Source organism: Eriocheir sinensis, unplaced genomic scaffold, assembly GCF_024679095.1.
Source record: "Eriocheir sinensis breed Jianghai 21 unplaced genomic scaffold, ASM2467909v1 Scaffold7, whole genome shotgun sequence".
Classification (NCBI taxonomy): domain Eukaryota; kingdom Metazoa; phylum Arthropoda; class Malacostraca; order Decapoda; family Varunidae; genus Eriocheir; species Eriocheir sinensis.
In genome coordinates, this window is record NW_026112053.1 from 1,439,409 (window position 1) to 1,583,587 (window position 144,179).

The 144,179-nt window shown below is 45.7% G+C and overlaps 1 protein-coding gene and 1 long non-coding RNA gene across 2 annotated transcripts; one reads left to right on the plus strand and one right to left on the minus strand.

Moving 5' to 3' along the window:
* Positions 1 to 19,655: 19,655 nt before the first annotated feature.
* LOC126993961 (omega-amidase NIT2-like) lies at positions 19,656 to 82,903 on the minus strand. The gene is made up of 8 exons (XM_050853187.1): positions 82,765 to 82,903; positions 81,172 to 81,206; positions 36,044 to 36,190; positions 35,372 to 35,553; positions 25,722 to 25,890; positions 24,758 to 24,852; positions 23,936 to 24,074; positions 19,656 to 19,859 (listed from the first exon to the last, which is right to left on the minus strand). The coding sequence occupies exons 2-8, from the start codon at positions 81,179 to 81,181 to the stop codon at positions 19,774 to 19,776; spliced, it is 828 nt and encodes a 275-aa protein (XP_050709144.1). The 5' UTR covers positions 81,182 to 81,206; positions 82,765 to 82,903; the 3' UTR covers positions 19,656 to 19,773.
* Positions 72,079 to 75,939, plus strand: LOC126993962 (uncharacterized). Its single transcript, XR_007748600.1, has 2 exons — positions 72,079 to 72,397; positions 75,833 to 75,939. It is a non-coding gene; the product is annotated as an uncharacterized LOC126993962 (long non-coding RNA).
* Positions 82,904 to 144,179: the final 61,276 nt, after the last annotated feature.

Consider the following 144,179-nt stretch of genomic DNA (forward strand, 5'->3'; position numbering starts at 1 on the left):
TTCCGCCGCAATGTTGCCTCTCTTTCTATCTTCTATCGATATTTCCACGCTGACTGCTCTTCTGAACTTGCTAACTGCATGCCTCCCCCCCTCCCGCGGCCCCGCTGCACTCGACTTTCTACTCATGCTCATCCCTATACTGTCCAAACCCCTTATGCAAGAGTTAACCAGCATCTTCACTCTTTCTTCCCTCACGCTGGTAAACTCTGGAACAATCTTCCTTCATCTGTATTTCCTCCTGCCTACGACTTGAACTCTTTCAAGAGGAGGGTATCAGGACACCTCTCCTCCTGTATTTGATCTTCCTTTCGGCCACCTCTTTTGTTTTACTTTAGGAGCAGCGAGTAGCGGGCTCTTTTTTTATTATTGTTTTCTTTTTTTGTGTGCCCTTGAGCTGCCTCCTTTGTTGTAAAAAAAAAAAAAAAAAAAAAACCTTCAGCTTGGCTGCTGTATGTTGTGGCCCAACACTTGATGTAGATGATGGCAGACATCTAGGGACTAGTGCTGTGCCAAGAGTTTTAATGTTCTTGTTAACCATTGCAATCATAAGGACATTTTGAAGAACATTGTCAAGGCCAGGAGGTTCAGATGGTTATAGGACTGATTGAAGCCAGGAGAACGGCGGCAACTACTTCAGTCGAGTCGAAGTATGATTATACCTTAACCAGTTTTCTAAGGAAATATGATCAAAACAACCAAAAGTGTAAGTGTCAATATGTTAAGGTACAAAGACCAATACACCTCCCGTACTCTCCAGTAGAACGCGACAGGACCAGGGAAAGCGGCAGCCCGACCCGGCAGTTGTGAGTGGCGCCTCGTGGGAAGAGACGCCCGTTGCGGTGATGTAGAGACGCACACTGCCTCGTAAACGTCACTCGATGGAGGAGGACGGGCTCAACAGAATGTCAGCTCCCTGAGTGCCCGTAGATGATGACGCCGGTGTAGACGGGGAGCCAAGGACGAACAATGCTGTCAGGTCGGCGAGGAGACGAGACTGGGTAGGTGCGACGGAGGCGCAGGCAGGCCGTGACCAGTGGACTGCGGGGCTCCAAGGTTGAGAGGGAGGAATGGGGACGCAGCTCCTGGACCGCTCTTGGGTCAGTTCCGCTCTGCCTCAGCTCTCGGGCAACCACAACACCTTGGCTCACTTCGACGCCGCGTGGAGTCGGGGCGCCGGCCGTGAAGCCGAATGAGACTGCATCGCCACCAGGAGCAGCTTCGGGTCGGCGAACAAAGCAGGCTGGGTGTAGCGGCAAGCTAGGAATAATCGAAAGAGCATCAACCCTTATAGCGGTGTGTGTGTGTGTGTGTGTGTGTGTGTGTGCGCGCAATAATAATAACTGATTGATTGATTGATTTAAATTAGGCGCCGCAACAGCCAGAGTCATATGGCGCCGCATTCAATGAGTTAAAAAAAAAAAAAAATAAAAGGGCTAAAAAAGGAACCTAAAAAAGTAAACTAAGAGCAAAGCCAAACAAAACGAGACGAAACAAATCACACAGAAAACGGTCATAACTCATGGAGAAGGCCAGCCTTCTCCATAAAGAGAAGTACCTCATGTCCCGGGGAAAGGCATCTCCCTCCCAGCATCAGCGAGAGACGGAATGATCCGTCTTGTCCCCGACACTGCGACAGGTATCGCACTCCCAGGTCCCCCAAACTGGGGCACTCGACCAGCAAGTGCCGCACAGTCAGGGGTCCCAAGCAGTCATCACAATAAGGCTGCAGCCCCCGGGACATGAGGTAACCATGTGTTAGACGCCTATGACCCGTCCGAAGACGGGTCAAGGCTGTCTGCGAGTGACAGTTACGGACACTTTCGTATGACCAATGACAATAAACAGTCCTGTTAATCTCTCCCATTTTGGAAGTCGCACCCCGAGCATTCCACCTCTCCTGCCAACTGGCAAGAATTGCCTTGCGAATCTCTGGAAACATATCTGTAGATGGGACAGCACTAGGAGGGGCACCTCTAGCTGCTGACTCCCTTGCAAGTCCATCAGCTCGTTCGTTCTCGTGTACGCCAACGTGTCCTGGAACCCAACAAAACCCAACGCGATATCCCCTGTTGCTGAGCAAATACAGCCACTCGAGAGCAGATAAAACTAGGGGATTAACAGAGGGAGTAAAGGAGCCCAGCGCAGACAGAGCGCTACGAGAATCACTAAAAATCATAAAAGAGTCCACAGGAAGGGGAAACATAATCTGTAAAGAGAGGACTATTGCAGACAGCTCTGCAGTAAATACAGAAGCAACAGAAGAAAGACTACCTCCCCGACAGAAGGAGGGGAACACAACACCAAAGGCAACTCCAGCATCCAATTTAGAGCCATCAATAAAGACAGGGATGGAGTCCGAGTGTTCAGTGAAATGCTCTAAAAATAAGGCTCGGGACGCATATGGCGGTAAATCCCTCTTACTATCTATAGTGGGAGAACACACGGATACACCGGGCAACTGCCAGTATCCAACCCTAGGTACTCGATAAGGGCAGATAGGAATGGGGGGGAAAGACAACGGTGTCATGGCAGACGCTACCCGAAACCCAAAAGGTTTAGGGAGACTAGGTCGCTCATCATATGCAGGCGAACGGGAATTCCGCAAAATTGACACACAAGGAACTGATTCTGGAAGGCGTTGGACGCGGAACCAGCAAAGGAATAGAGAGGACGGGCGTCTCAAATCCAGAGGCAGGACGCCAGCATCCACGAGGAGGCTAGGTATCGGTGAAGACCGGAATGCACCAGTAGCCAAGCGGACCCCGGCGTGATGTACTGAGTCCAACACGCGTAGGTGAGCCTCCTTGGCGGAGGGCATACCTTGCAGCCATATTCCAACTTGGAAAGGATGAGTGTTCTGTGGAGGAGGAGTAGCGTGTCCCTGTCTGCACCCCAAGAGGTATGAGCTAAAACACGAAGGAGGGACAGGGCTTTCTGACAAGCCGCCTTAACGTAACGTAAATGAGGCACCCAGGTTAGGCGGCTATCAAATAAAAGACCGAGGTAACGAGTTGTCTCTACACAGGACAGTCGCCTATTACCAAGATACAAGTCAGGGTCCGGATGAACGCCTCGAAGACGACAGAAATGCATAGCAACTGTCTTTGAGGACGAAAATCGAAAGCCGTGCGTATTTGCCCAATTGGCGACTCTATTAATAGTCAATTGCAGTTTTCGTTCAATCAACGACATCCTTGCCGCAGAAAACGAAATGGATAAATCGTCTACATATAAGGAGCTATGAACTCCATCAGGCAGGACACCAACGACTTCATTAATAGCCACAGCAAATAGCGTAACACTGAGAATACTTCCCTGTGGTACACCATCCTCAAGTGGACAAACCTCGGAAAGAGTACTCCCCACTCTAACCCGTAAAAGACGATGAGATAAAAACTCCTGAATAAAAACAGGGAGACGGCCACGAAGACCAAACTCAAACAGGTTAAGTAAAATTCCATGGCACCAAGCGGTGTCATAGGCCTTCTCCAGATCAAAAAACACGGTCACCTGGTGGTGATTATTGGCAAACGCCTCACAAACTGAGGACTCCAAGGATAAAAGAGTATCCGAAGTGGAGCGCACCTTTCGGAAACCATATTGCACCGGGGTCAATAAATTCCGGCTCTCCAAGTACCACATAAGCCTGACATTCACCATCTTTTCCATCACTTTAGAAATGCAGGATGTTAAAGAAATAGGACGATAGTTAGTTGATTGGAGATGATCTTTCCCAGGCTTCAGAATGGGGAGAATTACAGCCACACTCCACAGAGATGGAAAATCAACGGTAAGCCAAATGAAATTGTAAAGATCCAATAAAAATGTAAAACCACAGTCAGACATGTGGGGTAAGAAAGCATAAGGGATGTCGTCTGGACCTGGCAAGGAATCATGACACTGGGATAAAACCGTCTTCAACTCGGAGAGAGAAAATGGGATATTATAAGATTCCCCTCCGGTGGAAGCGAAGTTAACGACGAGTGATTACAAATCCCGGCGATGACGAGCCCCTGGTGCAGTGGGATCTTTCCTAGAGACACTGGTAAAGTGCTGGCGAATAGGTCAGCAACAGTCTAGGGTCCGCCACCGTTTCCCGTGCATGCGATAGCACTGGAGGGGGAGGGGGGGGAAAACTTCCCAGAGATCTTACGAACTCTGTTAAAGACTTCTGTGAGTGTAGTTCTGGTAATGATGGAAGAGAGATAAGCCTTCCAAGAAATTCGTTGAGCCTCCTTGAAATTGCGCCGTGCTCGAGCACGCGCTCGCCGAAAAGCATCCAAACACTGGGGGTCCCCACGGTGACGACGAAGTCGAGAGAATGCAGCACGCTTCTCTTGCACAGCAGTAGTGCAAGCGGCGTTCCACCAGGGAACAGGACGTTTAGGGAACTGGCCAGACGTCCTGGGGACGGATTGAAGGGCTGCAGAATGTAGGGCATCAGTGAAATAGGATGCAGCCTCGTCAGAAGTTCCAAAGTCAGCCAACGGACGAAGAGAGGAGCTAAGTTCCGTAAATAGCTGCCAGTCTGCTTTATCTAGACGCCAGCGAGAAAGGCGTGACTGTGGTACAGAATCAATGCGTTCCAATAAAATTGGAAAGTGGTCACTGCCATACAAGTCCGGTAAGACCCGCCAACGAAAATCAGGAAGATAATTAGAAGTGCAAAGTGAAAGATCTATAGAGGTAAAAGTACCAGTCTGGCTATGAAAATGTGTCACCTCCCCAGAGATTTATAATCCCTGATCCTCAATAAAAGAAGCAACTAAAAGTCCGCGCAGTTTGGTAGCACCATCATCCCACAACGGATGGCGACCGTTAAAATCCCCTAATAAAAGTAAAGGCGAGGAAAGTTCCTGCACCAGGTCGTCAAGATCGTGTCTGTCAACAGGAACACCAGGAGGGAGATAAAGGCTACATAATATATAAAATTTGCCCAAATAAACCTTAACAGCAACAGACTGCAACGTTGAGTGAAGCTGTAATGGGACATAAGGGATATCACAGAGTACGAATATGGCGGAAAGCCACCCTGGTGGCCCTGTCCAGGATTAGGGGTACTGTAAACGGCACGATACCCAGGAGGACTAGGGTGAGTGTAGTCTCCGAGCATTGTCTCCTGTAAGCAAAGGCAAGCAGGAGAAAACCGAGATATCAATGCTTGGAGTTCCTCCCACGAGGCCCATAGGCCTTTACAGTTCCACTGGAGGAGTCGGAAGATGTCTATTTTCGAGTGCGCTCCAGGCGAGCCCCTGAAAGAGACTGCCTTTTACCCACCTGATTCGGTACGGTAATACGACGAGAAGAGGAGACTGGGACCGAGAGAAGCCGGGTCGAGGACCCTCGAGCATTCTCCCAACAAAGGAACCTGCGCCCCCCTCCGGACACCGCACTACTAGAGCCAGACCACACCACTCCCCGAAGCTACATGCTCGCGGGGAGGATTCCCAACACTATATCCAAGGGATTCCTCAGTTTCCATATCCCGATCAGGAAAACCACTAGACGCAAGAGGACGTGGAACAGAGGGAGTCTCAGCAGGATCACTATGATCCTCCGCATCTTCCTCCATAGTCCTATCCTGAGACCCCAGAATCACGTATACCTACAGTTATCTTGGTTGGCGGAACAGATTCAACTGAATCTGTAGAACCGATGTCCTTATTCATACTTATGGCGGACTTCGGCGAAGCAATATGAGGTGAATGTACATCAACATGCATCACCTGGGACGAGGCCGGAGAAGCCCCATCAGAACCTGGAGGTGACTCGACAGAATCACAGGACAAAAGGAAAAATCTATTATGGACGTAATAACAGTAGCCTCAAAGGGCCGGAGGAAACCGTAGATGACAGCTGAGCAGCGGGCTGGGCAGAAGAGCGAGTGCCTAGCGATGAGATGTACGTCTTTGCTCCAGTACCGGCCTTCTGGCGGTAGAGGAGTTCATGGCGCGCTACCAAGGCTGATAAACTGACTATTTGCAAGTTGCAAATATCCTGTTCAAGGCGATATCGTGGGCCTGTCTGGAAGACAACTGGTGAGCATCCTGGCAATAGAAGCAATAAGCATCTGACCCACATTCCGCTATGGAGTGTGAGCCTAATGAACAATTACCACCGAGAAGGCTCAGTGCAGTATTTCTTACCATGACCAAACCCGTAACATGAAAAACACTGTGAGGGCGATCAACAAAAGGCTTTACCCGAAGATGGAGGGCCAATACTGACACGGTCAGGAGGGTAGAACCAAAAAGGTGAAGTATCATGTTATCTGAACCCTTCATCTTGGACACCTTATGAACAGAACTAGGGCACATCCCAAGTGTTGCCTCCTCAGAGAACTCGTAGAGGTCATGATTATATATACTGCCTTTACTATAATTGAAGGTATGGTGTGCTTTGACCGTTTCAAACATGTTGTCAGCAGGGCATGGTAGATGTTGCAGCATTTTAGCTTGAGTAATATCTTTTAGCTGACTAACACTCCCTTCCCATACTTTTTCAGATTCCCTCAGGGATCGTTAATTTCTTTGGCGAGGTACCTAGCAGCATGAAATGAAGTTGCCACGCCCATTCCTACAGTATGCAACAAAACCAAAGAGGGAGGACCTTATCCCTGGGAGTTGGCTCTAACAAAGCGTCTTCGAAGAGGTTCGGGACATAGTCCATGTCACTGTCAGAAATATTGGAAGAGCGGAGAAGTTCCGCTTGGAATCCAGCACCTGCGATAGGCAGAGTCGCAACAGCATCACACGCCGACTGGGCTTCAACGCTGGAAGCAAAGGTCACATAGCATCTGTTTGACTTGAAGTCGCCATCATAAATGAGACGGATACGAAGGACTGTGCCAAATGGCTTGAGTAAGGAGTGCAAGGCACGGTAGGAAAACGATGGATCGATATTCACCATCTGAAGTGCGTCCAGCTTGGAAGAGGGACGCACATCAGAGCTACCCCCGGAATGGGAGGCAGCTTTGTCAGACACACGTGGGCTTTTGTGTCGCACGGACTTATCTTGGTCAGCCCCTCTAGGAGGTAGGGACTTTCCAGCGGCACCACCAGGAGCCGTGAAAGGCTCCAAGGTGGCGACGAGAGAGGACTGTGTAGGGGTAATCGGGGACAGGCGGACGTCAGGGAGAGAGGCAGGCCGAGGCAAGGGAAACTTACCTATACACAGGGGAGGTGTTTCACTCCCCCATACCCCCACCCACCACGGAGCCCAACAAGGGGAGGCTGAATGTTGGGGCCAAACCGCACCCAACAGCCCCAGGGGTAATGGGGAAGTATACGCATCCACTGCCAGGTGTTTAACGGCGGCCGCGGGACCGTTGCGACCGCCCACCCGGCAATGACCACTTGACCCTAACCATCGCATCACCAGCCGATTGATCCAGTGGGGCCACACTGAACCACCCGTCTTACCCCAACACTCCCACCAAAGGAGCGTGTTGCCCACAGAGGGGAACTACACCCTGCCCCGCGGTGGACTCAACCCCCAGATGAGAGGGCACGGGGAGTATACGGGACGCCACGCACGGCAAACACGTGGGGAGACAGTAGCCTTGCCCTGGGTGGTAAAACGGCAGGGCGGGCGAAGGCAACATCACCAGTAGGCCTCCTCTACCGGTGACGAGGGGGGAGCACTTGGTCCACGAGGCCAACGGACATCGAGCCCTATCTAGGTGGGCAAGCCAGGTAGGTGGTGCCGCCGACCTCCTTCAAGCCCCTGTCACCAGGGGGGGGAGGGGAGGTGGCTGAGGTGGGCGGAGGTGGTGGGGAGGCGGGAAGAGGGGGGAGGAGGAGGGAGGGAGGGAGGCGGGGGAGGAGGAGGAGGTGGGGGAGGTAGCGGTAGTAGAGGAGGCGGGAGGTGATGTGATGGAGGACAAGGAGAGAGAATGCGAGGAAGAGCAGGAAGAGACGGAAAGGAGGGAAGAGGTGGAGGAAAGGGGAGAGGGAGGTGTTGAATGAGAGTCAGCGGCGGCAGAAGGGAAGGGCAGTATGGTGGGTGTGGATAGGGTAGATGGCGGGTGAGGAGAGAGGAGAGGGAGGAGGAGAGAAGGGCTGGAGGAGTGGAGGGAAGAGGAGATGCAGGAGGAGGGCAGAAGTGAAGGGAGAAGGCACTAGCGAGGAGGGAGGCAGGCGGGAGAAGGAGGCTGCTGTATGGGGAGAAGCAGGGTGGAAGGAAGGGGGTGAGTAACCCCGCAGTAGAACACCTGCGACACTCTTTGACTTGCTCCGTCAAATATTTCATGTCCCGTATTAACGAGTGGATCGTGGATTCCAGGTGCTTGTATTCTTTCATCTTGCCCTGCCTTGACGCAAAACGGCAAGTCTTATTTGTCCCTTACTTGTCCTAAAATACTGCGGAGCTTGGCGAAGGCCACAGTTAGAACAACGTTTCAAATTTGAGGGCATATTGGTTGATCCTTCCATGGAGCGTATAGTGAACAAAGGGTCCAGGTGAAACAAAGGGTCCCAGGGGAATACAGCCGGCGAGCGGGTGTCGTCTGGTGGCCTGGAAATTTCCGTTTAACAAGGAAAATTACAGCCTGAAACAGCACCTAATATAAACACTTCCTGGAAAATGAATAGGAAAAAAATATGTGTAGAACGTTTAGAAGGAGCTTGCGTGCACCACTGTGAAGTTGTGAGATGTATGGGGTTAGTACAGCGAAGGAAAGCAAGTGTGTTAAGGTGAGGGTGATGGAATGTAATGAATCAGAAATAACACTTAGCAGATCACAGTGTTGGGTAGTAGTAGTTGTTGTTCAGTCACTGCAGCACACTACAGCAACAGAACAGCCTCAGGAACCGCTGGGTAGCAGATAAGTTATTGAGGATGTTTGTGAATTCAGGCCCAGGAGCTGCGTCCCTTTCCTCCCTCTCCCAACCTTGGGCCCCGCAGTCCACTGGGCAGGCCTGCCGGCGCCTCCGTCCCACCTACCCAGTCTCGTCTCCTCGCCAGACTGACACCGTGGTTCGTCCTAGGCTCCCCGTCTACCCCGACGTCATCATCTACGGGCACTCAGGGAGCTGACATTCTGTTGAGCCCGTCCTCCTCCATCGAGTGACGTTTACGAGGCAGTGTGCGTCTCTACATCACCGCAACGGGCGTCTCATCCCACGAGGCGCCACTCACAATTGCCGGGTCGGGCTGCCGCTTTCCCTGGTCCTGTCGCGGTCTACTGGAGAGTACGGGAGTTGTATTGGACTTTGTACCTTAATATGTTTACACTTACACTTTGGTTGTTTTGATCATATTTCCTTAGAAACCTGGTGAAGGTATAATCATACTTTGGACTCGATTGAAGTAGTTGCCGCCGTTCTCCTGGCTTCAGTCAGTCCTATAACAATCTGAACCTCCTGGCCTTGACATTGGTGGCGAACTTGCCAGTGTAATGCCGGGATGTGAAGGCAGGAGAAGAACCTTAGAAGTATAAGGACAAGACGTAGTTTAAGTCATTATAAGTGATTACAAGTAGTTGTAAGTGAGCCTAAGTAGTTGTAAGTAATTATGAGTCACTGTAAGGCCATCATAGATATGTAAGAATGTAAGTAGGTATTCTTCATCACAACCCATAACAGAATACATCCCCCACCAACTCAGACTACAATTACACCATATGGCGCAATAACACGCCAAGACTTTCCCTCCAGGGAACTTAGTGTCGGTCACCCCTCCCTTTCCCCCCTTCCCCCTACCAGCGCACGCACCTCGGAATTGTTACCAGCCCTTGCTGGTCAATCCCCTATCAGTTAAAATCATCCACCCTTACATAGATTTTTTCCGCTGCTCCACATGAAATTTCGTCACCTTGCACGTTAAGAAACCGTACCCATATATAAACTACCCTAGTCTTCTCTTCATTTTGAATTAAAACGTGATAGATTATAAATCAGCTACTTGGGCCCCTTGTCTGCGCGACGGGGCTACCCCAGGGCGGGTATAAAAACACGGACCAGCGTCTTCCCGGGCAGACTCGAGGTTCACCCGCTGTGTTTTACAGGTATGTACGTGGCTCTCCCGCTTTCGCCCCCCATTTGTTCCCCCCTACGTGATCCCCAGTTCACTTACCGTCTCCTCTTAAGCCAATGTGTATCTTAATTACCCTGTAAATGCATTTCTGATCCCAGTAAACGAAATGCAGACTCGAGGCTCATCCGCTGTGTTTTACAGGTCCGGGCGACCTACTCCCTGCCACATAACACACATATTACCCCACACACACCTAATTTCCACAGTCGAACCAGTGTATCCATCCCGATGTGTTTTAGTTGTTAATCTCAATAATTCTCTTCTTTCCGCGGTAGGAGCTGTAGGAGAGAGCCCTGTATTTTTTTATTTTTTTATTACGTTGTTGCCCTATTGCGCCGGTAGGCATCTTCCCGGTGGGGCCTGATGGCTCGGCCCAAAACTGCGCTTCTTCCAGGTGGGGCCTGATGATCGCTCCAGCCTGTTCTGGCGCAGGCGAGTGTTTATAGTGGCGCCATCTTGCATTGCCTCATGCTGCCCCCGGAACTCTGTGTACTTTGATTCGCTTGGACGGCTTCCTCTAGAGTCCGGGTTGATGGATGGGTGGTCTTCAGGACAGCATGTGGGTAGTTTTGCCACTCGGCGGTGACCGAAAAATCCGGTGGTAGCGTGAGGACTCGAACCCGCGTCGTCCATCACGCGGCGAATGCAAGGTCCAGTACGCTTTATCACTTCGGCCATCCGGGCCTACCCCATGCGTTCTTGGAGCCATAGCAGGGGTAGGAACGGGAGTCGAGCCTCTGATACCCCCTCCTGCACCCCCATTGCGGGAAATATTGTGGGAGTGACATAGGCCAGTAATCAGCTTTATCTGTGGTGTGTAAGAAGTGTTAGTGAAAAAAGAGGCTGTGTGTTTGGTCTTTACAACGGAGATGGTTCTCGTCGTGTATGTGTTTTCCAATAAATGTAACTTTCACCCTCTCTGAGTCTATTTAATACATAATATGTACCTTGTTTTACAATAATTGTACACCCTCACAACGGTAAAGCTTTCGTGGAGAAGCCTCAGCCTTAGTCTGGTTACCAGTGTGAGAGGAGAAAACACGAAAACAGTCGTGTAATCCCATTCGCCTACTTCCGTCAGTTTCAGGTAAATCGTGCCTTCAATAGGGAATTAATTGTAAACCATTGTCGCCATTTACCATTTACCGCCCCCGAGTCTGCCCGCTCACCTCCTTCTACCCCTGCCCAAGGATCAAGAGTCTTCCTCTGGGTCAATTTTTAATCCCTTATTAAATCCTTAGTCCTTATATACATACTCTTAAGGTTCCCAGTGAGCTACCATTGTGACATAGTTCATCGGTAGATCTCAAAATGGAGTAATGTAACAAACTACCCCCAGAGTAAGGCCCTTTTCCCCAGATATCCATGGGTGAATTCCTTCTTTTTAACATCATTTAGTGCCCCAGATTTTACAGGCACGACACCAGGATCAGTACCTTCACTGATTTCCTGGGTTTTGTGTTCAGGTCTCTGCTGAACCCTTTAAGTCGCCGTGACCTTGCGCACTCACTGTCCTGGCCCCGAAGTGGAATTATTTGTAGCACCACGCTACCGCCGTGTGGTTATTATTCCCACCGGGACTTGTTTCGATCATAAGCTTGTTTGCTGCTTTTTTTTTTTTACGTGCGCGGCCTATTGCTTGCCGGTGAGAGGCTTCTTCCTGGGGCCTGATGCTTGGCCCAAGGCTTCTTCCAGTGGTATACCTTGATGGTCCAGGCCCAGCCGTTCTGGCACAGGCGAGTGTTTATAGTGGCGCCATCTTGCATTGGTAAAACTCATGCTGCCCTCTCCGGAGCTCATCTTTAATCCTAGAATCTAGAGTCCCGGGTTGATGGGTGGTCTTCTGGACGGCATGCGGTAGTTTTAAGCCACTCGTAACGGCAGCTGAAAATCCAGCTTAGTGGCACCAGGCGGGGATTGAACTCCACGTCCTCCTGAACGCTGCCGGCGCCGTCACTCCTGTCGACCTCAGCCACCGCCTCCCCGGTGTTTGCTGTTTATGTACGAACAGTCTGTCTCGAACTCGGTTCGAGATCTTCGATCAGGTTCGTGTTGTCCCGGTGTGTGTCCTTCCGGTTGTTTACTTTTGTGGCCTTGAGATTGCCTGTTTGATTTGTGATCTAAATCTTTAAGTCTCTTGCTAGGACGTCCAGCTTCCACGAAAGAACTTAAGGCCCTGGGACTGGAGCCTCTCAGGAGCTGAAGTCGGCCGCTATGTGTTGGAGCTACAGGCCGTACAAAGGGAAGAACACGCTTTAGAAAGGGAAGAACGGAAGAGGAAAAGAAGAATTGGAAGAACGGAATAGGAAAGAAAAAATTGAAGAAGGAAGAGAAAGGAAGAAGAGCGAAAGTTCGAGTTAGCGAAGCTTGAGGCCGAGAAGGAACTGGAGCTGGCTCGGATCGCCGCTTCGAGTAAGTCTGCTCTTCGTTTTGTCGGTGAGTGTGTTGACCGTCCTCGCTACCCTGCCCAAGGGATCAGAGTCTTCCTCTGGGTCATTTTAATCCCTTATTAAATCCTTAGTCCTTTATATATACATACTCTTAAGGTTCCCAGTGAGCTACCGGTGACATAGTTCATCGGTAGATCTCTGGGTGGTGGCAGCAAAACTACCCCCAGAGTAAGGCCCCCTTTTTTTCCCCAGATATCCATAGGTGAATTCCTTCTTTTTTAACATCATTTAGTGCCCCGAATTTACGGGCACGACACCAGGATTGTACCTCACTGATTTCTAAGGTTTTATGTTCCAGGTCTCTGCTGAACCCTTTAAGTCGCCGTGAGCGCGCACTCACTGTCCTGGCCCCGAAGTGGGTATTTGTAGCACCACGCTACCGCCGTGTGGTTGTTATTCCCACCGGGACTTGTTTCAGTCGCAAGCTTGTTTGCTGCACTTTTTTTTTTTTTTTACGTCGCGGCCTATTGCGCCGGTAGGCTTCTTCCTGGGGGGCCTGATGCTTGGCCCAAGGCTTCTTCCCGGTGGGCCTTGATGGTCGGCCCAGCCCGTTCTGGCGCAGGCGAGTGTTTATAGTGGCGCCATCTTGCATTGGCTCATGCTGCCCTCCCGGAGCTCATCTTTAATCCTAGAATCTAGAGTCCGGGTTGATAGGTGGTCTTCTGGACAGCATGCGAGTAGTTTTAAGCCACTCGGCGGCGGCTGAAAAATCCCAGCTTAGTGGCACCGGGCGGGGATTGAACTCACGTCCTCCTGAACGCGGCGCCGTCACTCTGTCGACTCAGCCACCGCCTCCCCGGTGTTTTGCTGTTTATGTGCAGACAGTCTGTCTCGAACTCGGTTCGGATCTTCGTGGGTTCGTGTTGTCCCAGGAGTGTGTCCTTCCGGTTGTTTACTTTTGTGGCCTTGATTGCCTGTTTGTTGTGATCTAATCTTTAAGTCTCTTGCTAGGACGTCCAGCTTCGAAGAACTTAAGGCCCTGGGACTGGGCCTCTCGGGAGCTGAAGTCGGCCGCTATGTGTTGGAGCTACAGGCCGTACAAAGGGAAGAACACGCTTTAGAAAGGGAAGAACGGAAGAGGAAAGAAGAATTGGAAGAACGGAATAGGAAAGAAAAAATTGAAGAAGGAAGAAGGAAGAAGAGCGAAAGTTCGAGTTAGCGAGACAAGGTGTCTGGCGGACCCCGTCGTTCGGTGGTACCTAAAGTGTCCCTACTATGAAGGCTGGGCTGATACCATCCGTGCACCGATCAAGTTTGCAACCGCTAGGATTGGTGACATTCCCGGGGCCCGTAAGCCTGACGACCCTGTTTGTACATCTGATTTAACGGCGCCTGCCTCAATCTGTACTCCTCAGGAATAAGATGCTCGTCCTCCTCTCCATGCTACGCCTGTTACGCAAGATTCCTCTGTTTCGCTTTAGGTCGTCTCCTCTCCTTCCGAGTCTGAATTAGCCTGTGTTGTTCAGACTCGCGCTGCTTCAGCACGTGTGAGACGCCTGCATCCGCTTGTTCTCCCCGACTTACAACCACTCAAGGTAACGCCCAACGACTTTGCTCGTTTACAGGAGATCTGCCCTTCCCTCGGCGCTGTGCGCCCCAAGGCTACTGCCGGACTGCCCGATGTAGCCCGGAATGGAGCGTCCTAAAAGTTCTCCTGGACGAATGGACTCCTGTATAGAGACTGTGTCGCTTCTAGCCGGCCCGGCAAGGTCGGGACTCGGTCGTTGGTGCTCCCTTCTGACTGCCGTCATATCGTGCTACAAGTGGCCCACGATAGTCCCCTCGCCGGTCACTTCTCTCATCAGAAGACGGAATTGAAGGTGAGCGATAACTTCTTCTGGCCTGGCATGGGGGCCGATATCCGTGTCTACTATCGGTCGTGCGACATATGCCAGCGTAAGTCTTATAAGGGCCGGGTTAAACCCGTCCCCCTCCAACCATTGCCTGTCGTCACGGAACCCTTCTTCAGAGTTGCTGTGGATGTGGTGGGCCCTTTCTCTCCGCCGTCTGCAGAAGAACACAGGTATGTTCTCACCCTGATTGACTTTGCCACAGGGTTCTCTTAAGCCATTCCACTCAAGGATGTGGAATCTGTTTCTGTTGCTGAGGCTTTTTTGTCTATATTTTCCAGGGTCGAAATTCCCCGGGAAATCCTGAGTGACAGAGGTACGCAATTCACCTCTCAGCTAATGGCCGAGCTTCACAAGCTGCTTGGTGTGAAGCCCCAGCTCACCACACCGTTTCATCCGAGTGGTAATGGTCGAGTGGAGAGGCTGCATGGGTCCCTCAAAGCTGTTCTACGGAAGCTTTGCAGCGAGAAGACTAGATAGTGGCATCGCTACCTTTTTCCGACTTTGTTTGCCCTCAAGGAAATGCCCAGCGACCGCACCGGCTTCTCGGCCTTCGACCTCCTCTACGAGGGCAGTGTGCGAGGGCCCTTGACTGTCCTGAAGGACTTATGAGAAGACCGTGACCTGCAGGAGGAAGAACGGACGAGTCTACAATACGTCATCGAGCTCAGGGAGAAACTGACCGAATGTGCTCAGCTCGCCGCCCGGGAGGCTGACGTAAGTACTGCAAAGTACAAGTCTGATTTTTATCTGCGATCCCAAGATAGACAATTCAAGCTTGGCGACGAGGTCCTAGTTCTTCTCCCTGACTCTACCAAGAAGTTGCTCGTTTCCTGGCGTGGCCCATTCAAAGTGTTGGAACGACGAAACAAGGTGGACTACCTGGTTGATGACCCGCTGTACCACGCCAACCTCCTAAAAAGGTACCATCGCCGCGCTCAAGTAAACTTTGCGTATGTCATGGACGATACTCCAGCGCCGGATGATGACTGTTCACCCACAGGACCTATGGAAGCAGAGGACCTTGACGACCTTGTCCCCTGTCCTTTGGTCTGTTCCGTTCCTGACTCTGCCCTCAACCCGGCGCTGGACATCAACAAGTCCCTGGAGTGGAACCAGCGCGCATCGCTAGAAGACGTACTTTCCACCTTTAAGGACGTATTTTCAGAGACTCCAGGTTGCACCAACACCCTGCAACATGAGATAATTTTAACCACCACCAACAGAGTCTGCACGAAGAACTACCCTGTGCCGATCCACCTCCGTCCTTACTTTGAGAAGGAAGTTGACAACCTCCGCCAACTAGGCATCATCCAGCCGTCGTCCTCTCCACACTGCTCTCGCGTGGTAATGGTACGCAAGTCTGACGGGAGCTACCGAATTGCCATAGACTTCAGGCAACTTAACTCCGTTACTGTTTTTGATGCTGAGCCCACCTGTTCTGTCGAAGAGGACTTGCACAAGTTTGCAGGAGCTACCTACTTTTCGGAGCTTGACTTGTGCAAGGCCTACTACCAGATCCCCTTCACCGACCGTGCCAAGCCTCTCACTGCTTTTCCCACCCACCGAGGATTGATGGAGTTCTGTCGACTTCCCTTCTGTCTCGTCACCGCCTGCTCCACCTACATCCGCCTCATGAGGACTGTTCTTGCCGATCTGCCTAACATCTCCTTTTATTTTGATAACGTCTTCATTTACTCGTCAGATTGGCCCAGTCACCTAACAGCTCTAACCTCTGTCCTTGAGCGGCTCCGTCATCACCGGCTGACGGCGAAACCATCCAAGTGTCGGTTTGGCTTCCCTTTTATCCAGTACTTGGTGTTTGCGATTGACGGGGTGCACCTTCGCCCCATGCGGGACAAGACTGAGGCCCTGAAGCAGATCAGCCCTCCGACTACCAAGAAAAGTCTTCACAGCTTCCTGGGGATGGTTTCGTTCTACCGCTGTTTCATCCCCATGGCTTCCGACCTCACGGGACCTTTCTCTGACCTTCTCCGGAAACCCCAACGTGAGCCGCTGCCGTGGACTGAAGACCTGTTATCACGGTTCGAACAACTGAAGGGTGCCTTGTCATCGCAGCCAGTCCTACGATTTCCTAACCCCGCCTTGGCTTTTGTTCTTAGGACAGACGCCTCGAACTTCGGGTTGGGAGCTGTGCTGCTGCAGTACTACAAGGACAACCCCCATCCAGTCTGGTATGCCAGTCGGAAGCTGCTTGACTGGGAAAGGAGATACGCCACCATCGAACAAGAAGCCCTTGCCATCTTGTACGAGATCTCCAAGTTTGACATCTACCTCATTTTAGAAACAGACCATAAACCTCTGGTAATCTCCACAAGTCCAAGTGCTCCAACGACAGACTGATGAGGTGGGCCCTTCAGTTGCAGAACTACCCGTTCCGGTTGGTTCATCTCGCCGGCCGAGACAACGTGGGTGCAGACTTTCTGAGTCGCTCCTTAGGAGGTGAACGTTAGCCGTTCCTCTTTGTCATTTCTGGTTGCTTAATTCTTGTTGTATCGTGTTAGTTCAGTTTAATATACCTACGGTAGATTTTTGTAAGGGGGCTTATGTGAGGGCTGAACTACCACACACACACACACACACACACACCGGTATAAGGGTTGATGCTCTTTCGATTATTCCCAGCTTGCCGCTACACCCAGCCTGCTTTGTTCGCTGACCCGAAGCTGCTGCTGGTAGCGATGCAGTCTCATTCGGCTTCACGGCCGGCGCCCCGACTCCACGCGGCGTCGAAGCGAGCCAAGGTAGTGTGGTTGCCCGAGAGCTGAGGCAGAGCGGAACTGACCCGAGAGCGATCCAGGACCTGCGTCCCCATTCCTCCCTCTCAACGTTGGAGTCCCGCAGTCTACTGGGCACGGCCTGCCGGCGCCTCCGTCCCACCTATCCAGTCTCGTCTCCTCGCCGAGCTGACACCGTTTGTTCGTCCTTGGCTCCCCGTCTACCCCGGCGTCATCATCTACGGGCACTCAGGCAGCCGACATTCTGCTGAGCCCGTCCTCCTCCATCGCGTGACGTCTACGAGGCAGTGTGCGTCTCTTCCCACGAGGCGCCACTCACAACTGCCAGGTCGGGCTGCCGCTTTCCCTGGTCCTGTCGCGGTCTACTGGAGAGTACGGGAGGTGTATTGGACTTTGTACCTTAACATGTTGACACTTAAACTTTTGGTTGTTTTGATCATATTTCCTTAGAAACCTGGTTTAGGTATAATCATACTTGGACTCGATTGAAGTAGTTGCCGCCGTTCTCCTGGCTTCAATCAGTCCTTTAACCATTTTGAACCTCCTGGCCTTGACAGTCATGAACAACCAATCGGGTGAAAGGGGGCTGAGCTTAGCCAGTACGGAGGAGGGGCTTTTTGGTGCAAACTGGCCAAGTTAATTTGGACAGACTTATACTGCAGGTGTTGAAAGAATGTTTTCCACATTTGGCCTGGTACACTAAACTCTATTCAGGAATAGACTTGGAGTGAAAGAAGGCCGGGAAGCTAGTTTTCCTTCAAGATTTTAAACCAAGATTTCAATTTATATTGGACAATGAATTTCTTTGCTATAGGCCAACTGCCTATTACTATGCTGATAGTTTATTTTCTCTCTTATTCTTTTAACGCAGTGTTCTATTGTTTCTATCCTATCCACAGCTCAGGTGGGCCTATGGAAAATATAATGCTTGTGTATGCTATTGAAATTTAAATACCAATATTTTTTTTCTGTGGATCAATATAGTACTGTATGCAATATATATAATTGCTCTGTAAGAATGAATATAAATTTGCTGTTCTCCATTATAAATTACACATACCTGATTTTTGTGGCTTAATGCAGTACTGTATGTTATATGCATTTGCTCAGTAAGTTTGAGAAAGCAATACGTATGAATAAGCATTGTACTACATTTAAATTTACATATAATTTAGCTACCAGTATTTTTCTGTATGCATGGTTGGAAAGGATGTTTCTTAAACAATTTATCTGCTGTTTAGTGAAGTGGCAAATATATTTATTTATTTATTTATTTATTTAGATATAATGTACCAAAAATATGTTTTCAGTTACTTTGAAGCTGCAGCATTTGAATAAAAATTTGAGTTGACCAACTGATGTTTTCATCCTGGTATTAGTAAAATGACTGTGCATAATCAAAAATTCAAAACTCTATATAATTAAAACCACAATACCTGATGAAACTAACAAAGGTACATAAAAAAACACTGGTTTTATTGATGGGTTTTTGGGTTAAACCAGGGCTGTCAAACTCATGGCCCGCGGGATAGTCATAAATGGTCCGCGGTATCACGATAACTTCAATCTTGTCAATGTATTTTCTACCCTTGTTAACCCCCATGACGGTACTTCAGAGGATGAATTGGCCCTCGAAGGGTTTTGTGTTTGACACCCCTGGTTTTAACCGCCAACCCTGCTGTACATAATTAAAATCTTACATATAGTTAAAACCACAATACTTAAGACACTAACAAAGATACACACTAAAGAAAAGGAGAAGAAAAAGTTTTATTAGTTGGTTTAAACCACTGTTTTTATAGGTTTAAACCATGGTTTTAACCTCTCACGTGGTCAAGACGTGTCACATGGCGCTCCCCATAGCAGCCACAGGGTCGTCCTGTTGACCCTTTTCCTTTCCTTCGCTCCCATTCCCGCCCCTTTTCATTCTTTCGAGGAGCTCATCACTCCAAAGAACTTTTTTGTGAAATGTTGTAATGTATAGACATACAGTGAGTGCAGTGTGTTAGTGGTGCTGGAAGGATAGCGAGCTGTGTCGCCAACGCCTCGTCATCTACAGCGTCCCAGCCGACACCCTCAAGATCCGAAGGATACCATCATCTAGGTCACCCAGCAGCAGGGGAAGGTCAGTTCAGGTGGCAGGCAGTGTGGCAGTCTCGTCACTCAGTTTCGGAGCAAGATGTACAGCAACTATATCAACGCTGTGCACTTGTTCCCACGACTACATCTACCAGCCCGTCCAGCCGGGCAGCACCCACCACCTGTGTCTCGCCGCCCCAAGAGCTTAGGACCTCCCTACTAAGCCTGGGTATACCTGAGTGACCCACCTCCACAAATTGCCCACCTGCACCACCACCATCGTCTGTCACCTGAACCCAGCGTCTGACCTGAGGATTAACACCTGACCTGACCTCACCGTCATCTGAACAGACCGCACCTTCCCCCGCTCTCGGCACCACCGCACTGCACTCCCCCCACCGCCCCTCCTCCCCCACCCCAAGCTCCGTCGCCCCAACCCCCCCCAACTCCCATTCCCCGTCCCTCTTCTTTTTGTACTTGTTTCATTAGCGAAGAAAAATTGTATTTATAATACGTAAATTTTCAGCTTGACGGCTGCCGCAACCAAATAAACCCTTTATTATTATTATTATTATTATAACACCTTATGGCCTCTTGTTTTTACTTGGCCGTCACCTCGTAGACGTCGTCTCGCATCTGCTTGAGGACAGGAATCATTTGTCGCACCTTATCCACGTAGTCCATGTCTGAAAGGGTTTAGGGCTTGTTAGTGCTGTTGTGGAAATGTCTCGATCCTTACTACACAATGCCGTAAGGTCTGGAATAGGGCAAAATCAGTGTGATTCCCAGTATGGCAATGTACCAAATATCCAACCCGAGATGGTCTAGCAGCAAGAGGAGGTATCATAGGACATGTAAATTTATGGCATAATTCAAATACCTCAACGCTATCTCAAGACTGTGTTTTGAGTATCAGCAGTGGCATAGTTAGGCCTGGGCTTTCGGTGCTATAGCCCCGAATGTTTTATGAATAGGCCTGGATCTCTTTTTTTTATTTTTTTATTAAGAATTGCCCCAACCAGGCCAATACAAAATGTTAATTCTTGTTAAGCTGTTAGTAATAGAAATTAGATTTCATAGATCCCATACGGAGATTATGTTTGTTCCCGTCCAGTTCACGTTCCTGTCACGTATTCACGGCCATCAGTCAGGCAGTGGTGCCACCGTGCCAGGCGCCAGCGAAGGTGGGTATCCCGGCCCGCGCACACGTGTGGGCGAGATAATTTGTTGATTGGTAGTAGCGAGCAAGACCTGTGTCTGAGGCTATGAATGTAAGCAGTTTTTTTCAAAAAGAAAGGGGACCAAGGCAATGAGGTGCAGCCTGCAAGGCAAGAGCAGGCAGAGGAAGAGTTACTTCCTGCTGTTGCTGCAACTGCAGATGAGTCATGACGGGAGACTGCCGCTGCCTTTACATTGTCTGTTAGCTTAGGTTGGTGAAGCAGAGGGCTCTTTAGCCAGCCAGCTAGTAGCCATAGTCCAGCTGAGGGGTTTTCAAACGTTTTTGTCACCAAGGCATACTAACTCCTTAAAAAAATATGGTAGTTATGTATACTATATAATGACGGGAAAAGTGTACACTGCACCGAATTGCTCCAGCATTCAGCAGTTCGAAGTGGAACGAGGGACCGTGCTTTTTCCGATTTCCAAAGGATCCAGTTATTATTTAACGAATTTCAAGAGGCAATTGCACGAGATCGAATTTCGTTGATATAAAAAATAAGTTAAAAGCATAACAGTAAAAGTTTTTAATACATCTTTAACCCTGTATTAAATAAACTTGCAGCCTGCAGGAACTGATGACATGGCAGGAGTAAAAACCAGGATCTAAATTTATAAAATGTAGTGGAGTAGAAGGCTGCATGGAATGAAACCTGACAGGCCACATTATTTACTATCGTGATATGTTGACCTAGGCTATGACAACGGGATAAACAATACGTCTATTATAAGGCTAAAGGCTGAAAGTTTTTTTTTTCCTTCTTTTCTTTTTTAGGTGAGTGGAGCAATAAAATAAATCGATCGTTCCGTTGCCGCTGGAGTGTGAACAATTAAGTTGTGGCTACCATTAATACTAATATTATTTACAAAATAAATTGCTTATTTTTCCTATTAAAAAAAGGGGTATTATGTTGAACGTGTTGGCGGTCTAATTTCCAAATACGGACAATTTTTTTTACGAGCAAAAAACAAGAGAGTTAAGTGCAGAGGTGTGCGCGGTACTGAAAAATCAGTAGTGAGGTTGCGGTAGTGCGGTACTTTTTTCCTGAGTAGTGCAGTTGCGGTAGTGCGGTCCCATTTTTTTTATTTCCCAGTACGGTACGCGGTGTGCGGTACTGCGGTAGCGGTAGTCACTATAAAAAAAAAAATACTTCAGTGCCTATCCTGGCTATCCATTGACTAACTAATAACTTGTGAGATACAAAAAAAAAGAAAAAAAAAAAAAAGAGGACTGGGGGAGGGAGAGAGGGAGGTAAGGGAGGAGGAAGGGGGGGACAGGCCGGGGAGTAGAGGACGGGAAGGGGAGGAGGGGGAGGGAAGGGAATGCAACTTTCCGAGGGAGGAGGGAGGGGACAGGGAAGGGGGAGGAGGAGATCAGCGTCAATTGACAGAGGAGAAAGTGGGGGGTGGGAAGGGAGGAAGGAAGGAAGGAAGGGTGGTGCAGCGGCAGGGATAAGGGTTGAGTGAAGGGGAAGGGGAGGAGGGGAGGAAGGGGAGGAATATTCTCCAGCGTTTGAGCGAAAACGAAAGATTACTAATATAGGAAAGTCATGACAGGAAGAGTGAAACATTATTCAAACTGTCCAACATATTAAGACAAAACACATCAACTGCAACTGTTAATTAGCGGCTACCATGGGAAAGCTGTAAGCCCTGGTGTCTCATGCCTCTGCGAAGAAACCACGTGGAAATTTCAACGTGGAGATAATATAATAATAATAATAATAATAATAATAATAATAATTTATTATTATTATTATTATTATTATTATTATTATAATCAAATAATATTGATCTTGGCTACACTGAAGAGAGAGAGAGAGAGAGAGAGAGAGAGAGAGAGAGAGAGAGAGAGAGAGAGAGAGAGAGAGAATGATAAAATAGAGAAGTTACAATGAAGTTATAAAACAGATATAGTATGTACTATGGTCTATGTTAATGTTATGCATCAGAGAAAAAATTGTGCGGGACATGAGATTGAGCGGCCATCATGTTAGTGCTTGCTTGTACTGTTGTACACTGCCATGTACAGTCATCGTCAGAGGCAGTCATGGCGCGTTATTCATTTAGTATTTAATTTTGAACAATAACTGAAAAGTCAGAATGATTGAATCACTGATTCTGATGACTGATACCGATTGACTGATTGAGTCCGACTCACTGTATATAAAAAAATAAAATAAAAACATTTATGTGAGCATGCCGCGCTGCAAATGTCTTCGATGGTTTTCTAAGTACCGCAAAAAGTACCGCAGGGTTTATTAGTGCGGTCCGCGGTAGTGCGGTATTTTCAGAAAGTTTGCGGTAGTGCGGTACTTTTTTTGTGATGCGGTAGTACCGCACTAAATACCGCACTTGCCCGCCTCTGGTTAAGTGTAAGAGTGCTGAGTTGTAGTTTTCAATCTCCTTGGTAACAATTTAAATAAAAAAAAAACTAGATGAATTTGTGAAAAAAGTGGTAGTTTCTGATTGTTAATCACTTGATGCTCACTTACTCAGATGGTCCTTATTTTACTGTAGTACAATGTAAAAATGGCCAATTGCTTTTCATCAGTTTTTAGTGCTTTGTTCCTTGCAGTAAACGTACCTGAGAATAAATTTTAATTTGAGTTGTCTGTACAGTACATTTATATGTATGACACATCAGTCTTAAGCGCTTTACAGTAATGTGCTTATGCTTTACCATAATTCGATTATGACCTCGAAAGTTTTATTATGACACACTTGCCATATTTTCAATGTTACTGCTAAATACAATAACACATAAATTGACCCTAATGTATGTCAGAGAGGCCTCAGAATTACCCAAAAACCTCCGGGCTTCTCTCGCCTACAACCACCCAGCATTTTGGGCTGGGCTTAAGCCCCCAATGTTTCAAGGTCCTAAATACGCCCCTGATTTTCAGTGCCACGTTCTTGTCTTGCAAAGCATTCTGTGACTAGAAAGTTTCAACCCTTCACTGTGCCATGTTGGAGTGCTCATCCTGTAAAAAGAGCATGTGATGTTTGGACACCGGGCACATGCTGTGGCTCCAATGCCCAAGCTGTGATGTGAGGACATGCTCCCCTGTCCTAGAAAGTCCTGCCTTCAGAGGCCACTGCCATCCGTTGAGCACTGTGGTCATTACAATGCTCTCTTGCTGCAGGGTTTGGAAGGAACTTTTCCCCCCAATGCCCAAGCTGTGATGTGTAGACATGTTCCCCTGTCCTAGAATGTCCTGCCTTCAGGGGCCACTGCCATCCGTTGAGTACTGTGGTCATTACAATGCATGTGTCTCTTGCTGCAGGGTTGGGAAGGGAGTTGTCCCAGAAATACAAATTTTGCTACATTCAAAAATTATTCCTGCACGTTGTTTGTACCTACAACTTCAATATGAGTATCTGTTTGGGACCGTATGTATATATAGACCATATGGAGGGTATGAGATTTGATGAAAAGGCACTGTAGTATGTGATGGTAAGGTTTTATTTATTGTGTGTGGAAATGACTATCAGGAACAGTCTTGAAATCCAAATATTTATTCATCAAAAAGGTCACACTCACCCAGGTCACCATAGACGATGGTCTCCTTTTCCTCACAAGTGGCGATGACCTCCCCCCAGGGGTTGACAATCGAGGAGTGGCCCCAGGTAACGAAAGAATGGTTTGTGTTGCGAGCGGGAGAAACGTTCGCCACGTACACCTGGCGGTAGAGAATTAAAGATTGAGTCTGATGGCGAAAGTTGACAGCCGGTATTCAAACAGCTGTTCAGAAGTCAAGGATGTACACAGCAGGTATGGGCGTCCCAGGGTTTTGATGTGAGTTTTTCTTGCCAAAATTATTTTGGGAATTAGGTTCAGCAGAAACAAACTAACCATACCTTAACCATAACAATTCAAAAACTGTTTAAAAGTCGAGGATGTACACAGCAGGTATGGAGGTCTCAGGATTTTAGTTTGAATTTTCTCTGTGCAAGTCTGGGGATTTTGGTTGAGTGGACACAAAATAGTAGCCATTTTTTGCTGGTTATAGGATGCTGGATTTCCTAAAATGCTCTAGTTTTGTGGACTGACATTCAATCACTTACATGATTCACATACAGCAAAACAAGCCGGATCCCATCATCACTACACACTTTTGATATTTGTTATTTCTCCAATATTACTGATATGGTGATGGTGTAAGATCCACTTCCCAACAGTAGAAGGTAGGTAAATGCATGTCATGGGCTGGAGCCACACAACTGAAGCACTAACAGCCTTGTGGCATGGGACAGGCAACGCCTCCAGCAATCATCAGCAACACAGCGGGGCTCGTGCAGTTGCCACCAGAGCACAGCCGTGTACAAGACGTCTCTTTTAAACACCAAAAGGAGCGTCACTCGCCTGGTTGTCGATGGCACGGCTTCGTTGCAGCAGCTGCCAGTGGGCCGGGCCGGTGACATTGCTGCAAGCTCCGGGGTACAGCACCACTTTGCACCCTAAAAAAATCCATGTTAAGCCTTACTTGTATGATACACATTTTTGCATTAAGAAATAAAATAGAAAGCTCACAGTCCATTTTCTATATGCAGGGGTTGGGGGATATCAGATGAATGAATCAGTCACTACATGCAGTCATTATACATTAAATTTGTCCAGCAGCCCTGCCTCCTCCCTCACCCTTGCTCCATTGGAACCTAAACTCTTTTTCACCCAACCAGTCATCTCCCATAGCTATGAAAGAGGGGAGGGGGCAGGGCTTCTGGGTCACTCTAGTGTATGCTGACTATACCTATTAGCACAAGTAAATGTATCGATTCCTTGAAACAAAGCATAAGTCATTTCCCACGAATGCCACTAGTCAGAACATCAAAAGTCTGGATTCCTGAAGGCACATCTATGATTTAAAAACAGCTGTTCAGATATTTTTAGGCAGGAAACTAGACCCCAAAATAACGATAAGAATTACAGATTAAAACTACTGCATGCCTGGCTGTCACCCACCCATCAGCCATACCAAGGAACTGCTGGACAAATTCTACCAAAGCCCTTGCCACGTGCAAAGTGACAAGCTGTGTCCCAGAACGCTAAATGGGAGTATGTTATGCACTGAATATTAGTACTAGACTGAGACCAATGCTTTGTACAAGAGGAATTGGGATGTTACGTCTCCTTGCTAACCTTGCTGACGTCACGGGATTGTGTAATGGGAACAAGCACAGAAGACGAACATGTGATTTGTAAACTTCAGCACATAACATGTAGGAGAGAAAGAGTGACAAACATAACAAAGACGCAGTAGGCAATGACAAACATAACAAGTAGTATGCAAAAGAGTTGTCAAATGCAGCACAATGTAAGCACTCACCTAACTTTGCATAAAGTCGGGCCATTTCTGGAAACCTCATGTCGTAACAGATGCCGAGACCAATCTTACAGTGGGGGAGCTCAAAGGTGGTCAAGGTGTTGCCAGGAGTGAAGAAGCTGGACTCTTGCAAGACTAGTTCACCAGGGATATTGACGTCAAAAAGGTGAATCTAGAGACAAAACATCAATTCGTAATTTGTTCAATTTGGTCAATTCAAATTTTTTTTTGTCTTTTTTTGCCCTCGAGCTGCTACTACTGTAAAATAAGTTTCCAAAATGGATCGTAGGAACAGTGAGAATTGGATCTAGGTAAACAGCCAAAACATGTGATCAAGGTGTGAGGCAGAGGAGTGAGTGTGGCAGATCAGTGTAAAAGCGCGTTCAGACCTGTGCAACCTTTCGTGCGCACAGGATGCATGCGCCTATTGCATGAAGAGGCAAGCAGAGGCATGAATCGGAGCAAGGTAAGGCATGCTTCAAGTCTGTGCGCACAGGCCAACGTGCGCAGACACATGAAGGCGCAATTTTTTCCCCATCCATGACGGGGAGACTCGTGCAAGTCGCCCGTCAGCCACGGTTTAATATACCGTGTGTTTTCTAATTTTCATGTCCTCCTTTGTATTGCCAGTATGGCGGATTGGTCCAATGAAAAAAATATAAACTTATTGAGGATTATCGTTCATCTACTTGTCTGGATGGCTAGCTCCGCAGACTATAAAGACAGGGTGAAACGGAAGGATGCTCTACAGTTCCTCAAAAATATATATGAAAAGGGACGTCATAGGCAGTCCTGAACAAAATTAAAAGCCTTCGGTCGTACTTCCTCTTCTTCTACACTCACACGTACGTGCAAGATATTTACTGACCCAGCACTCACGTTTTTTCCTTCGATTTCATCTTTGTCGCAAAATAATACCAGCTCATTGCCGTCTCGATTGTAGAGAAGGCCTGACAGCTGAAATTATGAGTCATCCAAGTAAAGCCGAGTGTCCCGCGCTCTGCAATAAAACATTTTTTTGTTTGTTTTAATGCATATCTTTGTGAAAATATATTTTTTCTGTGATAAATAAAGGTTTTCCAAATTAATATCTAATAAACATTATCAAAATAGACATAAAAAAGAGGAACTAAATAAGATATAAGGAGAGGGAGAAATATTCACACACAAAAATATAGAAATACATTGACAGTCGTAACTGGGTACTCCTATTAGTTTGATTTTTTTTACCGAGGCTTCCCCGCCCCCTGCTGCTGACCCCCTGAATCCCCCCGCCCCAGAAGGAGAGGCCCTCTTTCCTTCTGCCCCGGGAGAGAGTAAGGCCCACGGTATGGACACCTCAGAGACTGCAGACGTTCCTGTTAACCAGGGAAAGGTGGACAGGAAGCGACGGAGTTTGCTGTGGCCTCTCAACACACGTCAGGACACGACGGCTGCCAAGCACTTGTGGTTCATGGGTCTCCTCAAACAGCACCCAGAGGCCAACCCGCTGTTTAAGGAAGGTCGAAACGTTCCCGACATCACGGTGGATACTGGGCCGGTGTACGATCAGCTTGTAACGCAGGGCTTTCAGGTGAAGGTCCCCAGGTGAAGGTCTCCAAAAACTGTTCTTATTCATGGTGTGCCCATCTATGTAACTGTCAACTGCTTAGCTTTTGGACCCTTCTTTTCTTGTATTTTAATTTTTACTTTTTTATTTAATTTACATTAGCTTGTATTAAAACAACTCTTTTATCACTCATTAATTACTCCATAAATGATCTCACCGTCTCGTATCCCTGGTAGCGTGATCCGGCTTAAGTTGTTATTGGAGACTGGTGTTCGGGGATAGACAAGGGAAAAAGAAAATATACATTTATTTAAAATTAAATGAAAGTAATTGCCTTACGCAATATTCTATGTTCAGACGATCATAACGCTGGCATATTCAGCAATGGATGCAACATATGACAAACGAAATGTCTTTAAACATAATACTACAATTTGTGCTCAGTTGTTGTCAATAATAATAAGACTCGTCATTCCACAAGCAGTGGTTTGTTTCTCTCTGCTTACATCACAATATTTAAATACTCTCCTCACATCCTGATAACACATTCCTATAGTATAATCTACTACAATTTCACGGAAGCACCAAATTATACCACACCCAGTGCTTTCTATCTTTGCTTTACATCGCAAACAAATAATCACAATCCTGTCCCACTCACAATCCTACAACACATCTCCTACATTATAATCTCCAGGACAAAACAATCGGTTTCCCTTAGATTCTCGAATTTCTACTCACGATCAAGATCACAACAGCCATTCTCAGCTGAGTGAGTAGCAAGTCTGCTTGAAGCGAGTGCAAGGCTCGGTCTGCCCATATCACTGTTGTCTAGGTCATATTTTTCCTTGCTTGAGGCGGAACTACATCTTTGACACGCCTTCATTTTCTACATAACCAGTAGCCAATACTTCCTGTCAACAACCATTGGCTCGCTCATTATGTTATATTGTTTACTTCTCCTACTATTTGTGATTTCACTCTTAAGACACTCCCACAGTGACTTCTCTTTTCAATTATTCGCTTATAGCATTTCGTCACACCGCACGTGACATGTTAGAGTCCTCTTGAATGGTTATCCACACTTCCTGACCACGCCTACTGGGTATCTGTTTTCTGTATGTGGGTCTGGGTATTTTCCATAACCTCTCAGTAGTGTTAGTGCTTATCAGATGTTTACGACTTTGTATATCTGACTAATTGCTTTCCTTCCCTCTCCTATCATATTTACAATTCCTGTCTCCATATCTCCACTCGGTATTTGCCTCTGATTGGGGTCACTATTAATTAACTGTGCTGCTATGGTCGTCTTCTGTTTGTCCATATTCTGGGTCCCAACAAGCCATTGCTCCGGGCTTTCTGTCACTGAGGAGGCGTTTTGTGGGTCAGGTGGCACACCCACAACTATCTGCGGACTGGGCAGGAAACGGGTCACTCCTTACCGACTTCAGCCTGACCTCTGCCAACAGTGCAGTCGCTGGGGTCGTAAGGACTGGCGGTGTAGATCCTTGCCTCGGTGTCGGTTCTGTGTTGGCCGCCACCACTCGGAGGAGTGTAAAAAAACGAATCGAGGACGGTGCCTCCTTTTCGTCTCGGTGCTTTAATTGTGGTGGCCCTTATAATGCCCAATCCAGTGTGTGTCCGGAGAAACCTCGACGATCCTCCGCTGGCACTGTCTCTGAGTCCTCACCTGCCCCTGCATTCCCCGCTGGGGGTCCACTAGTTTACGCTCCTACTGCTGACCTCTCTACTAGTATCCTGCTCACCCTCCAAAAGGAAATAAGCAATCTCTCAGCTGTCCATGCTTAAGTTTCTGAGCGCCTCACTGCTGTGGATGCTCGCCCTGTTCCCCCTGCTCCATGTCACCCTCCTGGCCCGGCTCCTGTGACTGCTGATGCTGATGGAGGGTCCCGTTCTCTACCGTTCTCGCCGGCAGCCGATCCCCTGCCGCCTCAGGCAGCACCCAATACTTCTCTCGGTCCAGTTCCTCCTGTGTAGGCTACAGGGACACATGTAGCTTCACCCGCCTCCGGCAACGGTGCCCAGATTGTGGGTGACTCTGGCCTGACCGCAGTCTACTCTCGGATGGATTCGCTGGAGACTGCGGTAGAGGGCATGCATTCTGCGATGCAAACCCTCTTCGCCAACAGGCTCGGCAGCGATAGTGGGGTGACTTCTTGGGGCAGCTGCGTAAGATTAAGACACTGCAAAGGATTTGACTCCATGTCAACAGGGTCAGGGGCAAACCCAGGTCTCAAGTAGCTGCACCCACACTTATGGTAGTCTTAGTGCATCCTATGATCTGGTGGTGATGCGGCTGAGGCTGGGCTAAAGATATTACTGGGAAGTCAGTGGGGCTGACACTGTACCTTGTAGCTTGTGTGCCAGGCCAGGGGGTCACATGCTCAAACACTATGTCCTGCAATGTCCTGCTCTTAGTGCTTACCGCCCACAGCGCCACTGGGACCTGCCTGAGCTGGTGGGCTGGTTCGTTAACAATAATGTTCTTTCAGTTGTGCTCAGTGAGTATCCTGCATTTGCCCCTAGATTGTAGTTTATATGTTCAGTCCCTTATGTCTACTCCCCTGCCTAAATCAAGGCCTTTATTTTTTTAGCACTTGTCCCCTACCATTGTATACTTTTAGTTTCCTGTTGCTACTTCCACATGTATCCTTAGTTGTATTGTGTTGCCTTCAGCTGCGATCCTCTGTTTTTATTATCTGTTTTCGAATTTGGTTATGGCCTATTAAAGCCGTTTTCCACATGGTCTGTGATGAGTGGGCTCTTAGGGAAATAGTGATGAGACATCCCACCGCTTATGCCACTAGTGTGTTGTAAAGCTTCGGTCTTTAAGCTGTGAGGTACTACGAGGGTGTAATGTATGCCTCCATCAATTGTTTCCCTAGTATATTATATAATCTCATCCCCTATTTCAAATTGCTGCAAGATGGTTTTATGGTAACGTTTAGTAGGGACAGAACCTCCTTCCAGATATTCAATAAGGCATTCCTTAAGTGTCTCGAAAGCCGATTGACATTGTTCGTTCCAGTTAAAGCTTTCCTTGGCCCGGGTGAGGTTAGTGAGAGAGGCGGCTATTTTTGCAGTTATTTACATGTTTTCGATAGAACCCGGCCATTCCTAAGAATCTCCTGACTTCTTTTACTTTAGTTGGGGGTTTCATTTCTAAGATAGCTTCTACATTCTCAGGATTAGGTCGGCTGCCCTTTTTTGAGATCTTGTATCCTAGGAATGTGACTTCCTTCTTCCCAAATTCGCATTTACTTAAGTTTAGTTTGACGCCATTCTCAGTGAGTAGGAAAAAAACCTTTCTCAGTCGGCTTGTTAAGGTAGAAAAATCTGGTGCCCAAATGATTAAATCGTCCAAATAGTTTTTAATCCAGCCTTCTTTAAGCAGGGGAGATAGGAGGGTAGCCATATGGCGAGAAAAAATCGCAGGGGAGCAGCTGAAGCCAAACGGTAGTCACCTGAATCTATACAAGGTGACTACATCACTGAAGGTGGTACCGTCCCTGCTGTTTTCATCTAATAAAATTTGAAAATAAGCCTCACGCATGTCAAGGGTGGCATAAAATTGCTGGCCCGCTGCTTGTTCTACTAGCTCTTCCAGTCTCGGCCAGGGATAAACATCAGTACTAAGGTGCGTGTTAACGTGTCGGTAGTCCAGACATCAGGCTTATTCACTAAGACAATGGGTGAAAGCCACGCATATGTCGACTTCTCAATGACTTCCCTATTCTCTATGTCTTGTAACATTTCCGCTATCACCTTTTTTGCCTGTTCAGGGTAACGATATCTAGGGCCTCGACTCGGTCTCGGGTCGGCTACATTAAGTTTCGCAGGGGGGCCTGCCATTAACCCAAGTTCACTTTTGACCAGAATGAAAAGTTTGGTGTGGTCTGGAATGGCTGGATTCAGTTCCTCCTTTTGTTCATGAGTAAGATGGTTCCATTTCTGCTGTTTTATAATTTCTGCTAGTCGTACTGTTCTGCTACCCTGGATGTTCACTTGATCGGTTGTTGGGAGGAGGTCATGTTGAATCTCCCGGGTGTTCCGGATAACCTCGGCCGTGTCACTCGCATGGTCTGGTTCGTCGTCGAGGTATTTATATAAACCTAATAGCGTTCCCGGTTTGAATCCCTTTACTGTTTTGGTGTTGTTAACGAAAGGAAGGTAGATGGTGTTTTGCTCTTTTACTTTAGTTAAGTAAACTGTTTTGACTGATTTTGGGTTGAGGATGAACCAGCAAGGTGGTATTTGGGTTTTCCTTTACCTGGATAGGGATAAATTGTGAGGTATAGGGTTCCATATGAAGAGGCTTTGTGAGATTTACCCCTTTAGGGATGTCGCCGTGGGCTAGGGGCAGGGGAATGCTTCGTATTCTCTCTACATTCCCTTTCCGTCGTCTTATGTGACCAACTACGTATGAAGCATTACCCCAGACTATCTCGTCCAACCTTCCGTTCCATTGAAAATGAGCCTTCCCTAAGATGTCAGTACCCAGCAGTAGCTCTGCATCAAGGTAACTGTTTGGGACTACTGGAACCCATTGTTTGTGTACATGATCGTTACCTACCCCGATTTCTAACCAAACCATGCCAATAACTCGGAGAGCTGAACCCGTGACGCCTCTTAAACGAGGTATGTTGCGTCTTTTATTTATTTCACTCCCTAGTTCATTTGCAGCCGATTCTTTGATAAGGGTATGACCATTACCCGTGTCTACTACCACTGCTCTCATGATTTTACTGATGATAGCCAAACTGTGTCCCTGTGTTAGTCATGTTCGGCTGGCTGATTGACCTGGGCAGTTTTTATTTCCACGCCAGCATCCGTACTTCTTGCAATCGAAGCAAGTACCACGCGTCGGTTTCCGCCAACATTCTCTCGTTCTCATCGTGACTGACGGGTTGAGGTTTGTAATTGTCCTACCCGTTCTGTTAAGTTCCTAATCTGCCTTTTAAGTTGTTCTACCTCGGAGGATTCGCTGGATGTAGCATTTGGTTTAGGCGTATCGTTAGGGTTGGGTGGACGGTTCACAGGTGGTGATTCAGTGGCCGTTTTTCGCTCTTCTCTAACTCTATATAGATAGGATGCGTGGGTAGCTTCGGGCCACTGGCGCTCATGTTCCACTTGATCAATTAATTTATTTAATGGGTAGTCCTCATCCAGGAATCCTTCTAATTTAGCTTTTGATTCGGGAGTCAAGCCGTGCCACATTTTCCTTTTTATTGCTTTGTCCGCGTCTCCAGAGTGGCATACTGGCAAATGAAATTATTAGTAATGGCCTGGGGCGATGATGCCCAGTCATATTTTAGGGAGTCTATTTCTTGCCATGCTCATCAAAATTTACGTCGGTGGAGAAATCAGTTTTTAATAATTTTTTAAGGTCTTCCCATGTGATACATTGATGTTGGGTCTGATGGTTGTGAATGAGAGCTGCTAGCTCAGAGCTTACTCGCCCTTTTGCTACTTGCATCCTTCTCAGATCGTCGTCGCTAACCTGCTCGACTAGTTCAAAAAATATCTGGAGCTGTGTGGTTGAATTGAGCCCTTGTAGTTGGTTCAGCTCCAGAATAGGATGTCTCGCGGTTTGGTATTCCCTGTGACTGGCCGTGGGGGAGTTTGTAACTGCGCCCCGAGGCTTTCAATAACTTCATTCTGCCGGGTTAATACATCTTTGAGGCAACTTACTTCCTGCTCTAAGGCATCTATGTCCCTTGCAAACCGCCTATCGGCCGTGGGGTCTTGTCCTGGCGGGGGTTTGGTTTCTACTAATTGATCGTATGAACCCCACCTCCTCGGCAGTGGTTTCTCGGCCATTTTTGACAATGTGACTTCTCACGATGGGTGAGATGTAGTTCAGGGGTCCCAGGTTGAGGCTCGATCCTCGTTTTACCGTCGGTACGGGTGTACGCTCCAGTATCCTGTTACCATTCCGTACCTACACCTCACTCATCGGAGTCATCCTCTCCCATGAATCCCTGGATAACCTTTTTGAATTTCTCTTCGATCCTCATTCGACCGGCTTCGCTCCAATGGACTCCGTCCACTGATAGCTCATCCACAAATTGCTTGTTGTTAAATTGATGTTTTTAAGGTCTTTCTTAATTCGGTTACTAATCCCGCACTGAATTATCTTATACTGGTCAGGGGAAAGATTTCTGGGTTGGAGTCTAGGTTCAATTTGACATTCATACACTACAGCCTGGCAGTTTTCTTCAAACGCGTGACAAATATAATTAATGTGGTTGAAAACAATTGCTGGGTCAGTACTACTAGTGATATAATTGCTTCCGAACCACAAAATGGTCAAATCATGTTCCCACTCGAGCACTTCATTCATACGTGGGTCGTCAAAGAACGAGCGAGCTTTGCCTCCGGGGGCACGGGAAATCCTGACGTTCTTTCCTGGCAGTTTAAAGAAGAGACAATGTCCCCGTAGAGCTTATTTTCTCTTTTTCTTCTTTTTCCCAACACGTCCTCTGCGTGTATCGAAACACACGAGAAATTAATCAAGACCAGAAGAGGGTATTCGCCGGCTGCCTGGGATTGAACCCGCGACCAGCGTGACGGGAGAGCCACTCCTTACCGAGTCGGCCAAAGAGATACCCCACTGGCTAAGTGGGTTATGGGAGGCTTGTTCATCAGGCATAGTCGTTGGGATGGCATGTTCCTCCCTTCTCCTTTGTTGTTTACTTGCAACAATGCACTATCAATCAATATAATGGCCACATGGATCTCAGTGTTATGGTATATTTATCGTTATATTTTTTTAGGAAGATATATTCGTATATTAGCAATGAAATAGTTTACGTTTATAATAATAATACCTCTATGTAACTTGTAGTTGCCAGATAGCAGGTGACTGAGTTGCCTAGCATAGGGATGGAAGATCAGCTTGTTGGACATAGTAATAGTAACGACACCGTTATGAATGTCAAAAGAGATGTTTAGAAACGGTGACAAATCAAAATAACAGGATTGTACCCAGTTACGACTGTCAATGTAGCCTATTTATATAATTTTTTATGTGAATATTTCTCCCTCTCCTTATACAATATCTTATTAATTCTCCTCTATTTTAGGTCTAATTTGATGATGTTTAGAAGATATTGATGTTGGAAAACCTTTTTTTATCACAGAAAAAAATATATTTAACACAAAAATATGCATTAACCCATGTGCGTCGGGTGACGGGAATTCCCGCTCGGGCGGAAAGCGTCGGGTGGCGGGAGTTCCCGCCATCCGACGCGCACGGCTTGGCCAAAAATAGCACCTCTTCCCAACATCATATCTATGCCGTGCTGCAACGTAGACACTTCAAATTTATTTCATCGTGGAGAGGAAGGATTGGCGATGAAAAAACAATATAAATTATTATGTTTTCGTTAGAAATTGCCACACGGGGCATTGATGAAAGACACCTATTATACAAAATCTATCAGCACCGCCCGCGCGCTGCGAGGACGACAATAGTCCTCTAGCCCGACGCTTATGGGTTAAAACACACAAAAAATAACATTTTAGTTGGACAGCGCGGGACACAATCGGCTTTACTTGGATGACTCATCGGCAAAGAACCCAGCAAGCTGCCATGCCTTCTCTATACTCGAGACGGCAATGACCAGCTGCGGCAGCAGCAACTGCTTGGTTCAGAGCAGACACCTTGACGACTTAAGTGTATGTGTGCTTCACTCCAGGTGTGAACAGAAAGAGGCATGCACATCCATCGAGGAAGAAGCATGCAGCTAGAGACATGCTTGAGCGTGCGTGTTGCATGCGTAGAGACATAGGCAGATGCACGGCAACCAGGCGCAAGGCGCACAGGTCTTAAGGGACACTTGTTGAGATAGGCAGACACTAAGACTTGCAACAGAAGCTTCGATCACTGTCTCGAGTTCCTCCAAAATTAAATGACAGACTGACAAGCATGAGGTCGGGGTGTGAGGCAGAGGAGGAGTGGGTGTGGCAGGTCAGTGTAAGGAACATGAGACAATTGTGGTGATCAGCGGACATCTCGGATTGCGACGGAAGCTTTGACCATTGTCTCCATTGCTTCCAAAACTACATGAACAAAACTCACCTTTCTGTGCTTTGCTAACATGTTGCCCTGTGGCCCCCAGACTGTGCAGGTGTTGTAGATCTTGTCTCCCTCCCTCTCCCGCACCGAGCCGCCCACCACAAACACGCCAAACTTCTTCGCCGCGTCACCGAGGGGGGCGGTGCTCTCGCCGGGGACGGGCTCCACGTAATTGGTATTCTCACCTGTGTAGACGACGCTGTTGAACTGTTACAAAAAACAAACAGTATTGTAAATATATATAATATGTTTAATAAAATGATTTATCTCTATACATGGGGAGGCGGTGGCCAGGTGATCAGCGTGCAGGTGTGGTGAGCCCGTGGACCAAGGTTTGAGTCCCACCGAAACACGCTGATTTTTCAAGCCAGAGTGTCTGAAGGTTACCCACATGCTGCCCAGATCTTCAATCAACTCTAACTTCAGCGACATCGTTCAAGTGCTGCGCGGGGGGGGCAGCATGGGCCAGGCAAAGAGTCACATATCACGGCAGCCACTATAAGCTGAATTCGCCTGCTAATGAACTGGGGCATTCCAAGAGGGCCATCAAGAGAGCCTACCAGCGCAAGAGGCAGCACCCAAAAAAAAAAAATAATAATAATAATAATAAAAAAAAATATATACATATAAATAAATAAAAAATCACTTCATACTCATGTAAGCAAAGCTCCTTACTGAGGCTGCAGGGTCCGTTGAAGCACTCCGGCAGCACCACCAGCTGGGCACCGTTGCCGGCAGCCTCCTCGATGAGCTGCACGGCCCGCTCCACGTTCTTGGTCTTCTCCTCGGCCACAGCCATTTGGACCAGAGCAATGCGTAAGGCTGTCAAGGAGGAAGTAGAACCATTTAGCTGTCAAGAAGGATATAGTACCATCTAGTTGTCAAGGAGGATGTACTACCATTTAGCTGTCAAGGAGGATGTAGTACCATCTAGCTGTCAAGGAGGATGTACTACCATTTACTGTCAAGGAGGATGTACTGCCATTTAGCTGTCAAGGAGGATATAGTACCATTTAGCTGTCAAGGAGGATGTACTACCATTTACTGTCAAGGAGGATGTACTGCCATCTTGCTGTCAAGGAGGATGTAATACCATCTAGCTGTCAAGGAGGATGTACTACCATTTACTGTCAAGGAGGATGTAGTACCGTTTAGCTTTCAAGAAGGATACAGTACCATCTAGCTGTCAAGGAGGATGTACTACCATTTAGCTGTCAAGGAGGATGTACTGCCATTTAGCTGTCAAGGAGGATATAGTACCATTTAGCTGTCAAGGAAGATGTACTACCATTTAGCTGTCAAGGAGGATATAGTACCATTTAGTTGTCAAGAAAAGTGTAGTACCATTTAGCTGTCAAGAAGGATGTACTACAATTTAGCTGTCAAGGAGGATGTAGTACCATCTAGCTGTCAAGGAGGATGTACTACCATTTATCTGTCAAGGAGGATGCACTACCATTTAGCTGTCAAGGAGGAAGTAGTACCATCTAGCTGTCAAGGAGGATGTACTACCATTTATCTGTCAAGGAGGATGTACTACCATTTAGCTGTCAAGGAGGAAGTAGTACCATCTAGCTGTCAAGGAGGATGTACTACCATTTAGCTGTCAAGGAGGATGTAGTACCATCTAGCTGTCAAGGAGGATGTACTACCATTTATCTGTCAAGGAGGATGTACTACCATTTAGCTGTCAAGGAGGATGTAGTATAATTCAGCTGTCAAGGAGGATATAGTACCATCTAGCTGTCAAGGACAATTTTTTTTTTTTACAGCTAAGGAGACAGTTCAAGGGCGTGAAAAAAAAAAAAAAGCCCGCTACTCACTGCTCCCGAATAGAGGTCAAAGAAGTGTCCAAAACGAGAGGTCAATTTCGGGAGGAGAGGTGTCCTGATATCCTCCTCTTGAAAGAGTTCAAGTCGTAGGCAGGAGGAAATACAGATGAAGGAAGATTGTTCCAGAGTTTACCAGCGTGAGGGATGAAGGAGTGAAGATGCTGGTTGACTCTTGCATAAGGGGTTTGGACAGTATAGGGATGAGCATGAGTAGAAAGTCGAGTGCAGCGGGGCCGCGGGAGGAGGGGAGGCATGCAGTTAGCAAGTTCAGAAGAGCAGTCAGCATGAAAATATCGATAGAAGATAGAAAGAGAGGCAACATGGCGGCGGAATTTGAGAGGTAGAAGACTATCAGTATGAGTAGGAGAGCTGATGAGACGAAGAGCCTTTGATTCCACTCTGTCAAGGAGAGCTGTGTGAGTGGACCCGTGGACCCCCCCCCCCCCCACACACACATGAGATGCATACTCCATACGAGGGCGGACAAGGCCCCTGTAAATGGACAGGTCCATAAGCCTTCTGAGGATTGAGGCCAGAGAGGGCACAGAAAACATCATTTTGAAGAATCTTTATAACGGGCATAAAAGAGTCAGAGGGAGGATGAGTAGGAGGAATATGCCCAGAATCGTCCAGAGTGGAGTTTTTAGAAAAAGTTTGAGAGTAGAGTTCAGCCTTAGAGATAGATGAGACGGCAGTGTTGTCGTCAGGACTGAAGAGTGGAGGGAAAGATGAAGAAGTGAAGTTGGAGGAGATGTTTTTGGCTAGATGCTAGAAGTCACGGGAAGAGTTAGAGAAAGCAAGGTTTTGGCATTTTCTATTAATGAAAGAGTCGCTGGTTTGTCGGAGAATAGATTTGGCACGATTCCGGGCAGAAATGTAAAGTTCATAATTAGCATTAGTGTGAGCTGCCTCTCTATCATTGACAGCACGAGAACAAGCGTGATTAAACCAAGGCTTTTTAGCGTGAGGAGTAGAGAAAGAACGAGGAATGTATGCCTCCATTCCAGAGACAATCACCTCTGTGATGCGCTGAGCACACACAGAGCGGGAAAAGAAAACAATAATGAAAAAAAAATCGGGAGGAGAGGTATCCTGATACCCTCCTCTTGAAAGAGTTCAATTCGTAGGCAGGAGTAAATACAGATGAAGAAAGATTGTTCCAGAGTTTACCAGCGTGAGGGATGAAGGAGTGAAGATGCTGGTCAACTCTTGCATAAGGGGTTTGGACAGTATAGGGATGAGCTTGATTAGAAAGTCGTGTGAGGCGAGGCCGCGGGATGGGGGGAGGCATGCAGTTAGCAAGTTCAGAAGAGCAGTTAGCGTGAAAATATCGATAGAAGATAGAAAAAGAGGCAACATCGCGACGGAATTCAAGAGGTAGAAGACTATCAGTAAGAGGAGGAGAGCTGATGAGACGAAGAGCCTTAGACTCCACTCTGTCCAATAGAGCTGTGTGAGTGGAGCCCCCCACACGTGAGATGCATACTCCATAAGAGGGCGGAGAAAGTCCCTGTATATGGATAGCAACTGTGCAGGGGAGAAGAACTGGCGGAGACGATAAAGAACGCCCAACCTCGAGGAAGCTGATTTAGTGAGAGAGGAGATGTGAAGTTTCCAGTTAAGATTTTGAGTTAAGGATAGACCGAGGATATTTAGTGTTGAAGAAGGTGACAGCTGAGTGTTGTCGAAGAATAGGGGATAGGTGTTTGGAAGATTGTGTCGAGTTGATAGGTGGAGAAATTAAGTTTTTGAGGCATTGATGGACACAAGGTTCCTTCTACCCCAATCGGAAATGATAGCAAGGTCTAAGGTTAAGCGTTCTGCAGCCTCCAGTCAGGAGTCATGTACTTCCTGTTAGGATGGTCTTCTATTGAAAAAAGTTGAATAATGCAGAGTGGAATCGTCGGCGTATGAGTGGACAGGACAGTTTGTTATGGAAAGAAGATCATTCATGAATAACAGGAAGAGAGTGGGTGATAGGACAGAGCCCTGTGGAACACCACTGTTAATAGGTTAAGGGGAAGAACAGTGACCGTCTACCACCGCAGAGATAGAACGGCCCGAAAGGAAACTGGAGATAAAGGAACAGAGAGAGGGATATAATCCGAAAGAGGGCAGTTTAGAAAGCAAAAACTTGTGCCAGACTCTATGGAAGGCTTTCGGTATGTCTAGCGCAACAGATAAAGTTTCAACGAAACGGCAAAGAGAGGATGACCAAGAGTCAGTTAAGAGAGCAAGAAGATCGCCAGTAGATTGCCCCTTGCGGAACCCATACTTGCGATCAGATAGAAGGTTAGAAGTGGAAAGGTGCTTTTGAATCTTCTGGTTAATGATTGATTCAAAAACTTTAGATAGACAAGAAAGTAAAGCTATAGGACGGTAGTTTGAGGGATTTGAACGGTCACCCTTCTTAGGCACAGGCTGTGCGAAGGCGTACTTTCAGCAGGAAGGAAAGGTAGATGTTGATAGGCAGAGGCGAAAGAGTTTGACCAGGCAGGGTGGCAACACAGAAGCACATTTTTTAAAGACAATAGAAGGCACTCTTATCAGGTCCATAAGCCTTCTGAGAGTTGAGGCCAGATAGGGCATAGAAAACATCATTAGGAAGAATCTTAATAATATGTATAAAGAAGTCAGAGGGGGGATGAGTAGGAGGAATATGCCCAGAATCGTCCAGGGTGCAGTTCTTAGAGAGTTTGAGCGAAGAGTTCAGCCTTAGAGATAGATGAGACGGCGGTGCTGCCGTCAGGGTCAAGGAGAGGAGGGAAAGAAGAAGAAGTGAAATTGGAGGACTTATTTTTGGCTAGATGCCAGAGGTCACGGGAAGAATTAGAGAAAGCAAGGTTTTGGCATTTTCTATTGATGAAAGAGTTTTTGGTAAGTCGGAGAATAGATTTGGCACGATTCCGGGCAGAAATATAAAGATTATGGTTAGGAGTGCGAAGGCTCTGGTACCTTTTATGCGCTGCCTCTCTATCTTTAATAGCACGAGAACAAGCATCATGAAACCAACCCTTTTTAGCATGAAGAGTAGAGAAAGAACATGGAATGTATGCCTCCATTCCAGAGACAATCACCTCTGTGATGCGCTGGGCACACACAGAGGGGTCTCTCTCCTGGAGGCAATAATTATTCCGCGGGAAATCGGAAAAGTACATCCTCGGGTCGTCCCACCGAGCTGAAGCAAAATGCCAGAAGCATCGCCTCTTCGGTGGGTCCAGAGCGAAAGGACGGGATACAGATATAGGATTGTGAACGGAGGAGCCCAACGGAGAGAACAGTTTGACAAGGGTTAGAAGTAAGGAAGAGGTCTACTGTCCATATCAGACCCTATGACACACCGTTTTTCGCAAATATCTTTCAAACGAAGACTCGGATCAGCATGGGACTTAGGCACAGTTTGTTTCACACACTCCGCTAATTTTCTACGCTATTGTGCAATGCCAGATGCGGTTAATTATGGCGTTTACTTCTGACTGTTATGGCAAAACCTGCGTGAGCCACTTACACATTCGAACAAGTGAGGCGTGTCGTATTTGTGACGTGTATCCACCACCTACCTCCACCCCTTGCTTCCCCTACTCCCATCCCCCCCTTTCCCTCCCTACTCCTGGATCTGGATCTGGATTAATGATGCGCAGGGCACCCGTATGGTGCATAACACGCATATTTGTTGGCTGTTGGAGGGACGGGGGAGCCGAGTGTGCAGGGGAGAGAAGTGAATCAAGTGTAATTGTTAGTGTTGGTGTGTTGTGGTGACAAGTGAGTATGTATTTGTTTTTTGAATGAGTCTATTGTACCGGAGTCTAAAATCTGTTGAGGGAGGTTGTTCCAGTCACGTATGGTGCGTGGAAAGTATGAGTGCTTGTATGCGTCAGTGTTAGTATGATATGTTTGGTATTTATGGATCTGTGTTACGAGTACGTTGACTGTTTGCCTTGTGTAGGTATGTTTGTGGGTCAATGTCAATGTGAGTGTTTGTGATCTTGTACATAAGTGTAAGTCTGTGTGCTTGTCTGCGTATGTGAAGAGGGTCCATGTTTATCTGTTGTTTGATCCGTGTTGTGATGCCAGACGTTCGAGTGGAATTGTTTATAATGAACCTAGCCACCTTGGTGTTGATTTGTTCTAACCTATCAATGTTTCTGTGTATGTAAAGGCGGGATTCCACCAAGGCAACACAGGCAACATGTAGCATGCGACTTGACTACCTTTCAACAAATATGTTGAATGTGGCTTTCAACAAGGAAACATGTTGCCGGCGACAAGGCAACATCATTGTTGCTTGTAGCATGCTACATGCTATGTTGCCTGTTGAATGCCACAAAACCTTTTCCACCAATTCAACAAAAAACTAAGCCAGTTGGCAACACGATGTCTCAGCAGACGGTCGCTGCTGCTGCATATCTAGTGCTGTGCAATGTCCGTAAAAAAAGCTATAAAAGGAAGCACCGGTGGTGGAAGAGAGAACTATTTATGGGCAGCAGCACTGCTCAAAATGATTTTCTTGAAAAGCTACTGTCTGATGACCAATCCTTGTTCAAGAACTTTTCAAGGATGAGTGTGGAGGATTTTAATTATCTTCTCCACAAACTTTCTCCCAGAATCAGGAAGAATGACACTAATTACCGGGAAGCCATACCACCTAAAATTAGACTTCTAGTAACTTTGCGTTTCCTAGCAACCGGAGACAGCTACAAATATCTCATGTACCTCTTCAGAATTTCTGAACCAACAATATCAAGGACTGTGCCGGAGGTTTGCCAAGCAATCATCGAAGCACTAAGAGATGTAGTTAAGGTAAGTTTACTATAAGTGTATATAGAGAACTACTACTACTACTAAAACAGCTTAGATGATGATGATAATAATAATAATAATAATAATAATAATAATAATAATAATAATAATTCTTCTTCTTCTTATTATTATTATTATCATTTAATTATTACACAGAATCCTTATGGACGTATGTCACAGCATATATAAACTTATAATAAGGAGATTTGAAAGTTATCCATAATAATGACAGTTGTGAATTAACTTATGAAATTTATTCATCCCAACAATATTCAGAAACATATTCATGTCAAGTGTATTGACATGTACATTTCATAATGGATAACGGAAAGCAACTTGCAGCATGTACAAAACAGAAAGATTATTCTTGAAAACTACATCCACTCCTTTCTAAAGAAAAAAAAAAACCAGATTGCATATTCTATCCATACTGAGAAAATCATGTAACACATGAACATTTCCTTCAGCAGAGAAACTAAAATAGCAACGTAAGATTAAAAAAAAAAGATTAATACATACGGTTTATTCTACAAATTCTGAAATATTTCCCAAAATATCCAGTGATTTCAAGGACCCGTCCACGGCTGTTTCATTATGGTGTTGCTCAGGTTCTTTATCTGTCTGAACAAAATGTGGATGATATTCATTATCTGACTGAGCAACAAATCCTTGTGAAGCTGGTGTTACAACAGATTCTTGGTGTGACTGATTTCCTAGTTGAGCAAATATTGATGGCGATTTCGAGATTGATGTTGATGCCCCATGGTCATAGTCAGGGGTAGAGGAGTCACTGTAGAAAGAGTGGCGGGGAGTAGAGGCAGAAGAATCAGAGGCAATGGGGTTATGATGGGATGAAGAGGCACTGGTATGAAAAGGATGCGCTGGAGGCAAACCAAATCGATGAGAGCGATCACCACTGTCGTATTTCCCCATAGCAGCTTCGAATAAGATGTTGTTAATTAAGTGTTTCACAATTGCCTGGGCCTTTGGATCAAGTTTCCGAATTTCACATGCAACATGTTCAGCATAAATAGAACAGTCATCCCTTTTCACACTATCTTTCAAAATCTGGTATGCCTCTTCAGCTCGTTCATCATCAACAGTTTTTCTTTTCCAGCTCTGTCCTCTTGTTGCTTGCCTCTTTGCCATCGTCATTACTGTCGCCTTTCTCAGCTTCCTGTGAAGCTTCAGGAGCTTCTGCATTCAGAGTCGATGACGTTCCCAGTGTTTCAGTAGGATCATCCCCTCCAGGTTCATCCTAATTAAAAAAAAAACTATATTAGCAATATATTTGATGATTTATTTACAAAAATCACTATTTCTTCCAGATGCCTCAGAATGAACAGGAATGGATGGAGTTATCAAGAGAGTTTGAAGCCATGTGGAATTTTCAGCATTGCATCGGTGCATGTGATGGGAGGCATATTGTGATTCAGTGTCCACAAAAGAGTGGTAGTACATACTATAATTACAAGGGAACGTTCAGCATTGTATTAATGGCTGTGGTTGACGCCAAGTACTGTTTCACTTATGTACACATTGGATGTCAAGGAAGAATTTCAGATGGAGGTGTGTTTCGAGACACTACCTTCTGCAAAAGGTTATTTGAAAATCAGCTCTGCCTACCATCTCCAGTGCCTCTACCAGGTAGGGAGAAGCCATCACCTTACGTGCTGGTTGCAGATGATGCCTTTCCATTGCAAGTGAACATCATGAAACCTTTTAGTGGCCAACATGAAAAAGGGTCACCTGAGAGAATGTACAACTACAGACTTAGCCGTGCTCGTAGGGTAGTAGAGAATGCATTTGGCTTGTTGGCATCTGTTTTCCGAGTGTTTCGAAAGCCTATGTTGATTAATGTGCAACATGCTGAAGTCGTTTCAACGGCGTGCGTGTACCTTCACAACTTCCTACGCTTGAGTGCAACATCTAGATCCTTGTATTCGCCACAAGGTTCCTTTGATTTGGATACCCAAGATGGAACAATCATTGATGGCGCATGGAGAAAAGTTATATCTGGAGACACAGGAATGGTTGATCTACAACGCAAACCACGAAGACCTTCGAGTGATGCTAAGGAAGTGAGAGGAATTTAAGGAATATTTTGTTTCAAATGCTGGGAAAGTTCCTTGGCAAGATTTGTATGCATAGTTTGAGGAAGAACAATGAAATGTTTTGTTGCTTTAAGGTTACGCTAAGTATTTAGGCTTAAAGTTTTGTTTGGAAAGACTGCTTGGTTAAATTAGGTGTGGAGGTGTTTAGTTACGCTAGGTGTGTATTTAGGTTAGATACAGTTTGTAAAGAATTAGTTATTTAGTTAAAATAGAAATTAATGCCTATCAACACACGAGGGTTATTAAGGGAGAAATACTACGACGACGTGTTAAGGGAGCAACTACGTCTCCATTCTACCCTTGTGTATAATTAGGAAAGTAGTAGTAGTGACACGAATTACATGAAGTGAATAAAAAATACATGTTGACGCAAGAGATGATAATTTATACCTTACCTTATATGTTAGTACCATGTATAATAATAATAATAATAATAATAATAATAATAATAATAATAATAATTCATTATACATTACCTCAATGCATGGTGATTGCTCAGTCTGAGGTTCAGCTTGAGATGAGTAGCCAGGCCTTGGGGTGTCCACGTCCAGGAGGAACAAAAGCAGTTCATAAGCAAACCACTTGCCTGTCTTGATGGGAGAAGATCCAGATTTTTTTTGGGTTAGGCGTTTATGTTCCCGGCGAAAAGCTGTACGCAAATTCTTGATCTTTTTCTTCAGCATCTCCACGTCACAATTGTATTTCTCAGCTAATCCCCGCAGTGCATCTAATTTAGCCTGATTATTCTTGTACTCTTGCAAGCGTACATCCCACAGAACTGAAAGTTTTCTATACTCTTCTATGAATTCTATGGTTTTTTCTTGTGACCAATTCATCGTGTTGCCTTTCAACACGGAATCCTTCCCGCGACTGGTGGGAAGGCGTTCAACACTAGGCAACAGGCTAAATCTTGTCGCATGCGTCAGGCAACACGGCAACATGTTGCCACCTGTCGCATGCCACACAATCGCATGCTACATGTTGCCTTCTGTTGAACTGGTGGAAACACACTTAGCCCATGCGACAATGTAGCATGCCACATGTTGCCAGAATGTTGCCTTGGTGGAATCCCGCCTTAAGGATCCCACACCGTGGAGCAGTATTCCAGTGTTGATCTCACAAGTGTGTCATAAGTTATGTGTTTAATGTCAGGTGTGCAGTTATGTAAATTCCTCCTCAGGAACCCCAGTGTTCTGCTGGCTGTGGTACTGGTATGGTCTATGTGGGTGTTGAATTTCAAGTTAGTTGAGAGATGGATGCCAAGGTACTTGTGTGTGTGAACTGATTCTAAATTTGAATTGTGGACAGTGTAGGTGTGATGGAGGGGGTTGTGCGCTCTGGTGAATCTTAAAAGTTTGCATTTGTCTGGTCGGAAGTGCATCTGCCAGGTGCGTTCCCACCGCTCGAGGGCGTCCAAGTCGTTTTGTAGTAGTCTGCAGTCGTTAGTAGTCTTTACTGCTCTAAACAGTAAACTATCGTCGGCAAATAGTCTAGTGGAAGAGTTAGGCGTTGACAGTGGAAGATCGTTAATGTACAGGAGGAAAAGAAGGGGCCGGGCCAAGAACGGTGCCTTGTGGGACACCTGAAGAAACAGGGACAGTGTCAGATGAAGATCCTTCAAGAAGTACACGTTGAGTCCGGTTAGTAAGAAATGCAGTGATCCAGTGAAGAATAGTTCCTGAAATACCGTAGTATTTTAATTTTAATGTCAGTCTTCTCCCCCGCACTCTCTCCCACCGCCGTCTTTCTCCCCCATACCCCCCCCCCCCCCTCTCTCTCTCTCTCTCTCTCTCTCTCTCTCTCTCTCTCTCTCTCTCTCTCTCTCACAAACACTTGTGCTGTACACGAGATATGAATCCATGCACACGTATGACTTCAATTAATGGCAGATAAATATAAATTATATCCCATCAGCATCAGCATCAACAGTGATGACGAGGATGACCTGTTTGTCGATGGTGATGAATGGTGAAGTAACAGCCTATGTGGTCAGTTATTTACATTATTAATCCACCCATCATATACTCGCTCTCTATTTTTATTTGCTATGACTTTTTAACATATCTACATGAACACAGCGTATGGCAGTCTTTTCCTAACATCAGAATAAATTATTCATATATTTCTCCGATTTCGTTTCACGTTTTTACTCTGCAATGAATTCCCGCATCAATTCCACCGTTATTCCTTTCCGTCTCTTACGCGATTTCCTATAAATGATCAAGCGTCAGCTCCGTGCTTCATCCCATCATACGCTCAACGTAACCTGTGGGAAGGAAGGTCATATACCCGTACAACTTTCAATGGGTGTACAATTGCCAAACAAACCTCACACAGCACTTAAGCAACATTCAGTTACGCTGGAACAGGAATCAGGGTCGTGTGCATAAAACACCAGACCATACTTAGCATATACTTTCGAGTTATCCGCCATTGTAGACAAGTCATGTGTGTGCAACGCTTCACATCGCATGTACACTGAGAGAGAGAGAGAGAGAGAGAGAGAGAGAGAGAGAGAGAGAGAGAGAGAGAGAAGGGGGGGGAGGTATGGGGGTGAAAGAGGGCGGGGGGAAAGAGTGCTGGGGAGAAGGAGGAGGGAGGGAAAGGGAGGGATGGGAGTAGGGGAAGCCAGGGGTGGAGGTAGGTCGTGGATACACGTCACAAATACGTCACGCCTCACCTGTTCGAATGTGTAAGTGGCTCACGCAGGTTTTGCCATAACAGTCAGAAGTAAACGCCATAATTAACCGCATCTGGCATTGCACAATAGCGTCAAAAATTAGCGGAGTGTGTGAAACAATCTGTGCCAAAGTCCCATGCTGATCCGAGTCTTCGTTTGAAAGATATTTGTGAAAAACGGTATGTCATAGGGTCTGATATGGACAGTAGTATGTTGGGCCGGTCTCAAAGACGGTCAGGAATACGTGTAGGGTGCTGAACCAACCGCTCTAGATCGCTGAGGAGAGCAAAATTGTAGGCTTGTTCACCAGGCTGGTCAGTGAAAGACGATGAAAGCCAAAGCTGGTGGAGTACACACACTCAAAAAACTATCGTTACACATTCAGCACGATACACACTGACACCAAGGACGAAGCCATTGAGAACAGGCTACCCATGTTGGTATCACTGCGTGTGTTGGGTGTGGGTTCACTTGCCAGAACCAAGAGAGCGGGACTCGTAAATGAAGCAGTAGAATTTGAGCTGGCACAGTAACGCTTCATGAAACACACAGGTGGAGTCTTAGTCGAAGTGAATTGATCTGTGTTTTATGTAGCTATAATATTGTAGTGATTGGGGTGATGAAATTATGCTTTAACACCTCACACACAAGTGAAGGGTTAAAATTTAATTCATTTAGGATACAATATGATTAACACCTTGCGGTGATGAGTCACTCAGGATTCGGATATCAGAGTGAATCCCACTGACTGATCGCCACATACGGCTCCACTGAGCCTAGGAGGTTACGTAAAACTTAGCTAACCCTTATGATAGATTTATAGTGGATAATAAACTTGACCTATCATCCAAATGTTAAGATAACGTTGGCATTGGTTTTACTAGTATAGCATGCACTACCCGAGTCACGGTATTCGCTTGTCTCGAAACAATCATGGAATGCACCCAATAAGATTAATTTTCTAATAATTCTCAGCGAGTCATTATACCAACATGTTAGACAAATTAACTCCTGCATGCAAGCTATTTAATAGGTTACTCTTCTCCAGAGACGGCTAATTTCGGCAATTCAAAACGCCAATGGCAATTTCCTTATTCGTTAACTTAAAAAGCGCGCAAATTTCCTACTTTTTATTAGGCAATGAGGCAGCACAAGAGAGAAGGGTAGCCCAGGAGTGGATTGAAACAACCTGTTTAAACTTTTATCTTTCTTACCAGCAATGCTTTTAGCGTTGCAATGAAGTTAAGTTATTTTTTCAGATGCCCACAACTTGTTCATTAAAGAAAAGACACGTTCAGTGGAAGCATTAGTTCCAGGATGGCACATTATGAACTGAACTATGTCTGACATACGATGATGGTTGTTTTTGTCTTTGACATGGGAGAATACTTCTACCCACCGCTGTTACGTATATCATATGAGCATTATTGTCTAATAATTTGTGAATATAAAGTTTAAACAAGTGGCACTCAAATCACTCCGTTAATATTATGGTCATATGTGGTATCTCGGTGTTTCCCTTCCTCTCTATCCCTCCCTTACTGGGGTCCGGTCCTGCTCCCCCCAGCAGAGCTGAGGTGGTGGGGGTGATCGCACTCTTACCAACCCTGCCGAGATTACCGGGTTGCTCAGTGTGAAATTCGTCGGACCCCACTGTAGCGATAGTTTTTTGAGTGTGTGTACATTAAAATCTCCCAAGATGGAGATTTCAGCGAAGGGAGATTGGGTCAAGATGTGCTCCACTTTAGAGTTCCTATAGTCAAAGAATTTTACATAGTCAGTAGAGTTAGGTGAGAGATAAACAGCACAGATGTATTTAGTAATAGACAATGAAGTCTTAGCCAAATGGTGGAAAATTAAGAAGACGCAAGGTCGTGGGCACGAGAACAAATGATGTCGTTGCGCACGTAGACGCAACATCTAGCTTTGTACTGAAATTTAGGATAGAGATAGCAGGAGGGAACAGAGTAGAGATTGCTGTCAGTGGCCTCAGAAACCTGTGTTTCGGTGAGGAAGAGAAGGTGAGGTTTAGAGGGGGAGATATGGTGTTTCACAGAATGAAAATTAGAACGAAGACCGCGAATGTTACAAAAATTGATAAAAAAAATGGCTCGAAGAGTTATCAAGACACCTCTCAGGTCGACAGCCGGAAGGGGAGTCCTCCCTGGGGGAATTTGTGCCCCCCCCCCCCAGGCGGGGACTCCGAGGCACTGTCGTTGAAAGCCATTTTTAATTTTTAATTTTGGGAAAAGTTGTGTGTGTTGTGTGTATGTATAGTCTATTCATTTGGGCAAGGCCACTCACGGTAGCGACTCCACTTCCCCCTTTTGGGTGGGTAGCTCCGAGTCGGATGATGTAACCTACTTATGTTAAGTAGTCAACATAAAATGGTAAGTAGTGATATTAAAATGTAAAGTAGTCAACATAAAATACATATCATAAAATACATATCATGTTCAAGATTTTTCTTTCCTCCATCATGTAAACTGTAATTAAATCACCTTGGGCAGTGCTTGAACATAATTTAGCAGTTTATGTTGGATATGTATTTTATGTTGACTACTTAACATTTTATTATTACTACTTACCATTTTATGTTGACTATTTAACACGACAAGTAGGTTACATCATCCAACTCGGAGCTACCCAGCCAGAAGGGGGAAGTGGAGTCACTGGGACTAAGCTACCGTGAGTGGCCTTGCCCAGATGAATAGACTATAGTGTGGTGTGGATAGAAGAGGATCTGGCTTTAGAGAGCATGCTGAACTACTCTCTGGTGTTCATGAGACCATAGGGAAACGGTAAGTGAGGTAATGGGAAGGGTCTTTGGAGGGCTTCAGCACCCTCCTCACTCCCCATATATACCTCACCGGGAGTGGCCTGCGCCCGTTCGGTAGGTGTCTTCCTACCTACTCCAACCATAGGAAACACGAAGGTCTGTGCCTTGAAGGTGGCAGCAAGGTGCATCACCCCCAAGACAGGTGTGTACATTCATGAAGGTCTGTGCCTTGAAGGTGGTAGCAAGGTGCATCACCCCCAAGACAGGTGTGTACATTCATGAAGGTCTGTGCCTTGAAGGTGGCAGCAAGGTGCATCACCCCCAAGACAGGTGTGTACATTCATGAAGGTCTGTGCCTTGAAGGTGGTAGCAAGGTGCATCACCCCTAAGACAGGTGTGTACATTCATGAAGGTCTGTGCCTTGAAGGTGGTAGCAAGGTGCATCACCCCAAGACAGGTGTGTACATTCATGAAGGTCTGTGCCTTGAAGGTGGTAGCAAGGTGCATCACCCCAAGACAGGTGTGTACATTCATGAAGGTCTGTGCCTTGAAGGTGGTAGCAAGGTGCATCACCCCTAAGACAGGTGTGTACATTCATGAAGGTCTGTGCCTTGAAGGTGGTAGCAAGGTGCATCACCCCTAAGACAGGTGTGTACATTCATGAAGGTCTGTGCCTTGAAGGTGGTAGCAAGGTGCATCACCCCCAAGACAGGTGTGTACATTCATGAAGGTCTGTGCCTTGAAGGTGGTAGCAAGGTGCATCACCCCTAAGACAGGTGTGTACATTCATGAAGGTCTGTGCCTTGAAGGTGGCAGCAAGGTGCATCACCCCTAAGACAGGTGTGTACATTCATGAAGGTCTGTGCCTTGAAGGTGGCAGCAAGGTGCATCACCCCTAAGACAGGTGTGTACATTCATGAAGGTCGTAATATGTTACAGGCGTCCTTCACTACAGGACTCGGTTACTTTGTTAAAAAATGGTTGTAAAGTGATCAGTCATATACAAATAGCATAAAACATGGATTATATTAATGGATTGAACAAAATTAATTAATGAAGTCCATTTTAGAGTGAGCTCTACTCCCCTGTGCAGGGTAGTGACCACATGCTTGCACCAGCACTATGCAGCATAACAGTCATATACTCACATCATTGCACCGCACTGCACCAGTGACTGAACCACCAGTCACAGGCAGTTTGAATAAACGATAGAAGAGGATCCAACATACTGAATAATCACACACTAATGGTCTAAATCAGGGGTGCTCAACCCACTGTTTGATGCGGCCCTCGGCAAGTAACCAAAAAATAACCTACTTATCACTATCATAATACGTACTATTTGTTCACATTTAATTTTAATGATATGCAGCAATATTAATTATATTATGATTCTTATGTTATTGTATTATTATGATAAAAAGGCTATTGCAAATCTATAGTCTATCAATTTTAACTTGAGCCCTTGGACGCGATGTTTTCTTTCCCTCTGACCCCAAGCCTTTCATAACATCATCAATCAATAAATGGGGGCATACGCCGGGGGGCGCGTCGCCTCGCCCACCCTACGACGCCAAGCCCGGGAGTCCCTCCGGGCGAGTCTCCATGCAGGCCCCCTTCCCAACCCGAGTACCTCCCGGCAGGATATATCGACTTGCTCAATCCACGAACTCCATGGGCGTCCCCTTGGCCTCCTCCATTCAGGATTGTCATTTACAGAGACAACCCGATGAGCAGGATCAGCTTCCGGGAAACGTGCCACGTGCCCGTATAGCCGGGGTTGGCGATGACGGACTATGCAGGTAATATATGTCGAATCAGTCTCACAGATTTGTCGCCGGTTGGACACAAAGTCATTCCAGCGATAGCCCATGATTCTGTGTAGACATTTATTACCAAAGGCATCAATCCGCCTCTCCAAGTCCCCATTTAATGTCCATGTCTCACAACCGAAGAGTAAGACAGGGAGCACAAGGGACTTGAAGATCTTTGTCCTTCTGCACGGGTATCGACAACACCATATACTCGTGTTAAGCGAGTCCATAACACCGTGGGCCAGACCAATCCGCCGTAAGACTTCCTGGCCAGACTCACCGTTGTTATGAACTACGTTACCAAGATACGTGAAACTTTCCGAGATCTCAACGTCCTCGCCACACACATGAACATACTGTACTGTTTCATCATGCAGTCGTATTATGAATATATATTCCATAAATAGATAACGTACAGACTAATAGTGAGACAGATCGCCGAGCGCTGGTCATCGCTAAATCTGTAAACAATGGAGGTTTCCCCGGCCCAAGCAACAGGGCTCAAGTTATTCGGTGGAGCCTGAATGGTGGCTAGACTCACTGATTTTGTTCGTACCAGCGTTGCCACTCCTTGGCTTTTTTAACTAGATCTTGGCTTTTGGGCTGAGACTTTGGCGCCATGTCTTTTTTTCCCTTGAAAACAGGCTAATCTAGGTTCTTTTTTTTTTATTCTCTCCTGCTTCGCTATTCCCTTCGCTCGTGTCCTGCCCTCTCACCCTCTTATCCTTTCAATCAGTCCTGGCCTCTGGCTCCCTACCCCTCTCCTACCCAACCATTCCCTTCCGAACCTTCCCCACCGTTGCCCATCCACTCCTAGCCCTCTCCCCTTACCTGTCGTCTTCCACGCCACCTCCCCTGGACCCCTACCCAATAGTTCCCCCATCCTCTCGGCACACAGCAGCCGCTCCACGTTTCCCCTCTCCCTGCTCAACAGCGAAATGTTGTCGCTCGTATGTAGGTCTTCACTTTATTGTAGCTTATAATTGCTAATTTCCCCATGACCTGCAATTTATGTAAGAAGTGTTTTGATTACGACTCTATCCGGAAGGTTACAGTATATACACAACATAATCAGTGTTGTCAGTGTGTACTTGGACGGTATCTTCTAGAGTCCGGGTTGATGGGTGGTCTTTTGGAGAGCACGTGGGTATTCTTAGGCTACTCGGCGGTGACTGAAAAATGCAGGTGGTAGCGTGGGGATTCGGACCGACGTTGTCCACGGCGCCGTGAATGCAAGGCCTGCACACTAGCCACTCACCTCTTGCAAGATGCTAGCTGCTTTTGTTACACAATACTGCATTTTGTAATTCTAATGCTTTATGACGAGTTGTGTGTTACCAGGATGCGGAACAATAATCTGGTTAAGAACATAAGAACGCAGGAGTCTACAAGAGGCCGGTAGGCCTGTACGAGGCAGCTCCTTTGACCCTAAGCTCCCATGTATCTAACCCCACCTAATATCGCTGTCCATGAATTTATCTAGTCTATTTTTGAATGTGACAATTGTATTGGCACTCACCACATGACTGCTAAGCCTATTCCACTCATCCACCACCCTGTTAGTAAACCAATTTTTGCCTATGTCCCTGATGAATCTGAATTTATCCAGTTTAAACCCATTACTTCGTGTCCTACCCGGTTCTCTTACCAACAAAACCTTATGAATGTATCCCTTATTAAAGCCCTTCATCCATTTATAAACCTCGATCATGTCTCCACGCACCCTTCGCCTTTCTAGAGAATGCAAGTTTAACTGTTTGAGTCTTTCCTCGTATGACAAGTTTCTCAACCCCTGAATCATCTTAGTCATCCTCCTCTGCACCGATTCTAACATTTTGATATCCATTCTATAGTAAGGTGACCAGAACTGAACCACATAGTCAAGATGAGGTCTAACTAATGCTAAATATAGTTTGAGGAAGACTTCGGGGGTTCTGTTGCTTACCCTCCTTGAAATAAATCCCAGTACCATATTAGCTCGATTTCTAGCTTGAATGCATTGTGCCCTTGGACGGAGATCAGAGCTCACTAAAACCCCTAAATCCCTCTCGCACCCAGACCTGCTAATGAGAGTGTCATTTAAGCAATAGTTATGTGAGGGGTTGTTCCTACCTACACTCAGAATACTGCACTTCCCTACATTGAACTCCATCTGCCATTTATCCGCCCAGTCATACAATCTGTTGAGTTCACCTTGGAGAATACTAGCGTCCCGATCCGACTCAATTACTCTACCGATCTTGGTATCATCTGCACATTTACTAAGATCACTACTAATTCCTGTATCTAAGTCATTGATATAAATAATAAACAAAAGTGGACCTAATACCGAACCTTGTGGGACCCCACTTTGATCTTCTTCCCTTTCGCGCCCCCGAAGCGTTGCGCCGGGGACATATGTCCCCCCAGCCCCCCTCCCCCCTCTCGCGACGCCACTGCACAAGGGTCCGACATGCAGATGGAGATCGAAGAGATGAGCGGGGAGGGGGTCGTGGTCCACTACACCCAGGGCGCCTCGAAACGCTGCCGGTCTTAACCTGACTTGCCCTTCCCCGGGGGGCAGCAGGAGCGGTGCGAGCTCTCTCTCCGGGGTCACGCGCGGAACTCTCTCTCTCTCTCTCTCTCTCTCTCTCTCTCTCTCTCTCTCTCTCTCTCTCTCTCTCTGCCGGCCAGGCTGCTTCCCTTCATACCTACGCAATATTACATATGGTACATACAGTTACACAGTTCAGAACATAATTTTACAAATTTACATGATACATATATAATACATAGTTACTATGCAAAATTATATCTTTCCTTCTGCCCTTCCGCAAAATTCTTGACACATTATCAATCAATCAATCAATGGGGGCATACGTCGGGGGGGAGGGGGGTCGTTGCCTCGCCCACCCTACGACGCCCAAGCCCGAAGGTCCCTCCGGGCGAGTCTCAATGCAGGCCCCCTTCCCAACCCGAGTACCTCCCGTCAGGATTTATCGACTTGCTCCACCCACGAACTCCGTGGGCGTCCCCTTGGCCTCCTCCACTCAGGATTGTCTCTTACAGAGACAACCCGATGAGCAGGATCAGCTTCCGGAAAACGTGCCACGTGCCCGTATAGCCGGAGTTGGCGTTGACGGACTATGCAGGTAATATATGTCGAATTAGTCTTACGGAGTAGTCGCCGGTTTGACACAGTCATTCCAGCGATATCCCATGATTCTGCGTATTGACACATTAGATTTTGTAAATTTGAAAGGAAATTAATAGAAAGTGTAATTTTAGTAGAAAATTAACATGCATTAATTCATTTTCTTCAACTGTGCAAGCTCTGTGCTGTGTAGCCTGCATTGTGATATCTAAGTCTGTGACTCTGTAATGAATAAAATATATCCGCAACATCCTCTATGTGTGGTGCGGATGCGGATGCGGATGTTTATTTCATCACAAATGCGAATGCAGATGCGGATGTTTCATTTATCAAAAATGCGGATGCGGATGTGAAAAATTATGCAGATGTTCCGTGGATGCGGATGCGGATATCCGATACATGACTATTAGTTGTCAAGGAGGATATTATAACCATTTAGCTGTCAAGGAAGATATATTACCATTTAGCTGTCAAGGATGATATACTACCATTTAGCTGTCAAGGATGATATACTACCATTTAGCTGTCAAGGATGATATACTACCATTTAACTGTCAAGGAGGATATATTACCATTCAGTTGTCAAGGAAGATATATTACCATTTAGCTGTCAAGGAGGATATACTACCATTTAACTGTCAAGGAGGATATATTACCATTCAGTTGTCAAGGAAGATATATTACCATTTAGCTGTCAAGGAGGATATATTACCATTTTGCTGTCAAGGAAGATATATTACCATTTAGCTGTCAAGGAGGATATAGTACCATTTTGTTATCAAGGATGATGTAGTACCATTTAGCTGTCAAGGAGGATGTAGTACCGTTTTGCTGTCAAGGAGGATGTAGTACCATTTACATACTAGGAAAGCTTGCCATTCCTATGATATGCCTATTTTTTTTATAATTAATAGTAAGATATTAAAAAGTTGATTTTTTGAGCAGGATAATGTTCATGTTATTCATTAAAACAAATCAGTGTCTATAATTTTTTTTAATCCCACTTCCTTACCATTCACATTTAGGGGATGCATCTTCTATTGTTTCTATCTAACATAATATGAAAATTTCCAGTACTTATGAGCACCAGCAGACAAGATAACATTTCCTGCACCGCCAAACATGTGCCTTTTAGGTCGCAGCAAGGTGAATCACCCCCAATAAAGGTGTTTAAATTAATGGTCTGTTCCTTTTACGTGGCAGCAAGGTTCATATACCCCCCCCCCCCCCCCCCCAATAATAGAGTACATAGGAATGTCCAAAAAGAAAGGTTAATTTCGGAAGGAGAGGTGTCCTTATACCCTCCTCTTGAAAGAGTTCAATTCGTAGGCAGGAGGAAATACAGATGAAGGAAGATTGTTCCAGAGTTTACCAGCGTGAGGGATGAAAGAGTGAAGATGCTGGTTAACTCTTGCATAAGGAGTTTGGACAGTATAGGGATGGGCTTGAGCATGAGGAGTAGGAAAAGAACGTGGAATGTATGCCTCCATTCCAGAGACAATCACCTCTGTGATGCGCTAGGCACACGCAGAGGGGTCTCTCTCCTGGTAGCAATAATCATTCCACGGGAAATCGGAAAAGTACATCCTCGGGTCGTCCCACCAGAAGCATCTGTGGTGCCCCGAGGGCTGCGACACCACTCGTGTCATCATCATCTTCACCGGCAATATTTTCCGATGACAACAGCGGTATCGACCGCTAAAACACAACACGGACTCCAAGACATGATTGTCCCCACACGCACTGTTCATTTACCAACCTATACACAATTGTAATTGCCCATTAACGCACCCGCTTATCTCTCTAAGCCAAAACACGATCAACCGCGGAACAAAATGTTATGAAAACAAAGCTGCGTCACCGCGTGAATTAAGCATGTCGGTTAGGTAGATTATTGTATGAGCTCGGTGTGAGTTTGATGTATGACTCACTCGCCTGACGTATTACCCTCGCGATGTCTGTATGTATGTCTGCCTATATAAGAAGCATTTATTCTGGTTTGACCTCAGATCAACCAGCACTCTGTTCGTTGCTGGACACTCAGTTGTCCTTCCCTAGACAACATGGGTAGAACATTCATCGTTGCTACTGTGAGTATGGAGTGATGTGGTACCATAGAGGAAAAGCGTATCTAACATATCTATTGTGTTCTATTATCTTAGTTTTACTTAGGATTATATTTCTATGATACTTTATTGTGTGAGTTTTTACTCAATATTATACCAGTGTTAACGTCAGTAACCAATAGTGAAAGAAAACCTGAAGACTCATTGAGTCTAGTAAGCCAGTCGCTGGTTTAAACAATATTTTTAACATCTGTAATATTAAGTAGTATTAAGGTAGAATAAAATACATATAAGAAAGGCGACACCGTTTCATCACCCCATTTACGAACTCCTTTAAATACTCCTAAAGTACTAGAATTTTAAGTCAAGTGTCACTAATACAAACAGTGTGTCGTCTACCCTGTGTGACCCGGGATTGCGGGTTACAACATTGGTGTCAGGTGTGGGGTGGTGAAACATGTGGTGAAACATGTGGTGAAACTTGTGGTGAAACATGTGGTGAAACTTGTGGTGAAACTTGCGATTTATATTGGTTTATATTGGTATTGTACTGGTGTATGTCCACATCCGAAAGCGAGGGAGAAGACAGTTATTCTTGGAATTACGGGAATAAGACTTTAGAGTTAAAAATGCCAGACGAAGGCAAGAACCCTCCCCCCAAAAAAGGAGATGGAAAATCGATCACCCTTGCCCATGATGATCTTGTCACGCTACTTAGCCGTCATACCTTGAATGATTTTAGTAGAGTGCAGGGACTCTTATATTTTTGTGGTGGAGAAGAAAAAAGTAGCAAAGCACCAAACCTCCCATGCCATAAGCTAGCAAAGAAATGGATAGAGGATATTGAAAGCCGGACACAGGCAAATTGGGACACTACCGGAAAGATTGAGTTAGCCAAACAATATGCCCTGGGAGCAGCGCGCGATCATCTCCTCGGTTGTATCACTAGCAGTGGCGTCACCAGGGGGGGGCTATGGGGGCTAAGCCCCCCCAAACCAAGGACTCAGCCCCCCCAAAAATACTTCTACCCTCAAAAATTAATATTTCTCTAGTTTTAGCCCACTTGGGCCACTTTACATGTCAAAGCATAACCTTATTTTCGGGTTTAAAAAAAATTGGTTTCACTTAGATATTGAAATATGTTTCCTGACAGATCTCCATATTTGTATGCTCTATTATACAGATATTCTATTTTATTCATTATTCTATAGAATCATCGGTACCTCTGCTGAACCATCCCTGCATCAGAGCATTAAATAAACAAAATAGTTACCTCTCATTTTTTATTAGTAAGACTCGTTTTCTTTTATGGCATGCAGTCGTCAGTCGAGTCCATGCTTCGCTTCAGTGTTGACGTGTTTATCACAGGAAGGGGATAGTCTCCCGGATAGATGGACAGTCATCTCGAACTTTAAGGTAAAAGACGTATTTAACTTTTTGTTTCTAACGTTAGGTAATAGGCCTACAAGAGAAAAACTGCCGCTGTCTGTAATATGGCTAAAAAACAAGCAGGCTTGCAATGACATGCCACTGTCAGCTCGATCCTAGGTTAAGCGAATAAGTTTTCAGTATTCTGTAGGCAGGGGCGGATCCAGGGGGGGGGGGCCAGTGCCACGGGGCCATGGCCCCCCCCAAACGCTCTGAGAGTATGTTTTGGCCCCCTAAGAACTTCGGAACCCAGTCACCAGTGCTACCAGCGCTTGAAAAAATTTTCAAGATCTTGAAATATTTACCCTATTCTTGAAAGCTTGAAAAAAGTTAAAATTAAAATCTTGAAAAATCTACAGTGACTACATAAAAGTCGCATAAAATGAGAGAGAGAGAGAGAGAGAGGATCAGGTGATGTCCAGCTGACGCGTACAAGTACAATACACGTCCCACGGTCCCACACAGGCCACGCCGCCACAGTGGCAGACAGTATTGACAGACTAGTCCTTCCGCTAGTGCCTTTGTTTTGCTTCGCTGGTCACTGGTGAGTGTATCTAGTGAATTGAAACTTAAAGAGTTTGTTAAATCGTTATTGATATATTTCCACCCTATGTCATGGTGTATTATTCACTTAAAGAACCTTATTATTTGTCCCACGAGAACACAATGAAAGTTTCATTGTGTTCTCGTGGGACAAATGTCATTCGAGGGAGGGTGTGTCAGTAAGGTGCGTGTAGCCTATGTCTGTATGTCTGTACTGTGTGTGTGTGTGTGTGTGTGTGTGTGTGTGTGTGTGTGTGTGTGTGTCAGTTTGGTGGGTGTTGCCTCTGTCTGTTTGTGTGTACTGTGTGTGTGTGTGTGTGTGTGTGTGTGTGTGTGTGTGTGTGTGTGTGTGTCAGTAAGGTGCGTGTAGCCTATGTCTGTATGTCTGTACTATGTGTGTGTGTGTGTGTGTGTGTGTGTGTGTGTGTGTGTGTGTGTGTCAGTAAGGTGCGTGTAGCCTATGTCTGTATGTCTGTACTATGTGTGTGTGTGTGTGTGTGTGTGTGTGTGTGTGTGTGTGTAGCCTATGCCTGTATGTCTGTACTGTGTGTGTGTGTGTGTGTGTGTGTGTGTGTGTCAGTAATTGGTGTGTGTAGCCTATGCTGGTTGGGCTCGCTGCGCTCGCCCGACGCCCATCATTACCTAGGGGCTAAAGCCCCCCCAAATTTTTTTCCCTGGTGACGCCACTGATCACTAGATGTGGACAGGATTGGGAAAAAGTAAAGGAAGACTTCCTACGTGTGTTTCCCACAGTAAGGACCTTTTCGGTCCTCCAGAACGAATTGGGAGAGGCAAAACGGCGGACAGGAGAAAACATCCGCACCTTCCTCATCCGCCTGGAGACATTGAGAGACGAGTTGATCGCTCTCAAGCCTGACAATGCCAGTTTCCTAACTGAGATAACCGCTTTACGGCTCAGAGAGGCTTTCCCTCCGGCCCTCTTACTCATCCTAACGGAGGAAGAAAAGGGGGACCCACAGAAGGTATTAAAGAAAGGGTATGAGTATATTAAAGCTTATCCAGAGTCGAAGCTATCCGATGCCGATATCGCCAAAGAAATAAAAGTGCTGAACGTCTGTTCCACCCAGGCATCCGGACCCAAACATGTCTCACAAGCCCGTCCTCCACGCCCTCCAGGCCAGTCACGTTATCCGATACCCCAAAGGGGAGGACGGCACGCCGCGCCACCTACACGCCCATATGGGAACGCGCCCAAGCCACCTACATGTTATGCTTGTGGGTATGTAGGACACATGGCTCGCGATTGCACATATGGAAGGCAGTATGGGGGTGCCTACAACCCACCAACTGGCTCGGTACCCTCAGTACCAGCCCACTCGAAACAGGCGTCAGCGTGACGCGCCTGGCGCTGCCTGGCGCCCGTAGTACACGGCCGGTCCCGCACCCCGTAGCTCCTGGGACACCCCTGACCCCGAGAAGAACAAAAAAAACACGACCCCAGAGTAGCTGCGGCAGTCCACGGCCCTACCAACGCCCTCACGTTGAGATTGTGCGTAGGCGCTAATGCACCAAAGGAGATGGTTTACGCAATGCTAGACACAGGAGCAGGAGCGTCCCTAATAGAAGAAGATTTATTTAGGAAGGTAGGCGGGAAGATGATAGTTACAGAACCTCTCTCCATACAAGGGGTAGATCGGACTCCAATCCCTAATAAAGGACTAGCCGAAGTAGTAGTAGACTTTGGGCACGGAGAAATTATAGAAAACTTTGTAGTAATATCACAAGGTATAGTGTTACCAACAGCAGTTTTGTTGGGCCTAGAATTTATGTGGAGACAAAATGTGGTAGCTGCACCGCTGGACACACCTGGGCAGTTTAGTGTAATGGTGGGCGCCTACCCAGTGGAAGTACATTCCCTGGCTGCGGACGATATGAGCCCGTACCCAGAAGATCATAAACCTACTTTAGACGAGATGGAGGAAGTACCAGTGAAAGCATACGCTATTAACGTGGCGTCCTTGCTCCCAGGCACGGCAGGGTATGTCACTCTGGAGGCAGAGATTGGCAGAGCCCAGCAAGCCTTATTTCTCCCAAGGTCCAATGATATCCCTTCTTCATTTTTATTTCCCGGGTTAGTAACCTTAACTCTAACGTCAAACAAACCAAAGGTAAATTCATCATTCCCTATGCTAACTCAACTGAAGAAACTATTGAGATGCCAACAGGTGAAGTGATGGGACACATTTATTCTTGTCACTCAGAATACTATCAATCATCGATAATGAATGTGTAGCGGCTGTCACAAAAACAGCTACAAAGCCGCCTGTCACCCAGTCAAGTAAGCAGATGGTACTCGATAAGCTGATAGACGAGCTATTTTACCCTCACAACGGGAAAATTGCTGTCTGAAGGGCTTAACCTGCAAGTATCCTGATGTGTTTGCTCTAAAAACGAGCCACTCACTATTACCCCTATTATGTTCACACTTTAAGGCTAAAAAATGACAAGCCTATATATAAAAAGCCATACCCAATACCAGTAAAATATCATAAAGAAATAGAGATTCAGCTCAAGGACCTTGAGGCCCAGGGTATTATACGCCCTAGTGCGTCACCCTACAGCGCACCTCTAGTCCCTGTTGCTAAAAAGGATGGTGGAGTCAGACTTTGTCTCGACTTCCGCGCTCTGAACGATGAATTGATTGATGACAAACATCCACTCCCTAACATTAACCTCATTTTGCAACAGTTAGGGGAAAGTAAAGTATTCACCTCCCTTGATTTGCGCCAGGGCTACCACCAAGTCCCATTGGCAGAGGAATCTAAACACTTGACAGCCTTCACGACACCTTATGGCCTCTATGAATTCACTACAGTCCCCTTTGGATTAAAAACAGCACCTGCAGCCTATCAACGGATCATGAATCAAGTTCTCATAGGTCTGACAGGAAGAATTGTACATGTACTGTATACCTTGATGATTTGATAGTACAAGGGAAAGACATGGACCATCACCTAAAGAACCTCCATGCCGTCTTGGACAGACTGCAGAAGGCTCACCTGTCCTTAAGACTAGATAAGTGTTCCTTTTTCAAAGAGCAAGTAGATTATCTGGGTCACATTGTTAGTGCTTCTGGCTTGAAGCCTCAGCCCTCAAAGGTACAGGCGGTGCAACAACTCACTCCTCCGAAAACAGTCAAAGAACTTCAAGGTTTCCTGGGATTGGTTAACTTTTATAGGAAATTCATTAAAGACTTTGCCAAGATAGCATCCCCACTTAATAATTTACTCAAAGGGAGGAAAGTAACCAAGAATGATAAGACACATCTGGAGTGGAATGAAGAGGCATTGCATGCATTTAGCACACTAAAGAACAGTCTAACGACTGACATTGTTTTAGCCTTTCCGGATTTCCGAAGCCCTTCAATCTCACCACAGATGCGTCAGATAAGGCAATAGGTGGTGTGTTGCAACAAAGGATGAAAATGGTAGTTTACGTCCCATAGCATATTTTAGTAGAACCCTGAATGGAGCAGAACGTAACTACTCAGCGGTAGAGAGAGAAGCTTTAGCAGTCATCTATGGCCTCAGTACTAACCGACCCCTTATCTTGGGTTATAGGATACACATCCTGTCGGACCATAGACCACTGACTTGGCTGTTAAAAAGCACAGTACCTAGCAGCAGGATTGCACGCTGGCAGACACTTCTAGGAGAATTTGACTTTAGTATTGATTATCTCCCAGGCTCCAGCAACATGGTAGCAGATTTTTTGTCAAGGATTAGGAATCAGGAGAGCGACGTGATAGAAGGCGAATTGGATGCTCGAATTATGTCTGTCACCCTTACGGGTGGACAGGACATGTCTGTCGCCTCTCCGGAGGGACATGACAAACAGGATAAGTTTCTCCATTGGAGTCTTGCTGGACTCATGGAGCACCAGGATCGCGATCCTGAACTGAGAGAATTGAAGCATGCTTTTGAACAGACCACCGGTGGTAACGTACATGAGAGAGATGAGAAAGATGAGAAAGATGAGAAAGATGAGACAAAGGTTGCAGAGAGGAGCAATGTAACGTTAAATGCAGCTAAGAGGCACTTCAAAAAACTGCCTCTTAGTGAAGTGTGTGTAGAGAACGGCATTCTCTACCGCGATGTTTGCGATGAATACAACAAGCAGAAAAGACTGGTTATCGTTCCACCAAGCTACATTCCTAACGCGTTAGCTTTGGCGCATTCCATGCTACCTGCAGGGCATGGAGGCACTAAGGTTACGTTGGCACGCTGTCGCAAGTTTGCGTACTGGCCGGGAATGAAGGCGGACGTGGAGCAATATGTCAGATCTTGTCCTGTCTGTTGTCGGTTTAAGAAGAGGGGATCCCCGCCAGCTCCACTTATGAGGTATCCAGAGGTTGGCCAACCGTTTGACAGAGTCCATATGGATATTGTCGGACCTTTGTCTGTTTCAGACGAAGGCTATAGGTATGTACTGACAGTGATAGACGTCCTGTCACGCTTCTTGGTAGCAACCCCCCTTCGTACGAAGGCAGCCAAGGAAGTGGCAGCTGCGTTCTACAAGAACGTAGTCTGTGTACACAGCATCCCGCCGATTCTAGTCACGGATCAAGGAAAGGAGTTCGTCAACACTCTCTTACGAGAGTTGACTCAGTTGTTACAGATTGATCATCTAAGGACAACTCCTTATCACCCGTCTGCAAACGGTGTGATAGAAAGGCCTAATGGCACCTTAATAAATATCTTGAGAACTTTGTGCGAGGACAATCGCGGTATCTGGGACCAAATGCTTCCGATTGCAACACACGCCTACAACACTGCCTACCATCGTGTTCTGAAAGATTCACCATTTTCTTGCTTTTCTCAGGACCCAAATGTTCCTTTTGAAGTGCTTGAGAATAAACTCCAACCTTGTTATGATGTTGACAGCTATAAAGCATTTACTTCTAGTGTCGCGCAGCGGACCTATAAACTATGTCAGACCAATATAGATATAGGATGGCAGGAGTCAGAAAGAATGTTTAGGAAATCCAAACCCAAACAGGTGGTAGTAGGAGATCGGGTCTACTTAAGGCATGTATGTACAAAGGGCGAACCAAAGAAGCTCCAGCCCTTGTTCAATGGACCTTTAGGGTGCTAGAAAAATAAGCCCTGTAGTCTTACGACTGCGTCATGTTAGAGGTGGTAAGATCAAGACAGTTCACACAAATAATGTTCAGGTCGTTCACGAGGACTCTCTTGGCTTCCATGACTCTCCTAATGTCAGGCGTGCATACCCTCTCCCTGATCAAGTAGTAGAAGTGGACCCACTCCCCATGACTTATTCCCCCGAGGAGCCGCTGCCATTGTCCTTTCCAGCTCCTTCCGAGCTCTCCTCACCGGCTCCTGTCTCCTCAGATGCTTCAGAGGTCCCCTCATTGGTTCCCTCAGCTCCTTCAGAGCCCTGTGTCAGTCGCTCATTACGATCCAATACGGTACCCCCGCATCTCCCCAATGTGATGGACCGACCTCTTGACTATCGCCAACGACCAACGAACTGATGCCCCTATAATTACAGATCCTGGGTGTTCCTCCTTGTCTTCCCTTGATCCCTCCCGGGAGCAACCCATTCGTCCCGGCCTCGTCTTCTCCCCAGTCTTTAAGATGCTGTTGACAGGACGGTACTATATTGTCCCCGTCGTCATCAAGACGGACGACATCCAACGTCCTCTCATCAACGTGGCAAATCTAACAGCGGAAGTTTCATGGTCGATTGAACATATGAATCAATCGTTCCCTACTGTTGGTCTGCTCAGGCGCACTCTAGACTCTTTTCACATTGAGTTTGAGAAGTTATTCAAAGATCTTAACAGCTTTCTGTCGGCTATGAGTGGTAGAGATGGAAGCCCATTTCGGACTCGCCAGAAGCGAGGGGCCGTGGATTTCCTTGGCTCGGTAGCAAACCTCCTTTTCGGTACGGCCACTCAGGCCCAAATAGATGTGATACACGGGAAGCTCTCCCAGCTCTACACTCTGTCCACAGAAGAGAGACGTCAACTTAACCTCCATCAGGAAGTCCTCAACGCCACAGTTCGGGACCTCCGTCATATTCATTCTGCCATCTCCCGTCTAGAGTCCGCCTCGGCTTTGGCCTCAGCTATTATCCGTCAGTTCTCACTAAAAACCTTGCAAATTGAAGGGAAATGCGTATTTTGGAGACTATCCTTCTCATTCAGTTGGCACTTCGTGACCTAAATCATGATACTCTGAATCTCAAGCTTGGCCTTCAGCAGCTGTCCCAAACGCAGGTTTCCCCTCTCCTCCTTCCAAATGATGTACTATTTCGTGTGCTCAGCAATGCGTCACTCCATTACCCAGGCTTACTTTTCCTGCAGCACATGAATATTTAGCATTGTATAGAGATGTCTCTAGGGTTATTTCTAAAGGTACGCTTTCCTCAGGAACCCTTCACTTCTACTTACAAATCCCCATGAAAGGGGATCCTCTGACGTGTTCGATGTGTTTAAAATGGACGCGTTGCCTTGTCATCTTGATGGCACGCCAAATTTTCTGCACACCGACACGCTTTCCACTTACATTGCGGTTTCTGAAGACCGCACTCACTATATACTCTTAGACTCCTTGGACCGCTGTACTAAACACCACCTGCTCTATGTATGTCCCCTGTCGCCCTGTCTACTCGACTTCTGTCCAGCGCTGCGAGATCGCTCTCTTCTCGATCACCCAGACGCCCTCTCGCTGTGTTCTAAGTCTCTCCTCAGAGTCTTCCCCGGTCTTCATCCCGTCTCCTGCGGGCTGGGTCTTCGCTACCGATACTCCCAGGTGGTCACCATGGTCTGCCCGGACAGCCCGGTCTCCAAATACAGGCAGACCATCAACGGACGGGTCTCTCAGCCTCGGTATGGGCTGTAGTGCCCACTCCGACGCCTTCAGCCTCCCTGCCTCTGCTACTATGGACGGTGACGCCCCGCTGACGGTTCATCGCGCCCCCTTCCACATCGGACGTGACGTGGTCTCATCGCTCCTGGCCAGGACTCCCCTTGGACCCTTACCCACCCCGCCGCCGACGCCCGGTCGTCTCTGGCCCCCTGCTGGACCTCCCTCCAGCACTTCACGCGCTCCAGGAATCCGTCTCTCCGGTCCCCGCCTTCGACCCCTTCCTCCCTTGGTGGGGGTGGCTGCTCCTCCTCGGCGTCGTCTTCATCGCCGGTGGGGTGGCCTTCTTCTGTCTCTTCAGGTCCCGTCTCTCGCGGGACTCCTCCCCCACGGTCCCGCCATCCCCGTCTTGGCCCTCCATGGTCGTCCGCCGGGCGGAACGCTTTGTGCCACGAGGACGTGGCGTGATTTTAACGGGGGGGGTATGTGGTGCCCCGAGGGCTGCGACACCACTCGTGTCATCATCATCTTCACCGGCAATATTTTCCGATGACAACAGCGGTATCGACCGCTAAAACACAACACGGACTCCAAGACATGATTGTCCCCACACGCACTGTTCATTTACCAACCTATACACAATTGTAATTGCCCATTAACGCACCCGCTTATCTCTCTAAGCCAAAACACGATCAACCGCGGAACAAAATGTTATGAAAACAAAGCTGCGTCACCGCGTGAATTAAGCATGTCGGTTAGGTAGATTATTGTATGAGCTCGGTGTGAGTTTGATGTATGACTCACACGCCTGACGTATTACCCTCGCGATGTCTGTATGTATGTCTGCCTATATAAGAAGCATTTATTCTGGTTTGACCTCAGATCAACCAGCACTCTGTTCGTTGCTGGACACTCAGTTGTCCTTCCCTAGACAACATGGGTAGAACATTCATCGTTGCTACTGTGAGTATGGAGTGATGTGGTACCATAGAGGAAAAGCGTATCTAACATATCTATTGTGTTCTATTATCTTAGTTTTACTTAGGATTATATTTCTATGATACTTTATTGTGTGAGTTTTTACTCAATATTATACCAGTGTTAACGTCAGTAACCAATAGTGAAAGAAAACCTGAAGACTCATTGAGTCTAGTAAGCCAGTCGCTGGTTTAAACAATATTTTTACCCTCTGTAATATTAAGTAGTATTAAGGTAGAATAAAATACATATAAGAAAGGCGACACCGTTTCATCACCCCATTTACGAACTCCTTTAAATACTCCTAAAGTACTAGAATTTTAAGTCAACTGTCACTAATACAAACAATGTGTCGTCTACCCTGTGTGACCCGGGATTGCGGGTTACAACACATCGCCTCTTCGGTGGGTCCAGAGGATGTACAGGAGCGAAAGGACAGGATACATAAATAGGATTGTGATCGTAGGAGCCCAACGGAGAGAACAGTTTGACAGAGTAAGCACAAGGGTTAGAAGTTAGGAAGAGGTCTCGTATGTTGGGCCGGTCTCCAAGACGGTCGGGAATACGTGTAGGGTGCTGAACCAACTGCTCTACATCGTTGAAGAGAGCAAAGTTGTAGGCTTGTTCACCAGGCTGGTCAGTGAAAGACGATGAAAGCCAAAGCTGGTAGTGAACATTGAAATCTCCCAAGATGGAGATTTCAGTGAAGGGAGAGTGGGTCAAAATGTGTTCCACTTTAGAGTTAATATAGTCAAAGAATTTTACATAGTCAGTAGAGTTAGGTGAGAGATAAAGAGCACAGCTGTATTTAGTAATAGACAGTGAAGTCGTAGCCAGATGGTGGAAAATTCAGAAGACTCAAGGTCGTGGGCACGAGAACAAGTGATGTCGTTGCGCCCGTAGACGCAACATCTAGCTCTGAACTGAAATTTAGGATAGAGATAGTAGGAGGGAACACAGTAGAGATTGCTGTCAGTAGCCTCAGAAACCTGTGTTTCGGTGAGGAAGAGAAGGTGAGGTTTAGAGGAGGAGATATGGTGTTCCACAGAATGAAAATTAGAACGAGGGCCGCGAATGTTGCAGAAATTGATAAAAAAAAAGGCTCAAGGAGTTATCAAGACACCTCTCAGGTCGACAGCCAGAAGGGGAGTCCTCCCTGGGGGAATGTGTGGTCCCCCCCTCCAGGCGGGGACTCCGAGGCACTGTCGTTCAACGCCATTTTTAATTTTTAATTTTGGGAAAAGGTGTGTGTGTTGTGTGTATGTAGTGTGGTGTAGATAGAAGAGGATCTGGCTTTAGAGAGTATGCTGAACTACTCACTGGTGTTCATGAGACCATAGGGAAACGGTTAGTGAGGTAGTGGGAAGGGTCTTTGGAGGGCTTCAGCACCCTCCTCACTCCCCATATATACCTCACCGGGAGTGGCTTGCGCCCGTTCGGTAGGTGTCTTCCTACCTACTCCAACCATAGGAAGCACGAAGGTCTGTGCCTTGAAGGTCGCAGCAAGGTGCATCACTCCCAAGACAGGTGTGTACATTCATGAAGGTCTGTGCCTTGAAGGTGGCAGCAAGGTGCATCACCCCCAAGACAGGTGTGTACATTCATGAAGGTCTGTGCCTTGAAGGTGGCAGCAAGGTGCATCACCCCCAAGACAGGTGTGTACATTCATGAAGGTCGTAATATGTTACAGGCGTCCTTCACTACAGGACTCGGTTACTTTGTTAAAAAATGGTTGTAAAGTGATCAGCTATATACAAATAGCATTAAAACATGGATTATATAAATGGATTGAACAAAATTAATTAATGAAGTCCATTTTAGAGTGAGCTCTACTCCCCTGTGCAGGGTAATGAGCACACGCTTGCACCAGCACTATGCAGCATAACAGTCATGTACTCACATCATTGCACTGCACCGCACCAGTGACTGAACCACCAGTCACAGGCAGTTTGAATAAACGATGGAAGAGGATCAAACATACTGAATAATCATACACTAATGGTCTAAATCAGGGGTGCTCAACCCACTGTTTGAGGGCCGCATGCGGCCCTCAAAGAAGTTTAATGCGGCCCTCGGCAGGTAACCAAAAAATAACCTACTTATCACTATAATAATACGTACTATTTGTTCACATTGGATTTTAATGATATGCAGCAATATTAATTTTATTATGATTCATATTACTGCATATCTTATTATATGCTAACTTTTCTTATGTTATTGTATTATTATGATAAAAAGGCTATTGCACATCTATTGTCTATCATTTTTAACTTGAGCCCTTGGACGCGATGTTTTCTTTCCCTCTGACCCCAAGTCTTTCATAACATCATTAATCAATCAATGGGGGCATACGCCGCGGGGCGCGTCGCCTCGCCCACCCTACGACGCCAAGTCCGAGGGTCCCTCCGGGCGAGTCTCCATGCAGGCCCCCTTCCCAACCCGAGTACCTCTCGGCAGGATCTATCGACTTGCTCAACTCACGAACTCCGTGGGCGTCCCCTTCGCCTCCTCCTTTCAGGATTGTCTCTTACAGAGACAACCCGATGAGCAGGATCAGCTTCCAAAAACGTGCCGCGGTGCCCGTATAGCCGGAGTTGGCGTTGGCGGACTATGGAGGTAATATATGTCGAATCAGTCTCACGGAGTAGTTGCCGGTTTGACACAAAGTCATTCCAGCGATATCCCATGATTCTGCGTAGACATTTATTACCAAAGGCAGCAATCCGCCTCTCCAAGTCCCTATTAAGTGTCCATGTCTCACAACCGTTGAGTAAGACAGGGAGCACAAGGGACTTGAAGATCCGGATCTTTGTCCTTCTGCACAGATATCGACAACGCCATATACTCGTGTTAAGCGAGTCCATAACACCGTGGGCCAGACCAATCCGCCGTAAGACTTCCTGGCCAGACTCACCGTTTTTATGAACTACGCTACCAAGATACGTGAAACTTTCTGAGATCTCAACGTCCTCGCCACACGCATGAACAGACTGTACTGTTTCATCATGCAGTCGTATTATGAATATATATTCCATAAATAAATAATGTTCAGACTAACAGTAAGACAGATCGCCATGCGCTGGTCATCGCTAGAACTGTAAACAATGGAGGTTTCCCCGGCCCAAGCCACAGGGCTCAAGTTAAGTCGATGGACTATAGCAGCCTGAATGCTGGCTAGCCTCACTAATTTTGTTCGTACCAGCGTTAGAAGTAACAAATGTACGGAAGTGGGGGTTGTCTCAGCGGGGAAGGGGGGGGGGGGGAGGTCGGAAGGGGGGGTTGGGGGGTCAGCGGGGGGGTTACGGAAGAAAGGGTATCTGGACCCCCCCCACCCCCCCCTCCCCCATCTCTTTAACCTTTTCACACACACACCCCTCAATCCCCCTACCACTCACCCCACCCCCTCTCGGGCTAGCGTACGGAAGCGGGAGGGTGACGGGAGTGGGGGTGCCCAGCAGGGAGGGGGCGGTGACGGGAGAGGGGGTACTTGAAGGGTTAAGATAAGATCGTGGGCTCGAATGACCACAAGATTATAATCACGGAAAAGGTTAAAGACATTAGGTTAATGACCAGGCTGGAATATGAATTTACTCTCTAATGAAAGTCCGAAAATAAAATAAAAAATCGCCATTGAACGTAAGACTCGCTAAATTACTTAAGTTTTTGCTAGGTGTATTGTATCATTATCTTCTTATTTCTCACGCTACCAAGTTATTCTAAAAGAGAAATGAGATACTGGATTTGTCTCTACTATGAACCGGACATGATAGTATTCTTAGATAGTTATGCTCTCGACCCCAAATTATACTCTGATTATTTTAAATACATTGCTTACCCTGGGCTCAGTATATATAAATATGTATTTCGACTTCAAAGCACGCGAAGCGATGTGTGCGGGGCTTATGCCATGTACTTTGCCTACAATGTTTAACACTTGGGTGTAAGAGAAACTCTTGAAAAAATATGTATGGAGTTTTCCAAGACCGAATATTCGAGGAATGATGAACACGTGATGAGATTCGCTTACAGCAAGTTTATAATGCCCGTATGACATCAAACATTTAACACTTGTTCATAAAAAGTAAGTATTGACTTTATTGATTTTTTCATATTGAAGTGTATTACATTCCATGAAGCTATTCTCAGCATAAATAATTTTCTAGTTTCTTTATCGTGGTTTGTATAACACGCCCCGCCCCCGCCCCGCCCCGTCCCGAGCCCACGCAATCCTGTCGCATCCTGTTGCATCCTGTCGTCGCACGATGTCGCCGCAGCGCCCGCTGCTACCGCCACCGCGCACATTTCGCGAGTCATTTTTTTTTTTTTATATATATATGAGCCAGATCGAAACATAAAAGCGTTTTATCTACATGTTTCCACAAATCGAATAAATTTTAAGACAATTATTGTTTTTTTTTTCATCCATTTTGTGATAAAGGGCATATAAACAAGTCAAACAAACTCAATGTTTATTGGAATTTGGTCAAATTATGATTACAGCCTCCTTCTCTTCCTCCTCCTCCTCTACCCCTGTAGAATTATCGGGATGACAGTAAGACCGTGACTCCAAGGTGCTAATGTAGTATCTTTTGTCCTCAACTACAGATATCCCTCTCTTGGGATATTTTACTGTAGTCATTCGTCCATTGCGCACTGTGAATCCCTGATAGCCAAAGGTAAATGTTTGCTTCTGGAATAGGACGTCTTTGTATCGCTGATGAGCAATTTTCTTCTTTATGAACTTTGGAACGCTCTTAGCTGAACTCAACCGGTCATCGTCTGCCAAGAGGATGGAGTAGCACTTTGGTCTTACAGCTACAAATTCTGAGATGGTTCTTTCCCTCACTTCAGACTTGAGAAATCCGAGCTTGCCTTTGTTGTCTGTGTTGTACAAGGAATGTGAGGAGCTAAAGTTACTTGTGTCTTTGTAGCTTTTAAAGGGTTCCTGCGAGTACTCTGTTAATAGATCAGGAGTTTCAATTTCTGTTATTAAGGAATCAGTGTCACAATACACTAGTTTCGCCCGATTCCCGTAATGAGCCTTCATGATACTGTAAAATAAATCATATAGTCGCAGCTTGGACAGCTCTAGGATGTAGTAGCCAATGTAGTTTGGATGATTCACCTGTGAATATTTCTTATGGCGAACTACAACTACATGACCATCATTGAGGGGTACAACACGTTTAAAGTAAGGACTTCGGACCAGCTTCAAAAACTTTTCGCGGTTGGTGACAATATCTATGTCTTCACTATATTTGGCCGCGTTCATCAGGAATCGACCAAAAATGCTGTTTGAAATACACTTGATTGCAATTTTCTTGATAGGGCAAGTTGCACTTTTGCGGGCTTCTATGTTATCCTGAATGAAGTCCGCAAGAAAGTGCTTTTGCTTAAACATATAAATAGCATGCACTTTTTAACAACTTGGCCTAGTTGAATAAGCAGTTTAAGGAGGGTCAGAGCAAACAGCATTTTCTCCTGAGCAACATGTTTTCCAATCATTTTTATGTTTGTGAGGGCAACTACCAACTTAGCGGCCGAACGACCGGGGCACTCCTGCCGCCCGCCCGCATCTTGCCGTTCGAAGCTGTTCAACTACCGAGGCGCAGCGAACCACCTGCTTCACTCCCGCTGCTCGTTCGCCTGACGCCGTTCGACGCCTCGGTCGACTGAACCACCAAGGCTTCTCAACCTGCTATGGGAGGCGACTTGGTTGCCGCCCGCGCCTTCCTCGTCAGACAGCGGCCGAGCCTCGCCCTGAACACTTGATTCTGCTATAGCTCCTGCCCTGCTCTCATTCGGGCTAACTCAGATACCGTGGGCTCGTTCTGGGTGCCTTACCTCTCCCCTCTCCACGCCCTGGACTCCCGTGACTGCCGTGAACCTGACGCTCCTGCGCCTCCCTCGTCTACCACATCTACACCACTTCAAGGACGAAGCTGTGCTGCCTCGTCATTGCCACTTAAAGGACGAGACGCCCCGAAGAGGAAGAAGTCGTGCAACAGGTCATTGCAGAGTCCGGCGTGCTGAAGCCTTCTTGTCGGAGACTTCAGATTGTGAGGCCTGTTTTGGGGTTTTCTTACTTTACTTACAGTAAACTGGTGTCTAACCATTTATCTTGTTTGTTTATCCCTTCCGATTACAGCACCCAACTCTGGAACCTTGACATGTGGCGACCTCGCCAGGATTGGGTCAACTGTTAATCGGAAGGGTAGGCTTGTTAAGTCGCCTTTGCGCGCCACTTGCTGTTTGCGGCCCGGAAGCGAGTGCTTAATCCTTCACCGTTCTTTTGGGGTGTTGCATGCCCACGGTGGGATTATTTAGGTGCTGCCATAGCACTCTTTCAGCCCTTGCGCTGACCTTGCAATCCAATCACTCGTTTGAATATTGGGTGGGCTCCTACGCCCCTTAGTACCCTTTTTGCAGGGCTTTTTGCTAATTTTTCTTGTTTCTTCGTTTATTTTGGTTCTGTGTTGCATTTTCTTGGTTTTGTTTTGTTGTTGGGTTTTTGTTCTTTATTGGTGTCATTGCCTGTTGGGTTATACTTTATTGCTGTGTTGTCCATATTAACTATGTCCAGCTTTGAGGTATTTAAGGCTCAGGCTGTAGCCTTGGGGCTGGAGGGTGAGGATCTCGGTCGCTACGTCGTCCAGCAACAAGCCATCGAGAGGGGACGAACGAGCGGCTGAGAGGGAAGAAAAGCGTCTCCTGGCTGAGAGGGAGAGGGAAGAAAAGAGTCTCCTAGCTGAGAGGGAAGAACGGGCTGCCGAGAGAGATTTCCACCTTGCCAAGATGCAAGTGGAAAAAAAAATAGAATTCGCCCGTGTTGTCGCCCAGAGGAAAGCGGCTTCCCCTTCCTGCGAGAACGTGAGAGGATCGAAATTGCCCACCTACCAAGAGGGAGAGGACATCAATAACTACCTCGTCCGCTTTGAAAGGGTGGCTGAACTTCTTCGGATCGACAAGGATAGCTACGCTGCGAGGTTGGGTTGTCTCCTCACGGGTAAGGCCACTGAATTGTATACTTCCCTGTCAGCTGAAATAACTGAAGATTACGCTCTTTTAAAGAAAGCTCTCCTTACGGGCTTCAGCAAAACGGCAGATAACTACCGCCAAGACTTCCGCCACGCCAGGATTAGAGTTGGGGAAAACTACCAGCAGTTCTCCATCCACCTGACTCGGTTGTTCCAGGCGTGGTTGGAAGCCTCTGACGTCCCCTGCACTTATGAAGAGCTCCGGGAGTTTATGCTCCTGGACCAGTTTCTCACTAATCTCACCCCAGATTTGAGGATCTTCTTCAAGGAGCGCCGGCCGAAACATCCCGCGATGCCTACCCTAAAGCTTCATCTCCTAATTCCCGAGACCCCTCTTAGGCTGCTTCGCCCACGAAATCTTCAGAGTCCTCTCCGGGAGCCTCCGCCAAAACTTCTGCCCAGCCCAGTACAGCAACCCTGAGGTGTCACCAATGCGGGGAGGAAGGCCATCTACGTCCGCGCTGCCCGAAGAATCCCCGCGCCTTCAAAGATGTCGAACCTGCTAAACCATCATATCAGGCAGGCTTTTGCCTTAGTGACAAAAGTATCCCGAAGTTTTCTGTTTCGGGCACTGTTAACGGGTCTTGGAGCTCCGACATAATCAGGGATACTGGCTGTTCCTGTGTGATCGTCTCTGAAGACTTACTACCTGATGTAGATGTTGAGAGTTGTCCAAAGGTCTCCCTTGCTGACTACCTAGGACGAGTGGACAAGTTTTCCGTGGTGAGGTGCCACTTAAGCTGTCCCTACTTCACCGGTTGGACTGAGGTGGTACGAGCTCCTATTAAGTCTGTTGGGGCCCTCATCGGAAACGTCCATGGGGTCAGGGATCCCCATGACCCTGACTCTTCTCAATCTCAATCTGAGTCTTCCAGAACATCCTCATTTTCAAAGTTGCCGCGAGGGACTTCTACTCCTCTTGTTCCGTCGTCCCCTACAGCCATCCAGGTACACGCCGTTACCACTCGTGCTGGTAGGTTGAAGAGGCTTCATCCGCAAGCGGATGTCCTTCCGCGAACCTCTACCTCCTTCAGTAACCCCTCAAGACTTCGCGCAGCTTCAAGCCTCCTGTGCCTCCTTAGCAGCGATACGGCAGAAAGCCTGATCTGGACACGTCGACAAAGCACGGAACGGATCCTCCTTCCAGCACCTGTATCGCAACGGACTTCTCTACAGGAAGTGCCTCACCTCCCTTCTCTCTAACAAGGTAGGCCAACACTGTCTAGTTGTGCCAAGGGTTTCCCGTCAAATCATACTCTCCACGGCCCATGAGAGTCCCTTGGGCGGACATTTCTCTCGTCATAAGATGGAGATAAAGATCTTTCAAGATTTCTTCTGGCCAGGTATAGGAGCAGACATTCGTGCTTACTGTCGTTCCTGTGATAAGTGCCAACGGATGTCGGGGAGAGGTCGTGTACGTCCTGTCTCCCTCCAACCCTTACCTGTCGTTACATAACTACTTTCCCTAGTTGCCATCGACCTCGTTGGACCCTTGTCTCCACCAGCTACGGAAGGACTTCTTGTCAGCCCCGTTCCCGTAGTGGAGGAGCCATCACCTGACGCCAGCTCCACAGAACTTCCCCTCGATGAACCACTTATGGACGACCGGGATGCATTCTCCACCTCGCCTGGCTGTACTTTAACGATTCAGCAGGACATCGTCCGGGTGTTGAGATGGGCCTTGGGTCTACCGGCCTACAGGTACCGTGTCGTCCATATGGCCGGGAAGGATGATGTGGGGGGGGGCCCGATTTATTGAGTAGACTACCAGCATAAGTCACTCCTCCTTTGTTTCCTCGTCAGTGTCCTCCTTGTTTTAGTTTATTGGCTTATGTTCTTTTTTCTTTCCACTTGGTAGTTGTTTGTGGAATCTACCTGGATTAGATTCTTGTATGGGGGATTGTGTGAGGGCAACTACCAACTTAGCGGCCGAACGACCGGGGCACTCCTGCCGCCCGCCCGCATCTTGCCGTTCGAAGCTGTTCAACTACCGAGGCGCAGCGAACCACCTGCTTCACTCCCGCTGCTCGTTCGCCTGACGCCGTTCGACGCCTTGGTCGACTGAACCACCAAGGCTTCTCAACCCGCTATGGGAGGCGACTTGGTTGCCGCCCGCGTCTTCCTCGTCAGACAGCGGCCGATTCTCGCCCTGAACACTTGATTCTGCTATAGCTCCTGCCCTGCTCTCATTCGGGCTAACTCAGATACCGTGGGCTCGTTCTGGGTGCCTTACCTCTCCCCTCTCCACGCCCTGGACTCCCGTGACTGCCGTGAACCTGACGCCCCTTCTCCTCCTGCGCCTCCCTCGTCTACCACATGTACACCACTTCAAGGACGAAGCTGTGCTGCCTCGTCATTGCCACTTAAAGGACGAGACGCCCCGAAGAGGAAGAAGTCGTGCAACAGGTCATTGCTGAGTCCGGCGTGCTGAAGCCTTCTTGTCGGAGACTTCAGGTTGTGAGGCCTGTTTTGGGGTTTTCTTACTTTACTTAAAGTAAACTGGTCTAACCATTTATCTTGTTTGTTTATCCTTTCCGATTACAGCACCCAACTCTGGAACCTTGACAATGTTCTTACACGGTACTGGACGGTTTTCTTCTTCATACCATTCGTGTACGGCTGACGATATATCTCTATTGATGATATTGTGTCTTCTAATGGTCAGTGGGAGGTCATCCGTTTTCTCAATGACTTCACGTGAGACAGCCTCAGTATCGCACTGAATGAGGTATCCAAAATCGCCATCGGTTGCTTGATTGACCTAGCCCCCCTCCCGCTCAAAAACCGGTGCATTTATGTCTCGTCTAGTTTTCTCGTATCTCCACATGGTAACTTCTCTTGCATTACAGTGTGATAAAGACTGTTGAAGTCAGATATGAAAGGAAAGTGTTTCTATCATATTTTGGATTAAACTGAGGGTTCGTGTAGATGTTATTAATGCGTACAAAACGACGCACAACACTTGTGTAGCCCTCACGCACATTTGTTTGAATGCAATGATATATGTCTGGGCTACTAAGCATCTCTAATTCGTGCTGTGTTTTTAACAGAAAAGAGTCATAGGCAAATCCTGGTAGGCTAACATAATTTACAATATCCAACCTCCACTGGGTTTTCAAAATACCTCTCCACTCTAGGAAGACATCACATAGAAGGCCAACATCCACTTTTACATAAAGCAACAAATAGTCCATCAGGCTCTGACACCCAGCTACTTTCCAAACATTCTGAGCATGTTTATAATCACTTTCGGAAAGTTCTGCTTCTTGAAGCGAATTGAAAAAATCTTCGCGGGATGGAAGACGTGTCTCAGAAAGTCGTTCCATCGAATCCATATAGTCATAACAAAAAACCTGCTTTCCCTTGATCAATAATGGTAACGCAGGTGTTGGCACATCTTTCAACATCTGTTGTGTGCATATGGGTTCGTTCCCATTGCTGATGAACTGGTTCGCTAAAGCCGCGAGTGAACAAGACATAAAGACATACGCATCAATAAATCTCTTATGATGACTTCATGGTATTTGTGAACTGAATGTTTTTTTCTTAGTTTGATCTTCAAAGTCAGGTAGCGTTAATTCACGCGGGATTAACGACATGTCGTAACCCGCATTATGTGCAATGAGAGTGCGCTGCAATTTGTGATTTCTTTCATTTGAAGGTTGCATCTATTACAATAAGCTTCAATGTAATTGTTTCCTGATTTTTCATGGTCATGATGTTTTACTCCTTTACCTTTTAAAACCCGTATTTACAGAGAAGACAGTACGTTTGCTCATTGTGACGTGCCGTATCTTCATCGGTCATATTGATTTTATTGTAGCCTTTAGAAAATTTTAGCTTCTTCCAGGAGTGTGGGTTCAGCTAATGTAAGTTCGTTCTATATTCAAAACAGTGTGAGATCAGCTAATGTAAGTTCGTTCTATATTCAAAACAGTGTGAGTTCAGCTAATGTAAGTTCGTTCTTTATACAAAACAGTGCGAGTTCAGCTAATGTAAGTTCGTTCTATAATCAAAACAGTGTGAGTTCAGCTAATGTAAGTTCGTTCTATATACAAAACAGTGCGGGTTCAGCTAATGTAAGTTCGTTCTATATTCAAAACAGTGTGAGTTCAGCTAATGTAAGTTCGTTCTATATGCAAAACAGTGTGAGTTCAGCTAATGTAAGACCGTTCTATATATACAAAACAGTGTGAGTTCAGCTAATGTAAGTTCGTTCTATATACAAAACAGTGTGAGTTCAGCTAATGTAAGTTCGTTCTATATACAAAACAGTGTGAGTTCAGCTAATGTAAGTTCGTTCTATATACAAAACAGTGTGAGTTCAGCTAATGTAAGTTCGTTCTATATACAAAACAGTGTGAGTTCAGCTAATGTAAGTTCGTTCTATATACAAAACAGTGTGAGTTCAGCTAATGTAAGTTCGTTCTATAAACAAAACAGTGTGAGTTCAGCTGATGTAAGTTCGTTCTATATACAAAACAGTGTGGGTTCAGCTAATGTAAGTTCGTTCTATATTCAAAACAGTGTGAGTTCAGCTAATGTAAGTTCGTTATATACACAAAATAGTGTGAGTTCAGCTAATGTAAGTTCGTTCTATATACAAAACAGTGTGAGTTCAGCTAATGTAAGTTCGTTCAATATACAAAACAGTGTGAGTTCAGCTAATGTAAGCTCGTTCTATATACAAAACAGTGTGGGTTCAGCTAATGTAAGCTCGTTCTATATTGAAAACAGTGTAAGTTCAGCTAATGTAAGTTCGTTCTATATACAAAACAGTGAGTTCAGCTAATGTAAGTTCGTTCTATATACAAAACAGTGTGAGTTCAGCTAATGTAAGTTCGTTCTATATACAAAACAGTGTGGGTTTAGCTAATGTAAGCTCGTTCTATATTTAAAAACAGTGTGAGTTCAGCTAATGTAAGTTCATTCTATATACAAAACAGTGTGAGTTCAGCTAATTTAAGTTCGTTCTAAATACAAAACAGTGTGAGTTCAGCTAATGTAAGTTCGTTCTATATGCAAAACAGTGTGAGTTCAGCTAATGTAAGTTCGTTCTATATACAAAACAGTGTGGGTTCAGCTAATGTAAGCTCGTTCCATATTGAAAACAGTGTGAGTTCAGCTAATGTAAGTTCGTTCTATATACAAAACATTGTGAGTTCAGCTAATGTAAGTTCGTTCTATATACAAAACAGTGTGAGTTCAGCTAATGTAAGTTCGTTCTATATACAAAACAGTGTGAGTTCAGCTAATGTAAGTTCGTTCTATATACAAAACAGTGTGGGTTCAGCTAATGTAAGCTCGTTCTTTATTGAAAACAGTGTGACTTCAGCTAATGTAAGTTCGTTCTATATTCAAAGCAGTGTGAGTTCTTACAATATGACTTCCTTCTATATATAAAACGTGCTCTTGTTGACATCAGGTCCCAGTAAAAGGAGGCGCAGGGAGGGAGGGAGGGGGGGAGGAGAGAGAAGAGGGAGGGAGAAAGGTATGATGGAAGGGAGAGTTGAGCGAAACTGAAGGGATTCAGGAGTATTTATACCCAAATCAACAAGAAGATATCCATAAGGACGTGAATATACAGCATATTTATACATATCTACAAACTGGTTTGCCTTTTCTTTTCCGAATATTTGTCTGCCCAGACAGTGAATTTGAGATAAATCTGACTTATTTAACCCTCTCGCGCACGATGACGCATGTCATCAAGGGTAAAAGGTTCTGGCGGACGATGACGCGAAACGCGCCATAAAAGTGAATAAAAAATGATTAAAAATTAAGTTTTCGATGAAAGTGCGTCAAATTTGGAAGCGTCAGTTGTTGGGATAAGTTTATTAATAGTAACATATGGCAATCTTTCTAAGGAACGTAGATGCTTTGAGCGATTTTTATTCGTTAGGCTACCCTGACTAGAGAGAAAAAAATACAGTTTTCTCGGTGTAACTCGGGGATTAATAGACGTATGAGGAATTTGAAGATACCATAAGAATCCTCACTAAATTCCACTTCGGAACATATATTCGGCTAAAAAAGTTGGCCCACGAAATTTCGAGCTAGCCGCAGATTTCTCAAGAATCAGAGGGGAATGGAACACACACACACACACACACACACACACACACACACACACACACACACACATGATCCTTTTTCACTTTATGCCTTTTCCCCCGTCTCTTCCGTACCACTTTCCCTCTCACATCGCTCTCTCTCCCTTCTCTTCTCTGACTCACTGAGGTATTTCTGGGTTTCCTTCGTTTTGAGCGCTGTCTTGACCTAGGGAAAAAGGTAAACTCGATGCGGCAACGTCTAAGGTCATATGACACCGAAGAGCAGGCAGAAAATATAAAGAAATGTAAGTTGAGAAAAGAAATAAGAAGAAAGAAGTTAAGAAATGAGATATAAGACATTAATTAATGCAAAATCAGAAAAAAAAGACTTGGTGCTGCAGTGTTTAGGGTTGGATGGCGCCAAATAACCGGAGTAAAAAAATACATATATATAAGTTGAGGAAAGAAATAAGAAGAAACAAGTTAAGAAATGAGAAATAAGAAGATAATGATACAATACACCTAGCAAAAACTTAAGTAATTTATTGAGTCTTACGTTCAATGGCGATTTTTTATTTTATTATCGGACTTTCATTAGAGAGTAAATTCATATTCCAGCCTGGTCATTAACCTAATGTCTTTAACCTTTTGCGTGATTATAATCTTGTGGTCATTCGAGCCCACGATCTTATCTTAACCCCTCAAGTACCCCCTCTCCCGTCACCCCCCCCCTCCCTGCTGGGCACCCCGACTCCCGTCACCCTCCCGCTTCCGTACGCTAGCCAGAGAGGGAGGTTGGGGGGATGGTGGGTAGGGGGGGTGAGGGGGAGGGGTGTGAAAAGGTGAAAGAGATGGGGGGAGGGGAGGGGGTAGGGCGGGTAGCGGGGGTCCAGATACCCCCTCTTCCGTAACACCCCGCTGACCCCCGAACCCCCACTTCCGATCCCCCCCCCCCGCTGAGGCAACCCCCACTTCCGTACATTTGTAACTACTTGCGTTTCACTCCTTGGCTTTTTTTTACTAGATCTTGGCTTTTGGGCTGAGACTTTGGCGCCTTGTCTTTTTTCCCTTGAAAACAGGCTAATCTAAGCTTCTTTTTTTTCATTCTTTCCTGATTCGCTATTCCTTTCGCTTGTGTCCTGCCCTTTCATGCCCCCCCCCCCCCCACACACACACACTTATCCTCTCAATCAGTCCTGGTCTCTGGCTCCCTACCCCTCTCCTACCCAACCATTCCTTTCCGGGCCTTCACCACCGTTGCCCATCCACTCCTAGCCCTCTCCCCTTACCCGTCGTCTTCCACGCCACCTCCCCTGGACCCCTACCTAATAGAGTTCCCCCACCCTCCCGGCACACCGCAGCCGCTCCACGTTTCCCCTCTCCCTGCTCAGCAGCGAAATGTTGTCGCTCGTATGTAGGTCTTCACTTTATTGTAGCTTATAATTGCTAATTTCCCCATGACCTGCAATTTATGTAAGAAGTGTTTTGATTACAACTCTATCCGGAAGGTTACAGTATGTACACAACATAATCAGTGTTATCAGTGTGTAAAATATATTAATTACTATGCGTATTCACATTACAGGCAATACGAGGCCCTCATCACACATTGCCCATCTAATGTGGCCCTGCCAGCCAAAAAGGTTGAGCACCACTGGTCTAAATTATTAAGATTTGTAAAATGGTACTCACTGGATGCCATTCTGTTGTTTTACTTCAAGATGCTCCTGAAATAAAGAAAGCAAAATGTTATAATATTACAAAGTACACTTAACTACCTAACTGACCTATCATAAATTACTTGAAGTACACAAATGCACAGTAGCGTAGCGGCACTACTAGTAGCGCCGCCACGTAGCGAAGCTACTTTTTTAGTAGCTGTAGCGGTAGTGCCAATCTTTTTTGGAAAGAGCGGCAAAAACGATAGCGGCGCTACATTTTTAGGTAGGGCTAGTCACTACTCGCTACTCGGGGTGAACCAACTACGTACGTGATGAAAACGCGAATGAAACGAGTACAGTTCAGTGGGCTGACCCGCGGCCCGTTTCTCTTGTCAGTCACCAACGCTCGCTCAGTAGTGAATCTGTGACTGGAGGTGTGGCTGCCTATCTACCTGTGGACAGTAAGTGATTAGTCACTCGTGGATATTCCTGATCACGGCTCACGAAGCCTTGGAAACTGGTAAACACTGGGAGAGTTAACTAGCACAGCAGAGGGAGGTGAGTGAATCCTCTAGCCTCACGTACAGAAAGTGTAAAGTGACTTACTCAGAACTCTATCAGGGACGTGGAACGTAACAATATGTATAAAAGAGAATCATGTTTTTTCAGTACTTATTGTTCACAAGTAGCGGTAGCGGCAGTAGTAGCGGCAGTGCACTACATTTATAAATGAGTAGCTGTAGCGGTAGTGCCACTACAATTTGACTGAAGTAGTGGTAGCGGTAGTGCCACTACTTTTAGCAGGTAGTGCGCACAACACTGCAAATGCATTAGGATGAGAGCTACATCACTATCATGATGAACTGACGCACATTCTTGTGGAGGTCAACCTCCTGTATGGGTTGGCCCCAAGGCTGTGCTGTGTTCTACTGTGGAACAAACTTAAGTCTGTATTTTTAAACTTATCAGCCCTTCAGTTTGCCTGTTTGAAAGGCCGCTCGTAGAAGTTGCTGGGATTTTCATGGACTGTTTAGTGATGCTGGTGATAGTTTGACAGGACCTCTGCATCTTGAACGGGGAAAATGCCCATAAAAGCCTGGCTAATTTTCTGTGACCTTGGGAAAGAGTCACAGTGGGAGCTCAGTACCTTTGATAATATGGACCTTAAGCCCTTGAAATGTAGATTCCAGGTATAAGTCAGCCTTCTACCCTTGCCATTAACATAAATCATGAAAAATTAAACTGAAGTACATAAACAACAATACAGTGATATAATATAAACTACGTACAAAGGTATAACACAAACTCAATTGAGCTCTCCGTCACAGCACCTGCACTTGCCGAAAAACTGCTGACTCCCTATCTGCGCGTGCGTGGCTCCGCCTCTTCTCTCTCTCTCTCTCTCTCTCTCCCCAACCCGCTTAGTTTTTACACTCAGTATACCTATCTATAACACCTTCCCTTACACTTGCTATTTATCACAACACTGGGCTTCCCAACTCATGACACACAATGTTTTGTTTTGACGCTTCTTCCCACCTCGAGACATTCACTGCTTTGTTTTGAGGTTCTTTCTTCCCAACTCAAGACACTCAATGTTTAGTTATGGCGCTGTGCTTCTCACCTTGGGCTTCCCGTGTAGCGTGGAGGAGATAGATCACCTCAAGGCAGGAGACAAGACTGAAATTACTGAACTCATCGCCTCACCAAGACTGGGAGCGGAAGGCAGTGAGAGAGAGAGAGAGAGAGAGAGAGAGAGAGAGAGAGAGAGAGAGAAGAGGAGCCACCACAGAGTTATATATAACTCTGTGGGAGCCATGCACGCGCAAATAGGGAGGCAACAGTTTTTCACGCTACAACTGCACCAGTCACCACCTGACAAGACGTCTACCCCGGCGTTCTGAGCAGACGTACGATTCACAGTACGCTTTCCAGCGCCAAGGCGGTGGAAGGTTCCTTAAGGACGCTACTCAGAGCATAATCAAAGCAAGGGGTCTTCTATCCTCCTTAGGTTATTATACCATCTCCACTCTACCCACGACTTGATGGTGTATAAGATATTAATGTACGTTGTTCTATACTCCACAAATACTCTCTGACAGACAGAGACAGAGTCAGAGAGAGACAGAGACAGACAGACAGAGAGAGGCAGAGATAGACAGAGACTGAGAGACAGACAGAAACAGACAGAGACAGAGAGACAGAGACTGAGAGAGAGACAGAGACAGAGAGAGGCAGAGAGAGACAGACAGAGAGAGGCAGAGAGAGACAGAGACTGAGAGAGAGACATAGACAGAGAGAGGCAGAGACAGAGAGAGGCGGAGACAGACAGAGACTGAGAGACAGGTAGAGACAGAGAGAAGCAGAGAGAGAGAGACTGAGAGACAGACACAGACAGAGAGAGGCAGAGAATGAGAGAGAGACAGAGAGACAGAGACTGAGAGAGAGACAGAGACAGACAGAGACAGAGACAGACAGAGACAAACAGACAGACAGACAGACAGAGACTGAGAGACAGACAGAGACAGAAAGAGACAGAGAGAGACAGAGACAGAGAGAGGCAGACAGACAGAGACTGAGAGACAGACAGAGACAGAGAGAAGCAGAGAGAGAGAGAGAGAGACTGAGAGACAGACAGAGACAGAGAGAAGCAGAGAGAGAGAGACTGAGAGACAGACAGAGACAGAGAGAGGCAGAGACTGAGAGAAAGAGAGAGACAGAGACTGAGAGAGAGACAGAGACAGACAGAGACAGAGACAGACAGAGACAGAGACAGACAGAGACAGAGACAGACAGAGACAGAGAGAGACAGAGACAAACAAAGACAGACAGACAGAGACAGACAGAGACAGAGACACACACAGACAGAGACAGACAGAGACAGACAGAGACAGAGAGACAGAGACAAACAGAGACAGACAGACAGAGACAGACAGACAGACAGACAGAGACAGAGACGCACACAGACAGAGACAGACAGAGACAGAGAGACAGAGACAAACAGAGACAGACAGAGACAGAGAGAGGCAGAGACTGAGAGACAGACAGAGACAGAGAGAGAGACAGAGACAAAGAGATACAGAGACTGAGACAGACAGACACAGAGAGAGGGAGAGAGGGAGAGTGATCCTTTCCATAATGATCTCCCCTCCTCTTCCTCCTCCTCCTCCTTCCCCATCTATCCCCATCCTCCTCTCCTCCCTCCCTCCTCAAAATATCCTGCGTATATGAAGAAGAATGAAAGGAAGAAAGAAAAAATAAAGAAAGTGAAAAAGACAAAGCAAGAAAGAAATAAGAAAATAAAGAAAGAGAAGAAAAATGAAAGAGAAAGAAAGGGGAGAGAGAAAAAGAGAAATCAAGAATGAAATAAAGAAATAAAGAGAAAAAACAAACAAAGAGAGAAGGAAGGAGAAAGAGAAAAAGAATGAGAGAAGAAGAATGGGAGAAAGAAAGCAAGCAAAATAAAGAGAGAAAAAAAGATAAAGAAAGAAAAAATGAAAGAGAAATAAATAAATAAAGGAGAAATAGAGAAGAAAAAAGGGAAAGAAAGAAAAAAAGGAAGAAAGTAAAAATGAAAGAGAGAAAAGGTTGAAAAATAAAAGAAGAAGAATGAAAGGGTGAAAGAAAGAAGAAGAATGAAAGAAAGAGAAAAAGAAGAAAGAGAAAGAGAGAGAAACAAAGAAAGTAAAGAGAAAGAAAGATAGAGAAAGAAAAAAGAAAGAGGAAGAAAAGAGAAGGAGAAAGAAAGAAACAAGAATGAAGGAGAAAGAGAAAGGAAGAATAAAAGAGAAAGAAAGGAGAAAGAGAAAGCAAGTAAGAAAGGAAAGAAGAAAGAAAGAGAGGAAGACAGGAACATAGCTGGGCACGATAACAGAAAACCTTATTCCCGATAACCGATAACTGATAATGAAAAACCTTAACGGCGATAACCGATATTCGTTAACTAGAGACACAAATATAGGCGATAACCGATAACCGATACCCGATATAAATCCACAATTCCGATACTAGCTAGCGATAAGTCCAATAGGCGAAAACGATACTATATTGATATTTCAGATAGAACAACATTGATGAATTCAAATTTTCATTATTTGTATTTTAGGAAACTTACAAAACCTTAAAACCACACGTTGACACGTACATATGGATGTTAATACTAGAAATGCCTGAACCGGTGTTGTGTTATTTGGCGTCCCCACCGTCAAAAATTGTTTACAAACACTGTTCTCTCGTGAACGTACAGAGTGTACGTCGTTCTAGAAACAGCGAGGATGGTGGTACTGTATGTTTGATTCAGCTTTCCAGCAACTCTTAATGTGTTAAAAAAGCATTGTGAGACTGTACAGGTCTATATTTAATGGTCTGAGCATGCGCAGTTCACGAGAGACCAGTGTTTGTACACAAAAGCGCCAGCTTTTGACGATGGGACACCAAATAACACAACAACGGGTGCCTTCAATACCATGACATGCTCACAAACGAATATGGAATATCAAATTTGAGGCAGTGAATAATCATTTTAAATCAAGTTAAACGATTTTTCTCTATGATATATTGATTTTTGAGTAGCATAAAAAAAATAACCTAGTGTTTTAATTTTCATGATCTAAGTATGAAATCTCATCACCGAAGATATTTCATACCCCGAAGTTTTTTCATACAACACCGGGCCACGCATGCGCAGTAAGGAGACAACATTTTTTTTCCTGAGAGGAGGAAAAAAGTAACGATTATCGCTAGTTTGGTTACAAAAGTATCGAAGATACCGATATATATTTAAATAAGTAGCGGATGGTCGATAATCCGATTTTGTTATCAGTGATAAAGTATCGCGATAACTTATCGCGATAACGCCCAGCTATGGACAGGAAGAGAGTAAGAAAGGAAGGAATAGAGAAAGAGGAAGATAATTATCTCTGCTAATCCACCCCCAATGGGAACACACCTGCGTTTTCCCCCTCCCCATCCATTACTTCCTCCCTCCCTCCAAAATCACACCGCTACTTCTGAGATACTAACGCGTGAATTTTGTCTTCACCTTTCCCCGGCTCCCGCAGTACGAGGTTCTACCCATGCCCGGCCATAGCACTTAAAGGGTTAATAGATATTTTTGATATGTAATTTAGGTAATTAACCAATTTGCATGATTATATAATTGTAATAATTATATAAAATTATATACATAATTATCAAGTGATTTGATTTTCATTGATAAATGCTAATACAATTTAATTATATATTTCTAATAGCTTTAACCTTTTTATATTTCAAATAGCTTTAACCTTTTGCTGCAGGTGCCGACTGTCACGCCATCCACTAATTAAAAGCAAGAAACCTATCCCTTCATGTTGCTGTAAAAAAAAAAATGGATCTCTGTTCAAGGGAGTTGGCTTTTATTTTTCTTTCAGTTAGTAGGATTTATTATAATGTTTGTGGCTACTTTGCACTATATAACCTTTGTATCTGTGTAGTGCAGCGACTAGCCTGATAGGCGAGCCTCCCATACTCCCTCTGCCAGGCGGGTACTACTTTGGCTGACTGGTTAGGGAGTGGCTCTCCCGTCTCGCTGGTCGCGGGTTCGATCCCCGGCGCCGGCAAAACCTTTCCTTGTCTGGATTAATTTCTCGTTTATTATGCTCTCCGAAGTTCATAGAAAATGGGAAATCTCACCACATAAATTAATCTACATAGGAATGGGGAGCCGTGTAGTGCAGCTACTAGCCTGATAGGTGAGCCTCCAATAATCCCTCGGCCAGGGGGTACCTCTTTGGCCGACTGGTAAAGGAGTGACCCTCTCGTCTCGCTGGTCGTGGGTTCGATCCCAGGGCGCCGGCAAAACCTTTCCTTGTCTGGATTAATTTCTCGTGTTTTACGTTACACGCAGAGGTTGTATGGGAGTGTATAAAAGAGTAAATCCTGGCATTTCATCTGTAGCCTACTTACTTTATATAAAGACTGTGCATTTTATTCTTTTCTAATAATTCAGTAGCCTACTTTAAACAAAAAATGTGCATTTAATTCTTTCCTAATAATTCCAGGGTTGGTGATTTTTTTTTTAATAAAAAAAAATCATTTTTTTTATTTAACCCTTTCCTTGTGGGCAGTGCGGACGCGACTATCCCCTCAGGCGCAGTCGGGGAGCCCAATGGGGGGTCTCTTTTAACCTCTGTATCTCAAAAACTATTCATCACAGCTAAAAACCAAAAACACCATTGGAAATCGGAGGTCCAGATCTATAGGAGTCGGTTATGTATGCCTCTCTTGCGAACGTACATGCACGTTCAGGGAGTGTTAAATGTCAACACTTACGTCGGTGCGTGCAGGATGATCAGCCATATTGAGGGAACTGTGGATATCTCTCCTTCAGATTCTGGCAAGGGAGTATTGCCAACTGCAATATTTACAACTATTTGGTCAAAGAATCAGTCAGGTGATAGGTGAAGCTATGCAAAAATGCCGCTATATTGGGCAAAACCATCCACCAGTTACTCGTCCGTAGATTTGCCGCGCTGGGCTGATATAATTTTCCACCAAATTTAGTGAAGACCCCACTCAATTGGCAATCCTGTGTTGTGAGAATGTCGTGCCCGGAAATTCGGGGCACTAAATGATGTTAAAAGAAAATTCAACTGATGGGGTATCTGGGGAAAAATCAAAAGGGACTCACCCTGGGGGTAGAGTTGCTGCAACCACCTAGAGATCTACCGATAAACTATGTCACCGGTAGCTCACTGGGAACTTTAAAATATACGTATATAAAAAAACTAAGGACTTAATTAGGGGTTTAAGTGACCTAGAACGAGACTCTGATCCCTTGGGCAGGGGGTAACGTGGGGAGCGGGGAAGCTCGGGGCGGTAAAAGAGTACTTTAACTACACAGCCGTCCGGACAAAACTCACGACGGGGAGAAGAGATTAGAAATAAAGGCCTAACAGTATGGGTTGCTACATTTATTCATGTGATGCTTAGTTTAGGAGGTACGCATAGTCATAATTGATGACACGGTTTACAGTTAACAGATAATTGAATGCACGATTTTCCCGAAACTGACAGAAGTGGGCGAATGGACACACGACTGAGTTCTAGTTTCTCCTCTCACAATGGTAGTCAGAACATGGCTGAGAATTCTCTACGAAAAACCTTACCCTTGCGCGGGTGTACATCTATTGCAAAACCAGGTACATAAGATATAGGAAAATTCAGGGAGGGGAAAGCTTTACACCTCCGAGGAGGCCCGTACACGGCGAGAACAATTTCCGTCGAAAACGACAAACATACAGCCCCCTATTTTACTAACACTTCTTACCCTAGAGATAAACCACAGATTAATGGCCTATATGCCTATATACTTACAAAGTACTTTCCGTAATAGGGGCATAAGAAGGTCATTTTGGGGGGCTCGATTCCCCGTTCCTACTTCCCCGCCAGGCTCCAAGAACGCTGACGGTGGTTTCCTTCCTACAACCCTTATCACGGAAAGAAGATGAATATTGAGGTCAACAACTAAAAGAACACATCGGGACAGAATCACCGGTTCGTGTAGGTGTATGGGGCGTGTGGTGTGGTGTGAGTGGTTGTGTGTGTGGCAGAGAGTTGACCGCCAGACCTGCGAGCAAGTAGTGGGTTGAGCGGGCGAATGTTGTTGTGTGGGATTTACCCCCTAAAAAGGGGGAACGGGCCTTTGTCGATTGACGGCCCGTCGCAGGGGGGAACCCGCCGCTGGCGTGCGGCGGGTGAATGTTGTTGTTGTTGTTGTTTAAGATTTATCCCCTCACAAGGGGAAACAGGCCTTTGTCTCAATAGACGGCCTGTAGCTGGAAGCGGTGAACAGACAGTTCTTTATCGGGGCGGGGCACACTTCAACGACAAGCAGCAGCAGCTCACCAGTCACCTGATAAGGCCCGCTAGGGGCAGGGGCGCTGGGAAGGAAGGAAGGGAATTGAAGTGTTCACACTGAGGAGAGGAGTGAGGGAGTGGAGAACTGAACCTCCTCCCCACAATGCAGTGCAGTGGGACTGTGGTGGATCTTCAGGATCAAGTGTCGAGAAACACTTGTACCCAAGACGCAGGAGCGGAGGCTGGTCACGCTACCCCGAGTTTTATACTCGCCCTGCGGCGGCCCCGTAGGGGCGGGAAGAGGGGCCAAGTAGCTGATTTATAATCTATTGAGGTTTTATTTAAAATGAAGGGAAAATTAGGGTAGTTTATATATGGTTACGGTTTCTTAACTTGCAAGGTGACGACGTTAACTTTTGGAGCAGCGTAAAAATCTATGCAAGGTGGATGACTTTAACAGATAGGACATGTACAAGCAAGAGCTGGCAACAACTCCGAAATGCGTGCGCTGGTAGGGGGAGTGGAGGAAGGGGGGGGGGGGGGGACGGTAGACGCTAAGTTCTGGCAGGAAACTGACGTGAAAGGATTGCACCACCTTGTGTAATTGTAGTCTGAGGGGGGGGGGGAATGTGTTATGTTATAGGTTGTGATTAAGGATAGCTTCTTATAATTACTTACATATCTATGATGGCCTTGTTGTGACTTAAATCACTTATAACTACATATGCTCACTTATAACTACTTGTAATCACTTATAATGACTTAACCTACGTCTTTTCCTTATACTACTAAGTTTCTCCTCCTCCCTATACATCCCGGCATTACACGAGACCTTCCCCCGGTAAATAGATTTTTTCGCGGCTCGTCGGCACCTTGCCTCTCCCATACATGTTCCAACAAACAAACGAACGAACCGAAGGAAACGGTGTGTGAGAGGGGAGAACCTACTACCAAGGGGACTTCCCTTCCCCGACTGCGCTGACACATCTCTCTGAATCACCCTCGTGGTACCTGTCGGTCCACTTGCACCTACGTACCCCTGGGGGTCGTTTCTCTGACTGAACTGGGCAAAGTATGGGAATGGACATGAATATCCCAGCCAACCTCACACCTTGGCCGCAAGCTGGGGAACAGACTAGTCCGCCTGTAGCATTCTCGCTGTCGAGTTACCCCCTGGAAATAGGTGCACAATCATCCTACCTGTCTTTCGATCACAAACATTCATCCATACACGCAACCTTGCACTGCCCACCCATTCCTCAGCAACTGGGGAGCGCCCGACAGGTCCTGAAATACTGACTCTGACCCCGAATGGTGTTAGCTGTCAAGTTAGACTTTCTCACCGAACATCCAAATTAAAATACCCTGTCCACTCCCACACTAATCCCTGACCGCTCTGATAAGACACCTGAAAGAAAACTATATAGGCGGGAAGTAACCCGGACTCAATTCTCCCGGCTCACACACGCAGGTCCTTTACCCACGCCTAAACCCATACATCCTAAGGCATTCAGCATTAACACTCCTCAATCAACCTCCGGGGGGGTCTGCGCACTCGCGGTGGCAATCGTTCGTCTTCTGGCTCGGGTTCAAAAGTACAGTCAGGCGGTTCAACCAGCCACTCCTCTTCCCCTATGTAGGGCTTTACTTGTCCAGCAGCTCGTTGCACCTTTTTCCCTGTGAACAAGCTTTCCATCACGTACACGCTCCCACCCAAATGTTTTTCCACCACTCGGTAAACCCCATCCCACCTGGGATTTAGCTTCCGGCAGGTGCCCGGTATTGTGGTTTCCCTCTTCACCCATACCAGTGAGCCCACCTCCACCGCTTGGTTGACCCGCCGGTTGGCAACTTGGCGGTTATGTCTGGACATGCGCTGGTGGGTACAGCGGATAAGGGCGTGTGCCTCCGCCATCTCCTCGTCTCCGCCGTCGACCGAAGGGAGTGCCGCACTCACTAACCTGGGTGGATGTCGAGAGAAGAAGGCGAAGTAAGGCTGTTGTCCCGTGGAGGTGTGCACCGCCTGATTCATGGAGAGCTGGCAGGGTTGAAGTAGTTGGGGCCAACGAAGAGGGTGGCCCTGGCAGAAGGCGGAGAGGACCGCCTTGAGGGTCCAATGCATCCTTTCCGTGATGCCGTTGCCTTGGGGGTGGTAGGGAGTCGTGTAGAACAGGGTGATGTGGTGCTTGTGGCAGAACTGCTGGAACTCTCTGCTGGTGAATTCTCCTCCGTTGTCCAGCACGATGCTACGAGGGGTCCCGTAGTCTGCCAGGTACTGCCATAGTGCGTGTGTGATGTGTGTGGTGTGTTTTGTTTGAAGGGGGAAAAACCTAACAAACCTACTATAATAGTCTACTACCGTGAGGGCATACCGAAAACCATGATTCCCTGCAACCATGTCAGTTAGATCGATCTCTACCCTTTCCAATGGTTTTGACACGGGTGGTAACTCCTTCCATTGTTGTTGTAGTCCTGACTCTCCTTTAAACCTCTGACAAGTTACACATCCTTTGACATAATTGCATACATTCACCTTGAGATTTGCCCAGTAAAACATTTCCTCGGCCTTCTTAATTGTTTTCTTCTGACCGAAGTGTCCTGACAAATCATGGGCATGTTGCATGGCTTGTTTAGTTAACTCTCGAGGAACTATGAGGCTATAGTGCAGGCTACCGTCATTCTTTTCCCGCACAAAATACAAGAGTTCTTCCACTAAGGCAAATTGATCAAGGGTAGTTTTGGGGAGTCGTTTACTGGGAATCTTCCCACCTTGGAGATAAGTAATCAATTCTCCCCAGACCGTTTCTTTCCTCTCTTTAGTCATGAATGCTTGCTTGTCCAGGCCAAGCCAAGATGTCTCGGGTGATCTTACTATGATTCTTACTGGGCGGGAGAGGTGGTCCGCTACAAAGTTGTCTTTGCCCTTCAAGTATTTAATCTCATAGTTGTACTCCCGCATCTCCAAGAGCCAACGATTCATTCGCGGCGATTTTGTTTTACGTTTGAAAATACTAGTGAGGGGTTGGTGATCGGTTATCACTGTGAATCGTGTGCCCCACAGGTAATGGTGAAAGTTCCGACAGGCCAGGGCCCAGATTCACTAACGCCTCGCAGATACGACAATCTTAAGTGGATCCAGTATGGCGGAAATAAGAATGTCGTATCTTGCGATTCACAAAAAAAATCTTAAGCCTTAACGCTGTTTCACACTCCCGCCGACAGACGGCGTAGTGTGTTGTTGACATATTTCGTTCAACCAATGGCAGCGCTCGATACATACGTACTCAAGAGACAGTAGCCAATCACAGCAACCTCAACACCAGTGCAGCACGTGGCCCGTGACAGAGGCAGGCGCTGTCTGTGACAGAGGCAGGCGCTGTCTGTGACAGAGACAGGCGATGTCTGTGACAGAGGCAGGCGATGTTGCCTGCCCCACCGGGAGTACGGAGATGAAGTGAGGAAGTTCAGGTAAGCCAATCACTTATCATGTGGAGATTCAGTTTGGTATATTGTTGCTAAAACGTGCTAGTGTGTGAAACATTTTTATTAACCTGCATGAAGGTATCCTTTAGGTAACGTTATAAACGTGTCTCTCTGTCAGTTCTTAGCCATGACTTTGTCCTCCAAGTTGTCCATGATCAGTCTCATTACACTGTTTTGACCTCCTCTGTAGGTAAAAGTGTAATATACTTGCATGCTCCAAGTTATCTCAGCATGGAGAGGGGAAAGGATATGGGGCCACACACACTTCAGTACGTGATGTCATTTCAGTATTTTCATAGATGTGAGGCCATTTACTGAGCAGCAGAGCTTAGCAGACATATCAGTCATTAAGATTTACCACTTCTGCCACCAGGGCACTGCCCAGTATTGTGGCTAGGATTAGGAGTGGAGCTCAGACATTGTCAGCTGCTCAGATATGGGGAAGTAGATAAAACGGAATACTTTCCAAAGAGCAGCTTGCTGTATTATGGCTTAAAACACTGTAGCTCTACTATAAGTGCAATAACAATAAGTAAAAAGCTCTTTCATAGTGCTTGAGATAAACTAACTTCCTATTAAAACATAGATACTTTAAATTCACTATTACAACTTAGTCATTGTATTTTTTTGTTTTCTTCATTTCCACAGATTAAGTTTATTAACTATGTAAACTTTCTACTTCATTGCTTCTTAACCTTTAACTACTAGCCAGTCACTTTTACCTCTCTCTCTCTCTCTCTCTCTCTCTCTCTCTTATGATCCTGGTTATGATGACCAAGCAAATAATTTTCCTTTTATAGGAGACTGAGTGTAACCTGTAAGTGTAGTGGGTGCTACAACACCTAGCAGCCCATAATGTCCCAGCAGTGGTGCAGCGTCGGACCCTTAAACTTCCAGGCAGGAGACACAAGATAAAAGATTCTGAAGAAGCAAGACCAAGCATATATTACTGGATAGCTTGCAGAAATGTGTAGATTTCCTTGAATAGTTTCAAACAGAATGACTGCAATGGCTGGAGCTTTTCAGGACTTTGTTGAATATTGCAGGGCATGAAATTCTGTATTTCTTATGCATCACTAAAGGTCTCTTTTGCTTTCTTCAAACATGTTTTGTATTTGCAATTTATTTAATTGTTTTCTGTTGGAAATAACATATAAAAAGATGTTTAATAGCAGGCTGTGAAGAATTGCTCCAAATAGTACACACCACAGGTGCTATATGCTTTGCATTTTATTAAGTGTATAATACGCTCAGCCATATTGTCCTGCAGTTAATTTTTAGTCAGATAATTTCTCCCCTTTTTTTTACAATTTAAGTTGTGATTGTGTTCATGTATACCAGCAGTTCTTTCTTTAATTATATTAGTAAAAAAGTTGTTATTTTATATATATATATATATATATATATATATATATATATATATATATATATATATATATATATATATATATATATATATATATATATATATATATATAAAGTCAGATTAAGTGACTTTCAAAAGCATTATAATTCATTTCATTTGGCCTGTGTCACTCTCAAAGTTATACGCCTTCGTGGTCTAGTGGTTAGCGTGCCTGACTTCTACTCCGCACACCCGGGTTCGAATCCCGGCCCGGGCAGTCGGCGTGCAGCTCACCCAGCTGTTCATCTTCCCTCTCAGGCTGGTCGATAAATGGGTACCTGGGGAAATCTGGGGAAGGTAATCTGTGGTAACCCCAATATCACACTGGCCATGTGTCCCGGGGTAATGGGGGGTCCCTTCCACCACAGTCTCAAGGGCCAATGTTACGGAGATGAGCACCGAGGCCATGTGCTGCTACTGCGTATCCCCCCAACTTTACTACTTTTACTCTCAAAGTATATAATTGTGTGTTTGTGTGTATGTGAGTGTGTGTGTGTGTCACATCCTGGAAAGCCCAAGACGTCTCTCAAAACTCTGATGACTCGAAAAAGAGTCTGGCTTCCAGCTATATCTTGAGAGCCAACAGTCGTCGTGGAAATTTTCTAGGCATAGTGGAATGTGTTTTGACAGTGGGCAGTGCCACTGTCTTTGAAGAACTCTACCGAGTTCTTAACGAAACACACCCATACACCAATTTGCTCGATGATTTCCTGTATTTTATTGCCAGTACACTATTTAACACATTTAAATATTTAATACTGTATGTATCAATGCCCACTTTTTCACTATGTTCTCAACTTGTGCCAGGAACATATGAGTCAGTACTTTAGTAAGGTCAGGTTACATAAATGAAAAAAGTGCATATTTGAGTTGAAAACAGAAACATCATTTTCTTGTCAATACCCAAAAAATAACTTGAATTTCAAGGTGAGAAAGATTTTTTTATAGTATATGGACAAAGAACCTTTATTTTCTAGTTTTAATGTTGTGCTATAAGTAGAAAATGAAGTAATTATATATTTTTCACTTAACCTTTTTTGCATGAAATAAATATCAATATAAATAAATATTTTGCCTCAACCTAAAATCATAAAATACTTTTTCAATTATAGTAGCTATGAAACTATGAGTGGGAATAAAACTGGGTGATGAATCAAACCTTGACGGGTGTTGCTAGGTTGCTAATTTACCAGCAACAGGTTACCATGTGATGGAGATGAGCACCGAGGCCACACACAGCTATGCTTATGCCCCAACTTCACCCTACCTTTACTAGACACATCACCTATAACACCCAGTAAAACTAGCATACTAAATAGTAAATGTAATACCTTAATACAGTAAATATCATTGAGACAAGAAGAAGCCATAGGATGACTAAATTACCAAAACATCCAATAAACCTATAATGCATGTTGCAAAGAATGGGTAATTGCTTAGCAGGAGCAGTCTATTTGAGATGCATATTACTTATTTCCTGTGGTATATTATGATGCTTTTTAATGAGGATCTGTTTATTACCACAATAATTCAGATATGAAAGTGCTACAGCAAATTTACCCCAGAATTCACTATAACAAGCTCTGCGGCATATATTGTCCAGCCATCTTCACTCCCAAATCTATTTACAAACTAACAGACTCATTTTAACCTAGTGGATGGTAACCTAACTCTGCTAAAATTGTAACCTATAATTGCCGCTAGGGATAGTAGCCTATCGTTACAGAGGAGAGTAAATTATCAACCCAAGTATGGGACTCACCAAATCAACTCTAGTACTTTCATAATTGTTTCCTGGTGATAACTAACTCCACAAAAAAAGACATGATAATTTACCCAGTAATGAATAGTTTGTGTCTCTAAAATAGGTCGCTAAAATCTGCTAAACAATGGCAAGGGGACACCCAGAAATATGTTCAGGGAGATTGGAGGGCAGAGAAAAAGACAAGACAAGAGAAACTTTGGGGGTGCAGGGTCTGAAACCTCATCAACGGTAAACGGGTGGGCCCCGGCCCATCCTTGTTTGTGCTAGTGGTCTAAGGTATTACAAACTACAAATTAAGACTGAATTATTCACCGAGCATGTATGAGTACCCACATTACCCCCTGGTGAATCTCCTGCTAGCATTACAAGCCCTCCATATATATTATTACCAGTGTTTACGGCAGGATATTTGATTCAATAGTGTAGGAGTTCACAATCACCACATATTCAGTGAATGGTATTATATACGGTTGACACGTCCTTATAAAGCAATGTTTTGATAGCACTGTGACGTTTTGTTCATTCTTTTGGCAGCGAGTCTTCCTCTTCTTCATTCCTCCTTGTGTTGTGGAGAAAATCTGCCCTACATACGGGTCACGATAACTTACGCCATGCCTGGAGCTGCCGTAAAGTTACGGTGCCGGAAGAGTGTGGTAACTGTTCTGTGACTTACGAACGTCGTAACTCGTTAGTGAATCTTGGCCCAGTACTATAGTGAGTGCTTCCTTATCTGTGGCTGAGTAGCGAGTCTCACAGGGGTTAAGTTTTTTTGAGAAATAACCGATAGGTTTGTTGGAGCCATCGGGTTGGATCTGACTGAGCACTCCGCCAACGTGGCTGTTACTCGCATCGGTAGTAAGGGTGAAAAGCTGGTCTACCTGAACTTTGACAAGGACGGGGGCGTCCATAAGACATGATTTTAGTTTTTCAAAAGCCTGCTGGCTCTCCTCGGTCCAATTGAACGTGATCCGGGTACGGGTGAGGCTAGTGAGAGGGGCGGCAATCTTGGCGAAAGAGGGGACGTGTTTCCTATAGAACCCACATTCACAGGAAGCGTCTCACTTCTTTTGCTGAGGTTGGGGCCTTCAATTTAGCTACGGCTTCAATGTTCTTAGGATCTGGCTTACTTCCTGTCGCGGATATGCGATGGCCCAGAAAAGTAACTTCTTTCAACCCGAAGGTGCATTTGCTTAGATTGAGTTTTACGCCGTTATCAGCGAAAAGACTGAAAAGTTGTTTTAATCTTTCTAGTAATTCGGGGAAACTGGGAGCCCACAGAATCAGATCATCTAGGAAGTTGCGTACCCATCCCTTTTGCAGAAGGGGGGTGAGCATGGAAGCCGTTCGTCGGGAGAAAATAGCGGGAGAGCAGTTAAGGCCGAAGGGTAATCGAACGATATAGTGTGACACCGTCGCTGAAAGTAGTCAGATCCCGGCTTTCCTCATCCAACATTATTTGAAAGTAAGCTTCCCGCATGTCCAGAGTGACGTAGTAAGGATGACCGGCGGCTTGCTCAACTAATTCTTCTAGGCTCCGCAATCAGCTGTTTCGCTTGTTCTGGGTACCTGTACGTGGGTCCCCGGCTAGGGCATGGATCGTCTACCTTGATGTGGGCGGGGGGACCGCTAATGAGGCCTAATTTCTTCTCATCCAGGATGAAAAGAGGGTCATGTTGGAGGATGAGTTTCCGTAAGTCGGCTTGATTTGATTGGGTTAGGTGTTGCCAATTTTGACTTTTAATTAACTCCCTTAATTTCTGAATTCTAGTGCCAGGATGGCTCACTTGATCATTCTGGGGGATGAGATCATTATGAATTTTCTGAGTGACATTGACTTGAAGGGTAGGGTCTACGTCCACTTTCTCACATGATCCTAGAATGGTTCCTGGCTTGAACGTTTTGTCGCTTTTGGTAACATTAATTAGGGGGAGAGATATAGTGTTGTCTTGTTTCACCTCAACGAGAAAAGGGTGACTGTTATGGCTGAATGTGGATCGAGGGTAGACTACCAGGGTGGCGCCCGGTTCTTGCTTGACCGTGACCGACACAAAACGTGTTTGATACGGGGGCAATTTCTCTGATTGAAGAAGATGGATCTGTGGCAATGACTGGGTAGGTTCAGATAGATCAGGGGGGTCAAGATTTATACGTTCTACCTTGTTTCTTTGTCTAGGTATGTGATTTACTACGTAGGGGGTGTTTCCCCACAACATGACTCGCCTCTGTCCATCCCAGGTGAGCTAGGCCCGTCCTAACACGTCACATCCGAGGAGTATGTCAGTGGATAAGTAAGATTCGGGTACTACGGGGAACCATTGTTTACATGTTTGATCATTACTCACCCCTATTTCTGCCCATATCATACCTAGGATTCTGAGAGGAGCACCAGTGACGCCTTGTAAACGTGGTGGGTTCCGCCTGGTGTTTATGTCTCCTAGTCGCTTGGCTACTGATTCCTTGATTAAAGTGTAGCCGCTCCCCGTATCGACAATGGCTTGGATAAGCTTTCCGTTAACGGCGACACTGATGGTAGGGGAGGTGTAGGGGTCAACTAGTCATGCCTGAGAGGTTGGAGGCTATGTGGCGGCTGAGGCTGGAGTCTGAGGAGTCTGAGCATTTTTCCCCGGACACCGGGGGTCTTCCCGCCGGCAATTTGGTCGGTGACAGTCAAAACAGAGACCTGGGGCGGGTTTCCGCCAGCACTCACGCAAGTCGTGAGAGGAGTTTTGGCAATAGGCACAAAACTTAGTAGAGAAGGGGCCGCGGTTTCTAAGTGGAGCGTATTTTGGGGTGTTCAATGCGGTTTTCAACTCTTGAACCTGTTTACGCAAGTTCTCCATCTTATCGGTTGAGACTGATTTAGTCGAGTTTTGATCCATTTCTTTCTTTACGGGGGGGATCATGTTAATCGGTGAACCTCTCTCCTCCAGCCTGGCTCGTTCATATTCCAGTCTGTCCATGAATTTGTTAAGAGGGTAGTCATCCTCTAGGAATGCTTCTAGTTTCCGCGCGACCATGAGGGTAACCCATTCCACAGCTTCCTTTTGATAGTTTTGTCCCTCCGAGGGAACTTCTCATTGGGGAACTTTGTGGCGATCGCCGCGTTTTTACAAATGAATCTGTGAGTGAACGCTTGCGGTGACTCGGCGAAGTCGTAACGCATGGCTTCCAATTCCTGCCATGCCCGGTCCACACTAACCTCAGCCGTGAATTCCGAGCGGAAATAACTTTGGAAGGATTGCCAGGAATGAATGTTCCCGTTCTGTTGGTTACTATGAATGAGTATGGCCAGTTCAGGGCTCACTCTCCCTTTGGCGACTTGGATTCTGGCCTCATCGGAGGTACAGCATTGTTCTACGAGTTCAAAAAACATTTGTAACCTGGCTGTCGCGTCAAGGCCCTGGAGTTGCGGGAGGTCAAGAATCGGAATGTCCCGCGGCTTGGTCAAGAACATTTTTGGGGCGTGAAGCGCCCGAGGGGTTCGGTCGCCTGAGGGTAAGGAGAGAGAAAGGGTGGTTGGAGATGGGTTAGGGTCCTTCCTCACTGATGATTCCTCTTCCATTTTGACCACTACGTAAGGAAACTTAGGAGACGACATGTCGTGTAGAGGTACGGCCTATGGCGGCCTATGGCGGTACCCTTACACCTCTTCCAGCTTTTTCGTGATTATGGAAATTAATATCTTCTCCACTCTCTCTCTCTCTCCCCTCACTTGTCCAGTGGACCCCATCTCCTGAGAGGGATTCTACGAACTGAGGTGAATTGAAATGTGAGGTTCTGTTTGTCACTGTACGTTGGATTTTCCTGTTGACTGCCCCTTGAATTCTATGATACTGATGGGAATTGACAGGAAATTCTCCCGGGTAGATGCGGGGTTCAAACTTTATAACGTCAACTGTAGCCCCACACTCGTCCTCGATAGCGTTATGGATTTCTTTTATATTATTACAGAGTACACTTGGATTTGTATCTACCTCGATATCATTACTCCCGATCCAGAGGATACATAAGTCGTGTTCCCATTCCAGCACTTCTCTCAGTCGAGTGTCGGAAAATAATGAGTCTGCTCTTCCTCCTGGAGCTCGAAATATTTTAATCTCAACTTCTGGAACGTTGAGATGAGCGGGGATTTGACTGTGACCAACTAGAGAAACTTTAAGCATTGTATAGGTTTTGTCCGTCGCGAGAAAATGCTTTCGGCTGTGTTCTTAGTTAATATCCCACCGCTTAAGTCACCAGTGTCGTGGCCGGAAATTCGGGGCACTAAATGATGTTAAAAGAAAATTCAACTAATGGGGTATCTGGGGAAAAATCAAGGGGGACTCACCCTGGGGGTAGAGTTGCTGCCACCACCCAGAGATCTACCGATAAACTATGTCACCGGTAGCTCACTGGGAACCTTAAAATATATGTATAAAAAAAAAAAAAATAAGGACTTAATTGGGGGTTAGAGTGACCCAGAGCGAGACTCTGATCCCTTGGGCAGGGGGGGAGGGGAGGAAAGGGGGGCGGGGCGGGGACGGTAGACGCTAAGTTCTGGCGGGAAAGTGACGTGAAAGGATTGCACCACCTTGTGTAATTGTAGTCTGAGGGGGGGGAGATGTGTTATGTTATAGGTTGTGATTAAGGATAGCTTCGTACAATTACTTACACATCTATGATGGCCTTGTAGTGACATATAATCACTTATAACTACATATGCTTACTTATAACTACTTGTAATCACTTATAATGACTTAACCTACGTCTTTTCCTTTTACTTCTAAGTTTCTCCTCCCTACACATCCCGGCATTACAAGAATTAGTGTTGGAACACTTTCATACGCGGGAGATTTGAGTGCGGGTGGAGCTTGCAACGAGCGTCTAGCGCCACCAGCAAATACGTGTAACGCTCGCTGCGAGCGTTTAGCAATGAAAGGGTTAAATCAGATTTTTTATATTTAAATCAGATTTTATTTTTATTTTTTTATTAATCAGCATAAAAAATATTTGGCAAGATATATATATATATATATATATATATCTATATATATATATATATATATATATATATATATAGATATATATATATATATATATTCTATACATTAGTTTAAAACACATTTTGGAGTGTTTTACGGCATGTTGCATCATCTCTCACTTGGTTACAATGTGTTTGAACCTGTCAAGCAGCCCAGTACCCACTGACCAAGATTGCATCATCTCTCTCAGGCTCTGTTTCTCTTACATCATTTTAGGACATAGTCGGACATGTGCCACTGTGTAGTAGTTTGACTGTTCAGGTGTTACAGGCCAGCCACTCATTCCTGAGCTAACAGCAAGCGCGTAGAGATGTCACTGACCACAAGGATTAATGTATCTGGTAGGAAGAGTGAGCCAATGTGGGAACATTTTAACAGAATTCCTTCAAAGTCTGGGAAAGCATGGAGAGCTATATGCAAACAGTGTAAACTGGAGTTACAAGGAATAGTAGCAAGACTGAAAAGAATCAAATTTATTGTCATAAGAATTAAAAACCTTATTTTTTTAAGATTTTGAATTTCGATTTCAAAGAATTTTTATGAACTACTTTCAAAGAAGTGTATCATTATTTTTCAAAGACTGCTTTTACAGTATAAATTCAATGTGCTTTTGTTTTAAATACAGACCGCAATAATTTTCTTTTTTAAATTCAATACTTCAGGAAATACGTACAGTTCATTATAAGTAAACCTCTTTGATTTCCTTTTTTTTAATAGCATGTGGATTTTTTTGTTATAAGTACTGTATTATTAAAGGAAGTGCTTTAACATTCTACTCCTCAGAAATAAGTACAGTTCATTACAAGTAAAACCCTTTAATTTCATTTTTTAATGGAATGTGGAAATTTTTGTTGTATTGTAAAAGGAAACTTTTAGTGTTCTATTCCTCAGGAATATATAAAGCAGGTGTAAGTATGTGTTTGTTTTTATATTTTTCCTTTACATTCCATGTTGGTTTGGGCAGAAGTATATGTTGATTTAAATCAGTGATTTAAAAAAAAATCATTTGATTTAAATCTTGATTTAAATCACTGATTTAAATCATCATGATTTAAATCGGCCAACCCTGAATAATTCAGTAGCCTACTTACTTTAAACAAAACATGTGCATTTTATTATTTCCTAATAATTCAGTAGCCTACTTACTTTAAGCAAAAACTGTGCATTTTATTATCTCCTAATAATTCAATGTCGATATAAAAGCTTATGTGACAGTCTTCATTATCAGTGTATATTACATTTATCTAGTTTTAAGGGTCATTAGAAACATACATATTTAGAAGATTTAAATATATCCTAATGAAATTGTTCAGAAATATTCTGTAAAAACATATTAATTTTCCTAATCTGGTGTTTGGAATACTCTGGACAGGTGAGAACAAGGCCCTCAGCTGTCAGAAATCTTGGCACTGTCGGAGAATTGTCCCCGACATGTCGCCGACACTTCGGGGACATGCGAAGACAATTCGGAGACTTGTCGCCAGTTATTCCGCAACAACAACAACAACAAAAAACGTTAAAATTTCAGATTTTGAGATCGGCGACATGTCTCCGAATTGTCCCCGATTTGTCTTGAGCATTCGCCGACATGTCGCCGAATGGTCACGAACTGTAAGAATCTTGGTCATGTCGGCGAACCGGTCGCCGAATTTTTTCACGAACTGATTCGGCGTCAAGTTCGTGGCCAAAATTCGGCAGTGTATTTGGGGCTTTACCCGGGAGGCCGAGACACCCGGGACACATCCGAGAGTGTGTGCCTCTAACAAGTAGGGACGGGTAGCGATCGTGTGTGACTTAACTGGCTGTATAGTGTGTATGTACCTACTAGTGTATAGCATATTAACAGCAGGAATAAAGCTCATTTTCCTAAGGTTATTTATATCTTCTTCCACTTAAGTTACATCATTTTTTTTTCAAGAATAAGGAACATACTTTAAGTGGGAGCCGTTACAAGGTTACTGTACAACGTTGGCAGATTGTCGTACTCTGCCTCTGATTGATTGATTGATAGTTTATTGTTGCAGATAAACAACAAGGGAAAAGGGAGAAACATGCCAACCCAACCCTCAGGCAAGACAGTCTCTTATGTTTGATGATTTCTAATCCAAAAACGGCTTTCATCACCCAAATAACTGCATTCATATATGGTTATTCTTAAAATGGTTAATTATATTATATTATTGGTGCTTCTTAGCAATAGTTATGGGGCAGAAACCGGTAAATATACGGCTCTTGAGTACAATAATCTGGCAACGGTGTACTGGTACGTGCATATCCGTACTCTATACCCGACTGCCTGCCTTATAATAGTATTACAGAAAATACCCGTCACGATACCCGACGATCAAAGTTGGTCCCAGGTACCCGACTGGCTACTCGGTACTCTACTACCCGGGTACCTACCCGGGTATCCGCCCGTCCCTAGTAAATCTAGAAGATACTGGTGGACGGAGGGGGGTGGGGTTGACAACTGGGGGTCAGCTAAGTCCTGCACCTTGCCACATACTCTCAACACCTCTCGCTTCCTCTTATATGTCAGATATTTGCAAGATGGCGCCACTATAAACACTCGCCTGCGCCAGAACGGGCTGGGCCGACCATCAGGTCCCACCGGGAAGAAGCCTTGGGCCGACCATCAGGCCCCGCCGGGAAGAAGCCTACCGGCGCTCTTAGCCGCGACGTAAAAAATAATAATAATAATAAAAAAATAAAAATGTGCTACCTTTAAATGAATTTAATTAAATAACTGGATAATCCAATAAGGTCATATAACGTTAAGATTGGTTCGTTTTTAAGATAATAACAAAGATTTTGTATGAATACCACGACACTTGACAACGTTGTATTCCAACGTTGTCATTTTGCTCATCCAGAGCCAGGTAATTTCTCTCACGGTCATGGAAGGCCCACCAGGTGTTCCGCCTCTGCCTCTCCCACCCCTCCCTCTCCCTGCCTCTCCACGTCGTTGGCTGCACAGCCGCGAGAAATTCGAAACCAAAACAATAAAAGAGAGAGAGAGAGAGAGAGAGAGAGAGAGAGAGAGAGAGAGAGAGAGGAGGAGGAGGAGGAGGAGGAGGAGTAAATTAAGGGAGGCTAATGGTGGTCCACTTCACACCTTGACTCTAATCCCACAACTGGAGACAGAGATGTAGTCCAGGCAAAATAAGGTTTGACTTGGAACAAATTGCAACAGAATTGTTTTCACCACAGGGCATTCCCATGAGGTGTCTAGAACATCATACTAAAAGTCCTAAGAAATCCACGTTGAGGAAATATGTCTAATTTGCATAAATCCAAGATGGCCGCCAATTTTCGATAATTTGCCATATCTCCGCATTTAGATGTCATAATTGAGTGATTTAAAGTGCTAAAATGGGGTTTTTGAACACAAGGATTCACGTGGAATAGGTTACAATTTTATTGAATAAAGAATTTATAGCCAAAAATCCAATATGGGCAAAAAAATGTCGTAAAATGTTCATATGTGCTTCATGTATCTACTCTACAATGAAGTTTGTGTCTACCCAAGCTCAACTATACGACGTTACTCCAGTCCTCACATTCGACCAACCCTTGTACTGGAAAGCTTTAACGATTATGAGGTCTCTACCAAATGACAGTGATCTCAAGCGCATAGTCCTCAGGCTTGGGGGATTTCACATGCAGATGAGCTTTCTTGGGAGCATAGGTCACTTAATGGCAGGCTCGGGACTGCAAGAGTTGCTTGAAGTGGTATATGCTGGAAACACAGTGCCCCACATGATGACAGGCAAAGCTGTTTCCAGAGCAGTGCGGGGACATATGCTGGTAGATGCTGCACTGAACACCATTTTGGTCGCTGATGCCTACAACGTGCCTGTGCCAACCAAAGACACAGTTCATGAACCACAAGTGGCAACTGCTGATACTGAGACAGATAATGTAGAACCACAAGATATTCATTCAGATACAGTGACGACTGACATAACTACAGCAAGTGAACTGTATGCCAGAGCAATGTCCTCTTCCCTCTCAGTGGAAGAAGTTTGTTCTGCAAAAGTGTTGCAAAGAATCCAGACTGAACTTGACAACAAAAAGGAAATGATGACTATGCCAACAGCAAAACTCTGGTTGCAGTATCTCAACATGGTGGACATCTTGCGGAAATTTATTAAAGCTGAAAGAACAGGGAACTGGAGATTACACCTCCAATGTGTGCACGATATGCTTCCCTACCTTGCCGCTTCTGGACACCGACTGTATACAAAGTCCGCATATGTATACCTGCAAATGATGACCGAACTACCAAATACGCATCCGGATGTGTATAATAAGTTCCAAGAGGGATACCACGTTGTGCGGCGCAGTGATAGATACTGGGCAGGGCTCTCCACAGATCTGATCATCGAACAGGTTTTGATGAGAAGTATAAAGACGCATGGGGGCCTAACTCGAGGAAAAGGGATGACAGAAACTCAGCGCTTACTGTGGGTCCTATCCATGCCAGCATGCGCAAACATCAACGATGCTATGCAGAAGTTCAGCGGGGTCTCCTACGAAACCAGCGACCAGCACAAAGATATTTCGAAGGTTAGACAGGCCAGAGATGTCAAGGACACCCTCGATCTTATCAGCTATCTGAAGGAAAGAGATCCATTCAAGGAAAATACCTCACTTCACAACATTGCTAATGGCATGGCCGCTCAGGACGGAGTCAATGTTGACCAAACAAAAGAAATTGGAGACAAGATTCTTGTAAGCATGGCAGGGAAATCTGTGGAAGAGTTCACCTTCCGAAAAGCCGATGAAGCAATGACACTTGCATCTAGATCAACTGTCAAAGTCAGAGGGGAATCTGTAGTAGTGGATCCACAATTGGTGTTCCAGCGACTGGTAATTGTAGGTGAACGGTGCGAAGACTTGTCAACGTTATTCAAGTTCAAACTCTGTAGCCATCCTCCTGCCTTATTTGACTCGTCATCCCTTCCCTTGCAGGCCAATAAGGCAGTCCTTGCTGATGTTCTGTGGAAGTCTATAGATGAAGAACAACGTGAGCCGAGTGGAGACCAAGTTCAATATGTCCTTGATGGCGGCGCGCTACTCCATCGAATTCCCTGGCCAAGAGGTTCCACATATGATAGTGTGTGTCAGATTTATGTCAGATATGTGACACAGAAATATGGAGCTGCTGTCATTGTTTTTGATGGCTACAAAGATGAACCCACAACTAAAGATGCCACACAACAAAGAAGAACAGGAACCTGCTCTAGTTTGACCGTAAACTTTGCTGGTGATATGATCATCAAATCCAAGAAGGAGGACTTCCTGAACAACAAGACAAACAAACAGCACTTCATACATTTTCTCAGCGACAAACTAGAAAAGGCTGGATGCAGTACAGAACACGCAAAGCATGATGCTGATGTCCGCATTGTTCAAACAGCCCTTGCCTCTGCCAGAACGAGAGATACGGTTCTCATTGGTGACGACACATATTTGTTGGTCCTCCTGTTGTATCACGCTGATATGACCGCAAACGAACTGTTTCTGGTATCAGAGTCAAAGCAAGCCACCAAATCGAGAAGGGTATGGTGCATAAAGCAGTCGAAAGAGTTGCTGGGTCCTCAGATTTGCGACAATCTGCTCTTTGTCCATGCTATTCTTGGCTGCGATACCACTAGTCGCCTGTTTGGATTGGGAAAAGGTTTGGCAGTGAAGAAGGTGAAGACTGATTCATTGTTTCGTGAGCAATCAGAGATGTTGCACAAATCAGAGCAAACACCGGAGGACATAACTGCTGCAGGAGAGAAAGCTCTGGTATCACTGTACGGTGGTACCAAAGAGGAAGGACTGGACAGCTTGAGATACAAACGGTTCTGTGACAAGATTTCCAAGAGCACATCTTCCGTGGAACCACAAACTCTACCCCCAACATCAGCAGCTGCAAGATTCCATAGCCTCCGTGTCTATTACCAGGTTATGGAGTGGAAAGGAACATGTGTCAACATGAAGCCACAAGATTGGGGATGGCACATTGTGGAGAGAAGGTGCATGCCTATACAGACAGATCAGCCCGCAGCACCACCGGAGATACTGGATGTCATCTGTTGTAGCTGCAAGAAAAACTGCAAAACAAGGAGGTGTACATGCCAAAAATATGGTCTCCATTGCACTGCCGTGTGTAGAGAATGTCGTGGTACAAGTTGTTCTAACTCACAGGTGCCAGATTTATCAGATGATGTAGACGACGACGCTTAAGCCGGATACCGCAAAGTGGCACAACTGGCATTGACACTCTTGAAATTAATGTTGATGCTCTGTTGTTGAAACATAGGCTTACTGTTGTTCATGAGTATGATAATATACTTATCTATGGCTACAATTTTGTTGTCCTACATTTCAGTAGGCCCTAGGTTAAAAAATGCACCGAGTAATAAGAAATGTTGAGCAAATACATTTTTAAAATATACATTCTTTCCAGCATATTGGATTTTTGGCTATAAATTCTTTATCCAATAAAATTGTAATCTATTCCACGTGAATCCTTGTGTTCAAAAACCCCATTTTAGCACTTTAAATCACTTAATTATGACATCTAAATGCGGAGATATGGCAAATTATCAAAATTGGCGGCCATCTTGGATTTATGCAAATTAGACATATTTCCTCAACGTGGATTTCTTAGGACTTTTAGTATGATGTTCTAGACACCTCATGGGAAAGCCCTGTGGTGAAAACAATTCTGTTGCAATTTGTTCCAAGTTGGGCCCTGAAATGTGCTATATTGCCTGGACTAATGTGGCAGCGTGGTATGGAAGGAGAGACCCCCGCGGAATACCCCCTTCCGCCAGTTTCTTCTAGATATACTATAACACCTCTCGCTTAGGTCATGATATTTAGATGGGCCAGGTTTTATTCATACTTGGATGGGGAATGTTATATAGATGAAACAGGTTGTGATACAGTATTTAGATGGGCCAGGTTTTATTCATACTAGGATGGGGAATGTTATATAGATGAAACAGGTTGTGATACAGTATTTAGATGGGCCAGGTTTTATTCATACTAGATGGGGAAGGTTATACAGATGAAACAGGTTGTGATACAGTATTTAGATGGGCCAGGTTTTATTCATACTAGATGGGGAAGGTTATTGTTACGTCACCGAAAGAAGTCGTAACAGCTTTTGGTGAATAACAACTCGAAAGTAAAACAACACAGTTAAATTAAACACATACTTTTTGTTCTTTTTTACGTCTTGGCCTATTGCGCCGGTAGGCTTCTTCCCGGTGGGTCCTGATGGTCGGCCCAGTCCGTTCTGGCGCAGGCGAGTGTTTATAGTGGCGCCATCTTGTATTGGGTCATGCTACCCTCCCGGAGCTCATATTTAATCCTAGAATCTAGAGTCAGGGTTGATTGGTGGTCTTCTGGACAGCATGTGGGTAGTTTTAAGCCACTCGGCGGCGGCTGAAAAATCCCAGCTTGGTGGCACCGGTCGGGGATTGAACTCGCGTCCTCCTGAACGCGGGGCCGTCTTGCTATCTGTTCAGCCACCGCCTACCCAATTATACTTATATTACACTTAAACTCAATTTGAAATAAAGTAAAGATATAACCCAGGTATGATGAAGTTGTAACCCTTAGTGACATTGTAAACAAGAAAACAAGAAACAAGCAACAATAGGTAACGTATCCTCCTCGGGTATATCAGTCCTTGTACTTCACCGCCAAGGAGGTGATGTCGCCGTGTGAAGGCCTGTCCACACGATCGAGCAGTGCCCTCCAGCACAGGCGAGCGGTCTGCCCGTTGACGGGCTTACCGCTTGTGCCCGCTGAAAACCAAGATCTACAGTACCAGGTCTCCTCACTTCCGACGTATTTTCGCAGATGCTGGCGCATTGACGTCACCAGGCTGTTCGAGCGTAGGTTCAGCGGGGCCGATGGGGTCAGTCGCTCTTCCAACCTCCGTGCAGTAACAGCTAGCTGGCAGTCGCTCTCCGTTTCACACACACACACACACACACACACATGTAAGCTAGTAATCAGAATGGAGTAGAGCGTATCTACTCATAGCCATTGACAAGGCACATTATAAGAATTACATATAGAAAAAATATGAAGTAGGGAGATATACAAAATAGTATAGCTGTTATGTGTACATATGAGTTTGTGAGTAAACACACACCACACACACAATACTACTACTAATAATAATAATGACAGCATCAACATCTGGGGGCAAATATGGGGTATTCTTGAGAGAGAGAGAGAGAGAGAGAGAGAGAACGGCAGCGCAATGCGAGAACGGGGAATATATAATAGTTTCCCGTCTTCCTCACTGTCTCTCAGCCAGCTGACGTCACAGGCTGCGCAGTGGAGGTAAAGTGAGGAGACCTGATACTATAGATCTTGCTGAAAACTACTAGGTTTTCAGCGAGCACAAGCGAGTTTTTCAGCGGGCACAAGCGGTAAGCCCGTCAACGGGCAGACCGCTCGCCTGTGCTGGAGGGCACTGCTTGATCGTGTGGACAGGCCTTGAAGTAAATCCAGTGAGAGGTCACACCTTAACAGCGGATGAGACTATACTGACTCTCACTGGCGGCCGGGATATATATATATATATATATATATATATATATATATATATATATATATATATATATATATATATATATATATATAGCCTCCGATGAAGCCCGGCTTGCTTCGGTCGAGGTGTTGAGGTGTCGAGACGTGGTCGACACAATAGCTGAAATTGAGGTGTTGAGGTCTCGAAGTGTCGGGGTCTTGGTGCTGATGGCTGGGGCTCGTTAGTAATGTGGAGATGGTAGTTGTGATGAGCACCCGGAACGACCCTCGAGCGTACGCCTTGAAGGGTCGTTACTCCTCTCCCCTAAAGACGACACCTCAGGGAAGTGGTGGTGTCGTGACGGACGGAGGGAGACGACTGAGGGCATCGGCGATGACGTTGTCGGAGCCCTTGATGTGCTGCAGCTGGAGGTTGAATGGTTGGAGGTATAAGGACAATCTCAGCAGTCGCTGGTTGGAGAATTTGTTCCGGTCCAGGAAGGTGAGGGGGTTGTGCTCGGTGAACACTTTGAGGGGTGCTGGACTAGGAGACAGGTAGCACTCGAACTTCTTGATGGCTGATATGATAGCGAGTAGCTCCTTTTCGATGGTTGAATAACGCCGTTGATGGAGGTCCAGCTTTGCAGGGTGATAGGCGACAGGATGTAGTATGCCTTCCTTCAATTGAAGTAAGGCCGCTCCCACTGCTTCTTCAGTGGCGTCAGTATGCAGGACGAATGGTAGAGAGAAGTCTGGTGAGCGCAGTATGGGGTCTTGGGTGAGGAAGGTCTGTTGGTGGTAGCGAGTGTTCTAAGTGCTAATCGGTTCACGGATAGAGAAACTCATATCCGTCAGGGTTACTTTATTGGACAAAAATCACAAAGGTCATTGACACGGACAAGACACTAAGAAAAGGTGTTTGTGTGGGTATGCGTTTGTGTGAATGTTGTGAAGTGTTGGTAACATTTAAGTGTTGGTGTATGTGTATAACAATGTGTACGAATGGACGACAAGAGGACATGGACGGACAGTAGAAGATAAACAAATAACAAGAGATAAACAATTAGACGCACAGGAAACAGCGAGACAGGAGCACGAACGAAAACATTGACACAAAGTAAAAATGAACATAGAGTCTATGCTGCAACGCCCCATTTTCTTATTGTCACTGAGGGGAAGGAACACGAAATTTGAGCGGTGACTGCTACAGATATTCCCCCCCCAGTGACTTCATAGAAGGAACGATATCTTCCTGGTGCGGACTGGTGCAGACGGTGATGTTTCGGCGACGGAGAGATGGGGCGCCTGGTCTGGGGCCAGCAGGTACGCCGGCTTAACCCTGTCTATGGAGACCGCGTCCTGAGAACCATGTTTGTCGATCGTGACAGTCTTTCTGGTCCGTCTCAGGACGCGGTAGGGTCCTTGGTAGGGCTGCTGCAGGGGCCGCCGAACGGCATCCACGCGCACGAAGACGTGGGTGCAGGTGTCGAGGTCCTGGTTGACGAAGGTCTTCTTTGGGGAAGAGCGAGGCTGCACCGGCTGGAGGCTCCTCATGGCACCTTTGAGGCGGGCGGCGAAGTCCTGGACGCCGCAGGGGGCGGTGTCAATTGTGGGCGCCAGCAGTTCGCCTGGGAGCCGGAGGTTGGTGCCGTACACTAGCTCAGCCGAGGAGTGGTGCAGGTCTTCCTTCAGGGAGGACCTGATGCCGAGGAGGACCAAGGGAAGAGCCAGGGACCAGTTGTCGCGTTGGGTGGATGCCATGAGGGAGGATTTCAGCTGCCGATGGAAGCCTGCCTGCGGGTGATAGCTTGACGTTCTGTAGCGGCGGATGCCGAGGAGGGTCATGACTTTGTTCCACACGTTAGCCTCGAACTGGCCGCCGCGGTCTGAGGTGAGGCTGAGAGGGACGCCGAACCTGGAGACCCAAGTAGCGATGAAGGCGTGGGCGACGGCACCCGTAGTTATGTCAGCGATGGGGGCGGCCTCGGGCCAGCGTGTGAAACGATCCACGCAGGTGAGGATGTAGCGGTGGCCTGCGGAGGGTGGCAGGGGACCAACAAGGTCGATGTGGACATGGTCGAACCTCTCCGTGACGGGCGTGAAGGTGCCGGGTGGAGAGAATGTGTGTCGCGTCACCTTGGAGACTTGGCAGTCAGTGCAGGTTTTGGTCCATAGTCTGACGTCTTTGTTAATTCCCTTCCAAATGAAACGGGACGTCATCAGGCGCTGCGAGGCTCGAATGCCAGGATGAGAGAGGTAGTGAAGCTGACGGAAGGCCTGGTAGCGGTGTCGCTGTGGCAGGTAGGGACGGATGGTGGCCGTGGAGACGTCAGCGTAGAGAGTGACCTTGGTGCCTGGGAGTGTGATTTTCTTCACTTTAAGCGCCGCGTTGTCCAGAAGCTTCTCCAGCTCTGCGTCGCCGGACTGATCGGCGGCTATGGCGGCGTAATCAAGTGAAGAGGACGTCACAGCGGTAATGTTGCGTGAGAGGGCGTCAGCTGGAGCGTTATCCGCACCTTTGATGTACCGGATGTCAGTGGTGAACTGCGAGATGTAGTCCATGTGGCGGAGTTGACGTGGGGTATAAGAGTCTTTGTTCCTCAGGAAGGTTGTAGTGAGGGGCTTGTGGTCGGTGAACACGTGGAAACGCCGGCCCTCAATGAAGTAGCGGAAACGTTTGACAGCCTTGAAGATGGCGAGAAGTTCCCGGTCGTAAGCGGTGGCCTAGTGGATAAGGTGGTGAGCTTGGGATCGGACTGATGTCGACGCATGGGTTCGAATCCCCACCAGTGCTACCTTGAAACTTTGTGTCATATGCCGAGTGGCTTAAAATCACCTACATGTCACCCTGACACCCGAGTTCTAGTTGCATAGCAATAAAGATGAGCTTTGGGGGGGTAACATGGGCCTTTCAGGTGCCACTATAAAACCCGCGCCCGCACCACTAACGGGCCTGCCTCTGAGCAACACCGAAGAGGCAGAATATGCCTACGGTGCATATGGGCTAACACGTAAAAAAAAAAAAAAAAAAAAAAAAAAAACTTGGCTTCAGACTTAGAGAGCTTACGGGAAAAGAAGGCGATCGGGTTCCAGGCGTTGTCGATGAACTGTTGTAGGACAGCACCAGTCCCAGTGTCGGAGGCGTCTGTTGCTATGGAGATCTCCGCGTCATGAGCAGGGAAGGACAGCATGACTGTGTCGCTGAGAGCCTTCTTAGCAGCGAGAAAGGCGGCGTCAGCGTCCAGAGTCCAGGCGAGAGTGACGGACTGGCCACGCTTGCAGGGCTTCACCATGGCGTAGAGGGGCTGGAGCATGAGAGAGCAGTGTGGGACGAAGCGGTTGTAGAAGTTAACCATACCCAGGAATTCCTTGAGTTGGCGCTGGGTGGACGGCTTCGGGAACTGCTGGATGGCTTCAGTCCTCGAGTTGAGTGGAGCGATGCCCTCTGGAGTAACAGTGTGGCCAAGGAAGGTGAGGGAAGTAACACCGAGCTCAGACTTGTCCACGTTGATCTGTACTCCGTAGTCTTGCAAGAGGGTGAGGACTTGGTGAAGGTGCTGTTTGTGAGAGGCTTCATCCGGGCTAGCGATGAGTAGATCGTCTATGTAGGCGAAGCAGAAGGGTAAGCCGCGGAGAACTTCGTCGATGAAGCGTTGAAAGGTCTGGGCCGCATTCATGAGTCCAAACGGCATCCTGACGTATTCAAAGAGACCGAAGGGCGTGATGACGGCAGTCTTCGGTATGTCGTCAGGATGGACTGGAATCTGGTGAAAGGCCTTGACGAGGTCCACACGTGAAAAGATGGTGGAACCAGCAAGTTGAGACGAGAATTCCTGGATGTTTGGCACCGGGTATCTGTCCATCTTAGTGCGCGAGTTAAGGGCTCGGTAGTCTCCACAGGGACGTATGTCGCCGTTCTTCTTGGGGACGACGTGGAGGGCTGATGACCAGTTGCTGCTACTGGGTCGTACAATACCTTGACGCAACAGAGACTCGAACTCGGCCTTGGCTTGACGGTAGCGTTCAGGAGCTAAGCGACGGGCCTTGGCGTGTACTGGAGGTCCTGTAGTCTCTATGTGATGCGTAACTTGGTGCTTGACGGGCAGGCTGGCTGAATAGGGCTGTGTCAGCGTGGGAAAGGACTTGAGCAGGGCGGCGAACTGGTGGTCCTTGTGAACGACGGCAAGTTGCGAGCTGTCACCTGGTGCTGGTTGAGCATTGGAGAAGATGGAAGTGAGCGGGTCAACCAACCTCCGTCCTTTGACGTCGACTAAGAGGTTGAAGTGCCTTAGGAAGTCAGCTCCGAGGATTGCCTGCGAGACGTTCCCGACGTAGAAGGTCTATTCGAAGCAACGTCGTAGGTAAAGGTCCACTTGCATGGTGTGTCGCGAGTAGACAGGTATTTTGGTACCGTTGGCGGCGTACAGGTGCAAGAGTGGGGGTAGAGCAGAGTCCTGGGCTTTTCGAACGGGAGCGGCGCCGACGTCGGTGAGGAGTGGGGGAGCCAGAGCGGCGGCGATCGAGCCGCTCCTTAAGGGAGGTGACTTTCGTCGCGAGCAGGGAGACTTGCTTGACGAGTTCGTCAAATTGAGTGGTCCTTTCGGAGACGACGGAAGACACTGAGGAAGTTAGCGGTCCAGGTAGAGTTGCCATGAATTCGTCTGCTAACTTGGCAATGGCGTCGGGCTTCAGGTCGTCCTTAACGCTGAAGAGGCTGCGCTGGACAGCAGGGGGCAGACGTTGGTAAAACAGCTGTTTGAACAAGTCTGGGTCGAAAGACTGGTACTTTTCGCCGAGCAGCTGCTTCATGCGGCGTAGGAGGTCCGTCGGTTTCTCATTACCCAACTCTTCTTTGGAGAGGAGTTCACGGAGGCGGGTGGCGACAGAAGACTGAAGGCGTTGGAGTAGGGCAGTCTTCAGGTCTTCATAGGCATGATCAGAGTTGTAGGCTGAGGCGATGACGTCAGAGACTTGTGGAAGGACGTCGGCGGGCAGGAGGCTAACAGCGTGAGTGTACTGAGTAAGGCTGTTAGTAATTTTGGCGGTCTTGAATCCGCACTCCAAAATCGAGAACCATATGGACGGGTCCTGTGAGCAGAAGGGCGGCGCTTAGAAGGACACCGCCGCCGCAGCGGAAGAGTTGTCGTCGTCAGACATGGTGAAGTTGAACGGTGTTGGCAAGGGCGCTGGCGTACAACGGGCCAGGAGCCGCGGCAGTCCGTGAGAGTAGAACGAACTGCGTGTAGTATAGGCACTGGCGCGTGCTAGGGACCTCAGTGGCCCGGGGAGTGAACCAGTGTCCAAGAAAGCACTATAAAACAACACTGTACACTTAGTGGGAACACTGTGACACTAACTGTTGCTGGGGACTTGCTGCACTGAACTGTTGCTGGACACACTGCACTGTACACATAGATCCATAAGTGTAGGATAATCCAAGAGGGCGGTGGTAGATCCAGGAGGCGGTGGTTAATCCAGGGGGCAGCTAGTAATCCCAGTGGGGTGTCACACTGTGTCTGCGTGTACACTGAGTCTGCGGTGTGTGGCGGCGTATACACTGAGTCTGTATGGCGTGTACACTGAGTCTGTGTGGGGCGTGTACACTGAGTGTGTGGCACTGTGTCTCAGTAATGTGTCGCACTGTGATTGAGTGTTCACTGAGTCTAGTGTGCGTGTCACACGGTGTGCGTGTCTCAGTCGCCGGACCAGCGGAAAGGCAGGAAGGAGGTGAGTGGGTGGGTGGGTGAGGGCTGGGAGGAGCACCAGGGGGCACTAAGGAAGCCTGGGCCCGTATCCTCGAGAGCTATTAACTTTTACTCTTAAAGTTACTATCAAAGTTAATAGTTTCAAATTATTAAGAGTAAAAGCTATCCTCGTCAACTTTGAGTGTAGGTATTAGCAAATCCCTGGCTACTATTATCTTCTTCTTCTTCTTCTTCTTTATGGCGGGCTCGTTGCTAAGGACGCCTCCGTGCAAAACGTAAACATCCGACATGAATTAAGTATATATTTCAAAAGAAAAATAAAGAAAAGATGTATAAATGTACAACAGAAACATAATAAATGGCAAACACAAGAAAATACTGAGTTTTGTGGCAGATAGAAGCAGCCTCAAAGGCTGCTTTTACTCCGTCACTCGTCAATACCCGTATCTCCCCTCCTGCGTCACGACTTGCTCTGCTGAAATTACCGCACCATAACCATGTCATCTGCCCCAATGAGCACATCTATGGGCCGGAGAACCAGCGCAGAAAAGGAGTAAGTTTAATTGGTCGCCAGATGAAACGGTCATCTTACATCAAATTCAAGAAAAAATACGTATAATCAGAGGGTGTTATGGGAAGAGTATCACCCCTGAGGATAAGAAGAGAGCGTGGACTGAAGTGGCAGAAGCTGTAACAAGGTTAGTAATCAAATATTCATGGTTCAATCAGCTTACAAACTAACCTAACCTAATCAATTGGGTATTTTTTGCATAATAACACAACCACTGACCTTCCAAACAGAACATACCTTTTCATTCTGTATCTGAATAGTTTCATTATGACCATTTCTGCCACAACCCCCTCTCCCTCAACAACCTAACATAACTAAACCTAACCATGTCAAACCTGCCCTGTCCTACCGAACACATCCTAACTTAACATGCCAAGTTTGTTGGGGGGGAAGAGGGGGTTGGTATAGATAGTTAAGGCATATTTGCCCTGTTTTCATTCTTTATTTATTTTTATTTGTTTATTTTTTTTATTGGGGATGCTAGGCATGCCAGACTATGGACACTTTTACAAGTACTTTATGTCAAGACTATATGGGAATGGGTAGGTTTCGTGAGAATGGTAAAGTAAGATTAAAATAGTATATTTATAGCATTGGTCAAACAGATTATGGTGATATAATGTTAGATTGGAATGTACTCAAGATAATGAAATTAAGGTTAACGCTTTTATTTTTTTTGTTACATATTCACATATCCATGATTCAAGTAACTTGCAAACTAACCTAACCTCGTCAAATGGGTATTTTTGTATACAAACACAACCACAGAGTTTCCAAACAGGACATACTTTTTCCTACTGCTCCATGTGAATAGCATCATCATGACCATTTCTGCTGCAACCCCCACTCCCTCAACAATCTAACATAACTAAACCAACTCCTGCTAAACCTGTCCAACCAAACACGTCCTAACCTAACATGGTAGGTCCCCAAGTTTGTTAGGGTGGAAAGGGGGTTAGTATAAGAGAGTCAAGTCATATTTACCTGTTATTTTATTTATTCCTTATTTATATTTTTTTGGGGGGGTGGGGGGGTTGGGCATGCCAGGCTCTCAACACTTTTACAAATATTTTATGTTAAGACTAATTCGGAATAGGTAGATTTGATGAGAATGGTAAAGTAAGATTAAAATATTATTTTGATAGCATTGGTCAAACAGTTTCTGGTGATATAATGTTAGGTTAGACGTATTCAAAAGAATGGAATTAAGATTAATGCTTTGAATTTTTTTGTATAGCTGTATTGTGTAATATCCTCCTACTTAGAGAAAAGCATTTTAGAAAAGTAGGTAATGAAAAGTAGTATTTATGGCAATGTTCATAACAACTAAAAAGTTAATGTCTTATGATGCGTGTAAATAAAATACCGGTACTGATTTAGCTTTTCATCACAGCATGCATTAAATGTTATTGGAGAAGGTATGGGAAATAAAAAGCATGCCATAGTGAAACGATTAAGAAACTTGCTTCACATTTATACCCTGACAGTGCCTTCCCTGGGAGTGGACCCCGTACGCAGGATGACTGTGAGAGGTGTTGGTACAACGTACAACAAAAATCAAAGCCTTGCACTGCCAAGTGCAAGAATGAGCAGCGGCAGACTGGTAATTTTTTTTAGTTGTTGTCTTTAAATGTAAAACTTATATTAGTTAGTTTTGTATGTGCTCACAGAATGCAGCTATACTGGCCACAATGCCTTTATTTCAGCTTAAAGTTAATAAGTTCATAGCAGTGAACTGCATATTTGATATAGAATTTTTTTTAATGTTCATCTGTCAATGACTATCAATCTATCTAAATACCTTGGTTGTCTTCCCCCAGTGAAGGGTTTTAGCCAAGACAGGCACACACTTACACACTCACACTCATGTACACCACTCTCTCAGCTGCACAGCCCCTGAGGGAGTAAAAAAGGCCCTCACTGTATGGGGGATTAGCTGCACAGTTCAGATAGGGAACTTCCACACCAAGACCTCACAGCATACACTGGTTTACCCCTGCCCCTTCATAACAATGACATTTCCCCCAGCACCTGAGTGCCCCACACGTGTGGCACCACAGATACGCAGGCGCCTTCCTATATAACTATGACATTAACTGTGGTAGATAAACTGGTGTATGACATCATAGCTTGCTCGTCTCATGTATTTGAAGGGGTACCACAGCCATTCAGCATTGACATGATGTGCTAGGGATAGGACAGCAGCAACAGTCAAGCAGCAGTGAAATATTGACTGGCATGTATGTTTTTGGCAAAAACTTTTATATTCTTATTAAAACAATTTATTAATTACCCTTAAATTCATATTCTTTGTAGATACACACTTTATCAGTATTGCTAGAGACCATCCCAGCACATTGTTCATTACTTGTGGAAAAGATACCATTAGCTCCTCCGGCAACAGCCACTGCTTCAATATCTGCTGGCCCTATGACAGCAGCCACTGCTTCATCATCTGCTGGCCCAATGACACCTGCCACTGCTTCATCATCTGCTGGCCCTATGACACCAGCCACTGCTTCATCATCTGCTGGCCCAATGACACCAGCCACTGCTTCATCATCTGCTGGCCCAATGACACCTGCCACTGCAAGGGATGACAATGAAGCTGCTCCACCACAGTCACCACCTACTTCATCGGAGTTAAGAGATGCCTTTCATAGGGCAGCAGTATAATTTTTTGATGCTGGGGCTGAATATTACTGCCTCAAGGCTATGATTTTGTCACTTTTTTTTATTACTGAGGAGGTTAGGGTGGAAGGGGTGAAAAATAATCTCTGCTGTTTTTCGACAGAAATGGTTAGCAAATTCATTCAAAGCACAAAATTTACCGGAAAAAAAATTGTGTGCCATTGTGAGTGGGTTCACTTGAGATTGGGCTCCAATACGCCTCCGTGGTCTAGTGGTCAGCATGCCTGGCTTCTACGCGGGCCCGGGTTCGAATCCCGGCCTGGGCAGTCGGCGTGCAGCTCACCCAGCTGATCATCCTCCCTCTCGGGCTGGTCGATAAATGACTACCTGGGGAAACTGTGGTAACCCGGATGTCACACTGGCCCTGTGTCCCGGGGTAATGGGCTCCCTCCCACCACAGGCTCAAGGCCCAATGTTACGGAGATGACCACCGAGGCCACGCGCTGCTACAGCGTATGCCCCAACTTTACCTTTACCTTTATTGGCTCGACTGACAGACATGGCTTTGTATGTCGAAGGTCACTGGTTCAATCTTCACAGCCAGCACTCTCTAACTTGGATTTTTCAGAGTTCCCGAGAGCCTAGATTAATTTCTCGGTGTTAAATGAGGAGATTTGCACCGGCACCCAGTCATGGGTGTTACAAGATGCGTTGTTACAATCAGGGGCGTCATTTGGCCTTCAAAAGTGGGAGGGACATTAGGGCAGACAGTTTTATATATATATATATATATATATATATATATATATATATATATATATATATATATATATATATATATATATATATATATATATATATATATATATATATATATATTTACCATCATTAACTTATAACACCTTTAGGCACTGATCATATTTGCATTTTATGTAGTTTGTGATGCAGGCAGGATATTCATTAGCACCTAATTAGACTCATGCTGCTCTCCAGTGCTCTCTGATGAACTCACAATCAAAGATGTAGTATACCTATATGGTAGCATTGAGTAATCTTAGGTTACTTGGTAAAGTGTTCACCTAAGTCCGACCCAAGCTGACAACATAAACCTAAGCGTGTTTGCAAGCTGAGTATTTAGAATATTGGCATTATAATAAAAGATGCTGAAAACTGGATTCCACTACTTTATTGAACATATGAATAATTATATACTGAATTTGTAATGGAGCTAAGATAAAAAAAAGCTATGTTTTCAGCGGTCATACCATGATCTCATGAAAATAATTAGGTTGACATATATAATTAATTACTACGTATTTTGGTGTGATGACCATTGCACGTTAATACCATAGCTTTGCAAGCATTGAGTAATCTTAGGTCACTTGGTAAAGTGTTCACATAAGTCCGACCCAAGCTGACAACATTAAACCTAAGCATGTTTGCAAGCTGAGTGCTTAGAATATTGGCACAATAATAAAAGATGCTGAAAACTAGATTCCACTAATAGAGTAATTTTATACTGAATTTGTAATGGAGCCAAGATAAAAAAAAGCTGTGTTTTTCTGTGGTCATACCATGATCTCATGAAAATAAATAGGTTGACATATATAATTAATTACTACGTATTTTGTTATGACGACTATTGCACATTAATACCATAGCTTTGAATCCAATGATGAATATCTTCAAGCAAGACACAAATAGCAACAGATTGGTCACCAATTCACTCAGTAAACACAATACTCCAGAAAAGTATACACTGAATTCACAATAAAGTTGTTTTTCCACTTGGAACTTTGTAAACAGAAACCAAGTAACCTCGTTTTACTTCACTCATAAGTCATGATGTTCGCGATGTGGTCACCTCGACCTTTCGTTCCTCCTCCCTCACACTGGCAGACGTCTCTAACAAGCTTTCTTACCACCATTATCTCAATATGAATAACCGGCAGCAATAATTATAAATCATATTCTAAATGACATTTTAATGCAATTTTAATGTCATCTTTTTCATTTGCATGTGTGTACCTTTCTGCTACAAATAAAAGTTTTTTCCCATGTTTTGTTTTCCTTAACTCGAATATTTCACATTTTAATCAATGACAAAGGCATCAAACACTAATTGTATGTTCAAGCTATGTTTATTTTTTTTTCTGTTGACATAAACAACATCGTTTTCCTTTGGTGTCATTATTTTCACATGGGTACAGTCTATCACTCCCACAACACCGGCAAGTTGGTAGAATTCTGCTTGCTTTACACGGATCTCCACCCTATCAAGGGGAGACTGGATAAACCTCCCGACTACCTACGGGTCACTGAGGGCGGCCAGAGTTTCCGCAATCACCCTGCTTACACTACTCTGGCTTACCCCCTAACTCATCACTTGAACACTGCAGCATTTTTCCTGTAGCCAAGTACCTTTAAGTCAAAATCACTTTCAACCCCGGGGTGAGGGAATGCTCCCTTTGAACTGGATCTTGTAGCTCTCTTCTCACCAAATCAGTCACATACTCCATTCCTGCACGGTCTAATATGTATGTCTTGACAAGTTTACCATCGTTATACAGTTCCAAAGCGCCCTATCAAACTCTAAATTGCGGAGGCGGGCTGGACGAGGAAGTCCGGTGGCCATGTTGATATGGGTCTGGGTCTGGGATTCACTATTAACTTTACTATTAAGTGTTTAGAAGTCCTCGCCAGCACTCTCAAGTTAATACCAAAATTAAGAGTAGGGATTAGGCTAATAGTTGTTGAGGATACACTTTGAGAGTGAAGTTAATACCAAAGTCGAAAGTTAATACCAAGTTTAGTATTAATAGTTGTCGAGGATACGGGCCCTGGAGGAGGCGTTGAAGGTGCCTAGAGAAGGCGCACAGAGGGTGCCTGGAAGAGGCGCACATAGGGTGCCTGGGGGAAGGCGCAGAGGGTGCCTGGGGGAAGGCGCAGAGGGTGCCTGGGGAAAAACGCAGAGGGCGCCTGGGGAAGGGGCACAGAGGGTGCCTGGGGGAGGGCGGGGGAGAAACCCTGTAGGTGGCAACTACGCCCACGGCGTAATATTTCTCCCGACCCGTGGCTCAATCCCACGAACCCCAAGCGGAGGTGAAATTTAATGCCCCAGGAGAGGGTAGGACGAAAGAATCAGATACTTCTGACTCAGGTCCACCCTCTGGGAGAAAGTGCCCTTCAAAGGCACTGGTTTTAAGCCACCTAGAACCTTAGCAACACTGCAGGGTCACCAATTGTTGGTGGTAGCGAGTGTTCTCAAGTGCTAATAGGTTCCCGGATAGAGAAACTCAATATCCGTTAGGGTTACTTTATTGGACAAAAATCACAAAGGTCATTGACACGGACAAGACACTAAGAAAAGGTGTTTGTGTGGGTATGCGTTTGTGTGAATGTTGTGAAGTGTGGGTAACATTTAAGTGTTGGTGTATGTGTATAACAATGTGTACGAATGGACGACAAGAGGACATGGACGGACAGTAGAAGATAAACAAATAACAAGAGATAAACAATTAGACGCACAGGAAACAGCGAGACAGGAGCACGAACGAAAACATTGACACAAAGTAAAAATGAACATAGAGTCTATGCTGCAACGCCCCATTTTCTTATTGTCACTGAGGGGAAGGAACACGAAATTTGAGCGGTGACTGCTACAGGTCTTCATTTGGTTGAAGGCAATCTGGCAGTCGTCAGTCCGAATGAAAGGCATCGCTCCGCTGGTCATCCGGGTGAGTGGTGCTGCTGCCTGGGCACAGTTGGGGCAGAACCGGCGGTAGTAACCTCTCATACCCAGAAAACGCATGAGCGCTTTCCAGGTGGTTGGTACCGGATACTGGAGAATGGCGGAGACGTTAGCTGCCTTGGGTCGGACGACTCCCAGTCCAACCTCGTGTCCCAAGTACGTGACTGTCGCTTGTCCAAAGGTGGTCTTCGCGAACTTCACCGTGAGGTTCGCCTCTTGCAGTCGGGACAGCACCTTGGAGATTTGTTGGAGGTGATGCTGCCAATGGGGAGAACAAATTAATATGTCGTCTAGATAGACCGAAACTCCCTTTAACCCCTGCAATAGATCATTCATGGCCCTCTTGAAGATTGCTGGACTATTTTTAAGGCCAAACGGCATCACGGGGTATTGGTATAATCCAAAGGGTGTGGTGAAGGCGGAAATTACCTGTGCCTCCACTGACAAGGGTATCTGGTAATAACCCCTCAATAGGTCCATCCTTGTTAAAAATTGTGCATTTCTCACCTCATCAATGAGATCGTCTACCCGTGGAAGAGGATAGGCGTCTGGAATGTACACGACCTGAGTAGCCTTACGGCGGTCTGGGGTCTTAATGATATAATTATATTCAGACAATTTCTTCTGAACTTTATAAGGACCATGATACTTGGCTTGTAGAGGAGAACTAGTGATGGGGATGTCTGCCAATACCATGTCACCCTCTTTAAATTCCCTGATCTTGGATGCGGCATCATATTGGCCTTCATAACTGTCTGGGCATTACTTAAATTCTTATTAGCAAAAGTTCGAACTTTGTTTAATCTGTCCTGGAGGGAATTTACGTACTGTTGTACTGTTATCAGTTTACTGGTGGGTGACGTTATTAGATGGTCTTTGATTACCTTAAGGGGCCCCCTTACCTTCCTTCCATACAGAAGTTTAAATGGAGAAACACCTAAGGAGTCTGAGGGTGTTTCACGAATGGCGCAAAGAAGGGCAGTCCTCATCCCAATCACGATCCTCTTCGTGACAAAACTTGCGTATCATGGTTTTGAGAGTTCGATGTTGCCTCTCAAGTGCGCCCTGGGACTGGGGATGGTATGCTGTTGACAAAGACTGCTTAATCCCTAGTTGCTCATGTACTTGAGTAAATAGTTCACTGGTAAAATTGGAGCCTCTGTCAGATTGGGTCTCCTGAGGGATGCCAACAGTGGTAAACATGTGGGTTAATTTATTGGCTACAGTTTTAGCAGAAATATTTTTCAATGGAAATGCCTCAGGATATCGGGATGTAGGGCATAGGGTGGTAAGTATATGTTGATTTCCTTTCTTGGTTTTAGGAAGGGGCCCCACTATATCAATGACTAACTTTTGAAAAGGTTCAGATGGTACTTTAATGGGCTGTAGAAGGTAGGGTGGTATTACCTGGTTAGCCTTTTCAACAATTTGACAAATGTGACAATGATTAACAAAATGAGTGACATCCTTTTTCATTCCTGGCCAAAATAATTCGGCCAGTAGACGGGAGTAGGTCTTAGTTAAGTCCAAGTGACTCGCAAGGCCCGCATGGGCAACCTCCATTATTATTATTATTACACAACCAGTCGTAGTTGCACACTTTTCTCCGCCAGGTTACTCGGACCTTTGGGGGTGACTGTGGTGGGCGTATATACTCTGCCCGCCGCCCATCCCATCACCGCTACCAGACGAGGGACGGCAGACCCTGCCACCCCTGCAGCCCTGCCCTTGTCACCGGCGAGGCGAAGGACGCGAGCGTGCTGAGTAGTGGGGTATCGAGTTGCTGTCTTCGAGGTTTTTAACACATTTTAGCTGACACTACATTGATACGGTTTCAGTAATTACACCACTTGTAACATGATTTCAGGTGAATTACTATTATTATGTTCACGTGTTTAGGCGTGTGGGGCCGTATCTAATCTATTAGATTTTTCAGCTGTTGATTTTTCTGGCGTGTGGATGTTTAATATTTTTCTTGAGTAACATTGTTACGCATTTTATGTATAATCATTCATTTTCTTTTCTCCTTTCTTTTGTGTATTTTATTGCACAGTGGAGAAGTTTTGTCTTGCTAAGCCTCACTCATTATTCTTTTTCCTCTTTTATTATGCATTTTAAAAGCATCGGGGAGGAGTGAGCACATACTTAGCGGTGAATGATTATTACTTTAATTATTTTTGCAGCTATATTTTTTTTTCTTTTACCATTTTACTCCTCATTTTACTAGTAACTCTTTTTAATGGCAGAGAAACCTGACCCGAAGTTACAAGCTCTCACTGAGGACTAGAAGGAGTGGGTAAAGGAAAAAGAACAATGCCGTCAAGGATAACGGTAACTGTCATGTAAGGAGTGTAGCAGTCTTCAAAGGGTGCTTTCTCCTTCTACGCTGCATGAGCAACCAAGAGGTATTTACTTACCTTACTAATCCCACAATGGCTTCTGCCCCTAATCATCCGCTAACAACAACAGCAGTTAGACCCTTCTCAGGTAGTAAGGGAGGCAGATTATTCGGCCAGGGACTTCTTGTTTCAAAGTGAGATTGTCATGGACATTTCATTCGTGTCAGATCCGGGAGATAAAATATCTCTCAGCCGCTCGAAGGTCAGTCCCGGAAACGGGAACGACGGCCCTCATAAACAAGAGCACGTTCACAGGACGGAAGGATTGTGATGCGTTTCGGTCAGTTTTACTTGAAACATTTGGGGAAGATGGGCAACACAGCCTCGTCATGGGTGTAAATTTTGCTGTGGACACTGTGCAAACGAGTGGCCTTTTTAACAGGCCAGTGGACGCCTATAGGCTGTCTACTGATTTAATCTCGTGTTTAAAACAAAGAAACTGGACAGATGGAGAAACCATTTCTGTAGCTAATGCTAGATTATTACTAGAGTTCCTTGTGTACATGATTGTCCTCAAAGTTCCTCTTCGGAGTGCAGTATCCCTTAACTACAGCCCCACTGACAACCTGCACAATTTTGTCAGTCAACTTTTATGGCACTTAAAGTAATTTTGGGTCTTTTTTGAAGCTTTTTTTGCCGTCGACACGTTCGTCGGGGAGGGGGGCCTTCGCGACCCTCTGACCTAAACCTTTTTGGGTGTCACCAGCGGTAATAAAAAAAAAAATGAATCCTAGGTGTGTTCTTTTACCCGTGGTTTAGGCAGAAAGTCAGATAAATAGGTGGACGGAAATTTGAGCTTTACGATCTATTATTTTAATACACAGAATGTGATAGTGATCATCTCCAAAGACTAGCGCCGGCTTGAGGTTCAGCCTGACGCTGCTTTGTGTACTTTTTTTTTTTTCTACAACAAAGGAGGCAGCTCAAGGGCACACAAAAAAGAAAACAATAATAAAAAAAAAAGCCCGCTACTCGCTGCTCCTAAAAAAGGAACAAAAGAGGTTCCCGAAAGCAAGATCAAATACGAGAGGAGAGATGTCCTGATACCCTCTTCTTGAAAGAGTTCAAGTCGTAGGCAGGAGGAAATACAGATGAAGGAAGATTGTTCCAGAGTTTACCAGCGTGAGGGATGAAAGAGTGAAGATGCTGGTTAACTCTTGCATAAGGGGTTTGGACAGTATAGGGATGAGCATAAGTAGAAAGTCGAGTGCAGCGGGGCCGCGGGAGGGGGGGAGGCATGCAGTTAGCAAGTTCAGAAGAGCAGTCAGCGTGGAAATATCGATAGAAGATAGAAAGAGAGGCAACATTGCGGCGGAATTTAAGAGGTAGAAGACTATCAGTATGAGGAGGAGAGCTGATGAGACGAAGAGCCTTAGCCTCCACTCTGTCCAGAAGAGCTGTGTGAGTGGAGCCCCCCCACACATTTTTTTTTTTTTTTTTTTACGTCGCGGCCTATAGCGCCGGTAGGCTTTTTCCCGGTGGGGCCTGATGGTCGGCCCAAGGCTTCTTCCCGGTGGGTCCTGATGGTCGGCCCAGCCCGTTCTGGCGCAGGCGAGTGTTTATAGTGGCGCCATCTTGCATTGGCTCATGCTGCCCTCCCGGAGCTCATCTTTAATCCTAGAATCTAGAGTCCGGGTTGATAGGTGGTCTTCTGGACAGTATGTGGGTAGTTTTAAGCCACTCGGCGGCGGCTGAAAAATCCCAGCTTGGTGGCACCGGGCGGGGATTGAACTCGCGTCCTCCTGAACGCGGTGGTGTTACTCTGTCGATTCAGCCACCGCCTCCCCTACATACTCCATACGAGGGCGGATAAGGCCCCTGTATATGGACAGCAACTGTGCGGGGGAGAAGAACTGGCGGAGACGGTACAGAACGCCCAGCCTCGAGGAAGCTGATTTAGTAAGAGATGAGATATGAAATTTCCAGTTGAGATTTTGAGTTAAGGATAGACCGAGGATGTTTAGTGTTGAGGAAGGTGATAGCTGGGTGTTGTCAAAGAATAGGGGATAGTTGTTTGGAAGATTGTGTCGAGTGGATAGGTGGAGAAACTGTGTTTTTGAGGCGTTGAAGGACACCAGGTTCCTCTTGCCCCTATCGGAAATAATAGTAAGGTCTGAGGCTAAGCGTTCTGCAGCCTCCAGCCTTGAGTCGTTAAGTTCCTGTAGGGTGGGTCTTCTATTAAAAGAAGTTGAGTAATGCAGAGTGGAATCATCGGCGTAGGAATGGATAGGACAGTTCGTTTTGGAAAGAAGATCATCAATTAACAACAGAAAAAGAGTGGGAGATGGGACAGAACCTTATGGGACACCACTGTTAATAGATTTAGGGGAAGAACAGTGACCGTCTACCACAACAGAAATAGAACGGTCAGAAAGGAAACTGGAGATAAAGGTACAGAAAGAAGGATAGAAACCGTAGGAGGGTAGTTTGGAAAGCAAAGATTTGTGCTAGACCCTATCAAAAGCTTTTGATATGTCCAGTGCAATAGCAAAGGTTTCACCGAAACGGCTAAGAGAGGATGACCAAGAGTCAGTTAAGAAGGCTAGGAGATCACCAGTAGAACGCCCCTTGCGGAACCCATACTGGCGATCAGATAGAAGGTCAGAAGTGGAAAGGTGCTTTTGAATCTTCCGGTTAAGGATTGATTCAAAAGCTTTAGATAGACACGAAAGTAAAGCTATAGGACGGTAGTTTGAGGGATTGGAGCGGTCACCCTTCTTAGGCACAGGCTGTATGAATGCATACTTCCAGCAAGAAGGAAAGGTAGATGTTGACAGGCAGAGGCGAAAGAGTTTGACCAGGCAGGGTGACAGCACAGAGGCACAGTTTTTAAGGACAATAGGAGGCACTCCATCAGGTCCATAAGCCTTCTGAGGATTGAGGCCAGAGAGGGCATAGAAAACATCATTTTGAAGAATCTTTATAACAGGCATAAAGGAGTCAGAGGGGGGATGAGTAGGAGGAATATGCCCAGAATCGTCGAGAGTGGAGTTTTTAGAAAAAGTTTGAGAGAAGAGTTCAGCCTTAGAGATAGATGAGACGGCAGTGTTGCCGTCAGGACTGAAAAGTGGAGGGAAAGATGAAGAAGTGAAGTTGGAGATGTTTTTGGCTAGATGCCAGAAGTCCACGGGAAGAGTTAGAAAAAGCAAGGTTTTGGCATTTTCTATTAATGAAAGAATTTTTGGTTAGTCGGAGAATATATTTGGCACGATTTCGGGCATAAATGTAAAGTTCATAATTAGCATTAGTTTGATGGCTCTGGTACCTTTTGTGAGCTGCCTCTCTATCTTTAATAGCACGAGAACAAGCGTGATTAAACCAAGGCTTTTTAGCATGAGGAGTAGAGAAAGAACGAGGAATGTATGCCTCCATTCCAGAGACAATCACCTCTGTGATGCGCTGAGCACACACAGAGGGGTCTCTATCCTGGAAGCAATAATCATTCCACGGGAAATCGGAAAAGTACATCCTCAGGTCGTCCCACCGAGTTGAAGCAAAATGCCAGAAGCATCGCCTCTTCGGTGGGTCCAGAGGGTGTACAGGAGCGATAGGACAGGATGCAAAAATAAGATTGTGATCGGAGGAGCCCAACGGAGAGAACAGTTTGACAGAATAAGCAGAAGGGTTTGAGGTGAGGAAGAGGTCTAGAACGTTGGGCCGGTCTCCAAGACGGTCGGGAATACGTGTAGGGTGCTGGACCAACTGCTCTAGGTCGTTCAGGATAGCAAAGTTGTAGGCTTGTTCATCATATGGTCAGTGAAAGAGGATGAAAGCCAAAGCTGGTGGTGAACATTGAAATCTCCTAGGATGGAGATTTCAGCGAAGGGAGAGTGGGTCAAGATGTGCTCCACTTTATAATTCAAATAGTCAAAGAATTTTACATAGTTGGTAGAGTTAGGTGAGAGATAAACAGCACAGATGTATTTAGTAACAGAATGACAATGAAGTCTTAGCCAGATGGTAGAAAATTCAAAAGAGTCAAGGTTGTGGGCACGAGAGCAAGTGATGTCGTTGCGCACATAGGCGTAACATCCAGCTTTGTAGGATAGTAGGAGGGAACAGAGTAGAGATTGCTGTCAGTAGCCTCAGGAACCTGTGTTTCGGTAAGGAAGAAAAGGTGAGGTTTAGAGGAGGAGAGATGATGTTCCACAGAATGAAAATTAGAGCGAAGACCGCGAATGTTGCAGAAATTGAGAAGAAAGAGGTTCGAGGAGTTATCAAGACACCTCTCGGGTCGGCAGCCAGAAGGGGAGTCCTCCCTGGGGGAATTTGTGGTCCCCCCTCCAGGCGGGGACTCCGAGGCTTGTTGTAGGTGAGCCATTTTGAAATTTGAATTTTGGGAAAAGGTGTATATGTTGTGTGAATGTAGTGTGGTGTGGATAAAGAGAGGATCTGTCTTTAGAGAGCATGCTGAACTACTCTCTGGTGTTGGTGAGACAATAAGGAAACGGTTAGTGAGGACATGGGAAGGGTCTTTGGAGGGCTTCAGCTCCCTTCTCACCTCCCATATATACCTCACCGGGAGTGGCTTGCGCCCGTTCGGTAGGTGTCTTCCTACCTACTCCACCACACGACTATAACCTGCATCCTCGCATCTACTAACTATGTTTGGTTCCTGAGCTTTTGCCTGCATCTTTTTTCATGCGAGAGGGGAGTGCTTCAGTAATACTTTTCACTCTAACCCCATTTTTTTTATTTTTTTTATTGCTGAGTTGATGTAAGGCAGCCAGTCTTCCAAATTTTTTTTTGGAGCCGTAATAACCGAGGGTGTAGACTAACATAGGGATAGGTACTTTTTATCCTTGAACCTCATGTGCTTCTGCTTGAAACAGACATTTTTCTCTGCAAAGACTGACTTAACTAAACTTGAGCAGATGCTATCCCTAACTTTTATTGTAACCAGCATGTGAATATCTGTAAGCTTTGGAAATGAGCAGACAAGTCTTACTTACCCTTTGCTTGACATACCACTGTTACCCGTTACGGGAATTATTTTTGGCGTCAAAGATGTCAGTCATCCACGTTCGTTACGATAGCCCTGGGATAGGTGGAAATTTGTTTTTTTCATTTGATGTTTATTAATGCTGGAATTACTTTAATCAATTATGCTGGAATTATATATTTCAGTGAGATTTGTTACAACAGTGATTTCACAACTTGGTGACAGGATTTTCTTTTATAATACTGTAGACCTGAAAAACGGAGTATTAGGAGTTAGTGGTGCTGACTGACGATGCTTCTAAGGTTCTCCAGACTTGTCCTTGTTATCACATTGTAACTATTAGTAGACTCTACGGATAACATTACCTCTTTTCACACAACCTCTTCTATTGTTGTACATCCCACCCGTCTCAAAGGCGTGCCGAGGGTAACGACACTGGCAATTAATTGTCACGCAACGGATGAGTGTTTCTCTGCGACAGTTTTGTGTCAAGGTGTGATTCGAAGGTTCAGTGTGTAGCAGATCTTCTTCAAGGATTGTTCCTTTTTCTTTTTGCTATTCCAAATAGCTCCATTACCATGTATCCTAAAGACAGTTTAGTCAATTCAATTTTTCTAGGTTTATGATGTAAATAATTTTTCGAGCTATTATTTTGTTTTCTCGGAATAGTACTCAACTTCCACGACTCTAGCCCTATTTACCTCAACCTGTATGTACTTCAAACTCCCGCTAACCATGACCTTTACATTTCCGCCCGGAATCGTGCCAAATCTATTCTTCGACTTACCAAAAACTCCTTTATCCATAACAAATGTCAACACCTTGCTTTCTCTAATTCTTCCACAGTCTTCTGGCACTTTGCCAAAAATATCTCCTCCAATTTCACTTCTTCCTCTTTCCCGCCTCTTCTTAACCCAGACGGCAGCACTGCCATCTCTTCTATCTCTAAGGCTGAACTCTTCCCTCAAACGTTCTGTAACAACTCCACTCTGGACGATTCTGGGCATATTGCTCTTACTCATCCCCCCTCCGACTCCTTTATGCCTGTTATTAAGATTCTTCCTAATGAAGTTTTCTATGCCCTCTCTGGCCTCAACTCTTAGAAGGCTTATGGACCTGATGGAGTTCCTCCTATTGTCCTTAAAAACTGTGCTTCCGTGCTGACACCCTGCCTGGTCAAACTCTTTCGCCTCTGCCTATCAACATCTACCTTTCCTTCCTGCTGGAAGTACGCCTTCGTACATCCTGTGCCTAAGAAGGGTGACCGTTCCAATCACTCAAACTACCGCCCTATAGCTTTACTTTCCTGTCTATCTAAAGCTTTTGAATCAATCCTTAACCGGAAGATTCAAAAGCACCTTTCCTCTTCAAACCTTCTATCCGATCGCCAGTATGGGTTCCGCAAGGGGTGTTCTACTGGCGATCTTCTTGCTCTCTTAACTGATTCTTGGTCATCCTCTCTTAGCCGTTTCGGTGAAACTTTCTCAGTTGCACTAGACATATCGAAAGCCTTCGATAGAGTCTGGCACAGGTCTTTGGTTTCTAAACTGCCCTCTTTCGGATTCCATCCTTCTCTCTGTTCCTCTATCTCCAGTTTCCTTTCCGGCCGTTCTATCTCTGCTGTGGTAGACGGTCACTGTTCTTTTCATAAACCTATTAACAGTGGTGTTCCACAGGGCTCTGTCCTATCACCCACTCTCTTCCTGATCAATGATCTTCGTTCCATAACAAACTGTCCTATCCACTCATACGCTGATGACTCCACTCAGCATTATTCAACTTCTTTCAACAGAAGACCCTCTCAACAGGAATTACATGACTCCAGGCTGGAGGCTGCAGAACGCTTAACCTCAGACCTTACTATAATTTCCGATTGGGGTAAAAGGAACCTTGTGTCCTTCAATGCCTCAAAAACCCAATTTCTCCATCTATCAACTCGACACAATCTTCCAAACTCCTATCCCCTATTCTTCAACAACACTCAGCTGTCACCATCTTCAACACCAAACATCCTCGGTTTATCCTTAACTCAAAATCTTAACTGGAAACTTCACATCTCGTCTCTCACTAAATCAGCTTCCTCGAGGTTGAGCGTTCTGTATCGTCTCCCCCAGTTCTTCTCCCCCGCACAGTTGCTATCCATATACAGGGGCATTGTCCTCCCTCGTATGGAGTATGCATCTCACGTGTGTGGGGGCTCCACTCACACAGCTCTCTTGGACAGAGTGGAGTCTAACGCTCTTCGTCTCATCAGCTCTCCTCCTCTTACTGATAGTCTTCTACCTCTTAATTCCCGCCGCCATGTTGCCTCTCTTTCTATCTTCTATCGATATTTTCATGCTGACTGCTCTTCTGAACTTGCTAACTGCATGCCTCCCCCCCTCCCGCGGCCCCGCTGCACGCGACTTTCTACTCATGCTCATCCCTATACTGTCCAAACCCTTTATGCAAGAGTTAACTAGCATCTTCACTCTTTCATCCCTCACGCTGGTAAACTCTGGAACAATCTTCCTTCTTCTGTATTTCCTACTGCCTACGACTTGAACTCTTTCAAGAAAAGGGTATCTGGACACCTCTCCTCCCGAAATTGACCTCTCTTTCTGCCACTTCTTTGGATTCTTTTTGTGAGCAGCGAGTAGCGTTTTTTTTTATATTATTGTTTACTTTTTTGTGCCCTTGAGCTGTCTCCTTTGTTGTAAAAAAAAAAAAAACTACCCATTTCCTGTTACTTCCATGATTATTATCATTGGCATTTCCCTATTTGTATCGATAGGCGGGCTCTGACTTCTGTGATAATCTATTAAGCAACTGTAACAAGAACACGCTTCGCTAGTACACTTTGGGCGACTGTAACATGGGTAGGTACAAAAATTTGTAAAGGTGGGGTAAGCCGCGAGGTCGCAACTTCTAGGGGACTGAGCTATGTTATGTGTATATATTAAAATGTGCATATGAGTGTGTGACTGTGTATCTAAGCACAGGCTCAGTGCCTTTGCCAGGATGTTATGGAACACGTCAGAGTTGATGGCCGTGGGAACACATGCTTGGCTGATACTAAATCAGCAACTGATGACACATCATCGCTAGTCATCAACCGGAAGCCCCACCCTTCCGGACGGACTACAAGCAAATAAAAGGAGCGAACAACGCGCAGACAGGGGAGAAGACGAGAGAAGACAGCGGGTAGCGGGCGGGCGAGTGGAGCTCGGCCACCCCGGGCACGTTGGTGTGGCTGGCTCTCAAATCGTGCGACTCGCTCACTTAAACTGTAAACTTTATGTACAACTGTTAATATAGTTGAAATACATTTTGCATTTGTATTGACCCTATGAGAGAGAGAACTAAAGTGAACTAAAGTGAACTTATAACGGTGTCATGATTTCCTTATTCAAGGAATAGCCCGTGGAAAAATACCGCGGGAGTCCCCGCCATTTTGATTGAGAGAGCGGGAAGATGCATCACCAGGCAGGCGGGAAACAGCACCTATTTCAAATCATATTTGTTATTACTGCCAAAGCTGAGCTATGGGTGGGATGCATGACCCACTATTACCTAGTGCATGTGTTAAGTTTTTAATAAAAAAAAATAAACTATAGCTGTAGGGCGTTTAGCGTAAGTATTACACAGACAACGAGATGTCAGTGTGGCGAGAGCTGGCATCTTGACCGCAGCTGAGGCTTGTGGGTCTTGGCGCTCCCCACACGCCATCTTCCTCCCAGACTTCACCGCGTCCGGACGTCCCTCACCAGCCTCCCACGCCACGTGTCCTGCGTGGTGGTTTTCCTGTCCTGATTAGTATCCACAAGTCAGTTTGACTGTGTGCTACAGGCGAGGGAGCCCTTGGGTGGTACGAGGACGGCACGGCGTGTTGCAGAGAGGTACGAGAGAGGGCTGAAGGAGGACTCCAGTGCCGAACGGACCACGAGGTAGATCAGAGGTGGCTTCTGCTTCGCCCACCCACAGTTAAGTAATCTATTTGCATAGGAGGTTTTAAGATAGATAGCTAGGTTGCTGTGTGCCTGGAATTAAATTAATTATTTCTTGATTTCCAGCGAGTTTCCTTTGTTGCTTTAAATAAACTTAAGAGCAGGCTCATCTGGTCTTTGCTTGTCCTATGAGTAGTGTGACTGGACATATATAAATAAAATAAGTGACTAGAAGGGGCTGTGAGTCTGAGAACTCAATTTTCAGATACTTTATTTTTTTTTTCTGAGAATTTACGGGATTTTCGGAAGTCCAGACCTTTCAAGAACCCTACATAAAATGGCGCCCGAAGAGGGGCTGACCTCACACTCCATAGGAAAGTATTGGCTGTTAGGCTCGAAGTATACATCTCGCAAGATGTCTATATCACAGTGGAAACAGGAAGCGGAAGTGTTAGGGTACAATGCTAAGGAAGCCAGAGAGTATATAATCAAAGAGCAAGAGAAAGCGAGAGCAACATCAGCTAGAATTACGGAAACTGGAAGCTGAGAGAGAGCGAGAAAAGGAGGCCCATGCAGTAAAAATGGCCGAGCTAGCGGCGAATAATGGGAATGGTAATAACTCTCAGAATAATAAAGTAATTTCTCCAAACCTAAAGCTTAATCATTTCAAAGAAGGTGACAAGACTGAGATATTTATAACGCGGTTTGAGGAAGCCGCTAATTTAACGGAGTATGATGAGGTCACCAAGCGTGTGCAATTCATGAGTCTTTTTGAAGGTAAAGCTTTGGAGGTGATTCATAGATTGGATTATAACTCTCGTAAGTATAAGGATATGAAGGAGGCATTATTGGCAGCTTATGGAATGTATGTTGATGATTTGAAGCATCAGTTTTCCTCTGCCTCCATAAATGACGATGAGACAGCACTTCAATTTGCTGCTCGCCTCAAGGGGTACTTAGATCAATGGCTCAAGAAAGACGGTACTGAGGAGACAGTTGAAGGTGTGAAGGACCTAATATTGCGTGCGCAGTACGTAAAATCCTGCCCAGATGAATTAGTCACGAGGCTCAAAATAGACAAGGTGAGGAAATTGGAAGTTATAAAGGAAATGGCTAATCCCTTTTTTGAGGCCTGCGGTAGGACGAAAAGACCTGTTGTTAAAAGCAATAACATGCAGAGTGAAGTCCCTAGAAAGATTGGTTCAGGCGTCGCCACCAACCATGGTGCGATCAACCAAGCGTGGGCTTCAGCCAAAAGTAACCAGAATTATTCATTGCGTCCGAAAACTGGAAGTTATGGGTCGCGACCGTATCAGGGTAATAGTGGCACAAAAATGCTGCAGTAAGATAAGAAAGTACAACGCAGCATGGTAATTATGGTAGAAAGCAGGGTTCGCCACCACATATGGGCGGCGCAGCCACTAATCAGTACGATGATCGGTTGAATTTGAGTAAATGTTGTGTAGGAGACCGAGAGGTTACGGTGCTGAGGGATAGTGGTTCTACCATTTGTACACTGAGGCACAGCTTAGCTAGGAGCCATGATTTCACAGGCAAACGTAGAAAAATATGGCTGTTGAATAGCGCGCCAGTGATAGCTCCTGAAGTCAAGATAAAGTCGTCACCCTATTACACAGGCTGGATCATGGCGGTGACACTCGAAACACCGCTCTATGATTTAGTGATTGGCAACATTCCCGGAGCTACTAACGGGGTGAGTAAAAATGCAGTCAATCAAACACCTAACGCGGTGTTGGAGCCAGAGGATTTTTGGGAAAGTGAAGGGGTACAAGGAGAAGGTGAGCCTCAGATTGGTGCAGCAGTAGTGACCCGAGCAGCTGCTAAGCGTAAGAGTACTGTTAGGCCTCTCATGGTTACATCTCTTGGAGATCTAACTAACAGCGAGGACGTAAGGAAGGAGGTGGAGAGAGACGACACCCTGCACGGCGTACGCAAACGGTTGCAGGAAAAGTGTCATTCAGCTGAACGACAACCGCGTCAGTTTTATCAAGCAGCGTAGCTTGATTTATAGGCAGATTATCCCTCCCTCGGGTGAAAGGAAATTGCAGTTAGTTGTGCCTGCGAGATACAGAGAGGCTGTTCTCAAGTTAGGTCACAGTACTACTCTAGGCGGTCACATGGGAAGAGCCAAGACACTCGCTCGCGTACAAGCACATTTTTATTGGCCAGGGATAGGCCAGGAGGTAGCTAGATTTGTGAGGTCGTGCGATGTGTGTCAAAAGACTATAGATAGGGGAAGGGTAAAGCCAGATCTCTTACAGCCACTGCCCATTATTGACTCTCCCTTTGAAAGAGTAGCGGTAGATTTGGTGGGGCCAATAGAGACCCGAGCTAGCGATGGCTCCCGGTATATTCTTACGCTTGTAGATTTTGCCACGCGTTGGGCAGAAGCAGTGCCGCTGAAGAATATTGGAACGCAAACTGTGGCTGAAGCTCTCATGACCATATTTTGCCGAGTAGGTATACCCAGAAAAATACTGAGTGATCGGGGTACTCAGTTCACCTCAGGGATGATGGAGGAAGTACTACGTCTGCTAGCGTGGAAGGGGTTACATACCACGCCCTACCATTCCATGGGGAATGGACTGTGTGAACGTTTTAACGGCACACTTAAGAAAATGCTTAAACGCATGGCTGCCGAACAACCCAAGGAATGGCCTAGGTACCTGGCTCCTTTGTTGTTCGCGTACAGATAAGCGCCACAGATCTCCGCAAGGTTCTCCCCGTTTGAGCTAATGTATGGTAGGTCGGTTAGGGGTCCGCTTCAGTTACTGAGAGCTGCGGGATGACAATGTTCCGGACCCGAACGTCAAGACCACATACCAGTACGTGTTAGATTTAGGTGACAGGCTGAGAGAGCCCTGTAACATTGCTAAGGAGGAGTTACTCAAAGCAAAACAAGTACAGAAAAGTTACTACGACAGGAAGGCAAAGTTGCGTAAGCTCAGTGTAGGAGAACAGTGTCTAATTTTGCTTCCTACAGCGAGCAACAAGCTGTTAGCTCAGTGTAAGGGACCTTACGAGGTTCAGGAGAAGGTTAATGACCTTAACCCTAGAACGCTAACCATGGGTATGAGGTACCCGAAGCGAATGACGTCATTGCCATTGTGTATGGTTCCGGTGCTCTGAGGGTACCCACCTCCTCAGTAGCTTCATGTGCCCGCTTGACAGTGTAGGGGAAGGTCACGTTGTCTCGCTCTCTCTGCTCACCTTTGTTGTAGGCCTACATTCGGGTGCGGCATACCCATGGTTGGTGATACAGGGTGTTGTACATGTCCCTATGATATTGTTTACGTACTTTTTTAGTGATCACCTGTGCAGTGGATCACAGGACCTGGGAGGCCATACAAGAAGTTTGGAAGCCATCGGATGATAATTTTTTTATGAAACTTTTTTTTTGAAATTTTTGAACATTTTTCCTATTTTTAGTAACATTTTTCAGTACCTGATTTTCATACCAAAACAATACGTTTTTCAGTTCTTCTTAATGTTAAGTCAAGATACAAAGTTTGAAGTCCCTTCATGTAACTTTATTCCATTAAAACTTTACATTTAATTTTTTTTTTTTTTTCAAAATCGGGTATGATGTACCCATGGTTAGTAGTGGTGTGACTTTTTCTAAGGTTAGTGTTCTAGGGTTAATTATATTCTTCTGGTTGACGGACACCCAAAACGGTTCCACATCAACATATTGAAACAATACTACCGGCCAGATGCAGCCGCAGGTTTCTTGCGAGAAAGTGAGTATGATGATAAGAGCGTGAGGTGTCTAGAGTTAGTTAAAGCTCACTATTCTCAACCTCAGATCGTAGATGTGGGAGCGGCAGTAGTAAAGTACAAAAAGGGACAAGCCAACGTTGGGGCGGATTTCTGTCGCGTCTGGTAGCAGAGCAAGCTGATCAAGGTGGTAGTGAGGCGTGGGTGCAGTGAGGTGGACAGGTTAGGTGACTCGGAGACTTTATATTCGGATCTTGGGACCTGAAGATTCAGCTGAAGCGAGGAACCAAGTGACGAAAGTGTGCAGATTAGGTGGCTTTCGAGGATGGTTGGCGGAGCACCCCGCCATCCGGCCATGTGTTTTCGAGCAGATAGGAGCTGTCAATTCTGTAGGTGGTGGAGTCGTAAATGCAACCCTGAAAAAGCTGGTTTGGCCGAGAGTTTTGCGGCATGCTTAAAATTTAAGCTGCATGGTATGGTGCATGGTGTGATGATGTAGGAAAAATTAGGCAGTTAGCCAGGAATTTATACAATAAGTTACACCATTTTACACCTACCTACAGCTACTCCACATCTGTCCCACCTACACTATGTATACATACATAACACAACTTACATATTGTGAATAATTGTGGCGAAGTGCGCCAAGCCCACTCTTAAAGGTACTGGCGCCTCGCTATGGAGTTTTCCCTCTAGTTTGAGTATTAACGTAAATGTTGAGGTTTTTCACTCACAGGCGAACCGTCAATTACCTGAGGAGAGGTTAACTGACATACACCACAGTATGAGAGGGTGTGTGAAAAAGTGTGAGAACGTACTGTCAGGAACATGCTAATTGTAGGTGAAGGTGTAGGGCATGTTACCAGTGTTCGCAGCGTATCACAGTAAAAAAACTTTTCTCTGAAGACAAAAGTTTTCTTAACGGGGGGGGCGAAACGTCATGATTTCATTATTCAAGGAATAGCCCTTGAAATTACCGCGGCCGTCCCCGCCATTTTGATTGAGAGAGCGGGAAGATGCATCACCAGGCAGGCGGGAAACATCACCTATTTCAAATCATATTCGTTATTGCTGCCAAAGCTGAGCTATGGGGGGGATGCATGACCCACTATTACCTAGTGCATGTGTTAGGTTATTAATAAATAATAAACCATAGCCGTAGGGCGTTTAGCGTAAGTGTCACACAGAAAACGAGATGTCAATGTGGCGAGAGCTGGCATCTTGACCGCAGCTGAGGCTTGTGGGTCTTGGCGCTCCCCGCCGCCATCTTCCTCCCAGACTTCACCGCGTCCAGACGTCCCTCACCAGCCTCCCACGCCACGTGTCCTGCGTGGTGGTTTTCTGTCCTGATTAGTATCCACAAGTCATTTTGACTGTGTGCTACAGGCGAGGGAGCCCTTGGGGTGGTACGAGGACGGCACGGCGTGTTGCAGAGAGGTACGAGAGAGGCCTGAAGGAGAACTCCAGTGCCGAACGGACCACGAGGTAGATCAGAGGTGGCTTCTGCTTCGCCCACCTACAGTTAAGTAATCTATTTGCACAGGATGTTTTAAGATAGATAGCTAGGTTGCTGTGTGCCTGGAATTAAATTAATTATTTCTTAATTTCCAGCGAGTTTTCTTTGTTGCTTCAAATAAATTTAAGAGCAGGTTCATCTGGTCTTTGCTTGTCCTATGAGTAGTGTGACTGGACATATATAAATAATATAAGTGACTACAAGGGGCTGTGAGTCTGATAACTCAATTTTCAGATACTATATTTTATATTTTTTTATTGCTGAGAATTTACGGGATTTTCGGAAGTCCAGACCTTTCAAGAACCCCACAAACGGCTGCCGCTCGGCCAAAACATAATCCACATCACTTAACTTAAAAGAGAAATAGTAGTTAACCCACCACTGCCACCACTAATGTTAAGTGTTTTTACTTTTTAAAGTAGTTGGTGTTAAGTGTTAAGTTTAAGGCGCGAACTACTATCTCTCGTCAGGTCCGGTGTACCGTTGCCTGCTCTACAAGTTGATTGTAGTAAGTGAGATAACACAATAACCTTTACTTCTAAGCCAAGTGATGTGGATTATATTTTGGCCGAGCGGTAGTCGTTATAAGTTTACTTTAGTTCACTTTAGTTCTCTCTCTCACAGGGTCAATACAAATACAAAATGTATTTAAACTATATTAACAGTTGTACCGCTACCCGCTACCCGCTGTCTTCTCTCGTCTTCTCCCCTGTCTGCGCGTTGTTCGCTCCGTTTATTTGCTTGTAGTCCGTCCGGAAGGGTGGGGCTTCCGGTTGATGACTGGCGATGATTTGTCATCAATTGCTGAATTGGTATCAGCCAAGCATGTGTTGCCACGGCCATCAGCTCTGACGTGTTCCATAACATCCTGGCAAAGGCACTGAGCCTGTGCTTAGACACACAGTCACACACTCATATGTACATTATAATATATCCACATTTCATATATGAGGGAGGATGAAGTATATTATCCTTGGAAATAGCCTTAGCATGCAACTGAGTCAGGGAAGGGTCACTTTGCTGGGCTTTTTTAAGGCTTTGTTCAGTGAAAATAGTTGGAATGAGACTCTGGGGAGGTAAGGTAGGCTCAGAGATTTTACCAGCTTTGGATTGTGATCTAGTAATGGCGCAACTAGGGAGTAAGCCGGGTTGATCTTGTTCGAGATCAGCTGTTGGAGTCTCGGACAAGGGTGACTTACATATTATCAATGATGGATATACCAGGCTTCCCGTAAGATCGTTGTCAAGGATTATGTCAACATCAGGGATGGACAACATCTTATCTTCACTTACTCCCACCTTAACAGCCCCCTGAACTAAGCCACACCTCCGGTCCACCCTGGCAAGATGTGGGGAAAAAGGATCATGAAAGTCCTTCAGGTACACCATTTCACCGGTGTAGTTGTCAGAAATGTTAGGCAAGGCAGACTGCCTAATGAGGGATTGGGCGGCACATGCATTCCGAACTATCCTAACAGGATGCTTCGGCTGGCCAGGTTCAAGAGAAACTGTACCGGTGGAACGGAAGGGTTGGAATGGGTCATCAGCTTTGCGTGGCAGAGTTTGAATGGAAGCCACAGGCTTTTTTGTAGCCGGCTTTGCCACTTTGCATTTGGGGTCGGGACACGTTGTAATTACGTGCCCTGATTTTTTACAAAAGAAACACACAGGATTAGGTTTACCATCCCTAGTCTTAGTGGATTCAGCACCTTCAGAACTACCAGGCAACCTAACATTAGGGTTGAGGTGCTTCCTCTCCCTTGTTGGCGACTTGTGAATTAGAGCATAATTGTCAGCCAACTTGGCTGCCTTCATTAAATCTGTCTCCTCCTTGTCAATGATGTGAACCTTGATAGAGTGTGGAACTCTTCATAGGAACTCTTCAATAGTGACCAAGCTGAACAAACAGGTCGTCAAAGGTACTTACTGCTGCTGACTTTAACCAGCCCTTTAATGCACGAATTTTGTCAGACGCGAACTCTGTGTAAGTTTGATATTGTAGTTTACTAGGGTCATGAAAAACCTGGCGGTAACCCTCTTTAGTGATGGAATAAGCAACTAAAATGGCTTCATTAACTGTTTTATAGTTGGTATTGTCTTCAGTGTGATTACAGATTGTTAGAGCCTTGTCAGACAGCTTAGGCTTGATAAGCCATACCCAATCTACTGGAGGAATTTCAAAGTGAGTAGCTGTTGACTCAAATTATCTGAAGAAAGCTTCGGGATTTTCATCAGGGAAAGAGGGAATCAGTTTGACATACTTTAACAAGTCAGTTTTACGGGGAATTTGAGTCTCTGCAGGTGGTTTTGAATTGAGCTGTTGTAGTTGGTAAGCATGATTTCTCGCCTTATCTTCAATTTCCAGTTCTAGCTGTTTGAGTTTCATTTCCTGTTCTTGTTGTCTAATTTGTTCCTCTTGCTCCCTAATTTGCAACTCATGTTCCCTAGCTTTGTCTCTTTCCTCCTGGTCCCTAATTCGGTCTCTTTCCTCCTGTTCCCTAATTCGGTCTCTTCTCCTGTTCCCTGACTCTTTCTCTTTCTGCATGTTCTAGCTCAAGTAGCTTCGCTTGCATTTCGATCTTTTCAAATTTCTAACATGAGCTGAGCATCAGCATTATGATTAGGGAATTTGACTGTTTCTGTATCCCCAAGATGGGCAGGGATGAGAGTTCTTAATTGATCCCTCCTAACATCTGAAGTGAAAGGGATGTTGGAAGTTTTAGAAATGTACTTTAGATCGTCTTTAGAGACTTTTGCCTTTTTAAATTCCTTTTATTTTAGGGTTACCTGCAAATTCTACGGCGTCAAATGTAGTCATGACGAAGAGTTCAACAAACTATAAGTGAAACCTGCAAGTGGCCTTATAAATGACACGAAAAAGGTTATAAGGCAATAAGAGGCTTACTGTTATTCAGTTGAATGACTAGCAGGTCAATTATGACCAAAGGTGTTCTTTAGCAATGGTTAACAGGGATCACAGCCGAATAATGAGGGCTTATTATTGATACTGATGGTAACTATCTAGCATTAACCAGGTAATTAGGGTTAAATACCAAAAAAAAGGATCACTAGCCTTAACCGGAAACAAAATGGCTAACGACTAGTGGACAGGGCTGGTAATAAAAGTGAACAGGATGGTTAACTACTAAACTGGTGATTTACAATAATCCACCCCCCGTTAAATTATATATATTATCACAAATCACTAGTTAACCCGTAAAATCCGATACGCCACCCGGGTGGAATTGGTACACAAGTCCGATGCGCCACCCGGGTGACAGGATCTTTAGCAGTGCACCACAAATGCGCTTTAATTGGTAACGCTGTCAAAAAAATTACCTGTCCTCTCCCTCCTCTCGCCTCTGGTGGCTCCAAACCACAAAAATTTCACCACACACTTCACTTTGCCAAGGTCAAGAGGACAGTCATCATCTTCATTTTTAGGTAAATTTCATATACTGAAAATTCTTTGAAAATTATACACCATACAACATAATACAGACAGTCAATCAGTCATATCTACAGAACATCGTCCTGAGAAGCGGAAGACCGTGTTTGCCGCTGCCCCAGCTTCTCCTCCTTCCTCAGCCCTCCTCCTTCGTGGAGGGAGGCGTGGTCACGCCAAATCCCGCACTCAATCAACTGCGTTCTGACGCGAAACTAAATTGAGTATTTGCCAAAATATTTACCGTGTATATGCGCATAATAAGTATATAAATGATAAAAATTTTTTATTCAATTTTGTTTTTTTTTTTTTTTCACGGTTGGATCATCACGGGGTAATTAAATCGTACGGGTTAAATGTCGAAACGTTGTGGTCGACACAGTAGCTGGAATTGAGGTGTTGAGGTCTCGAAGTATCGGGGTCTTGGTGCTGATGGCTGGGGCTCGTTAGGAAGTAGTGTGGAGATGGTAGTTGTGATGAGCACCCGGAACGACCCTCGAGCGTACGCCTTGAAGGGTCGTTACATTATACAGATGAAATAGGTTGTGATACAGTATTTAGATGGGCCAGGTTTTATTCATACTAGGATGGGGAAGGTTATACAGATGAAATAGGTTGTGACACAGTATTTAGATGGGCCAGGTTTTATTCATACTAGGATGGGGAAGGTTATACAAATGAATTAGGTCATGATATTTAGATGGGCCAGGTTAGGATAGTAATTTTGATTTGGTTAGATTACTGTGATTGATCGTGTTTAGATTCACTTTTATAGTAACAGAAGAAGCTCAAGGGCATTCAGAAACAAAAGACAAAAAAGCCCACAATACACAATACAAGTGTTCCTGTATAAGAAAATAGAATTGAGTGGCCAAAATTACAATGAATCATAATGAAGTTTGCTAACCTGGATAATAGATTAAGAGTGGATGGATACTTTCTGTATCGTCTCCACCAGTTCTTCTCCCCCGCACAGATGCTTTCCATATACAAGGGCCTTGTCCGCCTTCGTATGGAGTATGCATCTCACGTGTGGGGGGCCTCCACTCACACAGCATTCTGGACAGAGAGGAGTCTAAGGCTCTTCGTCTCATCAGCTTTCCTCCTCTTACTGACAGCCTTCTACCTCTTAAATTCCGCCGCCATGTTGCCTCTCTTTCTATCTTCTATCGATATTTTCACGCTGACTGCTACTCTGAACTTCCTAACTGCATGCCTCCCCCCTCCCGCGGCCCCGCTGCACACGACTTTCTACTCATGCTTATCCCTATACTGTCCAAACCCCTTATGCAAGAGTTAACCAGCATATCCATGCTTCCATCCCCTTCACTGGTAAACTCTGGAACAATCATCCTTCGTCTGTATTTCCTCCTGTCTATGACTTGACCTCTTTCAAGACGAGTGTATCAAGACACCTCTCCACCCGGCATTGACCTCTCTTTTGGCTACTCTACTTTTTACTTCTGTGGGAACGGCGAGTAGCGGGCTTTTTTGTACTATTTTTGTTCCCCTTTGATGTAAAAAACAAAAAAAACATGTTAATTATTTCTTGCTAAGTCTTGTAAGAAAGCATACATTCTCACCCACACACTGACCAACACACACACACACACACACACACACACAGACACACACACACTAAGGCGAGAGAGGTGACATGATTGCAGGGGTGATGAAGAGACTAGACAACTGACGGAGAAGACCTGTTTGTTTGGGACAGGGGAACAACTTGAGGACATGAAGGAAGTTGAAAAATTGAAAAGATGCTTGGGGTAGATGTTAAGAAATACCGCTCATTCAATAGATGCAATTCAATAGTGGAACAGACAGGACAGTGACCACACAATATTTATACTTGGGGTACACAAATCTGGGGTTGCCATCATCATGCTCCGGTAACCTGATTGTAACAGTGTCCAAGGTCGTGGATAAAGTATGATAGCGATAGGAAACGGTTGTCAGTCTGCGATAGTAGTAATGATTTGAAACTCAATGTCATGAATTCCTTATTTCAAGAAATAGCCCGTGGAAAATTCCGTGGAAGTCTCCGCCATTTTATTTAGAGAGCGGGAAATAAGTCCTTAGAAGGCGGGAAATTTCTACCTACCTACCCAACCCAGGCCAGGCGGGGGCAGGAGCTTATTCAAATACTTATCGCCTATTGCTGCCAATGCTGAAATATTCGTGGGATGCATGACCCACTATTACTAAGTGCATGGTGTTAGGTTATTAATAAATAATAACCCATAGCCGTTAGGGCGTCAGTTAAGTGTTACGCAGAACAAGAGATGTCAGTTGTGACGAGTGCTGGCATCTTGACCGCGGGCCGGGGCGGCTGGAGTGACCGTGGGTCGG

What these genes read in the sequence shown, in the direction of transcription:
- LOC126993961 (XM_050853187.1), bottom strand. An exon ending in CAACGGACCCTGCAGCCTCA is followed by an intron (nt 35,554 to 36,043) that starts GTAAGGAGCTTT and finishes TCGTCTACACAG; the next exon opens with GTGAGAATACCAATTACGTG. An exon ending in CCGACTTTATGCAAAGTTAG is followed by an intron (nt 24,853 to 25,721) that starts GTGAGTGCTTAC and finishes GGATTTTTTTAG; the next exon opens with GGTGCAAAGTGGTGCTGTAC.